At 44.9% G+C, this 123,203-nt stretch overlaps 1 protein-coding gene across 4 annotated transcripts; it reads right to left on the minus strand.

The window, feature by feature from the left end:
* Positions 1-65,843: 65,843 nt before the first annotated feature.
* On the minus strand, positions 65,844-112,679 carry Brd1 (bromodomain containing 1). 4 transcript variants are annotated; one of them, XM_051189576.1, is made up of 13 exons: positions 112,534-112,679; positions 107,897-109,277; positions 96,922-97,078; positions 91,658-91,789; positions 91,140-91,268; positions 90,363-90,675; positions 87,111-87,371; positions 80,740-80,844; positions 70,331-70,466; positions 69,763-69,890; positions 68,694-68,803; positions 68,337-68,491; positions 65,844-67,308 (listed from the first exon to the last, which is right to left on the minus strand). In XM_051189576.1, exons 2-13 carry the CDS (start codon positions 109,261-109,263, stop codon positions 67,125-67,127), a joined length of 3,177 nt encoding a protein of 1,058 aa, XP_051045533.1. In that variant the 5' UTR covers positions 109,264-109,277; positions 112,534-112,679; the 3' UTR covers positions 65,844-67,124. The 4 variants fall into 4 exon arrangements, 3 of the variants coding, with proteins under 3 accessions (XP_051045533.1, XP_051045532.1, XP_051045534.1); XM_051189575.1 differs by having other exon boundaries at positions 80,740-81,237; XM_051189577.1 differs by lacking the exon at positions 80,740-80,844.
* Between the last annotated feature and the right edge of the window lie 10,524 nt (positions 112,680-123,203).

Below are 123,203 nucleotides of genomic sequence, written 5' to 3' on the forward strand. Positions count from 1 at the left end.
ATCTATTCAGAAGCTGTCCAGTGAGCACCTAGCTCAGGAGCCCTCTCAGCTTTGCAAGTGGTTAAGCCATACCTATCACCCCTTACTTCCTTGCCCCCCCCCACGCACACACAAATACATGGCTTCAACTCAGCACTGTCTGCAGTAACGAACCATAAACCATCTTTGGGAAGATTAGAGATGAAGCCGCATTAACTCTGCATGGCAGAGTGAGAACATAATGAGATCAGAGGATCATCCTGGAGGTGAAATCTCTAGGTTTCAAAGCCTCCCAGCTGCAGCCAAGCTTTCAAGGAGCCTGGGAGGGGTGGTACTTGTCAATGGAGGCTGCCTTGGAGTGGGGGGCAGACCAGAAGGGATATGACTTTTTAGACCTAACAGGTAGACCTGTTAGTAAGGGAGAATTCATGGGGTTCTGAAGATAAACGTACTTCAGGGTGGACACTGTAGCCTCGATCCTGAAACACATCAATGATTATAATTTTACTCATGAAAATATACATTGAACTGAGCCCCTGAGGAAGTGATAACAGAAACTCCACAATGGAGGCAACCTGACGCCTGACCCAGTCAGACCACTGCAGATGAAACAGGCAAGGAATAGGGATGGGGTCAGAGCAGTTAGTCTCCAGGTCCCCTGAAGGTGGGGGCACCTGGGGACACAAAGCAAAGTGAGGAGAGAGACCTGCCGGCCACCGTAGTAAGACAGTGGGATCCTGGCTTTGTGGCCTGCCCAGGGTGGCTTGGCCTGAAGAATTCTCCCCTTGACTCAGAAAGTGCCATATGATCTCCACACTGATGCTCTGGTTTGCATGTGAGTCTGAGAGCTAACCTGGAGCCCTCTAAAGCCTCTGAAGCCCTGTAGTCAGCTTCCTGTTCCCAAAGCTGATGAAGTATCCTATAGCCGCCTTCCCTGCAGATACCCTGGTTCACAGCAAAGCGTTCACCACCTCAGTGCCACTGTCACTTTTAACAGCAGGAAGCTGGGTTCAAAGTACTAAGGATTCAGGCAAGGCTGAGGGGGTGGTCCTGATCTTGCTGCTATTACTCATTCTCAGGAAGGCAGACCCTCACCTGTACACAAATCCTATCTCCACTGTGTCTGTGAGTATTCAGGCATCTGTACTGGCCTGCCTTTGGGGTTCTGACAGGATAGGCCCTCAGCTGTAGGCACTAAGAGCACCTCCTGTTCACATTCATTATGTTCCCTTTTAAAAGGGCCCTGCCCACCTCCCATCTTTCTCTCTTTTTCTCTTTCCCACCCCCTCTTTCTCTCTCCCTCTCTCTTCTTCTTCCACCACTCGTCCCCAGGGACCAGTCTCTATCCCCATCTCTGCCCTTTCTCTGCTCCTTCTCTCTCCTTTTGCAATAAACCTCCTATGTGAGTCCTATTGTATGGTATGACTTCTCTTCATGATGCTTTTTAAATTACAACGATGTCGATGGGTGCCCATGCTTCTCAGAGTCTGACTGTATATAAGGTGAGCTAGCACCTGCCACACCTACAATCCTGGCCAGCCAATGGTTGCCTTGAACCTCAGGGTACTTCCACACACTGATGAGCAGGTGATGCCTAGAACATGTGTGTGGCAGCCCCTGCAGGGTGCATCTCCCCAGCCTGGAAACACAGGGTCCTTTGGGTGCATCTGAAGCTACCTAGCATGGAGGACCTTTCAACACAGAGAGAGAACAGGAGAGCCTGACTACCAGGCAGTTTCCTGGTAGATACTGGAGGAACCAGCTCCTGGAGGTTACAAGGAAGGTGTATAGGCTACAGCCAGAAGAAGGTTAGGATAGATGTCTAACTAGGTCTATGTCACATTCACCTGTCTGATTCTCCCGCCCAGGCACATAGAGTCCAAGTGTATAGAGAACATCAAGAAGATGTACAGGTTACAAAGGACAAAGAATCCCCAGGGCCTAGAGCTCAACACTTAATGAGAAGCAGAGGACACCTCAGTATGGCCCAGGGCTGGGCTTGAGGACCACATGTGTGCCATAAATAAGTCACAGGTTACAAGTGACAACACATTGTGCTAGGTCAGGAGTCATGAGCATCTATCTGCCTGTGAAAGCACTGAAATATCACTGATCAGTGTGAGAGGGCAAGTGGACATTCTGGGGACTGAATTTACCCTGGCCACAGACTTCTTCCTGAAGGCCACTGGGGCTCAGGTCAAGCCCTGGGAGCAGAGCTTGTGTCCTCACAATATAGAAATTGAAGGAAGCTATTCAATTGCACAAATGTGTACATGTGAATGCTATCTGTGCAGACATCCACATGTGTGCACTCCCACATGGCTATCCATGTACACAAAGTAGGATATGCAAATATAAGTATCAATATACTTTAATAGAATTTTGCATTGCCAATTTAAAGAGAAGAGCCAAATGTGGCTCTGCACAACTGTAATCTCAACTCATGGGGACTGGGACAAGAGGACTTTGAGTTCAAGGCCAGCCTGGGCTACAGAGCAAGACCAAATTGTGAGTGTGGGAGCTGCAACACCCTTCCAATGGTTAATGCTGGAGGAATTGGTTAATACCTAAAAATAAAAATAAAAAAGAGCAGAAGAAACCAGGTTCTTACCTCATTTCAAAATTCAGTTCCAAATGGCCTAAAGGCTTAAGGATAACAAACATTTATAGAGCTTTAAAAGTCAACACAGGATAGTATCCTATGGCTGCAGGGTAAGGAATGCTTTCTTAAAACCCCAGAATCACAAACACTGAAGGAAGAGACGGCACATTCTGGGACATTGAAATTCATCAAACAGCATAAACAAACGGAAGGCGCAGGGCACCAACTGGGAGAAGATATTTGTAACGCACTCGGCTGACAACGGATTAGTGTCCAGAATGTATAAATAACTCCACCAAAGCAGTAAGAGACAGACAAATCACTTGTGGTAAAAATGAGCATCAGATCCCAACATGGAGGAGTAGAGCTGGAGATCTCAGAAGCATCCAGAATCTAGGCGGATGCAAAGTGAAATCATACTGAAGACACTTTTGCTAATCTGTCACCCATCTAAAACTCGAGGGCATCAAGGAGGATATGAGCAAGCTAACCTCTGGACTGGACAGATAGTCTTGGATCCTTTCATAAAGCTATGTGAAACTGATAGGGGACCTGTGACCCTGGGGACTTGTGTCCCTATAAGCAGTTTTCAGGATCCTCCCACCACAGCATCAGTGGGCAAATGCAAACAGCACACAGGATCAATGGTCAGGCTTCTGTGAGTCACCCCAAGGGTCACACAAGGAAACAGTGAGACCTCTGTCCATCTAAGAAAACTCAGTGTGGCTCCTCCCTAGATCTTGTCAAAAATGCTCATCAGGACAGTATTTATTAGCTTTACATGACATGGAAAAACAAATCCCTGACAGCAGGAGGTTGAGGATGTTGGTTGTAGCACACTCACATCCCTCACGAACTCAGTGAGGGGTTCTCTTGGATGTCATGTGCTGTGGGGACAGGTGCTATCCCCTTAGTGGTCCTTGCTGGTGCAGAAATGTTCACAAAATTCAAATGCCATTTCACTAGGAGGCTGCAAGATGAGCTAGGTGGGCAGTATCCCACCGGGAAGCCAACAATTACTGGAGTACTTGCTTGCTTCCTTGGTTTGGACAGAGTGCTGGATGTCAGGTGATCATTTTCAGTTCTCGACACATCTCTGTCTACTTGGGTAGTAAGGTGTGGTAGAATCAGCACTTACATGCTGGTAAGTTCTCCTTCATCCCCAATCACAGTCAATCTCCATTGTCAACTTGACTGAATTTAGACTTATCTAGGAGACATAGCTCTAGGGATATCTGAAGGTGTTTCCAGAGAGATTCTGACCTCCCTCCATCTCTCTTGTCCTTCTATCTTCTCCTTGTCTACCTATCTGTCCATTTGTCTATCTCTCTGTATGTCTGTCTGCCCTTCAGCACCCTCTCACCCTCAATGATTGTCCTCTGTCCCCAAAACACTAGCCAGCAGCCCACACCATGAACACTAAGATGGGACAAAACGTTCTGAGTTACTAAAAGCCAACTAATGTCCTTTTAGAGGGGAAAAAATATTGACTGCTGATATCTGCAATAATGAACCCCAGCAAATTACACAAACTGCGTCTGGGTGGCATCTTGACAAACACCCCTCGGGAGAGTACAGAAACGCCACTGTCAAACTCATAGTAAACATTCTCTCAAGACAGATTGGAAATCACTTGGGGTGAAGTCTAAGCTGCACAGGCATAAAAATGACAGCCGATACAGTTGGGATTACACGTTTGTGGACTAATTCTCATACAAAATTAGAATTGGAGGGCTCGGCAGCAACGCCGCACGTTTTCATATTTAGCAATTATCTCATAGCCTGTCTCAGTCTATATGCCAAGCCTCGTTTGCATGCTTCTCGTAAGATGCTGTGTAAGGGAAATCGGCCCTTTAAGAAAACAACTTGAGGAAAGCTTATCTTCCTTAAAAGCCGTTCTGTGGCAGGTTGGGACGCGGAGGAGGAAGGGCTGAGAAACTGTCTAGATCCTAAGAAACAGTCCAACAGTTGCAGAAAGAAAGGCGTCTGGGCAGTGTTAGCTGGAGTACAGCATCCTGGTATTTCAGCTGCCTTCAACAGCCAATGACTGCTCTCTGCTCTAACCTTGGCGTTCGGCCTCTCGGCTGCCTCCTGGTGGCCAGAAACCCCAAGCGCAGGAAAGAGGGAAAAAACTAAGTGTCCCCCACCTCCCATCCACACCCCTACAGAGAGACAGAGACAGACAGACGGACCGACGGACGGACGGACGGACGGACACACACACACACACACACACACACACACACACACACACACACACACACACACGGGAAGCTAGTGGCTCCTTGTTCACTCCGGCTGAGTCTTCATCTGCTTGGTTCAGACACACTGCTTGGCAACTGGGCAGTGTGACCAGGCTTGTCGAAAGTGACATGGCCACTTGGTACTCTCACTCTGTTGTTTATCTGAAACAGGCTTAAATCACAAGGTGTTGATGCTAGGGGGAGCTGGGCTCTTCCAGACTGATCCTAAGGGAAGTGAGAAAGTCCCAAAGACCTCCCTGACTAAACTCCAGCCAGAGATGAAAGTCCATGGCTACAGGGCAGTGAGGTGGTGGCTCAGCCACTCTCTCTTCCTTCTCAAACTCAGCTCTTCAGACCCAGTAGAGACATTTCTGAAGACAAAGTTGTCTTGAGATTACTGCCCTGACTTCAGCTCTATAGAGTAGGCAGCCTGAGTGACCAGCAGGGAACTCAGGGTAGCCATGAGTGTCCCCAGTGGAGGCTGCAGCCTGAGGACTGGGACAGTGAGCCTCAGAAAACAGGGATAATGCCACCTCCCTTTCGGATCTTGTCCCATCTGACAAGACTGCTGCACAGCCTGTGACAGCCCAGGGTGAGCAAGGGACACAGAGACCAGCGCATTTGCAGGGCGGGTTTGCGGAGACTGCCAAGCCAACTTCACCTCCTTCACCCAAGCCCATATACCAGTGCATCTGAATTCTCCTCATCGGCAAATTGTCATCCCATAAATCAGTGTCACCAATAACTCAGAAATGCAGCCCCTTTTATTAGTCACTGTGTCGGCATTCACAAATAATCTGTCACAACTTCTTACTGGAATAATGTAATCACCGCGCAGTAATTAGGCTCTCATTATGTCATCACAGCGCATGGCACTCCTCAACTCCCCTCCAGCGACTCTCACTGCAGACGGTGATTTATTTTGTTTATGCACAAAATGTATTTCTACAGAGAATTGTGATCTCTGTTTGGAGTGCAACAAGATACAATTTTTAACAAACATATCAATTACTTACAGAAAACACTAAATTTTTCTGAAAGACAGCCCCTTCCCCAACCCAGGAGACTAGGCCAGGAGTGAAACTGAGAAACTGAGTTGTTGTTTTTAACCAGTGAAATCCTGGATGGGGGGAGCAGCCTCGGGGACTCTACTGTTCAGCTGCTATGACAGTCAATGTAGGAAAGCAGATGTGACATGTGCTACCCAGATGGTTGCCCAAGAAGACCACTGTATCCAGCACCCATTCAAGTCGTAAACACAGCAGCACTCAGAGATCAGACACCTAGAAAAGGACTCCCTGGGACAGTACACAACCACACAGCCTCCTCAGGATCCATTTACTAAGACCACAATCCTCCTCTTTCTCGCTCCAAGACACCTGCTGACAGGCTGTCCCAAGCCCCAATCATCACTGAAGGCCAACTCGAGCTCGCCTCCCCACCTTTAAGCTGAGAGCTGGGGGAAGGTGTATCACTGTGTATCTTCCCTAAGCAGCTGGCCAGCTGCAGGGCCAGGATCCAGGAAGACAAACAATACACAGGGCAGCTCCTTCCCATTCACTAGGACACTCAGGGGCAAGAAGAGGCCTCCTTCCTCTCACTTTCTCCAAAGAATCCCTGTGGGACACTAGGTAATGTGATCTCCTAACAGATGTTTATTGATGTATTGACAAGGATGAAGGAGCATAAGGACAGGGATGTGTCACTGAACACGTTTCTGTCTGGAAATATCCTAAACAGTCATACAAAAATAAGGTGAAAACCAAGAAACAGGGGATTTAAATGTAATACAGATAGAAATCACTGAGCCCAGGAGCATTTCACACAGACCTGAGAAAGCCACATGAAGTAGTCACATACAGCAATGGCGAAACCATGTGAGAGAGCCATATGGAACTATGAGGAAGCCATGCATAGGCTCTTGCCCATGGCAGAAAGAACTCTGAGCTGCTGTTAGGTGGCTCCTCTGCTAGAAAACAGAGAAATGGAAATTCAGGAAGAGTGTAACATAAAACACACCACCAGTAACCTAGTTCCTCCTACTAAGCCCCTCCTACTTTTCATCACCTCCCAATAATGTGGTGTGAGTCCATCAACTTATTTGGCCAGAGTCTTCTTGATCTAACACCAGAGGCATTGCTTCACTAATCTCCTGGGTATTTAATCTCAAACTGACAGAATTAATCATTCCAGACAGGGTGTGACAAGCAAAGGAGGGTAGTAATTCAGGTATATCCCTGGGGTCTAGGCAGCTAGCTCCTTGTGTGAGTTCATAAAGCCCCCAGATCCATCAGCACTTAGATCCCTATGAGCAGAGTCCTGCCCATCACTGAGCCCCCCCACCCCAGGACAAGATATCAACTCTAGACACATGCTCTGAATGAATTAATTAATGGTGAGTGATCAGGTCTTGGGGGGGAGGGCTGAATTTTCCAAGCTTTGTTGACTCAAGTACAGAAACTGGTGGAATATGAAAGACATGATGAGTTCACTATTCATTAACCCTAAAACTGCCCCCTCCCAAGGACAACACCTCTGGCCCAGGACCAACTGTCCCAAGTATCCCATGCAGCACCTGCCCATCTCAGATTCAAAGAACTCCTTCCTGCTCCTGCCCAGCCTTCTTCCCAAAGTCTTCCTCCTTGTCCATCTGGTTCTTATCTTCCTTTATAGAAAATCACTAAATACAGTCAAGTCCCCTACATCCACACAAATGACTCAGCCAGACTCCATGGCAATAGCTATGTCTTCTCTGAACAGGCCATGCAATCTATGTAGTACACCACAGGTGGTTTCCAGAAGCCTGGAACATCATTTTGTTATGTCTTGCTGAGGCCCAGGCAGCACCTGTATACCACCTCCTGTCAGACCCCAGCACCTTGAGACAGCCTGTGCAGCCCTCCAGTGGATGGAAAGTCTGTCAAAACTATCTCCAGCCTTCAATCTGAAAGCAGGAGAAAATAAATGCAAAATGACCACAGAGCATCCAGGGATTCAGGCTCAGCCAGGGATGTGTGGGCTAGGAGCCAAGGGAAGGAGCTATGACAGTGCCAAACATGAATGGAACCTTCATTCTCCTTCAGCCAGACAGGAGGAAATGGCCGTGGTTGCACCCACCATAGTCTCTAGGCAGCAGAGAAGTTAGGATACCCTCCTCAATGGCCACTGATGCCGAATCCAGCCTGGAAGCAGTGCCAGGCATGAGTACAGCCATGTCCATGGGCTTCCAGACGGCTTATTTGTCTTGATTATCTCCTCTTCACGGCTGCTGCCCAGCCCAGCCTCATTTCCAGCAGATTCCTGAGGCCAGAGGAGAGCTTGAAGGAAACTAATCAGCCAGAGCAGCTGCTCCCACCCAGCCAGGCCTTCAACACATCAGCTCTCGCAGGGCAAGAACAGCTGCTCTCAGGGTGTTCTTCCCACTGCTGTCCCAGGAGGCCTTGTTTGGGGACCACCCCAGGGCTCATGAAATGACAGAACCTGTGCTGTAGGAGGAGACTGAAGGGGCCTCAGCCCTAGGATGTCCCATCAAGGAAAAAGGCTCAGGCCCATGGAGACACTGGGTAGCATGGCATTCAACAAGGGACCTGTCAAGGCAAATTAGAAATGAAGATCTAACCTTGGAGCTCACCTATGCCTTGAGGGCAGGAAGTGTCAACTCTGCAATCCAGATCCAGGCAGCTCTCCAGCCCTGACTCCCTCTGCCAAGGGACTGCTGCACCTCCACCTATGGCCAGGGAGGTCAAAGACTCACCTCGGTTCTGAGTTCTGCCGTCAACTCAGCCACCAACCATGTTCTGGGGTTACTAAAGGCTGTGGATGGCAAGCATCATCCTCCTTCCCAGAAGCAGGTGTGTCCCAGAGCTCCAGCTGTTAAAGCCCTGGGAAGGGTCTCTGCCTAGAATCCCAAGGAAGCCAGAATAAACACACTTGGGGTCACAGTCTAGCCAGGAAGAGGAAAGAACCCCTAAAAAGAGGAAGTAGGTAGGATTCAAAGAAGACAAGAGAAGGGCAGCTTCCAACAAATCCAGCCTAGGATCCAAAAATGGATGTGCACGTGGGAGCCTCAGCTATATGGGTGTGGCTTCCATACTTTAGGGGAGTTTGCACCCCTGAAGGGTCTTGTCTCTGTTTTGCCTACTGTGGTGTCAGTCCTAAATTTCTGAGCTCTGTCTAAGAACAGTTCTGCCTTAATGTCAATAACCAGAGCCAATGCCAATGGCTCTATACTAACCACCAAGGAGACAGAGTCAAGGAACACAGTATAGGGCATTGGCACAAAACATAAAACCTGTACATTCAAGAGAATGTAAACTCACTGAAGATGCAGCTCAGTGGTGAATGCTCACCTAGCATGTCCAAGACCAGTGAATGCTCACCTAGCATGTCCAAGACCGGCCTCCATCCCAGCGCCACTTAAAAAAGGAAAACTAAAAGCCTACCCTCCAGTTCACAGGTAAAGATAAGTAAGAAGTGCATTCTATACCCAACTTTCCTTTACAAACTACATCTGGTAGTTCTCAACTTGTGAATGAAGAAAAGTGGGTCTTTGTGAGACAGGTAAAAGATGCTGGGGAGGAATTCAGCACTGTCACACATTGTTAAATACTGTTCACTGGCCAGGTATGGTAGCGCATGCCTTTAATCCCAGCACTCGGGAGGCAGAGACTTGTGGATCTCTGTGTATTTGAGGACAACCTGATCCACATAGCAAGTTCTAGGACAGCCAGGACTACATAAAGAAACTCGTCTCAAAAACAAAAACAAAACTGTTTAGTACTATTGAATGCTATGAGAAGTGTTTGTGTGTGTTAGCCTCCGTTGGATCTTTTGTAACTCCTTTTAATGTTTTCAGTGAGTTACTAAGACACAAGAACAGGCCCTTCAGTGGGGACTTCCCTTACACATGGTGGAGTTAAACAGAGGATTACTGGCCAAGTAGCCAATGGGACCACCCCCATGTCAGCCCATTACATGAATGGTTTTTGGGTTTTTTTGTTTTTTGGGTTTTTTGTTTGTTTGTTTTGTTTTCAAAACAGAGTTTCTATGTGTAGCTTTGGAGCTTGTCCTGGAACTAGCTCTTTGTAGACAAGGCTGGTCTTGAACTCATAGAGATCTGCCTGCCTCTGCCTCCTAAGTGCTGGGATTAAAGGTGTGTGCCACCACCACCCAGAGGCATGTATGTATTATAGATAGCTTGAGGAAACTATGTTGCGATCACAGCTGCCTGCTGTCAAAGCACAACTTTAGCTCTAAAGAGCATTTACTAAATTGTGACTGTTTCTGGCAACTTGCACCAGACCTTGTTGCCATAGCAGGCTCTGAACTCCAGATGATCCAGTAGCCACCTCACCTAGACCAGAGGAAGAACACCCTGATGATAGATACAGCAGAAGAGCTAAGCTGTAAATGAAACTAACAGTCTTTCATTTGCTTGAGGGACAGTGCTGCGATTGGTGCAAGTACAGCCCTTCATTTGCATTCAGGTCTGCTGGGGTCCAGAGAGCAACTGAAATGTCCCAGCACTTCAGAGAGGGTCCTTATATAGAAATGACAGAACACAAGCCGGGCATTGATGCCGCACGCTTTTAATACCAGCATTCAGAGTCAGGTGAATCTCTGTGAGTTGGAGGCCAGCCTGGTCTACAGAGTGAGTTCCAGGAAAGGCTCCAAAACAATACAAAGAAATCCTATCTTGAAAAACCAGGAAAAAAAAAAGAAAGGAAGGAAGGAATGACAGAACACAGAGGCAGGGTCAAGAAGTAAAGATGAGGTGAGGCAGAGAGCAAAGTTTGAAGAAAGGCAAGGCTGTGAAGAGACACAGACAGATGCTGTCTCTGAAAGAGTCTTAGGGAGCTATCAAAACTGAAGGGCCTACTGTTTCAGACACAGTAGGCCTGAGGACTATAACACTAGCCATTGTCAATGGCTGAGGGTTCTAGATCCACTACTGGTAACACTAGCCACCAAGCTCTATAATGCTAATCACCATGGGACCGAATATCCCTGTATAGGAGGCCCATTTGGGAGCTGTAGTGCTAGCAGATGATTGCAGTAGCTTCAAAGTGCCTGTTGGCTGGTTGTTAAAGCCCAGAGCAATAGGCATCTGACCGGAATACAAAAACTCATGTGCCTCCAACTTCTAATGCCTGGAGCACAATAGGCTCCTAGCTCTCAGGGTTTGCAGCTGTGAACCTGTGGGTTTGTCAATCCAGTTCCTAGGCCTTTGGACACTAAAGGACCTGGAAAATCTTCTCACTTTCCCACTAGGTTTGTCTGGACAGAGCAGCTGACCAATAATGTTAACAGAATTACAGCCTTGCAGGAATGGGGGAGGACAGAAGTGAAATGTGGCCTTCTTGCAAACTCCTAATTTAGAGTGGCTCTGGGTTCTAACCATCAAATTGGTTGCATGACAACAGGACACAGCTGAGCATTGCATGCACCCTGACAAGGAACTTGGAACCCAACCATGAGGTGTTCTTTCCCCTACCAAAAAAAGTCTGAAGCCCATCAGGTGTTTGGCCTATCAGCTTGAGGGAATTAGGGACAGAAGCACATGCCATCAGGATCCAAAGGGAAGGGAGTCAGCCAGCCAAGAGCCTCTACTTCTTTGACAAATAAACTCAATGTGGGGAATTGAGGAGAATGACTTACATGAGGCTGTGTGACATAACTACCCAAAGTGAGCTGTGGACAGGTTATCTCAGAAAGTATGAGCCCTGGACATGTGGATACTGCTAAAGTGTCTTTGGGTAGAGCTATTGCAGACACTTTTAGTTGTGAGTATGATAATGTAGTCACTAAAAAATGCATCATCTTTTAGGGATACAAATGTAACACCTTCTATGTTAAATGACCATGGGTCTGGTTGCTGCCTGGAAACATTGTAACAGAACTCCTAGGGGCCTGGTTGGGAAATTAAGGTCGCCTGTGGGCTCAGGTATGAGGCTTTCACTGAAAAGACTGTCCATAAGAAGATGCTCAGGCTGGAGAGAGGGCTCAGTAGGTAAGATTACTTGCAAGCAAAAGGACAGGAGTTCAAATCCCCATCACCCAACCCATGTTAAAAGCTGGGCATGGTCTCATTAAACCCCAGGTTTAATGAAAGACCCTACCTTAAAAAAAGATGCAGTTCACCCTCCCTGTGGAGTGGGGGGAATGGGATGGGAGGAGATTGGAGGGCATGGGAGAGAGGGAGAGAGGGAGGGAGGGAAGAAAGGGAGAGAGAGGGAGAAAGAGGGAACTGGGATCGATATGTAAAATAAGAAAAAATTATTTCTTCTCTGCATATGTGTACATGTACACACACACACACACACACACACACACAATTAATTAATTTTAAAAAGGATGGCCCTCAAGAGACAAAAGGCACAAATGCTCTTCCATGTTAAGATTACTTGACATCTTCCATAATAAAAAGGGTTGTTTTTTAATTCCCAAGAGGTCTTACGCTGGTCTAGCTGGACCCAACGGTTCCCTTTCCCCATCCTTGGCACCACTGAGACAGGCAGGCTTTGTTCAACAGAGTGATCAGATTGCGCAATGGTTCAGACATAGTTTGTCTCCCAAGAGCTCCTGGACTACAACCTTCACCTTCAAACTGCTAATGTTTATTGGATCATAAGGGTGATACCCTCAGAAGGGATTCATGTAGTTCTCTTAGGAACCCTGTGAGTTCCTATAAGAAGAACAAGCCTGGCTCAGGAGGGTCCCTGGCTTCCTGTGATGTTCTCATTCACTGATCTCACATCTCTCCACCACTCTGTGACACAGCCCCCCAGGCATCACCAGGATGCCAGCACCATGCTATTTGCACCCTCCAGACAACAGAATCATGAGCCAAACAAGTATTTTTCTTTAATTACTATACAGCTCAAATTTTTATTTGTCTTGTTATGTGTTGTTGGTAGTATGGGGGACTGAACCTAGAAGCTCTTATAATCTAGACAAAACACTAATGAACCACATTCCCAACTCTTTTCCCTTGTTCTTCAAGACAAGATCTTACTGAGTTGACCACAATGCCCATGACCCCATTCTGTGGCTGCCTTGACCTCTGCAGTAGCCAGGATCACTGGCCTATGCAACCAGACCCAGCTCGGGTAATTTGTTACGGCAATAAAAAATGGATAAATACAGAAAGGCAGGGGTTGGAGTGGAGCTCCAGACAGGTTAAGTATGTTAAGGTTTGAATCTGAAATATGCCTCCATGGGCTCATATTTTAGATGTCCTGTCTCTAGTTTGTAGCAGCTTTAAAGAGGCAGGATATCACTGACATAAGTAGGTCACTAGAGGACTTTTGAAGGCTACAATGTTCCCTGGTTCTGGCCCAGAATTCTTGATTTCCTGTCCTGCTACAAAATGACAAGCACCCACCTTATGCCACCACTGCTGTGGACAAGGCAACTTTGTCCTGCCTTCTCCACCATGATCGATTAAAATCCCATGAGCCAAAACAAATCTCCACCTCTAAGCATGTTTCTGTGGAGTATTTTGTCTACAGAAACACAAAAGTTAATATACAGCATGGAAGGAAGGCTGTCCATGCAGCTCTGTCCCCAAACATCCCCATGAACTTAGGTACCAGAACAACATAGTTATTACCATAAGGAAGAGCGAGCAGGTCTAAGCCATGTAGTGATGATCAGTCCTCACAAGGACAGGCCTCTCCTCCCAGAGACACTCTAGTTATACCCCTTTCCTTTCCATGAGGCACATGAGTGGTCATTTTCCTCTTCCCTCATACAGACACCAGAAACAGGCCTTGGGAACCTGAAAAAATATGGCCACAGGTTCCCAGTTCATGTCTCCAGGCCTGAGCCATAGAATAGTTTCACGGGCAGGGGTGTGGGGTGTGAGGACCAGAGCCTGTAGAAGCATTGATTGTACATCATTATCGCAGCTCATCAAAGTCCCTTAGTACATAGTGTGAGTTACCGGAAAGACAGGCAGAGAAGTAATGTGACCACCTCATGCTGCCATTCTCAGCAAGGAGCTTCGGAATGTATACATTTATTTGGGAAAGGCCTGGACTACTTGTGGCATCTTGCCAAGACAATTTGAAAGGTATCAACAGTTTAAATGACATTTTCACCTTCAGCAAATACATCTCTGCCTGCTCGGAATAGCGATGCTATCCTGCCCCCAGCAATCTATGATACAGTCATGTCAGAAATAGGTGTCAACTCTCATTACGCTCCCAAGGATAAATCCCACTTATCAGGCCCTGCAGCATCCCAGGCATCCTGACATCCCTCTGCAGACCAGGCGGCCTCCCGCCCTCCCTCTGCCTTTCTGTGAGCTGCTGCTATCAGGGGGTTTTCAATTGCAGAGTCCATGCTGGAGACCAGGAGCCATGCAGACAGCCTGAGCTGTAAGGCCTGGTGGTGCAGAGTGCCCAGTGCTATTAAGAGTCACCAATGCCACAGTTGGGGGACTGAGTGTTCACACATGTCCATCCTCACGCTGGGAAGCTGTCTTTAAAGAGAAATCCTCCATCGTTCAGAAGCAGAGGTCCCTGAAATGTGATACAAGCCTCCCCAGATGAGTGTTCTGCTAACCACAGGGTGACAGATGAGAGCCTCCCATATTCAAAGACACTTGGGGACTAGAGAACACCTGGCTATATTTTGAAGTTTGGGTTTTGTAGGTTGGAAATCAGGGGAGAAGAGGGGATAGTTCTCCCGAATACCATGGAGAGCTCCCTGGAAAAGAGTCTCTGTCCCTCCATGGACCCATCCTGTATTCTCCAACTTCAGTATGGTTAGACTCCATACTCCCTGGGCCTCTACCACGTGATAACTTTTGCCAAAACATTCTCTGGTGATAAAAGACCTCTTTACTACCACCCAGTGGAGGCTGAAGGAAAAACAATCTCAAAATTCCGCCCACAACCAAGCCTCCAGGCATAAGATCAGAGAAACTGAGTCAAACAGAATCTCTGGTGCCTTCCTCCCATGGGCGCCACCTGTCACTGAAGGAGACAAGGGTCATTTCATGACACTAAGGAAGTCAGCTCTTCAGGACGGTATAACAAGCTGTGTTCTTAGCAGTAGAGCTATATATCTGAAGCAGACACGGATATAATTTCACATTATCTAAATGTGGAATTCTCAGTATACACATTGCAACATGCCTCACATTAACTGAGTGAATAAGAGACCAAAAAAATCAATAAATCTGGAGCTGAGGAGATAGCTCAATGAGTAAGAAGATCATCTGCTCTGTAAACATGTAAATCTGAGTTCTAATCCCCAGCACCCACATAAAAAAACTAGGTATGACTGTATATGCCTGCAGCCCCAACATTGGGAGGGTAAAGACAGGCAGATCTTGCTCAGCTAAAATAAGCTCCTGGTTCTGCGAGAGAGCCTGTATAAAAAGAATAAGGCAGCAGAGAACAACAGAAGGCACCTGACATTCTTCTCTGGTCTCCACATGCCATGCACATGGGAGAACACACCCTCACACACATGTACATGTAATATACATAACATGTATATTCAGATTTTAAAATGGGTATAGTTATCAAACATTTGACCAACCCTGCCAAACAACTGGACCCAAATAAGAGCTCTAGAGCACAAGACACACGTGCAGAATACAAATTCTCCCCAGTGACTACATATGTCACCAAGACAGATAACATTGAGGACTAATTGATAGCTGTAGGAGGTGGTGAGAGGCCACCATTCCCCAGTAGATGGTCCCACATCCATGCACAAATAGGTAGCACTGAGTGGACATGGTTTAACAACAGAGCACATGAAGATGGGAGGGAAAGTGAAAAAGTAATGAGGAGGAATTGGAGGGGGGATGGAGAGTAGATTCCATCAAAACATACTATATGCATGCATAAAATTCTCTAATAATAAAAATGTAATTTTAAACTGTAAATAGCTTAGCATGGTAGCATACACCTTTAATCTTAGCACTTATGAGATAGAGGCAGGTTGATCTCTGTGAGTTTAAGGCCAGCTGGTCTATATAGTAAATTCCAGGCCAGCCAGGGCTACACAATGAGACCCCATCTAAAAAAGTAGGTAAACAGAAGATAGAGATAGATGATAGCACACATGATAGCTAGATACATAGATAATATATAGATAGATTATCAATTATGTTTAATGACACAAATTAAATTAGAAATCAGTAACCAAAAGCTATCTTGGAAATCTTTAAATATTGGGAAATTAAGAAACAATGTCTAAATAACTGTCAACATACATAAAAGCACCTCTTTTACCTTAAAGAGAATAAAAGATAATTTATTCTGGAACCATTTTAAGCAACCATAGCCCAGAAACATGGACTTAGGTCACCCCAAATTTCATATTCCAACATGGAAGCAGTTTCATGAAGTCTCATAGTTTTACTGAACAAAAAAGTGATAATAAAGCCAGGAGGTGGTGGTGCACCTCCCAGCACTTGGCAGAAGCAGGTGGATCTCTGTGAGTTTGAGTCCAGTCTGATCTAAAGAATGAGTTCCAGGACAGGCAGGGCTACACAGAGAAACCCTGTCTTGAAACAAACACACACACACACACACACACACACACACACACACACACACACACACACATTGTAAGTTGTGGTAAATTTAAAATACAATAGTAGGTACAGCAGAAAGGTAGTTCTCGTGAGATGGGATGCTTTTCTACAGGCCTAAGATGTTATCTGATGATATTTTTAGCTTTGGGGTTGGTGAAAGCTACTGGTAAAGCTAAGTTCATAGATCCCAAAGGTTTTCATCTATTAGTCACAGGATGTTAGTTCCAACACAGAGGTGAGTGAGGAATGGCTTTTCCCAGGGATGGAACTAGCCTAAAATAAGGTTAATAAGCCTCTGGACTGGCAACATTCCAACCTCTACATCATTGCAGTGTTAGTCAGTCAATTAGTCTTTGAAGTCACAGCATCTTTCCAGGAATTCTCAGTCACAGTTTCTTTCCAGGCACATAATTTGGGGGTCAAAGGTGAGTATTTTTAACTAACTAAAAAAATGGAAATACAGTATAGCAAACTCTGTGTGATACAATTCAGGTGACATAGGAATTGTCACCAAGCTGAGTGCTGACAGTCAACATTAACATCTGGATTCTACATCAGCAGATCTGGCAGCTGTCTATCAACTGCTTCTTTTTTACCTTTACTGTACTAAACATGCACGCATTTTTTTAACCTCTTCATCGTTTCCTAAACAATGGCTAATGTTTAACCAGCTACTTGTATATTGTTTACACCACATCCCTTGTTATTAGCAACTGTGGGAGGATTTAAACCATATGAGAACATGAGGCTAGTCCTATGGAGACAAGCACAACCTCTACTAGGAGCTAAGTAGCTGCAGTCTGCTGTGTACAGGGCATCCAGGAAACAAGCCCCTGCAGACACCAATGTGTAGCCATATTAAAATATACAAAGGGCCTCAAATCAGTAATCTCAGCTTTCACCTTAAGAAACAGGAATGGGTGTGGAGGCAAGCATAATGAACTAAACACGTGTAGGAGAAAAAAAAAGATGAAGATCAGAAAGAGTAGAAGGTGGTCACTCATACTTACAACCTAAGCACTCAGGGAACATGACGATTGCTGGAAGCTCAAAGCCAACCTGGAGTTGGAGGGAGACCTCCAGGCCTGTCTGAGTTACAGAGCAAGGTCCTGTCTCACAAAACCAAAGGTGGAGGGTCAAAGAGGCAATCATCAATGAAGAAGAAAATACAAAAGCATAAAAAAAAAAGCCAATAAAACCAAGATCTGGTTCTCAGAGATGATTAAAACTCAAAATCTTTAACCAAACTAATGAAGAAATTAAATAAGAAACAACCAATACCAGAAGAGAGGTCATACTGGAGATCCCACAATAAAGAAATGTAATGAACAATTTTACTCATATAAGCTTGATTCAAAGATGGATGAAACGGCCTAATTCCTAAAATGGGGAAATAAACTAGCAGCCAAAATTCACCCAGAAAGAAAAATCTGAAAGTGTTTGTGTGTGTGTGTGTGTGTGTGTGTGTGTGTGTGTGTGTGTGTGTATTAGATTCAATTTGTATTTGCTATCCCAAGGAAATTTTCAAACCTATATGAATTTATTAGTTAATTTGGACCAAACACTGAAGGCAGAAATAGTACTGATTTTTACCCAAATAATTTTAGGAAATTGAAGAATAAGTAGTTAATTCACCAAAATCCCAAGAGGCCAACTGCTCTAATGGAAAAATTAGAAAAAAAGCATTTCAAGGAAATTCCTAACAAATTTTCTAGTGAACATAAATTCAACATTTTTTAACAAAAACGTCAAAAATTATTTCCAACAATATCTGAAGAGGGTAATAATGCATATGCTAATGGAGCTAGTCCCAATGGGGTAAGGCTTTTAACATTTGAAAATCAGTCACTTCAATTCATTGTGTTGGTAGATTAAAAAAAAAATAAAAGTGGATCACCTCAACAGACACAGAAAACAACCTGACAGATAACAACCTCCATGACCTATACTAACATCTAGGAGTGCTGATAATTGTTTCTTAGTCTGGTACTAAGTGCTATAGGCTAAACTGTGCCCTTACTTCCAAATTAATATACTGAATTCTGAACAGAATGATGGTGGCACACACCTTTAATCCCAACACTAAGGAGAAAGGGGAAGGCAGATCTCTGTGAGTTCAAGGCCAGCCTGGTCTAGAGTGAGTTCCAGGACAGGCTCCAAAGCTACACAGAGAAACCATATATATATATGTATATGTATATGTATATGTATATGTATATGTATATGTATATATATATAAAATTCTGAACACTGATCCATAAAAAATGACTATTATTAGGGGCAGGATTATTAAAGAAGTAATTATGGTAATATAAGGCCATCAAGGAGGACCCTAATCTAAACACACTTGGCATCCTTAGAAAAAGAGATCAGGTCCGGACAGTGGTGGTGCACACTTCTAACCCAGCACTCGGGTGGCATAGGCAGATGGATCTCTGAGTCTGAGGCCAGCTTGGTCTACAGTGTGGGTTTCAGGACAGCCAAGACTGTTACACAAAGAAACCCTGCCTTGAAAAACAAAAGCAAAGACAAAGGAGATCAGGATAAGGAAAGTGAAGGAAGAGAGGGAGAGAGGGAGTGAGAGAGAAAAATGAATGAATGAATGAATGAATGAATGAATGAATATGAGCCACATGAGCATACATGTAGCATATAGCACCTGCAAGCTGGGAAGAGATGCCTTGGAAGGAGCCAACTCTACCAATACCTTGATCTTCTCCTTAAAGCCTCTTGATGTCTCAGTCCTTCACACCTCTGCATATGGCATAGCATTCAAGCACAGGCAGGTGCACATACAAGTAAACATATGCACACAGCTTACTCATGCACACATGTACCCATGAAGACATACCAGTATACCCACATATGCCACACACATATGCACATGTGTGTATGAACACATTCACAGTACAGACATATGCACAAGCATAACACATGCATGTGGCCACACACCTGGGAACACATAAGCTCCAGCCCTGAGTATTTAGCTGTGCCCAGGGATGGAAGCCTTATGTTGACAGTCTCCAGGTGGCCACTACCCCTGCTATCATCACATGTGGCCATGGCTTAAAGGAGCACAAAGAAAAAACCTGCTGCACCTAAGAAGAAATAGCTAAGAAACCCTGAGGAGCTAAGAAAAGCCATCACCCTGGGGCCACGTCTGCTTCACCATAATTTATAGGTATATTTACATCTTGATTTCATTCCTGATCAGAGGCTGCCGGCATTTGCATAGCTCCCTGCCCAATGTTGCACAGCTGCCCCTCCTCAGCAGGCCCAGCCGGCCAGGACTCGCCAGATTGCCAATTTGATTAGAAGATGGAATAATGCCGCCGTGATAGAGTATGTAATTTATTTAAATGGAACAGAATGTGACACGCTACTGCCAGAGCCGAGACTGTACCTGTAGGAGCTTATTTGACACAAATTGAGATTTCAAGGTTTACAGGTATTGCAAATGAAAACTCCCTGTAGGGTGTCAATACAAGTTCACAGGTTCCTTTTATTTGGTTTGAATTAATCACAAGATAGAGGGGGGAAAATAGGCTCTATATTTTGAGGGCTTTTTAAATAAAATTATTCTAAGAAGCATACATTTCTTCAGCAGCTATAATTAAATTTCCAAATTGCCATTTCTGGCTCTCCCCTCTTCGGGCAAAAGGTGGAAGCAATCCTACTAGCAAAGTGCTCTGTAGGGAGAAGGTTCCTTCTCTCCTCTCTTCCCTGAGTGTGTGTCCACAGGGACTTGAGCGCCCCCTGGAGAGAGCCACAGGTGGTGCAGAGGTAACTCGCAGAAGAATGGGGAGATGGTCCCCTTTGTGGCCACAGCAAGTAGGGTAGGAAGAATACAGGTCCCAGGAGATCTCAGCACCCGCCCCTTGCTCCGCCTCCCAACACTTTGTGTACCTGACCTGCGGTCTTGATGCTGGTAGACAGCTCTCCAACCTGAAGGGCACTGAGTAAGACAGTCCAAGGCCAGTCCAGAAGAACAGCCCAGTGGGGAACAAACGCAGTCTCTTCTGATCTGTCTTTCTAAATATTGCACTTGCCTGGATCAAGGCCTTCACAGTCTTAACAAATTGGTCTGCAGATCACGTCTCCGAAAGAACAGGGATGGCCGATTTTGGGCTCTGATCCATCCACAGAGGTACCTTCAAAGCCTCCCGACAGTGTAGATCGGGACCGTCTCAGTATTACAGGGAACAGGTGAGCCCCTCCTTCTGACAGGTGATCAGAAACCTTACACTTCAATTTAATTTCAAGCTCAGATCCAATCAGCAGGCGTTAGAACCCCCTTCAGCAGCCGCACTCAGCTAGACAGCAACAGAAGCCGTGCCTTCCAGCAAATGCCTCTACCGACACTGAGCCGCTGGGAGGACCGTGTGCTAAATTAACCCACAAATTCACTTCGGCTGCATGGTTAAGGGCTCTTCTATTAAAAGCCAATAAATATTTTTAATGTGTGTTTAGCATCAGGGGGCTTAAGCACAAAGTGGAGGTGTTTACATTGAAACAGACGCTCAGCGAGAGGGAAACAGTCTCCATGTTCCAGTCAGGGATTTTTCAGGACACAGAGGCATAAACCTGCAGGGCTTCTCTGGCGGGAGAGCAGGGCAGCCTTGAGGACTGGGTTAGGGGAAGGCTTGGTCAGGATGCATCCTTCATAGGATGCTCAGGCATTTTCTGAAGCTGGTACAGCTTTTGAGAGAATCATGGTAACTGAGCACTTCATAGTGTCAGTCTAGAAGGAACTTCCATCTCCAGATGTCCCAGAAACCCTAACCCCCAGGACCATATCCTCTGCTGTCCCAGGCACCAGCAAAAAACTGCCAAGTCACCACAGCCCCAAAGTTTGACCCAAGAAAGCATGAGCCCTTTGACGGTTGACACTTTTTGTTTAGTTGTAATTTTGAACTGGTTTGTTACCCAATAAAAGCTAACTGTCCTCATTTGCTTTATGTTGCACGATAAACACCATGACCAAAAGCAATTTAAAAAGGAAAGGGCTTATTTCACATGACAGCTTACAAGTTCATTGTTCATGGAATTCAGGGCAGGAACTCAAGTCAGGAAACTAGAGGCAAGAGCTGAAACAAGGCTGTGAGAGGAATACTGTGTTTTGGCTTATTCATCATGGCTCGCTCAGCCTGCTTTCTTATAGCACCCAGGCCACCTGTTCAGGGATGGCACCATGAGCAGTGAGCTAGGCCCACTCATATCGATCAGCAATCAAAAAAATGCCTGACAGACATGTCACAGAAGACAATTCCTTAATTATGATTCTTTCTTCCTAGGTAGGTCTAGCTTTGTGTCAAAACCAAAAATACAAACACCATGGGCAAACATGTCAACAGCTCACCAGATCTCAGTGTCTTTTAAAGAAATTGAATTTTCTACTTAAACCTTTCTCAATGAGACTCTCTAAGCCACACAGTTCTGCTGTTTCAGAGGTGTAAGCTGGCCCCCTAGGCTGGAGAGGGGATTGCTTATGACTTTGATCCTAGCATTTGGGAGGCAGAGGCAGGCAAATCTCTATGCATTTCAAGACCAGCCTGGTCTACAGTGTGAGTTCCAGGACAGCCAGGGTGACACAGAGAAACCCTGTCTTGAAAAACCAAATCAAGCCAGGTGTTGGTGGTACTAGCATTTAATCCCAGCACTCAGGAGGCAGAGGCAGTTGGATCTCTGTTCAAAGCCAGACTGGTCTACAGAGCAAGTTTCAGGAAGGCTCCAAAACAATACAAAGAAACCTTGTCTCGAAAAAAAACAGAAAAGAAAAGAAAAACCAAAAAAAGAAAAAAAAAAAAACCAGAAACCAGAGGTGTAAACTGTAAGCCCATTGTAGGTGGGATACCAAAATAGGACGGTATCTACACATCACCAGAAGATATCACAAACACATGCAGAATACAGAATATTAGCAAAGCAGATCCCATGGTACCTCAAACACATAACACAATAGCTTTATGTTACTTGTTTCTTTCTTACTGATTTTTCAACATTAGAATGCAAATTCCCTTCATCAAACACTAATCCCACTTAACACAATTATTGAACTATAATTCTAATCACTGTGTTATTTTTAATTTTTCCACTTTGTTCCGTGTCTAGTCAAATATCTATGTTTCCTAATACACTGTTCTTTTGTAGGTAGTAGTTTTCCTTCATCTGTCTCATAGTCATACCCAGACCATAGTTGACTGAATGTATGGGTATTCACTTGCCCATTGAAGAGGACATAAATTGACCATCCCCAATGAAGGCACAGCCCCCAGTGGGGATAAACTCCTTCCCAAACTGTCTACTGGACAACCTGCTTCTACATCCCAGAGTCAGGGTAACCAGAAATCCATCTTCATTCTTGCTCCACACCTCAGAGGCCTGTCTGCCTCTGCTCTAGCATCTAGTGAGATAAGGGAATATTGAATTCGGGTGGGGAGTGTGAAAGTTTGTACAGCCCCCAGGTATCCCAACCCCATCCATTCCATGTTAGTTTTGTCCGATGGCCATAGCAAGCCTCATGGATAACAGACAGACTCCTTCTCAAAGGCCAGAAAGATTCTGGTCTCTCCCTTCATAGCCACCACCTTCTTTCCCAAGGGTAGGGACCTATTTGCATCTACCACCTCCCCAAGAGATGGTCTTTCTTGTCTCCTCCAGTGCCCATACTGGTCCTTACTGATTCCACAGCACAAGCCGTCCTGGTCATTAGCTGGCACTAAGTTAGCCATGTAGTGTGTCTATGGAGTCTGACTCTACTCAGGATGAGGACATCAACTCTACCAGTTGTCACCCAAAGTATTATAACTGCATTTGATTATGCATCTTCATAGGACATATGACAAATAGAGTGCATGTGGAACCCTCTTCCCATGCTGGAGGGCAGCAGCATCCTCAGGAAAAATGTGCTCTTTCTTCCTCACCACCAGCAGCTGGTCACTTCCCAGGGCATTATCTCTCTGGACAGATGAGCATAACCAATTCCACAGCTCAGGTGTCTGGCAGACATTTCCCTGAGGATGGTCAAGGTGGCCATCACACCAAGGAAAACACTGATGGATTGTCTCTAAGGCCAAAATTCAAATTTTCAAGAAAAGTAAAAATCTTTGAAGATCTGCATCAATATTTGTTAGCCTCTAAGAGCTGGGCAGATAAGTGTGTTTCAGTACCATTCAGTGAAGTGTGTTGACATTTGGAAGCTCTACAAGTTTCTTGGGTAATGTTTTCAAAATAACCAAGGCTCAGTGCTCCAAGGTCTCAGCCAGATTCAAGATCACATATGTGTAGAATGTCCTTCCAGTACTCAAATGCAATTGTGGACCTGAGTATACCCAATGAGCTTCAGAGCCCAAATTATGGTGAGCTGCTCACCTAGTACAGTGTAACCAATCAACTGAGTATCTGAAGTTACCTGGAAAGTCAATGTAAGTGGCCCCATATCCATTGACTGAAGACCTGTGTGAGAGCAGATCATCTTCATGGCCCTCTGTCCTCCAACTTGTCATGGTAGAAGCCAGTGGGATGTCAGATATGGTGAGTACCAAGGCACATGCCACATTGCCCCCAACAGCTACCTGGGAAGTTCTTTGCAGATACCTCCACTCAGGCAAAATTGATTTTTTAAAGAAATTTCAGGATGACCCAGTGTAAAGCAGAGTTGAAGTTTATTTAAAAATAGGAAAAAAAAAGACATGCAGGAAATAACAAAACATGACCAAGAGTACAGGTGTGGGTTTCTCAAAGAAACTTCACACTTCAACCCTCCTAGTTGTGACTAGAGGATTCTGGAAGGACTTTGGAATTTCATCATTCAGTGGGTTTCTAGAAACCTTCCCCTCCTCTCACACAATGAATGAACACACACAAAAACAAATCTTCAAAAAAAAATAAGTGGTAAATCTAACTCAACAACACATCTGTGGTGGTTTGAAAGAAAATGGCCCCCAAAGGGAATGGCACTGTTAGGCAATAGAACCAAATTGGGAATCCTGACATTAACCCACACACCTATGAACACCTGATTTTCAACAGAACAGCTAAAATTATACAATGGGTCGAGGACAGCATCTTCAACAAATGGTGCTGGAACAATTGGATGAGGGTGTGTAGAAGACTGCAGATAGACCCATGTCTGTTGCCATGCACAAAACTCAAGTCCAAATGGATCAAAGACCTCAATATCAATCCAGCCACATTGAACCTCTTAGAAGAGAAAGTAGGAGGTACCCTTGAACAAATTGGTATAGGAGACTGCTTCCTGAACATAACTCCAGGGGCACAGACACTGAGAGCAACAATTAATAAACAGGACCTCCTCTAATTTAGAAGCTTCTGTAAGGCAAAGGGCACAGTGGACAAGACAAAATGGCAGCCCACAGACTGGGAAAAGATTTTCACCAATCCTATATCCGACAAAGTGCTGATCTCCAAAATATACAAAGAACTCAAGAAACTAGTCAACAAAACACCAAATAACCCTATTAAATAATGAGGTTCAGAACTAAAGAAAGAATTCTCAACAGAGGAAATCAAAAAGGCTGAAAGACACTTAAGAAAGTGTCAACATCCTTAGCTATCAGGGAAATGCAAATCAAAACAACTTTGAGATACCATCTTACTCCTGCCAGAATGGCTAAAATTAGAAACACCAATGACAACTCATGCTGGAGAGGATGTGGGGAATGGGAACACTCCTCCACTGCTGGTGGGAGTGCAAACTCATACAGCCATTTTGGAGATCAGTATGGCGGTTCCTCAGGAAAATGGGAATTAGTTTACCACAGGACCCAGCAATCCCCCTCTTAGGCATATACCCAAATGATCCACATCCATGCAACAAAGACATCTGTTCAACTATGTTCATAGCAGCACTATTTGTAATAGCAAGAACCTGGAAACAACCTAGATGCCCCTCAATTGAAGAATGGATAACAAAGATGTGGCACATCTACACAATGGAATACTACTCTGCAGAAAAAAATAATGGTATCTTGAAATTTGCAGGCAAGTGGATGGCACTTGAAGAAACCATCCTGAATGAGGTAACCCAGTCACAAAAAGAGGAATATAGTATGTACTCAGTCATATATGGATTTTAGACCTAGAGCAAAGGATCACCAGCCTATAATTCACACACACCACTAGGAACTAGGATACAAGGTGTATTCTAAGAGATTCATATAAAGTCCTTCAAAGAAGTGGGAAGGGACAAGTCCCCCAGAGCACAGAGGAAGTGGGGGGGGGCAGTGAATGGAGAGAGAAGTAGGAGAAAGAGAGGGGGAGGAGAGGGAGAGGGAAACACGTGTGACTAGGAAGATTGAGTCCAGGTAGGAATAGAAGACGAGAGAGAGAGAGAGAGAAAGAGAGAGAGAGAGAGAGAGAGAGAGAGTCTTACCTAGATCAATAAGATAAAGAAGGAAAAAAAGGAAGGGAGGAAGGGAGGGAGGGAGGGAGAAGAAAGAAACAAATAGACAAAGAAAGAAAGGAGATACAAATAGGGAAAGAAGTCACATAATTTCTATTGTAGATGACATGATCCTATACACAATAAATTCTGTGGGTGGAGAGATGGCTCAGTAATTAAGAGCACTGGTTGCTCTTGCAAAGCATCTGGGTTCAGTTCCCAGCACCCACAGGGTCACAGCCATCCATAACTCCAGGTTAGTTCCAGAAATCCAGTGCTTTCTTCTGCCCTCCACAGGCACATGGGGTACATAGAGCAGACACATATGCAACAAAACACTCATAAGACTAAAAGATTTTGAGAGAGAGATAAAAACCCTGAAGACTCCACTCCCCAGGAAACTCTGAGAGCTGGTTAACACCTTCAGCAAAGCAGCAGAACACAAAATCAACACACAAAAATCACTAAAATTGGGGGGGGGGGGATCAGGAAAAGAATGTGTTCACACTACAGTAAAAACTAGTACCTTGGAATAAACATTACCAGGGAGATGAAAGACTTCACAATAAAGATTTTGAATAGTGAAGAATGAAGTTTAAGATAACCTCCCATGCTCGTGGATAAACAAAATTAAAATTAATGTTCTAAGAATGGCTATGTTACCAAAAGCAATCTCCAGATTCAATGCAATCCCCATCAAAACTCCAATGACGTTCTGCACAGAGGTAGGGAAAAAGTGCTAAAACTCATATAGAAGCACAAAAGACTCCAAATGGTAAGCAATACTGAGGTCATCACCATGCCAAGTCTCTAACAATCCTGTGGAACCATAATAAAAACAGCATGGTACTGGTACAAAAACAGACACATAGGCCAATGGCATAGAAGACCCATAAATAAGCACACACAGGCACAGTCCCTTGCTGTTCGGTAAAAGTACTAGGGATCTGAATTCAGGTCCTTATGATTGTACAGCAAGCACTTTACAGACTAAACCATCTCCAAAAACACACACTGGAGAAAACCTGCTTCCTTAACAAATGTGTAAAAGAACACACATGTAAAAGAACAAATCTGAATCCCTGCCTCTCATCCTGTACAAAAAAAAAAAAAAAAAAAGGAATTCAAAATGGATCAAAGTCCTTAGTATAAGACCTGACACTCTAAAAGTGTTAAGTAAAAAGAAGAAGAAAAAAAAAACTTCAAGGAACATGTGTAAGCAAGGACTGTTTGAAAATACAATAGCTCAGGAAATAAAGCAAGGATTGACAAATGTGACTACATAAATTAAAAAGCTTCTGCATAGCAAAGGAAATTGAGTAAAGAGGCAGTCTGAAAAATAGGCAAAAAAAAAAAAAAAAAAAAAAAAAAACTTTGCTTGCTGCTGTGAATCTGGCAGAGGATTAATATCCAGAATACATAAAGAATTCACAAGACAATTAGATCTGGAGAGATGGCTCAGCCCTTAAGAGGACTTGCTGCTCTTCCAGAAGATCCTAGTTCCATTCCCAGCACCCACCTTGGCTCACAACCATCTGTAACTCCAATTCCAGGAGATCCGATACTCTCTTCTACCACCCATGGACACCAGTCACACATAGTGAATATACATGCATGCAGGCAAAAATACCCACACACATAAAATTTGAATTTAAAAGACAGAGTTCAAATGGTCAACAAATATGTAAAAATGTTTGACATCTTTAGCTACCAGAGAAATGCAATTTAAACTACACTGAAATATTGTGGTTCCATTTAACTCCAATCAGAACTAATGCCTTTAAGAAAATAGCCACAAACACTGGCAATGATTTGGGAGCTACACGCAGCTCTGGGGATGTAAGTAAGTGCAGCCACTGTGGAGATCAGTGTGGAAGTCCTTCCAAAATAACCTAAAAATAGAGCTAAAATGTCTCAGCAATTAAAGGTCTTGCTGCCACACCCAATGACCTGAGTCCCATCACTGGGACCTACATTGTGGATGGAGAGAACTGACTCCTGAAAGTAGCTTTCTGACCTCTACATGTGCAGAGGTACACACAGAGAGAGTGGGAGTGAGAGAGAGAGATAGGGAAGGGAGAGGGAGGGAGAAAGGGAGGGAGGGAAGGAGGGAGAAGGGAAGGTGGGAGGGAAGATAAGAGTGTAATAGGGACTGGGAGATGGCTCAGCACATAAAATTCAGATGTGTAGCACCCATATAAAAGGTGGCTTTGTTGTCCTTGTCTGGAACCCCAGTGCTGGAGAGGCAGAGATAGGAGGATCCTAAGATTGTCTGGCCAGTAACTGAAGAGGAATCAGTGAGGTGAGTTTCGAGTTCATATGAGAGACCCTGTCTCAAAACAATAGATGGAGAGCAACAAAGATAGTCCAGGTGATTCTTATATGACATCAGTGAGCAGAGGGGACCAAAGAGGGGACATAAAGGGGAGAGGGAGTGAGTGAAGATATTCAAGGCATACAATATCCTTGTATGAAAATATCTTTATGATACTTGTCACCATTCAGCATTCAGAGGCAGAGACAAGTGGATCTCTATGAGTTTGAGGCCTGTCTGATGAGTAAAGCAAGCTCTAGGACAGCCATGGCTGCATAGTGAGGCCTTGTCTCAAAAACAAAATAAATAATTCTTTTAAAAGTAGAGGTACAAGGGGGCTGGAGAGATGGCTCAATGGTTAAGAGCATTGGCTGCTCTTCCAGAGGACCTGAGTTCAATTCCCAGCAACCACGTGGTGGCTCACAACCATCTGTAATGAGATCTGAGGCCCTCTTCTGGCATGCAGGCTTATGTGCAGACAAAACTGTATACATAGTAGTAGTAGTAGTAGTAGTAGTAGTAGTAGTAACAGTAAAGTAGAGGTACAAGAGAAAGGTCTAAACAACTAAAAGCTGCTACTGTTCTTGCAGAGGACCCAGGTTTGGTACCTGGCACCCATACAGGGGCTCACAACGATCTCTAACTCCAGAGCCAGGGGATCCAACACCCTCTTCTGGACTCCATTCATGCTATGCAAGGCAGCAATAGATCCTACAACCCTCATCACTCTTTACTTTTGTTTACAACTTTCAGGGAAGCAGAGGGGGAGGCAGGATCATGAGAAAGCATGCTAAACAGACTCTCACTGTTGTCTTCAGTTATATGTTCTCCATAGATTAGACTTTTAAATTGTCAGGGGGAAAAAAACACTTTTGTCCCATTTTGCTGATTTTGTCTTGAGTTTTATTTCATCCAATACTAATATCAGAAAGTTTTCTTTTTCACTGACAAAAAGCAGGTGTGTATAAACATGGCTGCTATGTGATAAGATGATTGTCCATGCTATGGAAGGATTAAACTAACTCATATTTCCATCCCTGTGGCTCTTTTAAAATATTCACTGCAGCAGGATAAACAACCGCCACCTTCAGAACTTGTCCCTCTCCCTGTCCCCCAAGAGACTCCCCACATACACACACTCTGTAAGGACACAGGCACACTAACCCACAGAGAACAGGTGGGGACAGAAGCATGGGCTGTGTTTCTAATGAATGCTGTTTTACTCTGCATTTCACCTCTCTTCTTGAGAGTCTGCTTTGAGATACTGATAGAGAAAATGAAGCACTCTGCAGTTAAAAGCACTTGCTGCTCTTGCAAAAGACTTACGTTCAGTTCCTAGGACCATGGCAGATGGTTTACAACCTCCTATAACTCAATCTCCAGAGGACATGGCATCCCTTTCTGGTCTCTGCTAGCACTGCACACACATGGGTATACAGAAACAGACAGACAGACAGACAGACACACACACACACACACACACCACAAATGAAAACTAGAAATAAATATTTAAAATGCAAAAGTAAAAAACACTACTAGAGCTACAGAAATTTTAATATTCAGCTTCAAGTCCACCTAATTCTAACCTGCTTTCGTTTATGACAATGGTAGATACCCTGAGGCCACTTCAGCTCTCTCCATGTGCCCTATTTTATATGCCTACCTGGATTTTTTCCCCAACTTTTTTCTGCCAGTTGTGAGTTGAGCTTTCTTTCTTCTGTTTTTTCCATTTTGAAAGTTATACATCCAATTTCTAGTAGTTACCCTATTTCTTAAAAATAGGTTACCTAATTTTTAAAACAGTGCACTGCTCATTATAAAAATCTTAAGGCACTATGGAAGAAAAGGAATAATTAAACTTCCTGAGTGAAAAACAAAGAAAAAATAATTCAATATTTGCTCGCACCTGTTGAACACCATTCCAGATTTCTCCCAAGAAGAGAAAAGAATAAATAAATACAACTCTTGTATTCTGCATCATCGTGGGCTTTGGGTGGAATCCAATTGGTAGACTGCTTACCTATCATGGTGGTGCACTCCTGTGATTCCAGAGAGGTGGAGACAGAAAGGTCAGAAGTTCAAAGTCATCTTCAACTATATGATGAGTTCAAGGCCAGCATGGGCACATGTGACTCTGTTTCCAAATAAGTAAATAAACAAAAAAGTTGTACTATGTGTTATGTAGATTGCCTTTAAGAATTTTATAGGTGCTGGAGAACTGGCTCAGGGTTTAAGATCACATGCTATTCTTGAAGAGGACCCAACTTCAGTTCCCAGAATCCATATCAGGTGGCTGACAATTGTCTATGACTCCAGCTCCAGGGAAATCTGGTATTATGGATTATATGGGCACTGGAACACAAGTGCACATATCCTCATAACACACACACACACACAAAGTAAATCTAAAAAAAAAGTGTTTTGTACATTTTACTTGAAATTAACATCCTTCTTTTTTAATTTTCTTGATTTACTTACTTTATATGTTTTTGAGTGTTTTCCCTGCATGTATGTTGCATGTATGTATGTGCAAACAAGCATGTCTGGTGTTTATAGAGGTCAACAGGGGTATTAGATCCTCTAGAACACACACACACACACACACACACACACACACACACACACACACACACCAGCCTTTTCTCTCTCTCCACACATACAAATGGCAGCTCTTTAAAAGTCCCAGTGGGGCCTCAAGAGATAGCTCAATCAGTTAAGTAATTGAGGACCTAAATTTGACCTCTAATCCAGATCTTTTAAATGCCTGCCATAGTGACTACTAATTTGTAATCCCAGTGCTAGAACAGTGGATCCCAGGGGTTAGTGCCAGCCAATCTAGTCTACTTATCAAGTTCCTGGCCAGTTAGAGACTCTATCTCAAACAAAAAGTGGGCAGTACCAGAGGAACAACACCAGAAGCTGACTTCTGGCCCCACACACATGTGCAAGATATGTGCCTCCCACATGAACATATAAACACACCACCATCATCACCACCAAGTAATTGGTTAACTAGAAATTTTAAAAACTCAAATATTAAAGTATTTTCAATTGAACTTTTATCTCTTTAGTTATTTACTCATGAGCTCTGAACTCTGCTACATTTGGCACTACCCCTCCACACCGGGACTTTGTGGTGGTTAGTACTAAGTACTTGACTTCCACTGTTCACCTCATCCAGTAGAAATTGATCCAGTAAACACCTCAACATGCTAGACCACCATCCCCTTCCTCGCCCCAGCTCCTGCTGGCCCAGTGACCACTCAGATACTGCTGCCCTGAGCCCAGGGTTGGTTATTCTCATCTTCAAAACTAAAACTCTGTCCCTGTTGAACCAACTCCACATACTCTACCCCGAGAAGTCCCCATCCCACTTTCTATCCTTAAGTTTGATGACATTAAGGACCCTCAGACTTGGAGCCAAATTGTACATATTCCTTGGTGTCTGCTTATTGCACTTGGCACACCTTAAAGGGTTCATCTCCTCCCCACCACCAGATCTAGTCTGGTTTTTATTTCCATTTCCCTGGTGACTATTGAGCATCCTCTGTGTTATTAGATACTTGTTTATCTCATCCAAGGAAATGCTTGGTCAACTTCTTTGCCTGTACTTTAATTGTGTGGGTTTTTCTGTTGTTAAGTTGTAGTTCTTTCTATATTCAGAACATTAATCTCCCATCAGCAATTTCACAGCACATACATTACCCTTCTTGCTCATTTAATAGTGTTCCTTGATACACAAAAGTTTTGTTGTTTCAATGATATCCAATGTGCTACTTTTCCTTTTTCTGCCTTTTGTACCCTATCTAGGAACTCATTGTCCAAAAAACCACATGGCTTTTCATCTGTTTCCTTCCAAGAGTCTTGGTTCTCATATTTGGTCTTTAATTCATTTTGGTTGATTTGTACATATGGCTCTATGTGAGGGCTGGGTTTCTTTCTTTTACATGTGGATAGCTAGTGTCCCCAGTAAACTGTTGAATAGACTGTCCTTTTGTCACTCCGTGATCTACACCACTCTATCCAAAGCCATTTGATCCTGTATGGGACACTGTCTTCTGGGGCCTTCTATTCCTTTGGTGACTGTCTTTGTTTAGCTGTGTTAGCTTTTTGTTATTGTCACAACATTCCTGAGATAGGATTTGTTTTGGCTAACAGTTTGAAAGTTCAGTCCATGCTTCATGGACGACATTCCTCTTGGGTCTGTGATAAAACAACCTATCATGACAGGAACACATGAGGAAGGAAGCTCCTTGTGGCAGCTGAGAAGCAAGGAGGAGCAAGAGGGGTCAAGAACACCTTCAAGGGGCCCCAGTGACCTGAAGTCCTCCCAACAGGTGCCATCTCTTAACAGTTTCTACCACCCCAATAGTGCCAAGGTGGGGGCCAAGCCTTCCAAGACATTCCACACATAGCAAAGCTGCACCGCTGCAATTACAACACACCATGAAGCCCTGTGGTCAGAGAGTATGTGTCATCTGAGTCTTCTTTATTGGATGCTTCAGCTCTTCAGAGACCCTTGAGATTCTAAATAAACTTTTGAATGAGTTTTTCCTTTTTCTAGTTAGGTTTGTTTGGTTGTTGTTGGTGGTTTTTTGGTTGTTTGGTTGGTGGGTGGGTTGGTTTGGATTTGAGTTTTGGTTTTTCAGTTAAAAAATAATAATAATCCATTGAGATTTTAAGGGGAACAGTACCAAACCTGAAAACTGCCTTCGGTAATGTTGATGTCTTTTTTAAGATTCATTTATTTCATGTATAAGTGCCCTATCTACATGTATGCCTTTATGCCAGAAAGGGGCATCAGATCCCACTAGAGATGGTTGTGAGCCACCATGTGGTTGCTGGGAATTAAACTCAGGACATCTGAGAAAGCAGCCAGTGCTCTTAACCACTGTGTCATCTCTCCAGCTCCAACTGCACATACTATAGTTAAGATGTCAATTAGGATGGGGCATCATTCTATTTATCTATTTTTTAAAGTGCTTTGTATTTCTCACTGTACAAGCCTTTCATTTCTTTAGAAAAAAAATCTAATTTTTTTTTTAAATCATGTTACTACAAAAGGATTTTTGGGAGGCAGAGGCAGGCAGATCTCTGTGAGTTCCAAGCCAGCCTGATCTACAGAGCTAGTTCTAGGACAGGCTCCAAAGCAATACAGAGAAGCCCTGTCTCAAAAAAAATAAAATAAAATAAACAAAAAAGATATTTTTCCAATTTATGTTCTTATTGTCTATTGTCAGTGTATGGAAAGTAGCTGGTTTTGTGTGCTGACTTTGTATTGGTCAAGTGTGCTGTATTCACTTACTAGTTCTAACAGATTTTTGTAGCTTTGGGGGGATTTTTCTACATATTACATGATCTCAAAGGAAAACTTTCCATCTTCAATCACCGAGTTTGTTCACTGTAAGTTTTTCATATATGGTTTTGGTTGTGCTGAGGTAGTTTCATTCTGCTCTTAGTTTGCAGGGGGGGTTATCAGCTTTTGTATTTTATCAAAGGCTTTTCCTCTATCATCTGGCTTCTTTCCTTCACTCTGTTAATAGGCTTTATCACATCGCCCAAAGTTCATTTGTCAAACCATCCTTTCATTGAAGCATAAATTCCCACTAGGTCCTAACGTCTAGCATTCTTTGAACACACTGCTAGATTTTCTGTGCAAGCCTCCCATTTATGTTTTTTAAACTATCTTCTATTCTATTTATGCATTTAGCTATTCAGAAATGTGAATAATTGCCAGTGGGATGTCATTTTTCAGCTTCTGTATATCAGAAAGAGCTACCTCCAGGACCTGAGACTTACAGCCATGTGTGATCTGATGAAGATCTTGAAGAGGGTTCTTCACATGGGAGACAAGACAGTGAAGTCTTTGTGTGCTAGTCGGGAGAGTTTAGTATGCAGCAACAGGCCAGTAGGTCCCCAAACCTACTTTCTATCATACCTTGACACAGACACATAGCATCTCTCAGAGCATCCTATGGTACAGAAGTGTCTAGGGTTCTGGTAAAGGGGCCTCACAGGTGTTGGGAAGACCACTTCCATCCTGATCTTTGAACCCTGTATAGTCTCCTGCACTCTTTTCCTCTCTGTCTGGACAGGAGAGATTTTGGCACAGCTTTGGAGCATTGTAGAAGATGGAGGAATCACAGACAGAAGGAACCAGTTCACAATTCATGGTGAGCAGAAGATCAGGCCCTGTGCCATGCTCAAAAAGCTTACACACCTGGGATTTGGGGCTAGAGCGGTCTCTATTATGGTCACTGGAGTTGCTGAGCAATGCATTAAGTGCAATCTATCTCCATAACTTGATACACACTAATCCCTCCTTCAGAAACCTTCTTTCCTGATTCCCCTGCACACAACCAACTTGGTTCTTATGTTTGAAGCCTCCATTTAGAATGTGTTCCTCCCAGAGCCATCAGATTGAGCTGATGTCCCCCTCCTGGACCCTGTCACACCCTACTCAGCACTGCAGCTGACTAGGATCACACATCTGCTCACCTGTTCTCTCAGCCAGACTGTGAGCCCTGCATGATCAGCGAGAAGCCGTCTCCTTCCCAGTTGGGCCCCTGTTCCCAGAAGAGCTGAAGTCTCATGAGTGGTGTTGCCACAGGTGCCAACTCTTTTCAATCAAGGACTCCAGGGACACTGGTCAGTGAGTTCTGTTCTCAAAGACCAACTCCATCTCAGTGTTACCATCATAGCCACCCACTAAAGACAGTATTGCAAGATTGACACTTTTTTCCCCCAAAAAGGGAATGTTCTTTTACACTGCCTATGTACCTGAGTGACAGTCTCAGGGCAGAGAGACAAAAACCATCAGGTCTGAGAGTCAGACTGGGAAATGATAGGGCAAAAGCCAGTGCAGGAGCCACACCAGCAGCTCTGTGAAGAGGACCTTGCTGTGTACAGTGGTACAGGCAGGAGGAGAATCAGAACCCCAGGTAGCTCTGAAACAGGTAGGCTTCTCAATAACCCCACCACACACATGCTCTCTACCCAAATATGGCACTGAGCCCTGCTGAACACCGCCAGGAACTCACTAGCCCCTTCCTTAGCCAAGTTTCATACCAGTCATCCAAAATGCTCAATCAATCTTAGGGTGGACAAGGGACAGGGAAGCTTAGACTTTCCTGAAGCCCCCAGACCTCAAAAGAGAAATCTATATGGAGCAGAGACAAGCAGTCAGGGTGAGTGGATACATTTGTCATGGAAGAATGGAGCCTTCAATGGACTTGAGGAGAGCACAGCAGGAGGAGAAAGCCTTGCATCTAAGGAGAAACAAGAGTGATGCTGGGCACCCACAGCAAGCTTGGAACCATCCCCCTGCCTACTGCAAATGACTGTGGGGATATATACCTGCTGTGGCAGGGACTGCAGAGCCTCAAGAAAGCCCAGCAGCTGCTTCTCTACAAATACAGCTCTTCACCGAGGGCAGCTGTACAGTAGAGGAGGGTCTGCTATGGGAAGGAACTTGCAGAGCTGGCTAAGACAAAGCAATGACTTCCATCATTGCTCAGTATCACAGAAGCAACTCCCACAACTGAGACCCTTACTGCCAGGGTGACATAAAGAATCTATGGGTTCCCTCAAACACTTTGCTCTGCCTTATAACACCTACACAGCATGACAATTCCCAAAGTCCCAGCTGTGGGCCTTCAGACGCACACGCTCATTTGCAGTCCTCGGAAGCACCCGCATTTGAGAAATGTAGCTCATTGCTGAGAAAGGTCTGCCCTCTGCTGGTCTGTGAACATTCCAGTCAAGAGAAAACCAAGATCCTAAGGCCTGGTAGATAACGCCATGGAGGATAGACATCCATACAACACTCAGACCCAGACAAGAAAGGACAGGTGGGTGTGAGAGGAGGAGTGACCTCTGCAGGACCCTGTCACCACCATGATTCCAGAGACACCACTGAGATCTGGTGCTGCATCCCTGGCCCTCTTTTGAGGGAATCTCCTTCCTGCTACCAGGTATGAAAATGTGAAGTTTGACCTTTGCCCACTCCCCAACCCATGCTGGACGCATGACTTCGGTGCAAAATACTTATAAGTGCAACCAATGCAATACATGAGGACAGGCTCACTATGACAAGGCAGGCCTACAGAGATCAGATGTAGGTGAAGAGTGTCCAGCCTTGAGGTCTTCAAGGGATGGCAAGAGAGCCCCTGTAAGAATTAAGTGGCCAGTTGTGGAATCAGAAAGTGCATCTACCTACTGGGGGGGGGGGGGGAATGCTGTCCGTGGTCCTGACCAGAACTGCTCCAGTTGAGCACTTGCTCAACACTGGCGCAATACAGGGGGCATCTGACCATGGACTTGGATGTGGAAGACATGGACAGGGTGGAAGCAGAGAGTTGTCAAAGGCCAAAGCAAGGGCTTCCAGCACCATCTGACATACAAACTTCAGACTCCTGACCATTCTGGTGTCCAAAGGCCAGAGGGTCAGAGTGGGTTCAGCAACCCCACCCTGTCTGGGGTCTAATGGTCTCTAAAATATCGCTACTAAGTGATCAACATACTTCCTAGCTACTGGGTGTTTTCCTGCTTGGCACCATGCTTCAGATAGTAGCAACACAGGCCGGAAAGAACCTGAGAAGAGGGGTATATTGTTCTAAAGGATGGGATTCTGGCTCATCAGAGAAAGGGTGTGGAAGCATGTGAGATGGGCACCTCAGAACAGGGCAGGATGACACCATGACAGCAGCTTAAGGTTAGAATGCTGCAGACCTGACTCCCATGAGAGAAAGCATTTCCTGGACCCAATAATTGCCAATAACAGCGGGCATCCCTGTAAAGTAAATTCAGATTCTCCCTCCCCCTCCCTCTCTCTCTCTCCTCCCCCCTCTCTCTCTCCCTCCCTCCCTCTGTCCCTCTCTCTCTCCCCCCTCCCTCCCCACTCCCTCCGTCTGTCTGTCTCTCTCTGCTCTCTTTCCTTCTGTCAGACCATACCTAAGCACATTGAAAATGAAGATCATGTCCCTGGGTCCTGCAAAGTGACCCTGGTCCTTTCTGAGCTGCTTACTTCTGCAGCCCCAAGGTCACACATCCTGATCCCAAAGCCAGGATTCCTGACATCTGGGGGCTGCTGATGATTCTGCTGGGAATAGTTCACAGCTGTGTGTCTATATCAGCAAGCAGCTTCTACCAGGGCTGGTTATTCATATCCTCTTCCCAAACAGAGATAGAAGGAAGTGTGTTGGCAATTTTGACTTTATTTCATAAAACACAGGATGAAGCCTCATGGGGTTGGGTTTCTGAATAGACTCAGATTACAGATCTGAAAAGTTGAGTTCTCTTTCAGCTGCAAATATCACTTAGAGCAAATGCCTTGTTTTGTCAAAAGACACTGTGTGTTGATAAATCTCTTTACCTCAAACTCTTGGTGGGTACCCCACCTGCAGGAGACACTCGCCTCTCACTGGAATATCCTCTGATCCTGAGGCCTAATGCAAGTGGGTCCCCAAGTCACAGGAAGTAGGCACCACCCATAACTCTGAGCAGTTACCACTGGAGTGTATGGGATAAGGTTTGGGGCAGAGGGCTCCCATGGCAAGCCCTGCCTTCCTCTCAGTCCCTAAAGAAGTGCCTCTGCCTCTGCTTAAGCCTCAAGCCATTCTTAAAAAGCTAGGAGGACACTTCCCTGCTGACCAGTGACCCACCTGTAGTTACCCTCACCCGGAGGATCCCAACCTTCCAGGCTCCTTACTGGAACCCTGAAACTCTGAAACTCACATGAACAACCCTCAGCCTTGCAAGACATGTAAGGAACCCAAGACCTATGGCTTCTGCCTGGAGTACCTTTTCCTCTAACCTTGAGAGGTTGTTTGTGTTAGTGGCCTCCATGAAGCCTTCTTTGGTCAACCTTATCACTTCAGTCACCCTCACCTGTTTCCACCCCAGGATCCATGTCTTGCTGTCACTCTATCCTGAACTATGGATCCCACTGCAAGCCCTGCCCCCACAGTGTCCATAAAGCCCTGTGAGGGCAGCAGCCTAAGGAAGACCTCCTAGAGGCAAGGACCGTCAGAACCAAAGGGATTCCCACAATAAATGCGAACATATGCAAGACCATTCAAGGTAACCAAAGGACCTTCCCAGACTCCTGGGGCCATCAGTATCAGGTCAGGTCTGAAACCACACCCTTTAACCAGCTCTGTGACCTTGATTACCCCCATCCATACCCATTCCAGACCCCATGTCCCCACCCCTGCAGGCCCCTTGCTGTGTCTGTATGGTGTTCTGACTACCATTATCACCCACTTTTTAGTCCTAAAACATGCAGGGGCTGAGGCCCCTCTTCTTCCCAGGTCAGAACAGAGCGCTCATGCCCTCTATTCATCCTCCTGGGCTTCCCCACCATGAAGCACTGTGAGGGCTTAATATTGATTGTCAGTGTGACAGGATCTAGAATCATGTAGGGGACAAACTTCTGGGCATGTCTGTGAGGGAGTGTCTAGACAAATTAACTGAGGTGGAAAGACCAACCCTAAATGTGGGCAGCACCATCCCACTGCTGATGTCCTGAACTGAATAAAAAAGATGGGAAGGAAGAGAATTATGTAAACATAGAGCTCATATGTGAAATTTTCAAACACTAACAAATTTTTAAATAATTATGTACATGCATGAAATTCTCATAGAAAAAAATTTAAGCCAGACAAGGCTTTGCATACTTATAACACCAGCACTAGAGGGAGCAGAGCTCATTAGCCAGCTAGCCTAGCTATAACAGTGAATTTCAGCTTCAGTAAGAAACCCTTTCTCAAGAGAATACAGCAGATCGCAATGAAGAAAGTCACCCATCCTCTTCTGGCCTTCAAATGTGCATTCACAAGTACACATGCACCCTCGTGTGCTCAAGAGTGCCTTTAAGCCTGTGTGCACACACACACACAGTAAAGATTGGGGCTAGAGAGATGGCTCAGTAACTAAAAGCACTGTCTACTCTTACAGAAGACCTGGGTTCGATGCCCAGCACCTATATGATGGCTCACAACTGTCTGTAACTCCAGTTCCAAGGAACCAATGACCTCTTCTGCCTCAGCAGACACTTTCACACATGTGGTGCACAGGCAAACATGCAGACAAAACACCCACACATATAAAATTTAAATACATCTTTAAAAAAAAAAAAAAAAGACTAACCACTACATCTAGTAATTCTGCCTGGAACCATTCAGGAACTTCTAGAATTTTCCAAAACTGGTGGCAGCTTTTGACAGTCCCCACATTCTTAGAGTAGTTGTTTCTATTTGCTTACTAGAGTACAGCTATCCTCATGGGTTGAAGGCTATCTCTTTGGGGTTTTGATTTGCCCATCCTTGGTGGGTAGTCATGTTGTAAATCTCTTCATGTCCTTACTTGGCCATTTACATATGGCATTTAGAGAGAACTCATTGTTAAATCAGTCTTTCTATTATTGAATGAGATAGTACTTTATGTAAATCTCATTTTAAAATGTTATTTGCATGTGAGGGTATGTGCATGTGTGTGCATAGATGCACTCGGCTGTGTATATACACAGAGGCCAGAAGGATGTGAAGTATCCTTTCCTATCCCTTGACACACATTCTTTAGAAGGAAGGTCTCTTCTCTGAACAGGAGGCTCATATTTTCTTGGCTAGGCTACAAGCCAGCAAACCACAGAAATCTTCCTGCCCCCACCACCCTCAGAGCTGGAATTACAGACATGTGCTAGATACCCAGCTTCCTACATGAGTGCTGGGATCTGAACTTGAGTGCTCATGGCTATATAGCAAGTACTCTTAACCCTTGAACCATCATCTTTCTAGCTCATGTTTCGGGGGTTTTGTTTTTTTAACTTTTATTAATTTTTTTTTAATTTCACATCATGCATTCCATTCCAACTTATCTGTCTGTCCTCTCAAATCCATCCTCTGCCCTTACAACCTCCCCGCACCCAAAAAAAATTTCTGAAAGAAAAATCATAACCCATGTTTTTAAATAAACTTGTCACCAGGTATATAATATGAAAACACATTCTCCTGTTATGTGGATTGTGTTTTCTTCCTTGATAACATATTCTTTGCAAAAAGTTTTACTTTTAAATGAGTGCATGTTCTTTTTTCCATTTGTTGCTTGTGATTTAGTTATTATATTTAAGAAACCATTATCAGTCAGACAGTGGTGGTCCATGCCTTTAATCCCAGCACTTGGGAGGCAGACACAAGCAGATCTCTGTGAGTTTGAGGCTGGCCTGATTTACTGAGTGAGTTCCAGGACAGACACGGAGAAACCCTGTCTCAGTGGAACAAACACACACACACACACACACACACACACACACACACACACACACACAAGAAACCATTATCTAATCTAAAGCAAGGTTGGGGAAATCTGTTTCCTTCTATGATTTTTCAGGATTTTACTTCTTTTAGTCAGATCTTTGATCTACCCTGATTTTTATATGATGTGAGAGAAAGATCCAGATTTACACTTTTGTATGTATCTACTTGTCTCAACATTATTTGGTGAAAAGTAATTCTTTTTCCACCTCTGTCAAAAAGCAACTGAAAGTCTGAGGAGATGATTCCAAGGGTAACAGAACTTCCTACACAAACATGAAGACCTGAGTTTGAATCCCCGGACCCATGTAAAAGAGTCAGCCATGGTCCCTTTAACTGTAACCCCAGAGATGAAAGAAGTGGAGACAGCTGGATTTCTGGGGCTTGCTGGTTATAAGCCTAGCCAAAATAAATCAGTAAGCTCTGGATTCGTGAAAGGCTCTGTCATAAGGTAATAAGTGGAGATAGATGAGAGAGAGAGAGAGACAGAGAGAGAGAGAGACAGAGAGAGAGAGATGAGAGAGAGATAGGAGGTAGGTAGATCAGTTTTCGGGACACTGAATGTCAGAATGTCATCCTTTGGCCTCCTCAAGTGCATGCATGTGCTTCCTAGTGTGAGCCCTTCAACTCTCCTTTTTTTCATGATTGCCTTGGCTTTCAAAGTCCTGATTGATTTTTTGATGTGTGTGTGTGTGTGTATGTGTGTGTGTGGTATACACATGTATATGCAAGTTTTCCCATGTGCAACAGTGTATGGTGCAAGCACAGGTCTGTGTATACATGGGTAGAAGACTGAGATTGATGTCAAGAATCTTTCCCAGTTGCTCTTCCATCTTATTCACTGAGGCAGTCTGTCAGTCAAACCCAGAGCTCACTGATATGTCTGGTCTCTTCAGCTGAAAATCCCTTGTCTCCATTCCCCCCAAGAAGGAATTGCAGGTAGGCTGCCTGCCATACCCAGTGCATTTATGTAGGTTTCTAGGGATCAGAATTTCAATCTTTAAACTTAGATAGCAAGTGATGTAACCATTGAGCCCACTGTTAATTTTAGAATGGATTTTTCTATGCCTACAAAGCAAAGCTTTGGTTTTGACAGGGACTACACTGACTGTGCAGGCCAACCGGGAGAGTATTAAACAATATTGACAACATTAAAGCCTCTGATCCATGACCTTAGGATATCTTTCCATCTGCTTAGGTGGAATTTAATTTCTTTCAATGCTGTTTTGAAGTTTTTGGTGTACACATTTCACACTTCTTTTGCTGAATGTATATCTAATAAGTACCCTCTTTCATCCCTTATCCCAGGAATCTGAGCCCTCTCTTAGTCTAGCTAAAGGCTTGTTGAGTCTAAGAGCTTTGTGAAAAACTCTGACAGCTGACTTTTTGCATTGCTTCCTGTTTTCTTTCCCCCTGATCCTTACTTTTTCTCTCCTGCTTGCTTTGGTTTTAGTTTGTGCTCCTCTTTCATCCTCTTCAGCAGAAGCACTACTGTGGCTACACACTGCACATCTGGGCATTCTGTCTCAGATGCCCTCTCCTGGATTCTAGGAGTGGACCATGCCTCAAACCACAGACTTACACCATGCCACTTTCCAACCATCACCCACACCTCTCAGCTTAGCATGCACCACACGTCACCTCAGCATACATTTGTGCCCTGCATTAAAAAAAAAAAAAACAGGAAAGTTGTCATGTTGGAAGGTCAGGCAGAGAGTCCCTTCCTGACCAAATGACAAATATGAACAACTGGCAATGCTCTACATCCCACCTAGAAGTGCTGGGTGAAGAGCAGAGTGTGAATGTCTGGTGCTCCTGGAAACAGAGCAATAGGACAGAGCACCCAAGGGCCGGCCTTGCTTAGCTGGGACTTGCAAGCCCACAAATCACCTCCACATGCAAGTAGAGACATAAGCCACAGCTCGTTCTCCTTACGCAACCATTAATGAATAAACTAGATCACATTTATTAACACGGATGAATCCCCAAATCATCTCACTGTACGAAGGGAAAGAAGGTGAGGAAGGAACCAGGCAATGTGATCGTATTTATGCAAATTTTTATAGCACACAAAACAACATTATATATTATTTATGGATCAATCCACACCTCCAAAAGGCATGCAGTGAAGGACACACCACCTCAGAAGGGCAATCACCATAAGGGGAAGCAGATGGAGGATGGGTTGAGGCTTTGCCTCCAATGTTCAGTTCTTCCTGGGGAAATTAGGGTATCTGACCCACCACCATATCTAGAGCTCTGAGGTTAGCCTCCTCTGCACTAAGGCTGGCCCACACCTCTCAAGCATAGAACACAGTCCTTGATTCCAGTTAAGTGCAGTCTGCTAAGGCTCTCACAGTAAGCCCAGAATTGCAGACTGGGCCATTTAACAGAAACATCCACAGCTCCCCAAGAACTCAAGCAGCCTTTATAAACATATGCAAATCATGATGGCCAGTTCGTTCTGACAGAGGGGAAAGTTTCCTGATCAGGAAATCAGAACAAAGGGCTCAGGAGATTCCCTGGAGCCCAGAGACAAAAGGGGAGAACCAGGGTAAGGATTGGGGAAGCAATATGGGGATAGTGAACCCAAGTGGAGATGGAAAACAGAATAGGGGGAGGAGGCTAGGATGAGGATAAGGACCCAAGGTGGACCTGGAGAGCCAGGGTAGGGGATGTGTTGCTAAAATTCTTCCCCATAGGGAGACATCTATCCCTTCTCCTATGGTCCCAACAACAAACTGAGTAGGATTACATCAAAGTTCAGTCTGAGGAACCAACTAATTTACTGGGCTTCCTCACAGAGAATAGATGAGAAGTGACTTACTAGAGTATGGATATCCCTCCAAAAGCCTCACCAGAAAGTATGATGACTTTCCCATAGTCCCATAAATGGAGTGCCCTCTCCTAGTCTCCCTAGCCTGTATGCTCTAGCCCTCTCCCCAGGCTACCTGCTATTAGAGTAGAGTTGCCCACAATGAAGGTGAGGGTCTCTCTGCCTTTCTGTGAGGAGCTGAGAGACTCACCAAGCCCAGATGGGATGATCTTTTACAAGAGGGCATGATGAACTCCCCAAGATGGTGGCTGTTTAGCTCAGAGGATAACCCTGTACAAACAGGGATGTAGAATGAAGATGGAGAAGTGGGGTGGGATGACCCAGATGGGTATGAGAAGCCAGAGGAGAGGTTGGGGGACCAGGGTGGGGATGGAGGACCAGGCTCAGCAGGGAGTACCGGGGGAGCAGAGTGACAGACTGGAAGTACACACGGGTGTTCCAGGCCTTCCCCGTCTCTGGTGCTGGACAAGGATGCATGTCTGCCATGTGTGCCAGTTGTTCCCACAAGAAGTTAAAGATCTACAGCTCAAAACCATCTGCTGGGGACTGCCCAAGACAGAAGAGCTCCTGGTACCGCCAGGACTGTGTGTGCCTAGTACCAAACGGTCCACTGACCTTCTGAAAGAGGCAGTCTGGAGCCCTATGAACAAGTGTAGGCCAGTGAGACTATCACAACCTCCCTTTTTAAAATCTGACGTTCAAGCAGGAAGGTGGTGGCACAGGCCAGCACTAGGGAGGCAGAGACAGGCAGACTTCTGTAAGTTCAAGGCTAGCCTGGTCTGCACAGCAAGTAACAGGATAGCTAGGGATACACAAAGAAACCCTGTCTTAAAAAAACAAAAACAAAACAAAACAATCTGACTTTCAAATCTCAATACATTGATCTCAGAAAAATCTAATACAGTCTCTTTTTTTTTCACAGCACTTTCTCTAAGACAAGCAGGCAAATGAGAGCACAGGCACCCTGCTATCCATCCACATGACCTCTAAGGTCCCTATGACCCCATCCTGACTGTAGGTCAGACAAGCCCCAAAGAGTCTGAGACAGTGCAGAACCGGGACCGGAGGCAGATCAGTGTCCTTCCCAGGCCTCCACATGCACACCAGGGTGTCCTGAGGACCTATGTTCACACCCAATGCCCTTTAAAAGTTGGGTCCCTCAACCCACACTCATACTCAGCCACTGGCTATAGAAGGATAACCACCCCTGGTGTTTTCCCATACCCCCAGGAAGTCCTGCAGACTCGGACTTCCTGACAGGTCCTCTACAGTAGGGTCCGTAGTGTCCCCACATCCGCCTTTAGAATCATTTCCAATTCCAGGATTCTGTCTGAAATCACTACTGGATTTTTTTCTGTTTGACGCTTCCCACCTCCGCGCTCAGAGGGCAACGGAGCCCCCTAGCGGCACCGGACTGAATGGACTTCACTGAAAGAAGTTTGCCTAGCTAGAGGAAGAAAGTTAGATCTAGGTATGCTAGAGAGGGGTGAGGTGGGCTAGGAAAGTAGATCAGAGCAGGGACAGAGGAGAGGGAAGCAGTCGGAGGAAATGAGAGATGGGGAAGAGGAGGAGAGATGGGAGAGCAAAGTGGGGGAGGAACAAAGGACAGGAGCAGGCAGAGAATGGTGGTCTGGAGGAGAGAGAGCCGGTGAAGGGGGAGAGGGGGAAAACTGACGATCTGAGGTGGGATATGCAGGAGCACCACCCGCACCCTGCAGGTGCCCAGAAGTCCTGCGCGGACCCCCAGGCCCACAGTGACCCCGGGAGTAAGAAGGAATGGTCATATGATCAAGTGACAGGGCTAGGCCTACGGGCTGAGGGGAGGGGAATGTGAGAGAGAGGGAAAGAGGAGAGCTGCACACACACACACACACACACACACACACACACACACACACACACCATAGCTCTTGATAGTCTCTGGTGTGTGGTCCCCGAAGGTGCACCGCTTTCCCTAGTCACTTTCAGACCAGCGCAGCAAGAAAAAAAAAAAAAAATCAAGGAGAACTAACTTCTACTAATAAAAGTCACTGCTTATCTCCTGCAACGATCTCTAAAAAAAAAAAAAAAAAAGCTAGCTAAACCGCACCTGTAACCTAGGACACTGCTCCGGTTCCAGGACAGAGCAGACAGTACAAGAGGCTTCCGGCCACATTCACACAACCGCTCCCAACACACAGTAGGCCATTAAAGTGATGTTTTGGGGCACTATGTCCTGAGCTGCCTAGCCCATCCTGACAATCTCCAGTCTGTGAGGCATTAGAAGCCACTGCAAATAGCTGGGCAGTGGTGGCATACACCTTTAATACCAGCACTTGGAGTGAGAGGCAGGCAGATCTCTGAGTTTAAGGCCAGCCTGGTCTACAGAATGAGTTCCAGGACAGCTAAGACTGTTACACAGAGAAATCCTGTCTCAAAAAAACAAAGAGGAGGAAGGAAGGAAGGAAGAAGGAAGGAAGGAAGGGAGGGAGGAAGGAAGGAAGGAAGGAAAAAGGAAGAAAGAAAAAAGAGGAGGCAGCCACACCACGGAGAACTCCCTAGCTAGTCATGGAGTGCTTGGCACAGAGACCCACACCACATACAGAGCTGTTCAGCTGCACGCTTTCACTGAAGGAATGCCTAGGCAGCTTGCGTCCACACTGCCTTGCTTCCTCCCATAGGACTAGGCTGCGGGATTCTGGCTCACAGTAGAACAAATGGGTTGAGTTGAGGTGAAGCCATGGCTCCAATGCATGGCAGACCTGCACTGCCCTCACTGCCTTGGCCAGATGCCAGCTGCCACTTTCACCTCTTCCTTAACTGGCATGAACTAGAAGCTCTGGAGAGAAAGGACAAAGAATACCCTACAGAGTGATGATGGAGGAGATGAGTAGGGTCCCCCACTGTGCTGTTCCTGTGCTCAATTGCGTTTCTCCTTTTCCCTCTTTATTGTCTGCACAGCCCCCTAGGATGCTCCTCTCTCTCTCAATTATACATCTCTTGAAACAGCCTCAATGTCCAAAGTGTGCCTCCTAGGTGACTCCAAACCTAAATACATAATGCTAGGCTTTCTGTTTTGTTCTTCTCCCATGGAAACTATTATGGTTAAAGATTTTTGGCTTAGAATCAATCTGTCAAATCCTGCATACACCAAAGGTAGGGGAGTTTGCTAACCTCATAAAGAGTTACATTCACCTACTAGATTCATTAACTACCCCACTAAACTCACATCTTTTCCCACCATCTTTGTAGATGAACATGGACTCTTCTTACCTTCATGTCTGCTGCCTCCCTGCCTTACTGCCTGTATAACCATCCCTGTGTTGGAGTGGTATCTAATCTTGATCCTTCACTCAAAGGCACAAGGATGTAAATACCATTGATGAGTTAGTCAAGTTCTCTCTTGTCCCCGGTTCTCTATAGGATTTTAGGAATAGAGTTTGTTAAACTGGGTATGGTGGCACATGCCTTTAATCTCAGCACTTGAGAGACAAAGGCAGGCAGATCTCTGTGAGTTCCAGGCCACACAGGGCTATATAGTGAGACCATGTCTCAAATATATAAATAAGGAAGTTGGGTGGTGATATGTTGTGGATTATTTGTGCACTGTAAGAAGATGTGTTGTTATAATTGGTGTAGTAAAAAGCTGAACATCCGATAGCTAGGCAGGAGAGATAGGCAGGGATTTCTGGGTATAGAGAGGAAGAGGAGATCATTGAGGTGCACAAGAGATGCCATCAAGACTCAGACTGAGTCAGACACACAGAATGGGGGAGAGATAAAAGCCACTTGGCACAACACAGATTAGTAAAAATATGTGTTAAGTTATAAGAGCTAGTTGGGCCAGACTGTGGTGGCGCACCCCTTTCATCACAGCACTCAGGAGGCAGAAGAAGGTGGATCTCTGAATTCAAGGCCAGCCTGGTCTACAGAGCAAGTTCCAGGACAGGCCCCAAAGCTATACAGAGAAACCCTGTCTCGGGAGGCAGGGAGGAGAAAGAGCTAATTGGACACAACTAAGCTAACAGCCAAGTTTGCATAATCAGTAAGTCTCCACACCATTATTTGTGAGCTACCGGCCCAAAGGAAAGTCTGACTACAGTGATGACACACACTTTTAATTCCAGCACTTGAAAGACAGAGGCAGGCAGATCTCTGAGTTTGAGACTAGCCTGGTCTACAGAGGGAGCTCCAGGACAGCCAAGGCTACACAGAGAAACCTGTTATCATCAGCATCAGAGGAGGAGAGGCTGGAGGGATAGCTCAGCAGGAAAGAGCATTCACTGCTCTTCCAAGAACCCAATCAGATTCATCTGCACATACAACAAATACATAAACTTAAAGATCTTTTTCTAATTTACTTTGATTTTCTTCTTTGACCCAGGGTTAGTTAAAGTTATATTGTGTCACTCCCAAATACTTGGAGGTTTTCCCAAAATTATTCAACTTTTGTTTAGTCCTTTGTTTGTGTTTGGATTGTTTGTATTCCATTGTAACCAGAGAATGTATTTTATCTGTGACTGTTTAAAATGATAGACTTGTTTTATGTCCACACTACAGGCTGTGATTGTAAGTACGCCACATTTACCTGGAAGAAATGCACACCTTACTAATGTTGGGTAGCTATTCTACAAATGTTTTCCACATCCTAACTAGGCTCTGCCTCTTTGTCCCATCAACTGCTGAGAAGCAGGGCCCTCTGTCTCCATCTACAGTCCTAAATGTCACCATTTATTCTTATATTTATTTAATATTTAGTTACTCTTATGTGTACATGTGTTGTCTGAATGTATGTCTGTGTACATGTGCAAGCCTGGTACCCAGGGAGTTCAGAAGATGGCATCAGATCTCCTGGAACTAGAATTACAGATGGTTGTAAGCTGCTGCCATGTGGCCAGGCCTCAAACCTGGGTCCTCTGGAAAAGCAGCCAGTGCTCTTAACTGCTAAGCCATCTCTCCAGCCTCCCATTGTTACTTCAATGTAAGCATCATTCTTAAGTGAATTAACCCCTCCATCATGAGATGACCTTCATCCACACACACTTTTTACTTGGAAATCTGTCTCTGATACTAATGTAAGCACCCAAGTTCACATTGATTAGTGTTAGGATATCTTTCCCCATCCTCTTAAGGTCCCTGTCTCCTTTAAAATGTGTTTCTTGGGGCTGGAGAAATGACTCAGTAGTTAAGAGCGCTGGCTGCTCTTCCAGAGGTCCTGAGTTAATTCCCAGCAACCACATAGTGGACCACAGCCATTAATGATGAGATCTTGCCTTCTTCTGTCATGCAGGCATACATGCAGACAGAGCACTCATACATTTTTTAAAAATACATAATTAAATGTGTGTTTTGTAAGAATCACTTAGTCTTCCTTTCTATATAATCTGGTAGTCTCTGCCTTTTGTATTGAAATGAGGTCTCACCGTATAACCCAGACTAGTCTCAAACCCTCAATGCTCCTGCTTCAACTTCCCAAGCACTGGGATTATAGGTGTGTACTAACACACCCTGTAATCTGTGCCTTTTGAGTGATAATTGCCATGTATGTTTAAATGTTTCCACCCGTTTATCCCATATGCACTTTTCCCATTCCTTCGTCTTCAGTTATATCAATATAATATTTTTGTTATTCTATTTTACCTCAATGGCCAACTTATTAGCTACAAGTTTCATTAGCTTAGGGTTGCTTTATCAGAAAATTCAGATGGATGTTCTATATCCAAGCAAAGACACAGTCAGCCTTCCCACAATGTCACACCAGTTCACACATTATATAAAATGTTGGAACAGTCATCCTCCATCAACTCCACCTGTCTTCTGCTATCACACATTATATAGGTTACAATGCCACTACTCTATTTTTAACTACTTTTTTAACAGTTAGAGGTCTATTTCCAACCTATCCACATTGTTGCCTTGTCTGACATCTTTTGGAGTAGCTTGACCAATCTATGCCCGGAGCACCGTTTTCCCTCTGCCATGACACTCATTTAACACTCTGTATAGAGTACACCCTCCTAAGAAACAACCCTGTGGTTTGAGTATCCCCAGGCTTGATATCTGAAGTTTAATTCCTCCTGTGAGGTATTAAGGAAGGTAGAAATTTAATCTGACTAAGGTGTTTAGAGGCTGACCCCTTGGGAAGTGATTAGTAGACAAAGTCTACCCCAGGATTGAATCCAGGTGCTTTAAAAGAAGGGGGGTTGAGAACAGACCCTGCCCCATGATGCCTTTAACTCTCTTGGGACTCTGACAGCAGAAAAGCCAGCACCACTTTCAGTTCTGAGACAGCAAGAACCATGAGCTAAACACACATCTTTCTATTATAACCCACTCTATGGTAACATGTTATCATTGGTGACAGAAAACAAACTAAGATACATGTTTTTGGCTTTTATATATCTGAAAGCTTGCATTTTGCCTTTAGTTTTCAAAGATATTTTCACAGATGGTATGCTAGGTTGGCAGTATTTTTTTCTTGCAACATTTGACGGTACGAGAAGTCAACTGTCATTTTTGTCTGTGTTCCTGTCTGCTTTTAATTCTTTTGTGCTAGTTTTCTGCAATTTGCTTATAATATGTTGGAGTGGTTTTCACCACATATTGAAATTGAGCTTCTTAGAAGTTTAGGTTTATTGTAATCATCAAATTTGATGGAGCAGAAGGGGGGCATTGTTTCTTAAAAAAGTGAAAATACCAAATACTAGCAAAGAAGTCTGTTGCATTGCTGTCGGGTCTACAAAATAAAACACCAAATTCATATTAGAGATCAGCAGGTTTTATGAACTCAAACCTTCACCTATCATGTCATCAATTAACTCAAGAAAAATGAAATTTTATGTCCCATACAATAACTTATAAATGGATATAAACATTTTATTTACAATAGTCAAACACCAGAACTGGCCTAATACCTGAGTTAGTGAGTGGATATGTTACAGTATGACAACAAATTAGAATACTTCTCTGCAGTAAAAGAGAATGTCAGATGTGATGGCACACTCTGGAATCTAGTATGGGAGGTAGAGGTATAAGGGTCAGAAATTCAAGATCACCCTCAGCTACACAGCTACTTTAAGGCCAGCCTAACCTACATGAGAACATGCCTCAGAAATTAATAAAATAAAATAAAATAAAATCAGGGTCATTGAGCTGGCTCAGTGGGTAAAGTGTTTGCTATGCAAGCATGAAGACAAGCGTTTAGCTCCTCAGCATCCAAATAAAAGCTAGTGCTGTGGTGACAGGTAGTCCCTGGTGTTCACTAGCAAGCTAGTCTAGCCAAATAAGTGAACTCTAGGTTAACTGAAAGACCCTCAATAAGGTGGATAGAAGGTAGAAAATGATTGAAGAAGATATCCAACATTGGCCTCTGACCTATACACATACTTACACATGTATATACAACTCTCTCTCTCTCTCCTCGGATTCCATTCTATATGACCTTCTAGAAAAGGCAAGACCTCAAGAGCAGTTACGAGGCTGTCAGACCTGGGGGCTGAAGAAATGATAAACTTCCCAGACAGTGTGTGGTATGGTACAAATGTGTGTTTGGCTGTGAGGAGTGTCTGCCAAATCCTGTTGAGCTGTGATAGGAAAGGATGCATTCTACTCTAGGCTTTACTTCCAACAGTCTGACCTTAAAAGAATCTTCAGCCCATACGAAAGCCTGGATGTCACCCACTCCATCCCAGCATAAGTAAAAGGTTAAACAAACTAAAATCTTCAAACAAATCTTCAAGATGTGTAAGGGAAATGAGGTCTCGAGGGAAAAAAATATATGGCCCCAAAATAAAAGAAACCAGGAGTTGAACCCAGAATAACACAGGCTGAGGCAAGGAGTTGGGAGCAGAAACCTGCCCAGGAATGAGGGTCAGGGAAGGACAGGAACCAGAACCAAGGATGGGTCCCAAACTGTAGGTGGCAAGTCCTCAGTGTGTCTTCATTCAGCCCCTAATTGTCAATCAAGCACTCTCCAGGCCTGGCCCATGCTAAGTCCTGGGGGACACAGACTTCAGGGGTTCACAGTCAGGGCTCCTTTCCAAAGCCATTCTTAACTTTCAGTGTAAAGCTCTCTTTGGTGACCAAGAAGCCTGGGGCGCTGTCCAAGCAGCATTTCCTGAGCTATTTTTCATTTAGCACTAGAGCTTTTTTATTTCAAATTAATTTCTAGAACATGATCTCTTGAGAGTTGAAATGCTCTCCTGTATCCCAGCTCCCTCACAGAAGGAAAGGAGGGAAGGAGGGAGGGAGGAAAGGCTTAAATTTGGCCCCTTATGTGTAAGAACTACCTTCTTATCTAGATTTCAAGCCTTTACAGGTAAAGATGGGTCCCCAAACTGAATTCATAACATCCAGTGAACAGATGGATCCATTGATCCATGGTGTGTAGGTGGAGACATAGGTAAGTGTATGGAGGGTTGGTAGGTGGGTGAGTGGGTAGAACGGAGAGATGCATAGGTAGACAGAGATGAATGGGTGGTTAGAAGGATGGATGGATGGATAAAGGCAGCCTAGATGGATGAAGACATAAGCCAATGGTTATAGGGATGGATAATGGAGGGAAAGGTGGATGAATAGAAGGATGAGTGGATAGATAAATGTAAACAGGATGGGGTAGGTGTGTGGATGGAAAGATGGATAGATTTCACAACCTACCATCACCATAAGATCTGTATTCAGATGGATCATGAAGTTCCTGAAGAACTGCTCACTCATCTAAAGACTCAACCCCTGGTAGCCTCTGGTATCATCAGCTCCCCGAGACACTGTCACCACTGCCCACTCATCACAAGCAGGTACCAGCAGAGCAGAAAGCCACTTAGGCAGCTGCACATGCAGTGGCCACCTCTGAGAACCCCTGGAGTGGTCTGCCCTGGCAGTACTCTTTGCATCTCCCTCCTGGTGCTCATCCTTCCCTCAGCAATTTGTTTCTCATGGTATTATGTCAGGCTTGAGACAGTGACACCCCACTCTAACCCCAGAAGAGCAACAGACACAAATATGAAAAATTCACTCCAGGCACAAAGGAGATGAAACCCCTGAAGCTGCCTGGAGGAGGTACCCTGAACTGAGTCTTCAGAAAAGAACAAGAAAACATATAGTTGTTCATCATTGACCATGACGGTCACTGTAGGTTTTTGTAGATACTCAAATTAGGGGAGTTCTGTTTCTAGTTTGCTCAGAATTTGGGGTTTTGTCAAATCCTTTTTTTTTTTTTAATTGGCATGATCTCTGCCATTTTCTTCTTTAGCCTGGTGATTTGATTGCTTGCATAATTGATCTTTAAGTATTGAACCAGGTTTCCATACCTAGGAGAAATCCTACCTGGTCATGACAAGTAAATTCTTTACACTCATTCTTGGACACTATTCCCAACTATTTGGTGGAAGGTTTTTAAATAAGGGATTATTTTATCGGTTCAGTTTGTTCTTTGACAATTTTATACATGTATATGATGCATTCTGATTGTGTTTAACGAGAGATATGGCCTCTCCCTCCACTTTCCTTGTCTTGTTTTAATTGTGAAAGAATAACTTTAATCAATAAAAAATTGTACAAAAATAAAATAAGTAAATACATTGCAACAAACATTTTACAGAACATAATCTTGGATCTGTATAGATAGGAAGATATCTAAAACAGCATCTCTCAAGATTGTCCAAAAATGCCTCCCTACCAAAAAAAATAGACTAATACAGTAATGATTAAGAGAGAATAATAGCTTAAGAAGCAGAATGCCAAGAAAAGGTTTTTTATCCCCCTTGCTCAGGAGAAGGTCATAGGTACAAAGAAAAGGCTCATTGCATTTAACCACAAAGAAACCAAACAGCTGGGCGGTGGTGGTGTACACCTTTAATCAGCACTCGGGAAGCAGAGGCAGGAGGATCTCTATGAGTTTGAGGCCAACCTGATCCACAGAGTGAGTTCCAGGAGAGGCTCCAAAAGAGCTACACAGAAAAACCCTCTCAAAAAAAAAAATAGAAGGAGGAAGAGAAAGGAAGAAAGAAAGAAAACACGTTTAAGAGATAATTCCTTCAATCTGATTATTACACTGTATTACATGAACTTATACAATTATTATATGATAATTGATTTTTTAAAGATTTATTTATTTAGTATGTGCAGAGTTCTGTCTACATGTTTGCCTGCAGGTCAGGATAAGTCACCAGATCTCATTACAAACAGTTGTGAGCCACCATGTGGTTGCTGGGAATTGAACTCAGGACCTCTGGAAGAACAGCCAGTGTTCTTAACCTCTGAGCCATCTCTCCAGCCTGATAATTCAATTTTTTAAGAATTTATTTATTTATTGAGACAGGGTCTCACTATGTAGCTATGGCTGGCCTAGAACTCTCTTTGTAGCCCAGGCTGGCCTCAAATGCACAGAAACCCACCTGTCTCTGTGTGGTGGTTTGAATAAGAATACCCACCTCCCTCAGGCTCACATATTTGGATACTTAGTCACTTGGGAGTAGAACTATTTGAAATGATTAGAAGAATTAGGAGGTACAGCCTTGTTGGAGTAGACGTCTTCTCTCTGGAGGTGAGCTTTGAGATTTCAAAAGCCATGCCAAGCCCAGTTTTCAATCTCTCCTCTCTCTCCCTCTCCCTCTCTCTCCCCTTTCTCTCCTCTCTCCCCCCTTTCCTCTCTCCTCCCCCTTTCTCTCTCCACTTTCTCTCCTCTCTCTCTCTCTCTCTCCCTCTCTTTCTCTATCTCCCTCCTCTCCTCCCCTCCCCTGTCCTCTCTCCCCTCTCCCCTTCTCCAGATCTGGATGTAGCTCTCAGCTACTGCTCCAGCACTGCTCCCCACCATGATAATAATGGACCAATTAAACCCTTGTTTTAAAAGATTGCCTTAGTCGTGATGTCTCTCCATAGCAACAGGGACTAAGCCACTCTGCCTCATGAGTGCTGAGATTAAAGACATATGATACCATGTGCCAAGAAATTACTTTGTTACCTTAATTTTTTTCCCTTTCTTTTCTTTGCTTTTTTGTTGTTCTTTTATTGGCTTATTGGTATGTTTTGCTTTTGAAGTGAGATCTTATTCTGTAGCCTAGGATGAAATTACTCTGTAGCTTAGGCTGGCTTTAAACTCACCCACCTTTCCTGCCTCAGCCTCCTAAATGTAGGCATGAATCACCACACACAGCTCCATGTATTTTTGGTTTGTTTGTCTGATTTTTGTTTGGTGGGGTTGTGTTTTGTTTTTTGGGTTTTTTTTTTTTTTGTTGTTTTGTTTTTTTTTTTTTTTTTTGCTTCTGTCTGGTTTAGGGGTTAGAGTTCTGTTATCCTCAGGATGACTTATGAGGTGTCCCTTCCAGATTTTTGTTCTGGTTTTGTTTGTTGTAAAATTGTCTTGTTTTTCTGGCATGGGCTGTTGGTAGTTGTTCAGTATCTTTCACCAATGAGGCCATCTGGCCTGTAAATCCTGTTTTGAAGGCAAATGATGATTGACTTGATGTCATTCATACATGCAGGCCTATTTGATGGTCTGCTTCTGGTGTGATGGTTTTCTCCATGCACATAGGTTGTCCAAGGTGGTCAGTGGGCTGTGTCTCCTTGTTACCCTGCCAGTGTTTCAAAGATCTGTACTGATGGCCCCTCTTAGCTCTACTAACCTGGGTTTCCCCTTATTCTTGGTTGGTCTAGCTAGAGGTTTATCAGTCTTATTGAACCTTTCCAATTCTTTGATTGCAGTACTGTCTTTTGTTGTTGCTTAATACTTTTTGCTTGTTTTAGATATTGCTTTTCTAGAGTCCCCAGGTAAGAGCTTGGGTTTTAGAATTTTCTTTCTAGCATGTGCACCAAATGCTATAAATTTCCATTAAGTCCTACTTTCAAGTTTAGATAAATTGCATTATATTCATTTTGTTCAAAATGTTCTTTTAATTTCTCCTAATTGTTTTTTTGGATTTTTTGTTTGTTTGTTTGGTTTTGTTTCGTTTTTGACCTGTTTGTTGCTTATTCTCCAAGTATTTGGGGGTGACTGCTCAGGTATCAAATCCTAGTTTTTTAACAATGTTGTGGTATGAGATCACTTGTGATTTTGGGTGTTCTTCATGTGTAAGGTGTATTTTCTGATCCAAGAAGTGGTCTACTGTGGTGAATATTCCCTGGGAATGTGTGGAGGCTCTCAGGCCGCTGAGCAATTGCACTCAGCTGAAGGCCGACTCCAACCTGGGGGTCCTGGTGTACTACTCCTGAATGCTGTGAGACCCTTTGACTCCCACTACAATGTGGGATGAAAAATGAAGGAGCACACATTTCCCCTGGGGTTCCTCTTGCCTGTGCTGAGAGAACACTGCACTGAAAATACAAATCCTAGGAACCTGCGGGTGGCCTTGAGGACCTGAGAGCAGCCTCAGATCTACAGCCAAAGACAAGCACACCCTCGATCCCACCAATCTAAAGGAACAACAGATACAAGCCACATGTTGAGCTAAGCATGGTTTCCCCAAAAGATCCTTCGTGTGCCAAACCAATGGCAGGGTGTCTGTTTTAGCTTTATTTCTGTTGCTCTACTCAAAAGGGAAAGATTGGCTTGCCTTCCACTTTAGGTCACAGTCCTTCACTGAAGGATGTCAAGGCAGGAACTCAATCAGCAACCTGAAGCCAAGCCTGTCTTCTGTTCCACACAGTATTGCCTCTTACCAGGAGATTCACTCACGGCCACAGAAATATGACAAAAACCACGGAGGAACTCTGCTTGCTGCCTCACTCACAGGCCTATGATCAGCTAGCTTTCTTATACAGCCCAACACCACCCGCCAAAGGATTAGGGTTGCCCATCGTACGGAGGGACCTTCTGTGTCAATTAATAATCAAGACAGTCGCCCATAGTCATGGCCACAGGCCAACCTAATCTAGGAAAACCCTCAATTGGGACTCTTCCCTCAGGTGATTTCTAGGTTGTAGAAACTTGACAATTAAGAAAGCTAAGACAAGCCCCCAACCACACTGCATCCAGACCTCTGTCCCCAGAGACTGAGAGGTGATAAGTATGTGTTTTAAGTGGTGATGTCTGTAGCCACTGATAGCAGGCTCCTGTGATCGCTGAAGGGTTTTTGGCTAAATCCAAAAAACTATAACTGAAGGTCACAGGGAGGCAGATCACCAATCACTCGGCACCCACAGAACCAAAGCCACAGATTTCTGGCACTCCTATAGAAGGAACAAGGGACAGAAACAGGCAGGACCATCTCTAACAGAAGAAAGGGCCAGGACACAGAAGCATCCTTCAATCCAGGCACATACCTATGGGCTCCAGCCCCTGGCTCTTGGCCTTTCAGAGACAGTCAGTATAAATGTGACAGCTGGCACCATCAATAACATGATTTAATTAAGAGATAATGACAGTGAGATTGGAAGCAGTGGTGCTGGGATAATGGCTCTGGTAGCCCAAAGGAGCACATGGTAACTCCAGCCTTGGGTATTAATGCATCATCCTGCACATTGTTTTGAGAGAATTACAGTATCTTTCAAATGTCTTCAGACTTTGATTCTCTTTGCACGGTCTTTGAGTTTTCTCTGGCCCCACTGCTGATTAGTTCCAGCTAAATCTGCCTTTTCTCATAAAAGAAAAGATCATGCATTTTATTTTCAATTAACTTGAAGAAATCTATCAGGAGAAAAGTCTAAACGTACCTCATCATTCACAAACCAATTTCTCCCTCTTTCTCTTCCCTCCTCCTCTTCCTCTTCCTCCTCCTCTGTCGGGGACCATAAAGATGACTCTGCTTCATCTTGACTTAAGGCCAGAGAGTTCAAAACTGTCCTTACCCTTCTGAAGTTAAAATCGACCTAAAGGTTAAAGGTGTGGCTACTGTAGGATGTTTTAATCTTGGTAATGGATATCTTATCTAAACAACAGACTTGGTCTGATAACAGGAAATTGAGTCTAAGGTGTAGTTACTAAATGTTTGGAGAATTAAGGGAAGAAAGCCTATTTGTTCCTTACACATGATAAAGAAGTCTTTTGCCATGTTCCCATTTTGGTTGGGGTACTTGAGAATGTACTGGATTGCCCTCCTGACCCTATTCTGTGCCTCTCTCTTAGTGCCTTTACCTGCCTTTTCTCAATCCACACTCCCCCTCTCAGGTAGGAACACAGGTTAATATAGACTGGCACCACAAAGATAACTACAACACTCCTCTCAGTGGTGAGGGTCAAAGTGCACTCTGGGAAGCATTCTACCTCTCGACTCCACCACTAGCTCAGAATGATGGGCACCCCAGGATGGGCATGGCCTCCTGATAGCTGGGGAATCCAAAGGGTTCTGTTCAGGTTGGGGCTGATCTACCTCAACCCAGGAGAGCTAGTGCATGGGTACAGCCTCTTCCACCACTTCTAATCTAGGTGCTGCATGCCTGATGTTCAGAGGCCTCTCTGTGCAGCTCCCTGGCCTCGGCAGAAGGTGATGGTGGGATCCGCTAACCTCATAAATCTACCTGATTAGGGCAGAGTTCCAGCCTCATGCCCTAAGGCAGCTTCCAAAGCCTGCAAAAACCTCAGCCACAAGGTCTAACCTACACCTGCCTCTTGGTCCCAGCAGAGCTGGGAGACCTCCAGGATCCTGCATCTGATGGTTGACACTCATGGCCTGGCCTGGTGCTGTCACAACAGTCTCCCAAGGCCCTGAAGCTACCACAGCTGCTCCTAGGGGAAGAGTAGGTTTCTACCATTGAATGAATTACAACCTTTTCTAACCTCATCATAAATTGGGTTTTTCCCTCAGGCTCAGCTGTGCAGCACTCCAGTAGAGACAGGGGAGGAGTGAAGGCCTCTGACAAGTTATTCAGAGGCCAGAATGTAGCTCATGGGAAAGAGACTGCCTGGGTTCCCGATCAACGTTCGGACCCGAGCGGCAGCATCTGTTGTCTGAGACTCACTGCTCTTAGTGTCAGCCCAGGTGGGGCAAACACACCCCAGCACTTCCTTCTCAGGGTGTAGGATTTGCTTCAATCCCAGACCACTACGAGTGAAAGGAGCCTGCTGTCCAGGGTTCCCCCAGTCCTGTCACCTGTGCCTTACTGCGGGCCTCAGCCTGTGGACAAAGCCCCACCAAGCAGGGTACAGAGCAATTCCCAGTGAGATAATGTTCACAGACATCTAACTGCATATTGAAGACATAAATTTCGCTATGTGTCTGCTGCCTCATTAAAGCTTATAGGACCTAGAGAGGGAGAGCAGGCTAGGCCTGAGGAGCCTTGTGACATTTTCCTTCTGACACAGCCCAGCTTCTGTCCCCAGAGCCCTGTGGTAGGGCAACCCTAAGCCCTGCCTAAGGCCTGACCCTCTAAGGGCCTACCATCATCTTTGCCAGAAGAGGGTTAGAGTCCTTCCTTTCCCTCCCACCTGGAAGCTGGACCCCCAGGGTAGCAGAGCATTCTAGTAAATGCTTAGATTTGTCCAAAGAGAGGCTCAAATCCTGGCTCCTGGCACTTCTTCCCTGAGACTACTGCCCTGAGGGGGCCACAGCTCAAGAAGGCAGCATTGCCTGGATCTTCATTGCTAAGGCCTAGGCAAGGGCTCCTCAGAACACCCACTGGAGTCTTTCCCAAAGTCAGCAGTGGCCAGAATAGCCCCCAAAGAACCACAAAACACCCACAAAGGAGAAGCTGGGGACTACCAAGGAGTTTCAGGGAGATGGGGCCACCCTTTGCAGAATCTGGGGAACAGGGTCACAGCCTTTGGCATACATACTCCAAATCTCCAAGAACTCACATAGCATATGCCACAAGATTCCTCCAGGCAATAGATCCTGACCAGTGGAGGCTGGCCCAGTTTCTAGCCCTATCTGCTTGTGATCAGGTAGGTTCCTGGTAGACATGGACCCCATAACCAAAAAGCCAGTAGCAGGGATTCATAAGACTCTCAATGCTGCCATGGCTTTTCTATCAGCCCAATAGCTGTGGGACAAGGATGAGCTCAGCCAAGACTTCCCACCACTCTGCACTTGGCCTGCCCACTTAGTGAGACTTTCTACTTAGTACATTTAATTCTATCACTCCCAAAGTATGTTGTGAGCCAAATGAGGTGGCACACACCTTTAATATCGCATTTGGAAGGCAGAGATAGGTGGATCCCGGCTAGTCAAGGCTGTACAGTGAGACCTGTCTCAAGCAAACCAGAACAATGATATAGCCAAAAGCTCTCCAAGATTTTGATAGACTTCTCAACATTTGCCAAACATTATGGTATGTTTTTGGTTTTTTGGTGTCTTATGTCTTGTTTTTTTTTTTTTTTTTTTCACAAAATAAAAATTGTGCCAGGCAGTGGTCTTTAATCCCAGCACTCTGGAGGTAGAGGCAGGCAGATCTATGAGTTAGAGGCCAGCCTAGTTAACATACTGAGTTCTAGAATAGCCAGGGCTACACAGAAAAACTCTGCCTTGAAAACAACAACAAAAAATACATTGTATGAATTATGGTACTTCAATTTACATCCTGTCCTTGAAACACAGCATCCTTGTGACATGCAGAAAATCTAGTCACATGTCCAAATGTTTATTTCATGTGCAATAAAGCATTTTAAATGTATTACTTTATAACTGTTTGCTCTCCAGTTTGATATATCTCCCCCCCAAAAATAAGTATTTGTCTGCATGTATACACGTGTTGCACTCATGTGCTTAGTGCCTATGGAGGCCAAAAGAGGGTGTCAGATCCCCTGGAACTAGATGATTCTCAGCTACCATTTAGGTGCTGGGAATTGAATATGGGTCCTTGAGGAGCCAGTGCTCTTAACCACTGCATCATCTCTCCAGCCCAATTTAAAAAAAAAAAATTTTTTTTTTAAAGAAAGGCATGGCAGTGCATCCCTTTAACAGCGATACATGAGAGGCAGGCAGATCTCTATAAGTTCAAGGCCAACCTAGTCTCCACAGCAAGTTCCAAGCTATCCAGGGCTATATAGTAAGCACCTGTCTTAAAGAAAGCAGAGGCAGGATATATGACTTAACACTTAGGAATGCATACTGTTCTTTCAGGGGACCTGCTCAAAGCTGTCCTCACAGTACCTGGTTTCCTGGAGAACCACTTGGAGAGTTCCTGAATGCTCGGCTAGGGACCATTCATCAAGGGCCTTCCGCACTGACAAAGGTAGACATTGGATCCACCTGGGCTTGGGAGGGACTGTGTCTACCTAAGGACTCTCACCTATGGCCCCCGGGATGGTTCTCTCATGGGTTATGATACTAACTCCCAACACAAAGGAAGATGGGGCATACTGGCATCAAGAAGGGATATAGGATAACTACCAGCCAGGACTAGTTAAGCAGGTCAGACAGGACAAGTCCAGGGGTCAAGTCCAGCAAGTCTCCACAGGAGGCCATTGGAGGGGGACCATCCTTGGAGACCACAGCTAAGTGGGTAGCACACATAGGGCACAGTAAGTACTAGTTCCACATTGAGGAAAGGTCAACCCTGCCCTCAACCAGCACAGGAACCAAAACAGTTGCACCCAGGGGGATTCCGATGGCACTGGCCAGGGGCCAGAGCAAGAGATATATCAAGGTGAGGGGTCCCCTTAGAAAAGGGCCAAATGTAGAACGGGACCATGGGGTCAACCCTGAGAATTGCACCCAAGCACAGACTAGAGCTGCAAGACTGAGTTCCCAGAATTTTCTGGCCTAAGCATGTCCCTAGAAAATAGAAAGGTGTAGACATGGTCGGCCCTCCCAGAGGCCTGACAGAGGGTCCTAGTTCTTGTTGCCCAAGCCCCGGGTGCTGCCCAGGTCCTATCAGAAGAGCCTTTCATGCACCTGGTCCTCTCCCTGCATAATCAAGGACTCTCCCTCCCTGGTCAGTCCCCAGCTCTCTGTGCCTCTTGTTTTTCTATCCTACCCACACTGCCATCTTCTTGAAGCTGCGTACAACCCACATACAGGAGAATGATCAGGCAGGCTACAGAGTCAGCCAGGGACAGGGGTGCTGGGGAGTGGTGACATGGGGCAGCCAGAGACCATGTGGCAAGCAAGGATGCAAGGCACAGAAGATCCCTGCCCCTTCCCTGGATCTCCACAGCAACTATTCTAACTGAAGGCACTTGCACCTGCCCCAACCTCACCATCCAGCCCTGCCAGGGAACCATGCAACAAAGCCCAAGAGCTCAGAAATGAGAAGCAAACTGGTCCCCCATTGTTGTCACCTGAAACTGGGGAGGGAGCACTGACATCCAGCCCTTTAGGATGCTGTAGCTCCCTCCAATGGTAGTTAGCTGGTGCCACTGACAGGGGAGGGACCTGGCAGGCTTGACTTCACCCACGTACCTGCCTGCCCTGGGGGACATTCCCACAGCATCCACAAAGCTTCACTTTGCCCATCTGGGGAACCTGAGTCCTTGAGAGCCTCCTGGGTATATGGGCAGATGTGGAGATTAGTTTATGGTTCCCTGAGCCCAAGTTCTACTTAAGTAGTCAGCCACTGGACTACACACACTAGCTCAAGTGCAGGTCAAGCTTGGATGGTGTATGGTTGTAGGGGGCACACAGCAGTCACCCATAAGTGGGCTTAGCACTGGCCAGGCTCACCTCACCTACCTCCTACAAATATGCTTGCTTCCCCACCAGCTCTGTTTGACAGGCTCAGCTGGGGCACTCAGCAGGGGACATAGTTGGGAAAAGTCTTCCCCAGGACTTAGCCACACTAGCACAGAACCCAGGTACCTCCAGGGAGAACCTAGAACAAGTTTATGGCATGTAGCTATTACAATGCCTCGGAGTTTTTTCCTGGTAGTCCCACCTGGCAAGAGGCGGCTCTGCACCTAAGGGTTGGAATCCCACTGTAAGGACAGAGCTATGTAGACTGACAACATAGCAGGCTTCTGTCCTTTGTCCCAGAGATATCACAGACCAAGGGTCTAGTTGACAGCTCATTCCTGCCTACCAGGCTGCATATCCAACCTAACTGTGATGACATGTGATCCCCTTGGGTTCAGCTCTCAGAACACCATGGAGCAATTTCCTCAATTCTCTGTGGTAGGACAGTGACCACCTTATTCCTCATACCTCCTCTGTTGTCTCTTTACAGGCTTTGCTCACCTCCATTGCTGTGATGCAGGCAGAGCATTTTTGTTTGGAGCTATTAATAATTACTTCTGCAACGATGATGCTGACATTGAGGAGTGTAAAAGGTGGTGGAGCCCCAAGTCCAGTGCAGCACTGGCCCTGGGCCCAGCTGGGCTTCATCTGTGGCAGGGATCTTCCCTCCTAGACCCAGACCCCTAGACTTAGTGTCCCACTACCTCATACTCCCAAATGCCCATATCATCATCCAGGTTCCCCTGGCCAGCAGTCTGCAGGGAGGAGAGTAGCTGGGGTGACCAAGTCATAAGCTGCTATTTCAGAGCTTCAGAAAATGGCTGGATCTGAGAACTGAGCTTTTTCTAAGAAGGCTTGGTGGGTGCCTTGTCAGCTTTCTAGAAGCCCCACTGAACCAGCACGGAGGAAGGAAAGGCCCCAGAGCCACAAGAGTCAAAACCCTATTACACCAGAGTCTACACATGTAACACTGACTAAAAACAACTTAAACAAAACTGAACTGAGTCACAGGTTACTAGCCTCAAAGTATTTGCTGGGCCCACTGTCCCTTGTCCCTCCTGCCACAAGATACCCACAGTGTTTTGTTTTCTTTTTCTTGTTTTTGAACCATTTGAAATCTACCAGCTGTAAAGAAAAACAACTGTGGGTTTAAGGTGTTATCACAAAACAAATGTTCAGACCCACAAGGAAGCTGTATATTACAACTACAGCCACAGGCCTCACAGCCTTGTGGCTCTGCAATGCTATTGCATGGTCCCAAATGGCTGCTCCAGATAGATCATCTATCATATATAGATCATCTATCATATATATGTTCCAGTCTTCATAAAGGAAGGGCAAGAGCACAACTCAACTCTGGACATTTCCTGAGGCCACACACCCCCCCTATCCCTTCACTGGCTTGCTCTTGGCTTCCTGCCTCCTACCCCCAGCTGCAAAGGAAAAGCAGAAGGAGAAAGAGGCTGTGTCAGGTGAAGGCATACTACTGAGGTGTGACCAGGTCAGAAGGCCACACCAACTGATTTTGTTTATAGTCACTCTGAAAAAAGAAATTTATGCTGGGTTGAATTTTTTTTTTCCCCCAGTTTGTTGTTTTTACATTTTTTACAATTTCTTTTTTAAGACAGGCTTTCTCTGTGCAGTCCTGGCTGTCCTAGAACTCAATCTGTAGACCAGGCTGGCCTCCAACTCACAGAGGTCTGCCTGCTTCTACCTCCCAAGTGCTGGCATTAAAGGCCACCACTGCCCAGCTATTTTTACAATTTTTAAATAAATTTTTTTTACTACTTTGAGTGTTTTCCATGTATGTATGTATGTATGTATGTGTATCATTGAGGTGCCTGATAACTCTGGAGGTCACATGAGGGTGTGGGCAGGTTTATGTGTTGCCATGTGGTAACTGGGAATCAAATCCAGGTCCTGTCTAATAACAATTGTCACCTCTCCAGCCCCCTTTTTACCATGATTTTTAAAAGTAAGCAGAAACCTAAGCTTTCTGTTTTTCATGCATGTGAGCTGAGCTGTGTGGACTTCATGTCTCATGGATGGTCTTCTTTACATCTGTCCAAAATAAAATTATCTTTCAAGTTAGTGAGTGAGCTTCACTATGGAATTTTCACACACAAACATCTTAGCTTGGTGTCTTGGATGTAGAATTTTGCTAATTCAGGAGGCAACCAAGTTTCATCCCATTTTCACAGAATCAAGTGCATTTAGGAGACAGAGGAAGAGACCTGCATCCTTCACAAGGAGGTGCTGGCATGGCCAGCTCCATTTCTCTACATGGCATAAACCAAGAGAAACCGTGGTGCTTTGAAAGACAATGGTCCCCAAAGGGAGTGGCACTATTAGGTGTGGCCTTATTGGAGGAAGTGTGTCACTGTGAGGGTGGTCTTTGAGGTTTCACATGTTCAAGATACCACCCAATGTGTCGCTTGACTTCCTGTTGCCTAAGTCAAGGCATAACACTCTCAGCTCCAGCGCATCCTGCCTGTATGGCTGCCATGCTCCCCATCCTGATGATAATGGACCCGGAAGAGAGCCCCTCAAATGTTTTTATCTGTAAGAGTTGCTGTGTTGTGGGGCCTCTTCATAGCAACAAAAACCTAAACCAAGACAGAAGCCCCAACAACTCATTTCAGACCCAGCATGGGAACTGGATCTGACCCAGGACCTGAACTGCTTGGTGGGACCACTTCTCTTTGTAGTGGACAGCCGTCCATGGAGGAACATACTAACCAGCCAGTCAAGTACTAAGAGATGAGTGCTCAGCCCTAAATAAGACCATACACCCTTACACCCTAAGGCACAGGGAATATCATGGGAGAAATTAAGAAAAAATGTAAGCAATGTAAGAGCTATGTGATAAAACAGTCTTCTGAACATAAGGAATCACTCACAGATCCACAGCAGCCAGCTGTGGCTAACAAAACCCAGCACAAGACTCAATCAGCAAAATCCCAGTACAGATGTGGCTGGTGAGTCCTAGGCCCCACCCTTACTGAAGAATTGCTGACAGTTAACAGCTGCTGGAGGAGGAACTGGTTTTTTTCTTATTTTTATTTTTTTGAGGGTATTCCCATTGGTAAGGTGTCCAAGCTCCATGGATGGCCCCATATCCGTGTGCATATAGACAGCATTAATTGGAATTAGTGGGCTAACCATATATATATATATATGAAGTTGGGAGAGGGACATGGGACTGTTTAGGTGATACAGTATGAGAGGAGGGAAATGGAGGTGGGCACAATCACAGTTTGTTGTATGCACATGCAATTCAAGATTTCTTTAAAAGTCTTGATTCAAAAACATTCTTTAAAAAAGCAGCTCAAGCCTCGGTCCCAGGACTGAGGCTGTGGTTATAACAGGACACATTCCCCAGCACTCCCCAGCCAGGTCCATGAAGGCCCCTTCAAGATACACACTCCCAGGACTCAGACAGTCAACACAGAGACTTGCTACTCACCTAGGAGGGTGTTCATACTCTTGCCTCCAGGACTGATGATGCCTGGTGGGCTCCAGGGTGACCAGTTACCTAGTCTACCTGCTACCTACTGAAAAGTGCTGTTGTTGGGGATGTTATGGACAGACTGGAACAAGTGGCCAGACACCACAGTGGGTACAGGGTGAGATCTGAAAAAAAGGGTTTGGAGAGACAGGACATGAAAGCTGGGAAATGCCAGGTTAGCACTGGACAACTTCAATCATCCAGGTAGGGACAAATGAATCTGGCTTCCCCAGAACAGGGTTGATGGAAGACATCAGGCTTCAACTCCAGGACAATGCCTGTATCCTTGTAGATCTCAGGAAACACCAAGCCATACTCCTGCAGTAGCTCAGACCTACAAAGTGCTCCAGCTCCACCCGACAGGCTGTCCCAAGGCCAAGGCCAACCACACCTCAAACCGGACTCAACTGCAAGAGGCCAGGTGGGAAGCAGCAGACAACAGGTAAAGAGCCAACAGCATCTGCTGGACCTGATCATACAGCTCCCAGAGCCTCGATCCACCCAGCCTTCCTCACAGTGGTGGAAAGGGATCTGAACAGATGAGCATCTGCCAAACACGGGACAAAAACTACCAAAGGAAGACTTTTTATTTTCAAGTTTCTATGGAGATATTACAAACATGTAGACTTAAAAGAACATTTAAAATTTTTTAGTAACTATTTAGCTTTAAAATAAAAATATGATTAGGCAAAATAATAAATAATGCCATCCCAGGTCAATTGTTAAGATTAAGTGTGTCATTTACCTGGTCATACCACCCATTCAAGGCCCTGATGCCCTCATGTACCTCAGGCTACAGCTCACTCAGCCTCCTAGTGATGCAGGAATGAGAGAGCCACACTGTCCAAATCTTCACTTTATTTTTAATATAAAAATGCAAATTTGGAAACCCACCCTGCCTTTTCCCCCTAACATAATGCTTTACCTCTTAAAAATAAAAATAAAGTACTAATTCTATATACATCACATGTACCATACAAAAATGTATCCAAAGGTCTATTGCTACCAAAGTGTCCTAAATTAAAACAAGTTACAGAAAGCCCCTCATTGTAAACAAAAGATTACAAGTTACAAAATCAAAGTACACACAGGCCAGTCATGTATATAACCACGCAACACATTCTGCTCCCACACCAAAGTTGAATTTTTATGTGCCTGTATAAAAATGCATATCAATATACCTTTGCAAATTTATTTTTCATTATAAAGCAAATGAGTACACTTTCTATAATAAATAACCCGCTGGGAGGCACGCCTGCAGGAGTCAGGGCGGAGCAGGAGACTCAGGGCAGGCAGGACGATGAGAACGGGCCCTGCCCGGCAGCAGCTGGCCGGACATTTTTTGGTGATTTGCAAGTGATGCACACAGCATAAATTTATTCCCTCTTTGCACAAAGTACCATTCAAAATAATGTCATTTTCTTTCTTAAAATACACATTTGTCATTGTAAATTTACATCCCGTCTTATTAAATAAGCGGTACTCTGTGTAAAGAGCATGATCTACAAAATTATTAAACATTCAAAAGTCTTTAAAAAAACAAACAAACAAACAAACAAAAACCTACAGATTAAAGTAAGTGAGGCCACGGCGCCACCAGTGGGACACCCACACCGCACTGCTCGGAACACGCCTGCCCCACTTGCAAAGCGCCAAGACAAGATGGTTTCATAGAAAACTTGGAAGTGAAACCTCCCCCTCCCTGGGGAAAAAGAATTAAAGAACTAAGCCTAGAAAATCAGAATAAGTTAAGTTCTGAACAATATACAAACATGTACAGCTTATCAACACTATGGACAAGGCTCCAGGGTGGCTGTGGCTTTGGTCACTGCCTTTTGCTGGAAGCCACATCAGTCAATGTCACTGAGGTCACTGGCTGGCTCCCCATGGACCCGGCTCAGATGATTCATGGCTCGATCAAATGCGATCCGCACGGCCTTCCGGATGCTAGAGTTCCTCCCTTCCATCATTTTCAGCTTGTCAATGGTCTCATCAACACCAAGAGGAACCATCTTGGACTTGGGAAGCCACTGCCTTTTAGAGAGAAGACAGAGCATTAAGAACCACCAAACCATTCTCAGTATGGTGTCCAACAACCACCAGCCCCTGTATGCAAGAAGGAACCTGGTAGTACACAACCCAATCTCCCCACATGCTGGGTCTCAAGCAGGATGGGGTATATGGCACATCCACCTAGACCTGGGCTCAGGTAGGGCATAAAAACTGTGATACAAGCCTCTTTCCCAAACATATCCAAGTGGCTATGGAGATAAGTTGGGAACATAACAGCTGTGCACACAGTTGTCAAGCCCAAGAATACACACATATATGATACACAAGGTGAGATCAGGTACACACACATATGCACGAGGGGTAAAGCAGAACAGATGTATGTGAATGAACCTGATGCAGAGTGAGGAGCATCCTACAATGGATAAGAAGACTACAAACAGCACCATCAAGTGTGTTAGGCCAGTGTAAGCCTCACTGATGAACACCAGCTGCCAGAGGCAGGGATGGGAGGAAAGAGCGCCACAGGGACTTGGAAAGTCCCCAACAGTGCCCACTCCACAGGATGATATGAAGCACCTCCTAGTCCTAAGCATTTCCAGCGGATAGAACCCAGTCATAGAAGGCCACATAGGAAAGGTCTTGACTCAACTAAATATAATCAAGATATCAGCAGGTAACTCCCATCTTAGGATCTGAACCATGCCATAATAGTGGTCTCAGAAGGCACGATAAGGGAAATGGACAAGGAACTTCAGGAAAGGAGTAAAGCTTGTGTCCTGCAGGAGGGGCAGAAAGCCCTTGCAAGGGAACCTGGGGCACGAAATGAAGACAGCCAGAGCTATTCAGAGAGATCAAATAAGTGACAGTAGCTATCAGATGGGAAGTGACCACTACTCCCCATGGAGTCACTGGACAGTGCCCTTTTCAGTGGACAGGGACCAGGACATAGACTACTTGGAGACACCCTGACTCAACATGGATCAAGCCAAGCCCTGGGACTAACAGGGCCACAGCCCTGCCTGCTGCAGAGACCTAGACATCACACTCACCAGCTTCTCTTATTGTCGAAAAATAAAACAAGGAACAGCTTCTCTTCAGACTTGGTCTGCATGTGCTCACCGATCTTCAGGACATCCAGGGGTGGGGCAGGGATGGTGACACCATTGTGGTGGCCAGGCACTCGTGGCATCTTGGGGTCAATGATCTGCCAAGGACATGCTCCAGTCACTCAGAGCATTCTCAAACTCAAGCCACTCACCTTATAAGCTCATAGCCACTCACACACCTGCCCCCAGAGCCATGACAACCACATACCCTTGGCAGCACAGGACTGCAAGGTACAGAGCAGGCACTGGGGCCCACCCCAGGACCCACCAAAACACCCTACTCACAGACTCCAGACTTACCAGTGCTGGGTAGGAAGGATAGCCGCTGCACTTGGCCCATACCACTTTGAGGGGCTCCAGGACAGAGGCAGCAGCATCAGTGGAAATCCACATACTGTTCTGTCCCACTTCTAGAAAAAGAAGAACCCCAGAATCAGGACCAGCAGGAGAATTCTCAACACACCCAGCACAGCCACAAAGCCTGAGGGCTGAAAAAAGCCCTAGAAGCTGGAGCAGGACAGTCCCATGGCACCATCTCAGTCTAAGAGAAGCAGATTACCTCACCTCCTCCTGTGGAGATCAGGCCTAGAAGCCATCAAAGGCCTCCCTGCCTCCCACACTTCCCAGCTCTACAGCCTATGACTCCAGGTCTCCTGATACCTCAGCACACTTGAACTCTAAAGATGGGGTCTTTGGCATGTACAAGAGGCCCATTACAAAACCAAAACCCAAATCCAAGTCCTGGCTTGCTCCACCACCACACTTTGTTCTTCCTAGCCTCAATGAGTACATCCAGCAGCCCAAGACACAACCCAGGAGTCCACTGTGTTCAGGCCTCCAATGAATAGTGCTGGTAAGAAGTATCCAACTAGTCTCTGATCCCACCTCACAGCAGCCTCTCCATGCTCAGAACTCCCAGCACGCCCATCCACACTCACTATAGGCAGTATGGTCACACCATTCCCTGCAGTCTCTGGCCCTCCCCATCTTCAGGTCTCTGTCCTGACATCCACAGAGCATAGCAGCCTTCACAGAGAGCTGGCCCCACCAAAGCTCCAAGCTTCAGGCAATAACAGGTGCTTCTATCCCTGGAGTTGGTTTGTTCCACTCTGACAGGAAAGTCTAAACAGCATCTGCCCAGCAGGCTCATCTCTCTTATAGTGTGGCCTGAAGCTAGGAATGACCACTCTGCTGTGGTAATCAGTTGTCAAGACAAATATCCTGGACAGATCCTGGCCTGAACAAACCTGATCATCAGGAACTACCCAGAACCAAGGGTATTCAGACTGTTCTGGGAAACCTTGCCTCTCCAACCACTGTATTCCATGTATTTCCAAAAAAAAAAAAAAAAAAGTATATCCCAACTTACCAGCTGCAATCCTGGCAGCCTTAGCATAGTTTCCATTCTCAATGCAAGATATCAGCTCACTGCGGTCTTCCAGTGTGTGCCTTCGCACAAGGGCAGGCTTCCCTCGCCCACACTTGGGTGTGCTAAAACTTCAGGAGAAAAAGTAGATGTATGAATCAAACTGAGACTATGGTGAAGGGCCCTATGCCTGTGGCTTCATCCTACATCAGGTGCTGGGCCATCAAGAGGTATACAGACTCAAGAAAGGTAAGCCTGCCCCAGTGAGGATACTTAGACCACCCTTACCCAGCTGACCACCATAGAAGGCAGGGCTATACAGACCATAATCTCAGTAAGAGAAAGATTTGGGGGGGCAGAAAGTACAAAGTTCAAGTTAATTATACATTTAGATTAACGGTTCCTATAGATTTACTTCTGACTTCCAGTTAAATTCCACCAAGTAAATCAATTTATCTCATAAGAAACTTTCCCTGAATGACAGAGCACACACATCAACTAAACTTCAGGGCAGCCTTTCTCAGAGGTCTTCCAGTGAAAGCCAGGCACCCTGCACAAGGACAGGGCCTACCTTGAGTCACAGAGCGGGCTGTTGCTGGAACAAATACTGGATTCAGATGCACAGCGCCGTCGGGGCGCAGCTTTCCTCCCCAGGCCACTGCCTGGCTCCTGCTCGCTTCTAGTACCCCCAAAGCCATTGGTGAGACCTAGAACACAAGAAGCAGACAGAGGCACGGTCACCTACCCCAAAGCAGCAGCTCTAGCCCAACTTACTCCTACACGACTGTCTTTTTTAAAACGAGAATGTATTTTCCAAACAACTTTGCTTTGGTAAGACAGATGGCTCTTGACTCCCTGATCCTCCTGCCTCTGCCCTTCTGAACGACAGGATTAGTCATAAGCTACCACACCTGGTTCATGTGGTGCTGGGGATCAAAGCCAGGTTTCTGTGCATGCCAGCTAAGCATTCCACCACCTGAGCTACATCTCCAGTCCCACAAAGAAAATTTTGTACAGGGAAAAAAAAAAAAAAAAAAAAAAAAAAAAAACAGTATCTTTATTCTCACTCCCATGACCTTAGTGGACACACACACTGTTCTGTGAAATAAGCACAATAAATTACAGTACAAACAGTCAAGGCAGTTCTACACACACTCAACAAGTAACTTCAACAAGTTCCATGAAGGCAAAGCAAAAACAATCTGTTACCACTCCTAAAATTAACACACCACATGCACCTCTGTGAGCTTCCAACAAAGCCAGACTGTCCACTCTGCAAGGAATGAGTGGGGTCTAAGATGAGGGCCCTCCAGTACCCTAGAGTGATGGAACACCACAATACTCCACAAAAAAAAAAAAAAAAAAAAAAAACTGATATGTGGAACTTAGGGAATAGTAAACAGAAAATTAAGTTTTAAAAAGCAAAACACCAAAAAAAACAAAACCAGGGATATATATATATATATATATATCCAGTGGTAGAGTACTTGCCTCGGTATACAGACAGGCCCTGGGTTTCACCAGCAACACCAGGAATATATATTTCAAAATATGGGTGTTAATAGGAACTTTTTAAAAATGCTGAAACATTTTAAAATCAGAAAGTGTGGTTCCAAGTCACCTGAACAATCTCAAGTCCCCAAGCACGAAGCACATGGAGCTCCAGCCTGGCTGAAGCTTGCTACACACCTCCCTCCCTCCAGGAAGCTGAACCTCACTGGTGAGCAGATAAATTAATGTCTGAACAAACTCAACCACATCACCTTGATGTTTGAGAAGTATTTTTTAATAAAGACAAATCTGCGTCAACGCTACCACCATATTCCTCCCAAGGAAGACTAACCTTCCATTCAAATCAGTAAGCAGAAAAAGGCATAGCTGTGGCCCCTACACAGAGCTCCCTCAGTCAGGAGCATCATGCCCCCAGGCTGTGTGCTTGCCTGGCTCCTGGCTACACTAACTTTAGACAGGGAAAGCGAAAGAAATGGGGGACTGGCAATACTTTTTTTTCAAATATGTTCCAAGTACTTAAAATGTAAAAACTATTTCCAAAGTAAATCATATACACTCACGAACATTTTCTTAGGAATATTTGCAGTGACTGTCTAGCTAACACAGTTGTCACAGCAGTCTCCACATCACACATGTGAAAAAGGACCTGCTTGTGCTGACAAGGTCTCTTGTTTGCTCACTGGCAAAGCAGAAGGCAGATGACAGGGAAGACGCCATATCCTACCCTTCAAGGGCCAAAAGGTCCAAGAGTTCTTAGGAAGCAGTGGAATGTGCTGCTTTAGGGGAGGTTAAAAAAAAAAAAAAAAAAAAACCACTGCCTTGAGTTAGTAGATTTAACACAGGCGCAGCTCTCCCAACCTGGCTGGACTAACAGAATCTTAGAGAAGACTGCAAGCCCAGAATTATCTGCCACTGTTAGGCTGAGCAGGGAGGTCTGAGGAGTCTGAAGGTCTTGAACAAGCAGGTCCCCATCACTGGCATCTCTGTCCTAGGAAGAAGGCCCAGGATAGGACCCAGAAGCACAGCCCACGTATATTTGGTGTTCCCAGAAAGGATGGCCACAGTTAGGTGCCTTGTTGGGGGCCTATGGCGGGGGGGGGGGGGGGGGGGGGGGCAGCACTAAACAGCCCCTAGAAGGAAAAGCGGAAAAACTAAGATTTATAATTCTGAGAAGGAAAAAATATGGTTAAATGTCTCTCTCAAGTTTTCCCAAGTGTTTAATTATCAGGACACACCGCATCTGGGCTCCAAGTTTACAGAAAGTTTTGCACACATTTACATAAAACACACACCACCTTGAGAAGCTGGCACAGCTACCGTGAAACCTGAGAAGCTTCCAGGAAAGACCCCCGGGGCCTGCTGAGCAAAGCAGTTCTCCAGGCCTGCTCTCCAGAGGGTGCTGCAGCCCAAACAGGACAAGGGTGCTTGCATGGCCCAACCAGATTCTTGAGGACTTCCAATGCCCTGGACATGTCCTAAGAGGCAATGTGGGCCAGAGAACCAAGCTTGAAAAGCTCTTGCAGCCACTACCTGGAGAACACAAGTCTTTGACACAAAGCCAGGTATAAGCCCTCTCTATCTGCCTCTACCTCCTTTGTGATCCACTTCCTACACTGACTCTCCCATCAGCTGGAGGATGGGGAACAAAGTGCCTTCCTAGAATTGAGGCTTACTGTCTAGATCATACACAGGACCCTGCTCTTGGCAGTCAAAACAACAAAAATAATAATAATAATAATAATAATAAGATAGCTCCTAGACAGAGCCAATGACCCCAAGCAGGTACAGAGAATTTTGAGGTCTCCAAAGGCCAAGGAAGAGCACAAACACCTTGCTCAGGCCCAGAGGATTCCAAAAATATGCCACTGCAACTAAGTCCCAAGGCAGGCCCAGTCCCAGATTTTTAACTACCATAGCCTAAAAGCTCCCCTTTGGCCCAGGTTTTCTACGGGACAACTGGGACACACAAAGAGAGGCCAGTAAAGGACCCCCTGAGGTGCTCAGGTCTCCACTCTGAAATGCTAACACCCACAGACCAGGGAGTAGTCCCAGGTGATGTACTTGCAAAGCTGAGGCATGAAGGCAGGAGAGTCGGAAACGATTCTTTCTCTCCTGGGCTCCCAACCTGCAAGAACCCACAAGGCTGCAGCCAAGTGAGAATATCAGGGCCTGGTAAACTGGATTGATCAGCTTCTCTACTCTCTACAGACCCCACATGACCTAGGAGATGTGCCAGAGAGGGTAGCCACGGGGTGCATCCCTGGTGTTACTCCCACCACCAGCTACCTCAGAGCCTATTGACTCCTCTGAAACATGACAGCACAGGATCATGCTGCCCAAAGCTCTAACTTGTTCCCACCTACTACACATCAACAAGCTTGTGTCCCATGCTGGATACTGTGCTCAGGCTAGGAATGCACCCATTTCAGGGTGGCAGCAGAAAAGTCCGCTAGAGAACCACACAGAGGGTGCATCTTTCAACCTTTCAAAAGCATAGCAAACAATACCACCTCACCCACCACCTGCTTTTCCTGAGTATGGTCTATGAAGACACTGCTGCACAAGGACAAGACAGGCCAGAAGCCAGGCCAAAATGCCCACTCAAGGGCAATTCCAGCAGGACTTGTCAGTTGGCTCAGCAGGCATTTGCAGAGCTACCAACAAGACTAACAATGCTTAATAATCCAAGAGAAACTGAAAAGAAAGGGAAATCAGGTAGAGAACAAAGAAATAAAAGATGCTAACAACCAAGTAAGGAGCTTTCTTTAAACCCCATTTTAGGCAGTGCTTCATATTACAGTCCCTTCAGACACCTAGCCCAGGCTGCCTAACCAAAGCCCCAAGTCATCACAGGCCAGTTTTGGACTTGCTCAGGACGTGGGTCAAATTGTTGGATTATGTTGTCCAAGCTACAGCAGGTTCTGCCACAGCATTAGGCATTCCTTGCTTCCTTCATATCTATCCACCAGGAAGACCTGAGGCGCCGAAACATCTGCTCAGGCACCAGAGCTCCTCTCACTGCTGGGCTGACTTAGAGGCTGGCCAGGGATAGAGATCTCCTCCAAGGGTAGGTGTCTGAGAGTCTGTTTAAAGGATGGCTCAATAGATGGTTCCAATGTGATCCTCAAGAACTAGGAGCAGGGCAAGGAGGCAGCGAAGGCTTTGCATTCCAAGAGGCCATTTTAGCAGAACTCCAGTCCAAGTCGAGGTTAAGAAAAAAGAATTAGCATCCAAAGAGTGAGCTACCCAAGCACATTAGTGGTTAACTGAGAACCTGGAGAACAGTGAGAACCATTTAGTCTGACTGCAAGGGCAGGAATCATCTCCTCCCTCAACAGTCTATGGCCATGGAAGACATTTCGCTTGCTTTCCACCACCACCCATTTCATTGAGAATATCCACACCATACATAAGAGGTGACACAGGTCTTGGCCTGGTGGATGGTCCATTGATGGAAATAAACAAGCAGTCAGAGTAAAGAATCTACGACACAGAGCCAGCTTCCAAAAAATGTGATACCCATAAAATCAGTCACACCATGCTCTGCACTGCCCACAATGTCCTGCCCGTCCCGCAGGCATGAGCAAGGGAGCCCTATGAGTGGGCAGTTTTAAAATAAATGAGTCCACACTGAATCTAACTTGGAATCTTGCAGTGCACTGGAGCACCAGATAATTCCCTAAAAGTTCAGTGCCAGATGAATCTGGAAAAGATCAGAAGGTTCTGAATACTCCAAGTCCTCAAACAGCGAAGAACTGCAACTTGGAACAAGAAATCCAGGTGCGCAGAAAGCACCACAAGGTTCAGGTGGAGGCGCAGCCAGCACCGATGGTAGAATGGGCCCATTCAGCCCATGCCTGGCCCACCATGGGCCAGGCAGATTCAGCAGTGGACGCCTCCTGCTCCTGAGGATCAGATCTTAGTGCTAATAAGGCTCCCGGTGCTCAGGAGTGCGCTTAGGAATTCACCATGCATCCACTGAAATCTACTGCCATTCTGGAATAAGAAAGCAGAAATCTCCATTTCAGTCAGGATCAAAGGCACTGGGGTCACATGTATTAAAGGTCTATAGTTAAAGACAGCTTGGGACTCACCATTATCACTGAAAACCAAAATTCCACTCAGAGTCAGGCAGTGGTGGTGCACGCCTTTAATCCCAGCACTTGGGAGGCAGAGGCAGGCAGATCTCCTGAGTTTGAGGCCAACCTGGTCTACAGAGCAAGTGTCAGGAGAGACTCCAAAGCTACACAGAGACCCTGTCTCAAAAAAACAAAAACGAAAAGAGAGAGGAAGGAAGGAAGGAAGGAAGGAAGGAAGGAAGGAAGGAAGGAAGGAAGAGAGAATTCCACCCAGATGTACAAACAAGTAATATCTCATGAACTGCATGGTTAGCAGTCCATAGTTGACAAATGGTCTAGCAGAGCCCATATGGTCAACTGGGTTGCCTGGCAGAAGATGCCATGTACACAGCAAGGGCTCTGGACAGCAGCTACTTGGTGAGAGTTTTCCTATAGTGTTCTGCAGGGTCAATGGACTTTCTATTGCTGACAAATATGAACCTGGAGGTAGACTTCCTTTGTACACGTCACCTAGAACTGAGACACTCACTGAGCAATCTCCTAGCACCAGAACACAACATACCATGACTAGCTTAGCAACACAGAGTCCTTCACTAAATGTGGCTAGGAAAAGCTAAAGCTATATAGTTACAGAAACTCCCAAAGAAGTGAAACAACTTTAGCTTCAAGCTTTACTTCTAGTGGCATATTGAACTGGCTTCACTGAAACCAGGTTTTAGGGGCTGGAGAGATGGCTCTGAGGTTAAGAACATTGACTGCTTTTCCAGAGGTCCTGAGTTCAATTCCCTACAACCACATGTTGGCTCACAACCATCTATAATAAAATCTGGTGTCCTCTTCCAGCATGCAGGCAAAATATTGTATACATAATGAATAAATATTTTAAAAAGAAAAAGGGAGAAAGGGGGGAGAAAGAGAGAAAGCAAGCAGGTTTTATAGGGGACTGGAGAGATGGCTCCGTGGTTTAGAGCACTTGCGGCTCTTCCAGGACCCGTGTTCAATTCCCAGCACCCATATGGCAGCTCAAAACTGTCTGTAACTCCAGTCTCTAGTTCCAGAGCATCAACACAGCATCGGCACAGACATTTATGCAGGCAAAACACCAATCACCAATGCACATAAAATAAAAATAACTTATGGAAAGAAACCAAGTTTTATCAAATTTTAAAATGCTATTATCAGCCCATCAAAATAAGAGAACACTAGGAGAAAAGTTTATATAAAATTACTGAGTACAAAATAAAATTAGCTGGGCCTGTTGGTACAGGACTGTATCTCAGCTACTTGGGAGGCTGAGGTATGACACAAACGAGTTGTGGCCTATATAAGATACAGAAAATGTTCAGGTTACAGGAAATGTCTCAAAATATTCAAAAAGGGGCCAGCAAGGTGGTCGGTGAAAAGGTGCTTACTATAGAAGTGCAGTGCGTCCTTGGAACTTATATGGTAGAGAGAATTTTCTGGCCTACAAACACACACTGTGGCACATATATGAACACACAAATAAATAGATGTAAAAATTAAAAATTAAAAATAAAATAAAAGGGGCTCCATGGTACACAACTTGACACAAGGCCCTGAATTCAATCAATTAGCAGTACCAGTATATGTTTGGAAGGAACTGGGTATGTTGGGGGGGGGGGGGGATCTCCCAGCAAATATAATTTGTAATGAGTTATTTTGTAATTTTTTTTAATCACAATTTATTATTGCCTTTGGCAAGAAATTCTCTTCTCGATGTGCTGCTTCAGGCCAGGGAATCCAACAGATGAAGACAGGAAGGAAAAGATGAAGAGGTGTGAACGGCACACTGACGCTACTGGCCAGTTTTTTCCATCCAACTCTCTGACCTGACCACCTGGCAAAGCTCCAGAAAACAGAAGTCACTCACTCACCAGCAAGGCCTCTGTGTTTGTTGGTCCCCGTTAATATGCAAGAGAAAGCATCCAATACTAGAGTGCCTGGCAGGAAACACAATTTTCCTTACTCAGGGTTTGAATGAGAATAGACCCCATAGGATTATATATTTGAATACTTGGTCCCCAGTTGGTAGAACCATTTGGGAAGAATTAAAATGTGTGGCCTTGGAGGAGGAGGTGTGCCACTCACTTTTCAGGCTCAAAAGCCCATGCCATTCCCAGTTAGCTCTCCCTCTTTCTGCCTCACGCTTGAGGATCAAAATAGCTCTCAGCTAATTCTCCAGTGCCATGATGGTAATGGACTCTAACCCTCTGGAATCATGAACCATAAATTAAATGCTTTCTTTTACAAGGTACAGTTTACAGCAACAGAAAAGTAACTAAGACAGAGCTGGTACCAGGAGTAGGGTACTTCTGTGACAGGTCTGACCATGCTGTTTGTTGAAAGAATGAGGAAGACTTCAGGACTTTGGAATAGAAAAGGGGCTTAACACTCTAAGTAGGGCTTACTTTAATGGTCACCCTAATAGAAGCTTAGAAGACAGAAGTCCTAAAAGCAATGCAGACTATGGAGGCCCAGTTCAAGAGGTTTCAGAGGGGAACAACTTTAGCAACTAGGCATTCCTGTGATATTTTGGCAAAGAATGTGACTGCTTTTGTCCTTGTCCTAAAAATCAGTATGAGACTTAATTAAAATGCAGGGCTAAGTTTTGGGGCAGAGATTTCACCTAATAATGACTTTGTTATATAGTTTTTAATAATCACTCTTATGTGTGTCTAAATGCAAAAGAGCAAGTGGGATAAAAAGAAAATACAGTTTGAGGCGAACAAGGAACCACAAAATTTAGTGCTAAAGCTAAGGCTTGTGCTGAAAGAGATAAGGAGAAATGGAATAAAGGGAATAGTATCCTTAGTATCCTTAGGATGAGATTCTGCCCAGCTAATCCTGTAACCTGTGGGGGGGGGGGGAACCCTAAGGAATTTTCTGTTCCTAAAGAGCAGCAACAAACCAAAAATTATGCCCATATAATTCAAGCAGGGCCAGGTTCCTTCCAAGCTGGCAGCCAAATTTAGTTCTGCCTGCTGATTCTCAGTTTAGTCTTGAAGCATACAAGAGTAAAAGAACCGTGGGCTCCTCCTCCTCCGATAAAGAGAGCCACTGATATCAGGTGTGTGGCACAGAAGAATCCCTGCATGGGGAAGTCCAGAAAGGCCACTGTGAAAGTGAAGCCTGGATTGCGCTGGAGATCTCATGATGAAGTTGCCCAAGTCATGGGATGTCTAACAAAGATATTTGCATATACAGAGTGCAACCAGTCCATGAGAGAGATGTGTTTTGCAGTCAGCAAGGCTGGAAGGCAAGGGCAATCTAAGCCCTTTGACATTGCATATAGAACTACATGACTTGGAGTTTTCCCCAGTGAGTTTAAGTCTTGCTTTGGTCTAGTATTTCCTCACTATGCCCCCTTTCCTCCCTGTTAGGAAATGTTAATGCATATTCTGTGCCATTATATCTTAGGAGTCTATGATTCTTTTAAAATTTTGATTTTGTGGGTGGTTAAAGTTAAGAGACTGCCATGAGTCTCAGAAGAAACTCTGGACTTTTAAAGTGTTGAGACTTTTGAAGCCATGCACTGTGACATGGCCACAAGCCTATAAGGACCCAGGGAGTAGAATCTGGTGGTTTGAATGAGAATGTCCCTTGTAGGATCATATATTTGAATGCATGGTCCCCAGTTGGTGTAACTGTTTGGGAAGGGTTAGGAGGTATGACCTCATTGGAGGTATGTCACTAGGGGTGAGTTTTAAGGTTTCAAAAGTCCAGGCCATTCCCAGTTAAGAGTTCGTTCTCCTTCTTGCTTGCTCTCTTTCCTCTTCCTACCACTCAAAAGCTTATGAATCAAATCTAGGCTCTCAGCTAATACTCTAGTGTCATGGCTGCCTGCTGTTATATTCCCTGCTGTGATTGTGATGGACCCTAACCCCCTAAAAAAATGAGCCACAAATTCAATGCTTTCTTTTGTTAAGTTGCCTTTGTCATGGTGTCTTTTCACAGCAATAGAAAAGTAACTGAAACACTTATCTAGGTGTGACAGGATGACAGAGAATAATAACCGGGCTTTAATTCAGGACCAAAACAAAAGCACAAGCCTATTTCTAATAGAAAGCAAATGTTGAAAATCTGATGTTGGTACCAAAAGGCCTAATGACAGTCATTGTCCAAGAACATTAACACCACCCTCCTTCCATACTGTTTTATCTAAGAATTAGATAGGAAGCTGTGAGAAAGCCAAACCAGCACAACACAGGGGATTTTCATGGAGATGCTATAGGTATACGCAAACAGGGCAACATCATTTCTTGAGGAAATGAGACACACCTGATCTTAGTAGTGGGGCCTAAGTGATGGCTCAGTGGGTGAATTCGACTACTTTAGGCCTGATAACCTGAGTTCAATCCCACATAGTGAAAGGAGATAAACAACTCCCCTAGTTTTCTCTAGATTTATTCCACCATCACCCCATATGTGTGCACACTGTGGCATGGCCCAATCCAACCAAATATCACTAATTCAGCATTTAAAAAAAAAAAAAAAAAAAAAGACTGTTTCCATTAAAAGGAAACATGCTAGCTGGGCATTGGTGGCACACGCCTTTAATCCTAGTGGAGGCAGAGGGAGGTTGATTTCTCTGAGTTCAAGGCCAGACTAGTCTACAGAGTGAGTTCCAGGACAGGCTCCAATGCAATACAGAGAACCCATCTTGAAAAAACAAACAAAAAGACAAACAAAACCAAAAAAAAAGTAAAAGGAAAAAAGTTTAGCAGTAAATGAGAAACATTTTTTTTGAGTGTGATTATATCAGGCATTAGCAGTACAATGCACACGTAAGAGTTACCCCCTCCCCCCCCCCCAAAAAAAAAAAAAAAAAAAAAACACACATACACACACCTGGGAAAACAGTAAAATATTCCTTAAGCCAATTATGCAAATTGTAACAAGTAATGAAATCACAGATTATTTTCAGAGTGCCCAAAGGACAAGCAGTCTTCAGGAAGGAATGGTTCAGGTTCAAAACTAGGGCTCTGGGTTGGTGGGAACTGACATCAGGAGATACTCACATCCTGGGGCTACTAAGTGCCAGGTGTGGCCATCGGCAGATCACATTCTACACACATATATGCACAGAATATTAAAGGAACTCAACCAAAACACACTCAAAGTTTCACCTCATGTGTGAAAAAACACAGGGAAAGGAGAAAAGGGACCAAGGAGGGCAGGCCAGCCATACCCAGATGCTGAGCTGCCAAGAGGCTGAACTGCCACTGCCTGAAAACAGTTCACAGCTTTTGAAAGACAACCCATGCTGTCTGTCTTCATCTCTAGAAATGAGAATGCTTCAAAAACAAAAGCTCAGTACCATGGTTTCATATTAACAGGTCCCTGGAGAGGCAGCAGCCCCAACACTTACCTGTGTCCAGGCGCTTTCCCGGGGACTCCTCCTCCACTTCGGAGTCTCCACATGCGCTCCTCGACCTTTTCCTTGGCTGCAGTAGAGTCTCCAACCTCGGAAGGACTACAGACAAAAAGGTTTTGGTCCCTAGCTGAGGAGAAGTTGGCTGGGTTTCAGTGTTCTTGGCAGACTTTGGGGGGCTTACACTTTTCGATTTGCAGAAGAGAACAGAAGTGCGTCTGTTTACATCGCTTGATGGCTCCGCCACTGCGGAGGCCGCCGCCGCCGGCACATCGCCACTACTGGCGAGGGTGGGCTCTGGAGGGTGTCCGCTTACCAGTGCGCTCTGAGTGCAAGTGCTATGTGATTCATTATCAAATGTGACTCTTTTGAATAGTTTACTCTGCTCGGGGTTGAGTTCTACTGGTTTGAGGGTTGGTGGTTCTGAATTAGTCTCCGAGTTTGAAGGAAGAGGTAATGCATCTGATGGTTCAAGTTTAGGGGGAGATTTATCTCCTGAAAAAATTATAAATAAAGTGATTTTGAAAACTGAAGATTATAAAATCTATTATAAAACTTATATAAATGTGAAGTCCACCAAAACACTAATCAATTAAGGAAACAGCAACACACAAAATGGTCTGCTGAGCAGTGAGCAGCCTGGGGCCATCAGGTAACACTGTGTGTGTTTCCCTAACCAAAGACTGTGGGCCTGGTGTGCTAAGCCCAGGTGCACAAGTTACTTTCTGGAAAAAACTGTGAGAGCATTTCACACACAGCAATATTAAAACTCTTATCTGAGTTCAGGACAATGTCTGTATCCACATTCACTTACCTTGAGGAAGATTAGACAGTCACAAAACTAAAGGAGCCTTAAGAGGTTCTCACAGCATATTACGCTGCACCACAAGGTGGCAAAGAGAAGGAAAACAAGTATTAAATTGTCTGACCAGGGCTTTCTAAGCCAAAGCCCAAAGTGGTGAGTGGCTGGGGAGGACTCTTACAGTGGGAGACAGGATCATCTTCCACTCCCTTAGAATATACAGAAGTTTGAGTACTACCAGTGAGTCCCCCCACCTCCACCCTCATAGCTTAAAATTATTTCAACCTCTTTAGGAAGGAGTTTACAAATTACCAACATTTGAGTGAAGAGCTGGCTCAGTGGTTAAGAGCACTTGGTGCTCTTGCAAGAGACCCAAGTTCAGTTCCCAGCATCCACATGGCAGCCAACAACTGTCTGTAACTCCAGTTCCAAGGAATCTGACACCCTCTTCTGGCCTCTGTGACACCAGGTATAAATTTGGTGCACTTACATGCAGGTAAAACACTTATATACACATAACTTAAGAAAAATTTACCTGCATGAGCCAATATGGTCCTGACATCTTAATCTTAAATTCAATCTTAAATTCTGTGTATGTCTTCACATACAAAAAAGCTCAAGGAATAGAACGGCAGTGAAGCCCTGAGTATAAGGTTAGGCCCTGCTGGGCTAACTGATAAGGGTTCTTTCTGGACAGACTGATTCTGATATTCTGACTACAGGACATAGGCTAGAAAACCAAGAGCATCAATTTAAACAATTCAAAGTAGCATACGTAGTTAGTAGGTATGGTTTTTTTATTTTATTCTAACTACAAACTTCCCACAAAACATTTTGCACTATGCCACAATACTTTAAATGTAAGTCACTGCGAAAATGAAAAGGTACGCAATTTACAAGCTCCGCTTATGTCTCTGGGTCTCTGGGTCGCTTGATTAACTCAGAACAAAAGTTCTAAGCCAAAGAAGTTCTCCTAAGGACCTCCAATCAGCAACACAAAGCTGAAAGTGACACCAGACAGGATTGTAAGTGAGGTGGCTTTGGGCTAATAGTGTGCATGTGGAGGAGCCCAGTAAAGGCAACTCCAAGCAGGGGAAAAAAGCCTGTTGTTTAAGAAGTCTTTTGTTGAGAAGCTTTAGCTACGATAAGAGTACAGAAACTCATGGGGGCTGAGAAATCTGTACTTGGAGATTAAAATTCCAATGAGTGGAAATACTGAATCTTGAATCACTGGCATGTTGGATGATGATGAAATTCTTCGTGTCCACTTTGCTTAGGTTCATGAACCATTTTAGAAGCACAGTATTTGCACAGCACATAGGAACATGGAGAAGATGGGATTAGAAACCGTGCAGAACTATGCATGGCACACTTGGTACACATAAGCATGAAAACAGAAGTCGCCAGCACAGAGTGGCATGCAAGCTGGTACAGTAGCATATGGCTAGGGCAGGTGACCACTACTGGGCTCAATTTCAGCGGATAATTTGCCTCCTGCTTCCTCTTCCTTTATTGGTCTCTGCTTCCTACCTTAAGTCCAAGCATCTTACACTGACTGAGATTCCCAATGTCCAATCCAGTCCTATGGTCTCTTCAGGGAGAGGCTAATGGGCAGCCCCAAAGCAATATGCAGGACCAGGCACTACAGCTCTCCCATTCATTCTCTCCACAGCTAAGAGGTACCAAAGACCTCTTTTCTGCCTCCGGCTTAACTTTGAGTCAGTCACTACTGCCAAGACAACAGGTGAACCCGCCTGCCCTTGCACACAAGGCCTCCACCACATTCCATTATCCCCAATGGACATCTAAATCAAAAGCTGCCCGCCCATGAGGGACTGCATGGCCATGCACATGATCTGTGGTCCCCTCCAAACTCAAGCCATGTGTTCTCCCTGCTCTGTAGCAACCCCTCACTACGAGCCCAGGTTCCCAACCACTGCCACATAGCTCACTGGCATACTCCTGGGGTGTTACAGAAAGAATCACACTGGATACAGGAAGCTACACAGGGGCCCAAGTGAAACACATTTCCAGTAGCCATGGAGCCACATGAACCACTAAAATTCTGTGATCCTCAGCCTCAACAGCATGGTGAGAACTAGCAACAGCTTAGACTGTCATGTTTCTTGATGAGTGAAGCCTCACACCAGCACACTGGGTTGTATCTGCACCACAGCTAATACTCCCATCCAGTTCCTCAGGCAGAAATCTTAATGGCAGTTAATATACAAATGCAAAACGTTTGCATTTTCAAAACCTCACTGTCTACTAACAAATGGACATTGCTTAAATTCAAGTCCCATTAACTTCCAAAATCAACAACTCACAACTCCAATATGAGTATGAATGTCAGTACTCAAAAAAAATCCCCAGCCAGAATTTACAACACACATCAGAAAGGCAAAAGCTACTCATCTTTTTCCATGCTTATCACACAGACATCTAACACCAGGACCAGCTATTCCCTGTGTGACCATGATCCTCTGTATACAAGGCCACCAAGCCAACTGAATGCTTCTACCAAACCCACAAACAACTCTGGGTAACACATCAGAATGTATGGAGACATTCCAACAAAAAGCTAGAACTGCACAATCCTCACCAGTAATCTACCTCCTGCTCCATTCCTCTGCCAATCCTGAAGGAACAGAGTTTACTCTGTAGTCAATGCTGAGTTAACAGCACATAGCTAGCTGGTATGTAAACAGTGATACCCCCCCAACTTAGCCATAGGCAAGGTGACCCCATTCACCAACACATGCACTCTGGTCTCCCCAAAGCCCCTTGTCAGTCCACTAAATCCCAATAAATGCAAAGGTCTATGAGCTCAAGCTTGTCTCACAGGCTTATCATGACCCCATTCCATGTACCTCTCGGCATTCAACCTTAAGGTCAACATGAAAGACCTCCTGACAAACACCCTGCCCCTTACAGAGCATGCCCACTGCCCAAGATAACTAGGACCTATTTCCTTCCTCAGATGTTGGCCTTTTGGGCCTGGCTCCCAACAGCTATACTGCTGATGTTTCCTCTAATACAAACAACCTAAATGTCATAAAACACAAAAGTGTTATCAATTCCAATTTAAGAGAGACTGTTTACATTAAGGAATGCTTTCCTAAGTGTGAAAAATCTATGGTCATTCTAAAAATAACAGCTTTTTTTTTTTTTTTTTTTTTTTAAATTGGTCACAAGATCTCAGGGTCCTAGCTGGTCTGGAACTTGGAACTTAACATACAGACCAGGTTGTCTCTAAACTCAATAGTTTTTCCTGCCTCTGCCTCTTGAGAACTGGACATAAAGGCATTTGTGACTGCACCCAACCAAAAACACTCTTTAAAAAGAACAAGCTCAACTATGTAATGTCTTAACTTTGGGGTTCTGTCTCAAGGCACAGAACAATTTCATATTTCTGCTTCTGTTGTCCACAGCAACATTTATGCGCTCTCCTGTTGCCTGTCTGGAATTCGATCTCTTTAAGGAGCTCTAAATTCCACCCCACAGCTCTGCCTCAGAATGGACTGTCAGACTGTTTCCTTCTCCATTCATCTTTCCTCTCAGCTAAAAGGGAAATGCTCTTTTCCTGGGTTTAAAACACAGGCCAACAGCAATCAACTGCAGGCATCTGGTTCAGCTATCACCAATATGCTTTCTCAAAAGTGGACCAACAGTACAAAGCAGCAAATCTGTCTTCCAAAGGCACTGCTGGCTCTCTTACCCAGTTGAGGTACTTGAAGTAAAAGGTTAAAGGGCAGGCTTCTGCCCTGTAAAAAAAAAAAAAAAAAAAAAAAAGGCAGCACCAATTTTTTTTTTTTTTTTGTTTTTTTTTGGGGGGGGGGGTTTGAAATCCTGCACAGAGCTGTGAGGAGAGGTCAAGTTTCTCATTCAAGAGGAAGCCACTGCATTACCAGTGAGTTGTCCTGCCAATAATCTTCCCCAGGTGAATGAATCTTCACAACAAATAATGCACAGATCAATGGGTGCTGGACCTAAGGGTACTCCTCAGCCAGTTCTACCTGTGGGAAGAGGAGCCTGCAAAGGGCTACCATGAGAACCAGGTATTGGCATTATCTGTGACTCACCACAGAGTGCAAAGAATAGTGGTATCTTGAGTGCATCTGTCTGTCAAAGGTCCCATGAAACAGAACCTCCAACAGAGGGAGAAGTTTGCCAAGTGCTAGTGATTAGGCTTTTAGAGAATAATGGAGGAAATGTGTTACACACTGAAGAACAAAACCTTTACTGTGTGGACCCATCAAACCTGTTACCTAACTGCAAGGCAAAGGGTGTGTGTGTGTGAAATATACAACTGGACATACTGAAAGTAAATTCTCAGGCCAGGAGAATTTGGTAGCATTAGCCCTCGCTTGTGCTGGCTGTCTAATACAACCGTATAGAAGCAACCAGAGAAGAGGAAAGTGGGCTACAAGATTGTCACCAACTGTTAATCAATGGACTGAATGAAACATGGCACAAACATACTGAAACCATGATATTATGAGAGCAGCTAGACTCCATGTCTACTGATGCAGACAGCCGTACAGATCAAAATGCAAACTACAATTGTATCTGTCTTGTTTTAATGTTTTTCTAATCCTATTTTGGGAAAGGGCAAGAAAAATAGACAGGGAGACCATAAGTCAAACTAGTAACAGCAGCAGGAATGGGTCTTCTTTCCATTTCATGGAACTAAAATGTGACCGTGACGCAAATGCTAAGATTCTCTAAACTCGCCCAACTAGATGAGCATGCATGTGTGCGCCCACGAAGGCCTCCACACAATGAACTTATCAAAGCAGGTACCCCACTGGGCAGACATGTATTTTCTATACCTCCTTCTGCTCTGTCCTAACAACTCCACTGTGCAGGTCTTTCCCCAGATGCCACACAATGCTGCTAGGACAAGATGGTGTCCACTGAACATGACCCACAGGAAAGGCCTCAGGCTGCTGAAGAAGAATCTGGAAATATGCCTGTGCCAACAAGTATCTCAGTCTCCTTCCCATCCCTCAAAACCCAGAGCTGTAATTTGGCAACACTATTTTTTAAACATCTTTCAGAAAGTTGTCAGCAAGTCAGCAAGATGGTAGTGGTAGAGGTGCTGACAAGGCCTGACCACCTGAGTCCCACCCCCTATAAGATCCTATAAGGTGCCAAGAAAGAATCAGCCCACACTAGTGTTCTCTGACCTAACAACAAGCTGTCTAATCATTTCATTCTCTGCCTCAGTTTACAAAATACAAAGAAATATCTCACTCCTACCACAGAAGCCACCTTTAACACAGTATCAGATCTAAACTATCCTTTTAAAAGTCTTTCAAGCCCAAGCTAAGGAAAATCTCACTCCATGCCCTTAAGCTTATAAACTAAGTACCAAAATACAGCACAGACAGCACACACCAATACATCCTTTCAAAAGGGCAACAAAAACCTGGAAGGAATAGCCCATGATGAGAGTTCTGTGACTTTAAAACTTACAAATCCATGGTTACTACAGAGCATCACTCAAGCCTGACAAGAGATACCCATGTCCATGGGTATGGCCCTCCCACCCCATCATGCTTACCTTCCTCCCCTGTGTCTGGCCCCAATGGAGCAGCAGCATCTTCAAAGCCTCCTGTACCTGTCCCTATAGATGGGGACTGGCTGTGCTGCTGGCTCAGCTTGTTTCGGAGAAGAGCAATCTCTTTTTTGAGCAGCTTTGCCCGTTTACTCCGTGAGCCGCTGGACTTCATGGAACAGGTGAGGTCCAACTTGTCCAGTAGCTCTCTCAGCTGCTCCTCCAAGCCCATGTGGGCCCTGTTGGCTGGATCCAGCAACCTGTCCACTGAACCAAAGAACATGCATCATTAGTCACCTGATCCTTAGGTACCTCTAAGAAAAACACACTGTTCCCAACTACCCTTTAGCCTGCCCATAGCCAAAGTTCCAGCTTTACTATTTGACGCCACACAGACTCCTCTACCCCCATTCTGAACCCATGAGAAAACTGTTGCCACAGGAGGAAAAAACACACTCCTAAAGGAGAATTTCTCCTCCAGTCAGATAGGACAAAAAGGAATAGTGCAGCCACAGCAGAGGATACACATGGGTAACATATGTGGCCTCTCCCACAACAGGACCCAACTCAGGCCTGCTATATAGGCAGCCCATTCCAAGTGAAGGATAGATACAAAGGCCACCTGAAATGCATGAGACCCGCCAGCACAGAAACAAGATGGACTGACAACAGGGTGACAGCATGCAAATATGCTGGTGTGGACTATTTATACATCACAAATTTACACATCCTCATTTACTTCATGTGCTGAAGCACTCGCACATGAGTCACTGTCCATGGAATCTAAGCTGCAGAGTCCACAGGCCTTCCCAAATTCTAGGAACACTGACTACACAAGTCCTCAAAACTTAAACTAGTGAAATGGCCAAACAAATCCTTTTAAACTCTGTGAAGATAAAACCCGAAGAATAACAGGGTAAAGGGGAAACAAAGAATAAAGGAGATTTGACCAGACCTGGTAGCTGGCCCAGAAACCCAAGTTCAGCTGGAGTGCCGTCTATAAAAACAACACTCATTAGTACTAGGACATGAACAAAAATCCTCCAATGGGCTGACTCAAGGCTTGTAGTCACACTATTTCTAACAAAATCTCAAAGTTAATACCTCAAATGCGTCAGATAAACAAAATTCTTTTAATTTGAAGCACCAAAAAATAAATAAAAAACATAACCAACAAAATAACACCCCAGTTTTTCACAGTTCATTTCTTACTAAGTAGCCTACACTGCCCTCAAACTTGAAATTCTCCTTCCACAACCTTGTAAGTGCTAGAATTTCAGTCAGGAACTACCATGACCTGCTTGTCTGCTTCTTTTTCAATAGGACCAGTATCTTCATTATAGTAGGGCTCAGGACTGTGACAGGTGTCCAGAGTTGGCCTTGCCACCAATCACCCTTTCTTTCTAATCCAATCACTGAGAAAGAAATTTGTACTTTTCATTATTACTTTCCTCTTTGACAACAAGCCTGGCATAGAAATTTACTTAGCAATAGCAGAGTCAGTTTCCTGAAAAATGTCAACTTTAAGGCCTCCAAGCAAGCCCTGCCCATCTAGACAACACTAGAATCAGAAGCTATGGGGTCAAAGGCTCCCACATGTCACTGGGCTTCTCTGCCTCTAAGGACTGCCAACACCACCCAGACCACAATCACAGCCCAGAGTCCACAACAGACAAGAGGAGGCCAGAGCATTATCCTTGTCTCCCACACAGCCCAGAGAACAGAACATGATGTACGTGAAGGTCTAAGGGCCACTCTATAATCCTGGTAGCTATCAGACTCAGCTCCAATAGAACTGCTGGGGAAACATCTAGGAGGGATGGTTCTGATCTAACCATACTGGACCTATCTGGGCTGCAGAGATCTGTTACCTCTGTATGTACATGAGTGCATGTCTTTTTCAAGACAAAGCCTCACATAACCCAGGCAAATTTGAGTTCACTATATAGCCAAGATGACCTTGAAATTCTAACTCTTGCACCACCATGCCCAGATTATACAGTGTTGAGATGGAACCCAGAGCTTTGTGCATGCTAGAGAAGCACTACTAAACCACACACTCCAGCCTGCTTTTTATACTTTTTGGCCCTATTTTGTTTATTAGACAGGTTTTAGGAAATAACTGACACTAGCCTGGAAATACTACAGCCCAGAATGGTCTGGAACTTAGCTTAGCTTCCTGAATGCTGTGACTACAGATGTATGCCAATGTATACCCTGTATGCCCTGTGGATGCCTGAGTACTGAACAAATAGTCTCTCTGGACCAGACACACAGGACACCAGAAGTCAAGGGCCTCCAAGGGCCCAATGGAAAGGCAAAAAGCCAACAGTCAGGACACAGTAACCAGCTGGTTATGAAGAAGGAAAAGTACAGGTTAAACCTAAAGTAGCACAGTCCCACCATTTTCCTGGACAGTGAATAGCAGAAGGGGGTCTAAATGGGAACACGGGACCTCAGCTTTGGGTAATAATATTGAATATAGGAAAACTTCATGTTCCAGGGTAGACCACCAACCCATGTGGACACTCACCTACTGAATAAACAATTAATGGGCAAGAAGTTTACAAGAACTGATGTGGTAATGCATATCTTTAAGATTCAGCACTCAGGAGGCAGAGGCTGGTAGATTACTGTCTGTTCCAAGTCAGCCTGATCCACATATTGAGTTCCTGGCCAGCTAAGGCTATCCAGATAGACTTTGTCTCAGGGGCAGGGAAGAAAAAAAACACCCTGCTTGGAGGAAGTTGATAAGCAACACAACAGCATGTGCCTGTTGAGACCCAAAATACAAGCTCATCCTGGAGTCCTAAAAGGTTAGGCCAAGTACTGAATGAAGACAGGATAAGGCTGTTTCCTCTATGAACATCCACATACATCCAAGAAAGAAGGTGAGAGACAAAGACAATGTTAGCTCCTGCTTCTATTTCTCAGCTGAAATACAACACCAATATCTGCCTTCTCACTGCAAAACCTTCTAGAAGCATGGTCAGGCCCTTTGGGTACAAATCCTCAGCTATACTGTCTTCTTGGCCTACACATCTAGATCTGAGCTCAACTAAACATGTTTCTTGCAGTGTGTTATGTGAAATATGGCAAGGCCCAAATGAGGCGAGCTGTGTATACAACACACATGGAGACAGAAAATGAAAGAGCACCTTCAGTAGCATTTATGCTAGCCCATGCTGAAATCTTAACTCTGTACAGTTGAGGGAAAAGGCATCTGCCATCTTCCTAGAAGCAGTGCTGAGTTCTTACCTTCTTCCCAGGAGAAAGGCCTCCGAGGGGCTGCGACAGGTCGCTCAGGCAGGTGCATTCCCGAGGCCTCTTCCAGGCCAATGCTGTCCACCTCACGACGGGCCTGCCTCAAAACAACACCTCCCTGATCCCGCAGCCTCACTGCAGCTCTATAAAACACGGTGTCCTTGGCATTGTACTTCATGCAGTTATCTACAATGAGATTAAAATCCTCCTCAAATGCATGGAGGTTTTTATACCCTTGAGCTTCTAGCCTTTTCCTCATTGTGGCAAAGTCCATGGGATGTTTAATGTGATCCAAATAATCTGGTACCTAATTTTAGAGAGGAAAATAAACACTTACAAACCAAAGAAAAATCAAAACATACTTCATGCCATCTACATACATCTGATACATACAGCCCCCATCCTAGACTAATTTCACATAGCCAACACTAAGCCAATCCAAACTAAGCCCATCTTTGCAGGGACCTTCCCAATCTAGCTCCTTTAACTACAAGTACATCAAGTGGGTACCAGCAGAGCTAACATCACCAACAGCTAAGTTCTACGTAGAGCCTTTCACCTAGGCACTTTCAATGTTTTACAATGTAACACAATCTCTTACAATTAAAATATTATTCATTAAACATTCATTAAATATTAAATAGCATATTCATTAAATAATAATTCAAATCAAGAATTCAAGTAACCTTTTTCCCAGTTACATGTTTCCTAATCAAACAGCAGATCCAGAGTCACACATGAGGCAGAACAGTGAGTCACAGCAATACATACCTCCTTTAGACTCACGGGCTGAGCAAAGATTTTTGCAGGGTCCTTCTCCTGAAGCTGCTCCAGTACTGAGCGTAGCAGCACAGTCAATGGTGTCAATCGGAGCTCCATAGCCATCTGCTCTACCTTCACCTGGCAACAACAGCACACACTGTCTCTCATGGAGATCATGGCACCTCACATAACACAGTCATAGCAGCAATACCGCAATCATCAGCACAGAGCAGCTTACATGCAGGCCACCACCCTACCACAAAGCAAAGGTCCCGGTGCAAGGACATGTGCTTCTTATTACAAGGCAGAGATTTCCTTTAAGGCCCTTGGCAAATTCGGGGGGTAGCCACCCAAAAATGGCATCACAAAGGCACCATGGGAAGTGCTGCGGTATGGGAGTAGCAGTACAAAGTCAGCAGGTAGGTACACAAGGGCCACTCCAGAGCAACTCCAGTAGCATTCCATGACAGCAGCAAGAGGTCTATCCAAAGACAGGCCCGGAGGATGGCAGAACCCAAGGGCCTTACCTGTTCACGTTTGAGTTTCTCCCTCTTGCGCAGCAGCTCAATTAGCAGGCGTGCACGTTCTAGGTCGTGTCGTAGCCGCTGCCAGTACTTTAGCTTCTCTTTGGCAGCTTTCATCTCTTCGTCATTTTCTCTCTAAGATTGAATGAAACTTCTCATCAGTCAAACCTAGAGGTTCTTCCTGCCAGGGGTCTCAAAATCTCATACAGGTGAGATTAAAAGAGTTACCTGGGGCCTATTATCTTTCAAAAGTCCCTGTGAATGTGCTGTGACTAAGGGACAGAAGTATCCAGTAGGTCCATGGCACCAGGGGTTTTTGTCTTGATCTTGGGGGTAGGGAGGTTGGAAGGAGTATGAATGAGAAAGGAGGTATACTAGAAGACAAGGCTGAGCTATCCTGACTGGCAATGGAATATTACACAGGCTCAGTTCTGGGCTCAGCAGGTAAGATGCAGGGATCCCTTCTAACCTTAGAGACAAAGGTGGGCACTGCAGTCACCAGGCACACCTCTGTCTTCTCAGGTGACAGAGCAGTATACCAAGACAGCACATGTCCTAACCTTATACTAACCTAGTCAGCAGTCAGCACCAGCCCCTCCCTACCCAAGTCATCAAAACCAAAACACAGCACTGGAAAGCCACGGGGCACAAGTAGTAGGAAAGCAGACTGGCTCTGCCTGGACACATGGAATGTGGAGGTCAATGCTGGAGCTGTTCATAGCCCTGAACAGGGTAAGAAGCCAAATCTGCTCACAATAATAGTTCAGTGCCTAGTAGAGTCCCACGAGGCCAAAGAGTGTCCAAAGGGTACCCTCATTACCTCACAAATGTACAAGAACAAGAGCCACTGCCACAGAGATAGCACACACCCCTCCATAGCAATCAAGGAACCCCAAACAAGAGCAGAGTCCTATTTACAAAGGGCCAGGTTTTCCAGTCACTTTCCAGGAAAGTCAACATGCCACCTACTCTCAGTATTCCATACATCCTATTCAACCACGATCCCCAGAGCTCTGCCCCCCAACTTAGATCTCACTTTTGGGCTACACCATACTCCCCTTTCTGCCACCCCAGAATGAGCCTGTCAATGATCCCATGGTCCTCATGCAACACCACATTGGTCATTATACAAAACTAATACCTACTCCCTGCTCTATGGAGAGAGAACGTATGGGAGTACCTCCTCCCGGTAACGGACTCGCCCTGTCCTTATGACAAATGGGTGGAGAATGATATACTCCATAAGTCTGTCCTTCTGCACTGCTGCTGGACAGCAACCCAGAAGTACCCACATCTGCCAACCACAAATAAAGTGACACCATCCAGCTACAGAGTACAGGCCACAGACACGAGGCCTTTCTCTCTCTAGATGGCTTGGCTTCACATGGGTACCATCCTCAGAGAGTACCACAGCAAACTCTCTAACACAGGCTACACTGGTCAAGGATGTAGAGTATCTGGATAGCCACTCTTCATAGTATAAAAGCAATGACACAGGATGGGAGGGGATGTGAACTGTCTCCATCCACACACTTCAGCGCCCATACATAGCAGTGCAAAACTGTAGTGTATACTAGTGTATACCAGGTATTACTGAAAAGTCTTTAGTTGAGGTAGATGACAGTATCATCCATGTATACACAAAGTTGGTAAATATATGGGAAGGTGAATTCAAAAACCAAATGCTGACAGGTGTGACAGTGCATAGCTTTAATTTCAACTCTTAGGAGGCAGAAGCAGACAAAGGCAGAGAGAGTTCTGTAAGTTCAAGGCAGCCTGATCTACACAGCAAGTTCCAGGTCAATCCTGTCCCAAAACAAACAAAAAAGGAAGGCAACTAACCTCACAACATCCAGACAACTTCCTGCCCACTAGTTGGAAACACACTTTAAGTAACCAAAAAGACATTTGGCCTGGCAACCCCTGTGAAGCAAAGGAAATCTCCAGATTACAAATAGTCCTATGCTTGTGTATTTACGGGCAAGCAAAATGCACTCGTTTTTTCACAGCCTGGTTTTAATCTTTAAAACCCATGTGATAACTAAGCCACTGCCCATATTCCAACATGCTACAGGTTCATGAATAAAGGGCACTGTACACACATTACCTCATCAAAAAAAAAAAAAAAAAAAAAACCCTAGCTTGCTTGGTGCTGCTCTGAAGCAGTCTTACTTTTCCAGTCAACACTGGAAGTTTTCACAGGAGGATAAAAGTAGAGTGGTTTCCGAAAGGGGAAGTCCAGTCACCCACTGCCAAGAAGGAACACATGCACTCCAGTGCTTCCATTCCCACCACACACCAAAATCCAGGTCCTGACATGATGAGGAAGATGGCCAGGCCCAACCCCGTAACAAGGACCAGATCAGCAGTTAGGCCAACACCCCCTATACTGGGGGGACAGGTCAGCTCACTGTGAAGCACAGACCAGTTCAGCAGCAAGGGTACCCTCCAATATGCTACAACCATGACCTCCAGAGCAGCTAGGCTCAGCCATGTCAGACTCCCAGACCTACAGCATGAACAGCAGGGTGGAAATACTAAGCCCCCAAGGAGTTAGTGGGGCAGGAAAAGAGGAACAAAAATAAATACACGCACACACCCCAGAATGAACAGAATGGAGACTGGCACACATCAAACTACTTGACCAAATTTGAAGAGCCACCCTAACCCAACTCCTTCCATAGCACCACCTTAGCAGATAGCACAAGTCAAAGTGCTTGCCTTTTCTGCCACACCAGGGCCTTTAGAGAGCCAGCATACAGCTAGGGAAGCCTCGCTAATCCCTACACTGAAACACCAACCTCAGTAATGTCCTCTCTCAGAACAGCTCATCCTGATCCATCCCCTGATCCATCCCAAAGCCTGCTGAGCACAGACAACCAAAGCATATATTCTGCTTCAATGGCAAGGCTTAGGGACATTAAAATTAAAATTAAATAAACAAACGAATGAATGAAGAACTGTGCCAAGCTTTATTGTCACTAGGAAAATGTGGGTACAGTTTACAGCCTTCAGACTCGTGCCCTGTCTGGTCCAACACTGCACAGCCAACCCCTCTGCCATAGGCAATGCTTTCTACTTCCCTTTTGGATGATTCTAGAATGCCAGAGCCAAGGAACACCACTGAGCTTGTATCTTCAAATTCTGTCAGGTCCCCCACTCTGATGCCTCAATGTCCTCTGCAAAAAGAGATAGCTGGCAGCTAATACTCTTCCTCACAGACCTGTCTCTAAAAGGATGAGTCTAAATGAGTACAGCACTGGACAGCTTTTCCAGAGTATATCACATGACCCTGTGGAGGGCTGTCTTTGCCACCTTGCCTTATCACCCTCCTTCCTATCTTTCTTCCAGTGTCTTTCCCCCCCCCCCCCTTCCTGGCTCCATCTCTCTAGACAAGCCACCCACAGGCCTTTTGGCATTTCATGCCCTTCGTTCTAAGCTCCTAAGCAAAAGAGAAGAAGCGAACAACTTAATGTCCCACCACTGTACTGATGGCATTCCATTCTAAATGACAATCTACCAAAAGCATTCCTCCTCTGTGGTCCATGCTCAGCTTAAAGAATGTCGTCTAGCCCAAGACTAGGCATGAGGTCTGGATTCTCCACTTCTCTCCACATTTTTTTTCCAAGACTGCTACCATTAAATAAGCAAAAACTAAAAAAGTAGTGTTCCTACCAGTGTCCAGTTTTGACAAACACTTCCCTACTTCATTACTAATATCCCTAAGACCCTCTTGCCCTAAGACCATCTTCTCCTCTGGTACCCCCAGTGGGGCTGTGCTCTGTGTGGTAAAGAGAACAGCAGCATCTCAACAGGAGAGGTAAAGAACATGGTCGATTCACTTTAACAACCACAATCTCAATGCGCTCAAAGCCTGGAGATTAGATGGTAGTCCTCAGATGGGGCTGCTTCATAAACTCCAGTAGCCACCAAGGAGGCATATGTCTCCAGTGAATAGATGCAGTTGGCCTACAGAATGCAGCAGAGAAGAGTTGACACTTGGAAGACCTGGATTATTACCTACCCCTTCCACTCAGATCAGACCCACAGTCCAGCAAGTTCTTAGATTCCAGAAGAACGACACTGCAGGGCTCCAGTACCACATCTCATCTGACAGCCAAGGTACAGATGAGAGTCCTGAGCTTACTCCACAGCCATGCCTTTGACAGCCAAGAGTCTACAGACTTATGCCTCCATTAAAGCTGGCTGATATTTTACAGATGTAATGATAAGCTCCACCTACTGGAACCAGTACAGGCCACCAGACAAGTATGTTTGGGCAGTGTGCAGAGGAACCATATGTGTAACATCCCACTGAAGATACTTCTTTCCTCTTTAAGATATCCTCGTATAGCCGGGTGATGGTGGCACACTCCTTTAATCCCAGCACTTGGGAGGCAGAGGCAGGTAGATTTCTCAGAGTTCAAGGCCAGCCTGGTCTATAGGGCTAGTTCCAAGACAGGCTCCAAAGCAATACAGAGAAACCCTGTCTCGAAAAACAAAACAAAAACAAAAAAAAGATACCCTCTTATATAACGTTTTTGTTTAAATTTGTTCTTTTAAAAAGTCACTTCCTCAGGGGTTGGAAGAGATGGCTCAGTAGTTAAGAGTACTGACTGCTGCACTTCCAGAGGACCAGCGTTTGTTCAATTCCCAGCACCATGTGGCAGCTCACAACTGTCTGTAACTCCAGTTCCAAAGGATCTGGCTCCTACACAGACATATATGTAGACAACATCAATGCAAATAAATAAATAAATAAATAAATAAATAAATAAATAAATAGGAAGAAAAGAAAAAACCCACCTCCTCAACTACTTTCCTCCTATGGGTCAATGTTAAACCAACCATTTAGAGCAAGGCTTACATATAAATTACTCCTCGTGCAATGTACTCAAGGCCCAGGACAAAGATCCCACCCATAACATCCAGGCTGTCATCAGACCTCCCTCCCTGTCTTGATTACCCATGTGGCCAAAGTTGTACCAGCTTTCTGGCCATTCCCTTTTTTCCCTGGAACTGGCAGAGTACTGGACACAGAGAGGACACCCGTCAGTGTGTACAGAGTGGGAAAGGAAGCACAACTCAACACTTAAGTCACACCACCCCTTGAGGATACTTGAGCCATCTGTATACTTTGCAGCTTAGTAGCTCAAAGCCCAGGGGTGAGGGGTAAGTACCACATCCAACCTGAGGGGACAGTGCCTGATTGATGTGTTAGGAGGCAAACAACACTGAAAAGGTGGATGAGGGCAATGTGCACATACCTGCTGCGTGTTTCTCTGGGACTGTAGGCTGGACTGGAGCCGCCGCAGCAGGGGAGCACCATTCCTAGACAGCCTTTTGAGTAACCAGTAGCTGTGGGCCCGCTCCACAAACTGCTTCTTCCGCTGAATGGCCACCTGATTCGCAATCCTATTTAATCTAAAACATGGAAAAACTCAGAGTTTAGCTTTGAAAAAAAGTATTTAAAAGTGTTTGCATTTAATAAACTAGACAGGACGATGTTACCTTCATTAACACTGCAAGTCTCTCCCTGAGCAATGACACAGTATCTATGGTCCCTGGTACTATGAAAACAGTTCATAACCTTCAGCTACCTGGAGATTTCATCCACCAAAACAGTCATCAGATTAACTGTCTAAAAAGAAACACAGCCGAACTAAACTTTCAACACCATGATGCTGTGTGGTGTCCTATCTACACACAGACAGACCAGTGCTGATCACCCTCAGCTGAGATGCTGATGGCTGAACTCTTGAGGTCACAGCTTGCTCTCACAGGTGGCACTACTGGCCCTGGTCCCACTCAACCCTGAAAAGACAACCTGAAGCAGAGCAGCCCACCAGCTTAGGCTAGGAGCACAAACAAGTCTGCTCTTAATAAATGACACCATCTTCTGAGACACTTCACCCTGTAGGGTACTAGAAATGCAAAGCTGTGAAAGGCCTCTGCAGAAGGGGAACTAAACCATCACCAAGAGGCTGGACAGAGAGCTTCCCTACTCCTTTTCACCATCACTAGCGCAGGTAATTTTTTGCTCCCAAGGGCAATTTCAACACACAAATTTCACCCACAATTTCAACAGTACAAAACTACAAAAAGCTACAAGGTGTTTCTTCACTGTACAATACAAAATTTCTAAATTCAGTTTTTTTTTCCCCCAAGAATCAAATCTAAGTTTTATGTAACAATCAAGGATCACTACCACCAACACATGGAAACCCAGCTCTGCAAGGCTGGCTTTTCTATTGTTTTTTCTTGTTTGGTTGGTTGGTTGGTTTATTGTTTGTTTTTTTGTTTTTCAAGACAGGGTTTTTCCTGTATTGCTTTGGAGACTGTCCTGGAACTAGCTCTGTAGACCAAGCTGGCCTCGAACTCACAAAGGTCCACCTGCCTCTGCCTCTGCCTTCTAAGTGCTGGGATTAAAGCTGTGCCCAACAACACCCGGCTGGCTTGTTCTTGAGAATGTTGCAAATCTTAAAAATGCCATCGGCCTCCTGGCAGAGCCCTGTTAGATGCACTGTCCTCTGTGGCTCTGCATGTTCAGTATGGGTGGTCTGGCACCACTTCTGAGGTGTAACATTTGTATAGTAAACTATATAAATTCCAACAACATGTAAAGGACAGAGGCTTTAACATGGAAATAGATGTTTAACACTACTTAGGGTTATTTTAATGATCACATGAGGCGGAACAAATATAAGTTTTGGGGGTTTTTGTTTTGTTTTTTGGCTTTTTGTGAGTTTTGGTTTGGTTTTTTTTTTTGTTTGTTTTGTTTTGTTTTTAATTTATTTATTTATTTGGTTTTATTTTGTTTTTTCAAGATAGGGTTTCTCTGTGTAGTCCTGGATATCCTGTAACTCCAAGCTGGCTTCAAACTCACAGAAATCTGCTTGCCTCTGCCTCCCAAATGCTCGGATAAAAAGATGTGCACCACCACCACACAGCTCAGACACAAGATTTTTTTTTTTTTTTAAACAACGTAAATCCAAAATAAATGCTGGTTAGCAATTTGCTTTTATAAAAATTCCAATTTCATTTTTTAAACGATTTATTCATTATGTACACAGTATTATGCCTGCATGTATGTTTGCAGGCCAGAAAAGGACACCAGATCTCATTACAGGTGGTTGTGAGCCACCATGTGGTTGCTAGGAATTGAACTCAGGACCTTTGGAAGAGCAGGCAAGTGCTCTTAACTACTGAGCCATCTCTCCAGCCCCCAATCTCATTTTTTTTTAAAGCCACCCTTTCTCTAGTGCAAGAACTTAGAAAAATATGAACTTCAAAAATGTGTAACTTCAAAGTTATAGACAAGACTGTGTAAAAATACATAAAAATACATTTAAAATGTATCCAAACACCATACACAGAGCCTGACTTACCTCTGGTGAGCAACCATGTGCCTTGGAGAAAGAGATGGACAACAAGCACAATACTGTAAGCTCCCAGAAGCAGACCAGCCAAAAGCAAGCATGTCTACTACTTCATCCTACACTCATTAAGCTCCCAGGCCAATTATTAATTCACAGAAAGCACATGAAAGCCACAGCACTGACACAACACAAGCCAGGCATGACACCCACAGCACACAGGAGCCTGGAAGTAGACATGATTAAAATGGACCCCTAAAAAGTGCTACTCCAGTCTGCATAGAATTTGTCCCAGATCGCTGGTGTGATAGTGGTACCCAATAGGAAGACCAAAGGCTGGCCACTCCCTGTGCTCTGGCTTCCTATTTTACCATGTCATTTCTATTTTCCACACATGCTCCTGCCATGAAGCCATTGCTCTGATATGATTCAGCCAGAGAATAAATTGATGTGATGCCCAATCTTGAACTTTCATCTCCCCAAACGGTGGTCTCAAAAACTTTTCTTTATAAAGTACCCAGCCTTGTCTGTTTAGTTTTTGTAACTAAAATTGACAGAGGTATTATGTCAAAGACACAAATAAAGCAGGATAATCTAGGGGGAAAGTTCCCTACAAGTCAGAAAGCACTTACTTAGTCCCTAGTGATGGAAAGGGATTGTGCAGGGGCCTGCAATAAGCAAAGTCTCATGTGACACCAAGTAGTTACAAGAGTGCTTACTGCACAGTCAACTTTTTGATATTGTATTCTATTTAAAAATTTTTAAATGTTGGCAAAATATATTCAAAGAGTTTCTCAAGCCTTCCTGAATACAACCAATAAACCAAGAAGAAAAGCAAAATGCAAGAGAAAAACTAAGTGGACCATTTTGCTGAAAAGTCTGAAAAGATGCTTGCAAAGTAAAGGAGCCAAGTGACTCACATACCCTTCAGAAGCCTAGGTTTTGCCCAATTTTAACTAGAAAAATCCTAGGACTAAAGTGAAGTCAGCTGGTTACAGATAGCTTGTGACTTCTTACCAGACAGTTTTTACAGTCTACTTAGAGATGAAAACAGGATTTCTAACACCTTAGTCAATAAAAGCAAAACCTAGGAAGACAGCAGGGCATGGTAGACACACCTGTCATCCAGCACTCAAAAATCTGCAGCAGAAAGATGGAATTAGAGGCCAGCCTAGGCCGCACACAAAAAGTTAAATTCCTAGCACCTACATGGCAGCTCAAAGCTATCTGTAACTCCAGTTCCAGGGATTCCCACATCCTCACACAGACATACATGCAAACAAAACACCAATACACATAAAATTTAAAGCAAGCAAGCAAACAATCAAAAAAACCCTACATGAGTGGTGAGGTAGTCCCTAACCAGTATTCTTAGGGAACACTGCTATCATAAGGAGCAGAAAGACCTAGATGCTATGAGCTACCATCCTACTACACTCAACGGTGCTATGGAGCTGAACCAAGAACACAAGAGGTACTGTGGGACTGTGAGGCAGCAGGAAAGTCTATAGCAGGAACAACCAGCAAGCAGTATGGAGGGAGCAGGAACCTAGCTTCCTCCTATCAGCCTCAACAAACAACTCTAAGCCCCTAAGGCTCCTACAGGAAACATAAAGAACTCTCTTACTTCCAGGACTGGTTGATTTTCTTAAGTCTGACCCAAAAGGCGGAGTCCACACAAGAAAGTACTGACCCACAGGCCAATACTACTTCCTCAAAAAAAAAAACAAACTATAAATCTCCAGTTATGAGAAGAATCTTTATACACTGTAGGGTCATGGACAGAGTCACGTGGCTGGAACTTGTTTCCAACAAGGAAAAGAGAGGTACAAGCAAGGGAGGACTGGCCAGTCACAGGAACTTTTGAAGTTAAGTTGCTGAACAAGTGGATTCTCTATACTTTTTAAAGCTTTTTTTTTTTTTTTTTTTGGGGGGGGGGGGGGTTAAAATCATAGCTATCACTAAAAATGAGAAGACAGGCCTTGCCTAAGAGTGGGAAACAGGATGACTAGTTAGAGCTCAATGGCCCAATACAAGGCGGTGATGTGGGGGGAGGGAGGAGGGCAGCAAGTTCAAGAGATAATAAGGCACATATGTAAGCCCCACTAAGAAGGGTGTCAGACAGGGTAACCTGCCTATATCCACCAACACTGTAACAACTATGGCCACCCACAAAGCCATTATCAAGACAGCTCCTTCGAAGGTTCAATGCCATCCAGCCCTTTATCTCCATGGAATGGCCTCCTCCTCCTCAGTGCTTCAGGGTGAACCACGAAAATGGCAGCACAAAGAACACAGGGGGAAGAGGATAGTGCCTGAGTTTAAATAATCTACTATAGGGGTGGGTGGGTGGGTGTGGGTGTGGCTGTGTGTGTTCGTTCGTTCGATAGAACCAACCACCCCAGCTGTTATAAGAATGAAAGCAGAGCTGGGTGATGGTGGCATACTCCTTTAATCCCAGCACTTGGGAGGCAGAGGCAGGCAGATCTCTGTGAGTTTGAGGCCAACCTAATCTACAGAAGAGTTCCAGGACAGGTTCCAAAGCTACAAAGAAACCCTGTCTCAGAGGGGAAAAAAAGAACAGGATGAAGGACAGCAGGGCTCCAAAAATGACCCTGTGGTACTCTGCTACACTTGACAATTCAAATTATGTTAGACTCTGTTTTTTCTCTTATTTAGAATGTCCTAGGCAAAAACCTTTAAAAGTGGGGAAAAAAATACTCCTTCTACCTATACACATGCACAAATCCAGAATCTCTAAAGATGCTCCCCTCCACACAAGTCATTTCTGGACAGTCAAAATTGTGAAACCAGCCTTCTTTCTTACTATTTCCCACACATTCTAAATATAATGAACTCCACTCATACTCAGGACAGCTGGCAAGAATCTCTCACCTTACAATATCAAATAAGTAGAATTAGTAAGTCATGAAAAAAAAAAAAAGTATTTAAAAAGCCTTAGTTTTACCTCCAAGGACTCAAATGCCTAGAATTTGTCTCTAAGCATAAAGCACAAACACACCTTCTGGTCAATACATGGCCATGTGAAGCCTGACACTGCCAAAACCATAATAGTTACAGTCATTAAGAGAGAGCTGGGAAGTTGGGCATCCTCACTGGATGCCTATAACAAGACACCACAATGAAATGACCAAGAGCCAAGATCTCAAAGGCAGATTTTATTATAAATGTTATCAAATGGTTGACCCTCACATCCTATTAGATAGGAAGAAATAAGTCCTCTCCGACCCTCCAGGACCACTCAAAATGTCATGTCCTACATGTCAGGTGACTTCCCAGACTACTCAAGTAACTAACAAAGTAGCACATAGGTACAAAAACACAAGCACCATGGAGAAGTCAAGGCCACCTAAGGATGAACACTTATTCTAACCATCAAAGGAAAAGAGTGGCCAAGCAAAAACAACCCTCAGTCTGGAACTGTCTTCAAGTCTCACCACAGATGTCAGACTAGCCAAGAAACAACACCCTCACAAACAGCACAGTAAAAAGACCAACAACAGCTGGCATGGTGGCACATGCCTTTAATCCCAACAATTGGGAGGGAGGTAGAGGCAGATCTCTGAGTTCTAGCAAGCCTGGTCAATACAGTGAATCCCTGTCTCAAATAAAAAGAAAACCAGCAACACCATCATGACCCACAAAGAACAGGTAGGTAGGCTCCATGTGCCTGTAGACCAGCAACCTCTATTTCCAAAATTATTTACAGTAAGGTGCATAAGAGTAGCAAAATTACAGTTATAAACTAGCAACAAAAATGTTATAGTTTTGGGGGGAAAATCATCACAACATGAGAAACTACTAAAGAATGGCAGCATTAGAAAGGTTGAGAACCACTGCTCTAGACAACACAGGAGGAAGACTGATTCTATACTCAACGCGACTTCAGTGAGCCAAAAGGAAACACCAGTCAAACTCAAAAGCAGATATCACAGAAAACAAAGACTGGAAATTTCCAAAGCCAGGAAGGCTGAAAACACTCAACAGTCACAGCATCTGCTGGAATAGGTGCACAAATACACCCCAGCCCTGTGGACACTAGCAGTAAGTAACTAGGTGAACTAATGAGGATCTCCCCCCCCCCCTATTTTTTTCACAATTTGAAATTTTAAAACAGCCAAATTTGGGTGCCCTGTTGATATCAGGGTCCCAAGGGAAGGGACCCTGGGCAGCTCTTGCACCAAGTCTACCTCACTGTTAGCTTTAACTGGACTCACACTGGACAGCAGCAGTAGTGAGACCTTAAGAACAACCTGCAAAATAAGTATCTACCTCTACCTCAATCAAACTATGAGGAGAATTAAGAGGAGGAGGAAATCAGCCATACAGGAGATGCCCACTCTTCTGAGTATCAAAGGACAAAAGACCCAGGCCCACCAGGGAAAGGTGTCCAGATGGTGGGGACAGAGTCAGTAAGATAGATGGGTGGCCTGATACTCAGATTTCAATTCAATAATGACAAAGCTTTACAAGGGCAGGCTAATTAATGTAACACATTGTGTATTGAATACACAAACCCACTGATTCCCCAGACACATCTTGTTTTTCCACTTGCCAGATATCAGGGTGGGTTCCCTGCCTCCCACAATATGTCATTTTGTACTTTTCAGTTGATTGCTTTAATGTGTCTTCCCAGTATCACTAATGTAGATGCATCTGCCTTCTTTCCAAGGCCTCCTACAGTATCTGACATCCCTACACTGCTCTCAGTACATGCAGGGCAGGGCTTCCACCTGGGAGGGATGGAGCCAACCTATGGCAGATGGAAATGTTTATCAAATACAGATGCTCTTTGACATGCTGATAACCTCACACACAAGTCAAAAGTTCATTTCTTGCATCTATCCAAACAGCCTAGTAAAGCGACACAGCTCTTACCAAGTGTTCTCAATCATCCTCTTTGTGCAGCTCACTGAAAGCTGTGGCTCACATCGGTGCACAGCCCAGCATCTCCAAAATGTATATACTGCTAGCCCAGAAAGGGCAAAATTCAAAGTGTATTTGGTATTGAATGCATAGCATTTTCAAATGCATTGATTTTCAAAACTGATAACTCAGCCAGGCATGCCACTAGATACCTTTAGTTCCAGTGCTCAGGAGGCAGAGGCTGGTGGAGCTCAGTGAGTTTGAGGCTAGTCTAATCTACATAGCAAACTCCAGGACAACCAACAGTACATAAGAAGACCATCTCAAAAGTTTAAAAAAAAAAAAAAAAAAAAGCTGGGTACACACATTTAATGCCAGCACTCAGTAAGCAGAGGCAGGCAGATCTCTGAGTTCAAAGCCAGCCAGATCTATAGAGCAAATTCCAGGACAGCCAGGGTAACACAGAGAAACCCTGTCTCAAAAAAACAAAACAAAACAAACAAAAAACAAAAAAAAAAAAACCTTAAGTCAAGGACTAGCTATATAATTAACTACCAGAAGCACAGAAGAGGAAAAATGTACACAGATCTCTGTGAGTTCAAGGCCAGCCTGGTCTACAAAGCAAGTTCCAGGACAGCCTCCAAAGCTACACAGAGAAACCCTGGGGGCGGTGGGGAGATGGACGGACACCACTATCCCAGAATTCAATACTATATTCAAAAGCAAGATCAAGGACTACCAGTGTGAATACCACCCACTAAAGAGAAGGAGCCTCAGTCTCACTGCTAACACAGTAATAACTCACTACTTAGGCATCTTCTGTACTGAATAAATTAACTGCACAGCAATTATCCAAGTGGCTAAAGGCTCTAAGTCCCAGGTCAGATCTAGGCAGACAACAGCCACTCACTCATGAGCAGCCACATTCCTGAAAATAAAAAAGCAGGCCCTGCATAGCCAGGGCAAGAAAGTTAGTAGTCTTAATACTTCAGAGGACTTGTAGCTCAGGACTCAACCTCTCACCCATCCTCTTCCCTCCTCTGTGAAACAGAATGCGGGGGATGAGTAAGGTGACAACAAATTCCATCAGAAGAGCATAGAAAAAGGACTAAATACACACCAAGATGTTTTTCTTAGGGGAAAAAGTCTTTTTTTTTAGATTTTCCTCTTCAAGCTTCCCCAAACTTAAATACTTCTTTTTCTTCTTAACTCTTTTCCCTTTGGAGACAGGGTCTCTCAATGTAATCCTGGCTGTCCTGGAGCTCACTATGTAGAGTAGGCTAGCCTTGAACTCAGATATCCTCCTGCCTCTGCTTCCCAAGGATTGACATTTAAGGTGTGCACCATCACACCCAGCACTTCCTTCAGTCTATTACTTACAGCTAGCGCCAATGAGGTATCCAACCAGAAATTCAGAAAGTTTCTCAATAAGTGGGCAAAGCCAAGACTGTCTGCTCTCCCAAGTTCATGTCTTAAACAAGTCAAAAGCAATCTTTATGGTTTACAAATGCTAAATAATAAAAACATAAAAAAATAATAGAGATACACTTTGTTAAAGTTCTCCTCAAACAACTATTTGGAATGGCCCTTGCCCCTCCCTCTTCCAGTGAGACCTGCCTTCTCCTGAACTAGCCTGGAATGTCACATGACACTCTAGGTGACAGACTAAACTTTGAGAAACAGCAACCTCCGCCTCCAACTACAGTCCATGCTAAGCACAGGTTCTGCCCTTCATAAACCTCCTCTCCCAAAGGCTTGTCCAGGGATACAGTAGCCAAAGATATCAGAATACCCTGGACACTGGGACAATACAGATTCTTTAAGTTCAACAGTATAAACATTTGGTTCAGATATACTTTTTATGCTATTCAAAGCAGATTTAAGTTTGTTACTAAAGAAAGTAAAAAAAAAAAAAAGGGGGGGGGGGACTTGAGAAATGGCTCTGTGATGAAAAGCATTTGTTTCTCTTGTAAGTTCAATTCCCAGTATCTGACATGGTGACTCACAAAAACCACCCACAACTCCAGTGTCAGGAGCCCTTCTCTGAAGCCCTTCTGACTTTGGCAGGAACCAGTCATACACATGGTGCACATACACAGGTGCAGTCAAAACACTCATGCACACAGTTGAGTAAATCTTACAGCAGCAGCAGCCAGGCATTCTGGCTTAGACCTATAATTCCATTACTCAAGGCGCTGAGACTGTGAGTTTGGAGTCCTGCCTGAGCTATATAGTGAGTCTGAGGCAAGCCTGGGCTACAGTGAGATCAGTCTCAAAACTAAATAGAACAGGACAAAACAAAATAAGACTAGATAGGACAGGACACAGTCAGCACTTAACAGATTGAAGCAAGAGACTCACAAGGATGAGGAGGCCCCAGCATGCTCAGTAAGTCCCAGGTGATCCTGGCCCTCAGATAAGACTTTGTCTGGGAGAGAAGGCCATGAGCCAGGCTGCACCTCTTACCTAGTGAACTCTACAACAAAGACCCTGAAGTATTTAAAGCTTCAAGTTCTTTCCTCAATGGGTCTGGCCCCAGAAGGCCAAAGAGCCTTCATTCTCACCTGCCGACAGATCCTCCTCCCAACAGTCCCACCCATCTGGCAGGGCTCATGTTCCAAAACCTGAACATCAGGAACCACAGGACAGGGGAAGGAATTGCACCCATCACCTGGAACAGAGTATCTGGCACTGGCCAGAGAAACGCTGCCGTTTCATTTACTTCAGTTTTGGTAACTAAATTTTTTCATGGCTCTTGATATACCCTATCTTTTCTGCCTCGGATGAAGGTGCTACCTCCCAACTCAGCCAGTAAGCTCATTGTGGCACAGTAGTGCCCAACTCCACTGTATAATCACAAACAGCAGAGAATGAGGAACTTCTTCAAAGCAGACATTAAGGAAAAAAAAAAAAAAAAAAAAGCTAATAATGCTCACCATATTAAAGACAGCCTCAGCCCTTTAGAAATGAAAATGCCCTGAAAGTCTACCGTCCACTTGTTTGCCAAATGAGTGTTTTCACAAAGCAGCCCCTATCACCAACACCCATATAAGCTGCTCTGGAGCAGCTGTCTGCCTCACCTGAACGCCATTATCTTGGGGCTTTACACAGCTGACCAGACTAAAAAATAAAAAAGCCCACACCCTTCACAGAAAATTACTTCCTCCAGGCTCAAGGACAGGGTTCAAATGGGTGCTCTGATCTGAAAAAGAACTTTTTTAAAAAATAATGGAACAAAAAAGGCAAGTCAAGGAGTTAGGTCCAGAAGACACAGGGACTGAGGGCAGATAAAGGTAAACTGAGGGGGATTAGAAGCAGTCCCTAAGTAGCATAGAAGAGCACAGCAGGACCCTACCACCAGGAACAGACTGTGGGCCTTCACACAGCAGCCCTTGTGAAGATCAGTCAACATCTGCACAACTGATGACACCATCAGCAAAAGAAGTTAGGTGTGGTGGTGAGCACCTTTATCCCACACTTGGGAGCTGGAGGCAGACTCCCTCTGAGTTCAAAACCAGCAGGAAGACCACCATCTTCCTGCTAACAGCAGCTCCCACTGTAACTTTACCTCAAGGGTCACCTTACAGAGAGGATTGTGATTCACTTTTCCAACCACTGTTTCTCTTTAACTTTTTCTCAAAGTCCCAAAATTTGGTAGGAAAGATGGGAACAAAACATAGGATGCTATGAAATCCAGAAGCCCAGGGTTGTGTGAATGGTAGTGTGGCTGTGGCTCCTATACCCATGACTACCTCACACTCAAGGCCAACTCCTCACAAAGAACTGTAAGTTATCCAATCTAGAACTTCTCTTACATTTTTGCCCCACTGGAGAGTAGTAAATGGAGACATGGCTTAGAAAACAAGACTACCAGGAAATACAGTAAACAAGCAGCAGGACATCCTGCAGGCCCTAATCTGTGTCCTCCATCAAGTCCTTCAATCCAGGCTCATCTGAGCCGAAGCTCAGACGCACTTACCTCTGAGGGGGAATATATGGAGCACACACGGTCGGCAGAACCGCACAGGGCTCAGCCAGTGTTTTCTTAGCCTTTTTTGCTTTTTTCCTGACCTTGGATGTAGACCTGACCGTTTTGACTGAGCTTTCTTTTCGACAGACACCATTTTTCGTCTCAGCATCTCCATAAATGTTCAGAGGCCTCCGGGTACAGCCTGGAGGTGTGTGGACATCACAGAAAGCAGTCTTTCTGACAGAGAACGTGGTGCTGCCTCCAGTCAGCTCCTTCACAGGCTCCATCTTCATGTACAAGCCAGCCTTCTGGGCACATGTCACATGGAATGCTGTGTAGCAGTTTGCTTTGTGGCACTGAATGCAGGCACCCACGCCTTTCTGCTTACAGAGGTAGCATGTCAGTTTCCACCGAGCAGGAGGTATGTTCCTCACACCATCGATGGGCTCAATGAATACCGTGTTGGCAAAGCCAACCTCTGGGATCCACAGGGCACATACCACATGGCCCCAGCGGTCATCGTCTGTCTTTTTAAAGGCACCACCCTTATTTGGGCACAACACGCAATCCGCAGGGCGGGCCCGAGACTGCAGGCAGTGGCGGCAAAGCCACTGGCCCTCAGGGATGTAGGGAACCCCATAGCACTCCTGGTGCACAGCCAGGTTACACATGTCACAAAAGAGTATCACATTGCTGTTCTGACACTCCCCATCCATGCAGATGCAGCAAACAGCATCCTCATCAATCAAGGACTGCTGCTCACCTTGCTTCTGGTTCTCACAGTATGACTCCTTCTCAAAGCGGTCCATCAGGAACTCAAACATATTCTGTGATACAGCAGACACACAGTCACCCTTCCGCTTCTCATTGATGATCTCTAACCAGGCATAATCTTCCTCATCCATGTCATATTCTACTTCATTGTCCAGCTCCTCAGCTGACTTCTCAATGAACTTGTAGTACACAGGGGGCCTCCTGGGTGCAGATGGAGGACTATACTCCACAATTCGCACCTTGGGCTCAGGAAGGGCACTGGCTGAAGCTGGTGTGCCATGGGTGCTGGGAAGGGCTTCATTTTTCTTTTTGACTCTGTTGTTTTTATGACGCTTAGTTCTTAAGCAAACAGGAGGCCTCTCACTGTTTTCTTTATTACTGTTGCATTCACTCATTTCTTGAGCAGTGAGGTCATCTTCTAGTATGATCTCCAAGGGATCAAAAATACTGATCCGATGCAAGCGCCCTTCAATTTCTATCTCCACCATCCTTTGAGCTTGTGCGTACGTTAATGTTTCTCGAGTAGGGGAGTGCTTAATACTGCACGGGGAAGAAGGATGCCTCGCTGCAGAGCCTCGATGACATCGTCCTTTCCTCCTCATTTGGCAATGATTACCTAAAATAAAGTCAAGGAAAAAGTTAATTCCAGGCAGGATTACAAAAGACTTCAGAAAACCACAAAATAAGCTTGGATAGCACTAACAAATCAACTCAATAGCCCACAAATGAAGTTCAGAACTTGAATACTTCTGAGACTTCCAAACAATTTCTCCCAGAACATTTCAATAAGCCTTCAATAGTGCCCCTCACCACACTCAAAGGTACTTGTAGGCAGAGAGGCAACAGCCCTCACGGTTCTTGCTGGATAGCTCCCACACAGGTGCATACTACCCACAAGTCACCTTTTTAGATCAAGCCAAAAATCCTCTACAAAAAACAGGACCATATCCTCCAGATCTGAGACCCTGGCCCCTCACTCACAAGTGACTGTTTTTCAGATAGACTTCACAACTCATAGAGACTACAACTTGTAGTCACAACAAATGCATGCTCAGTGGCCACCTAATCTTAACAACCTTTTAGGTATTCTTTCTCTTTCCCACTACTGCCCAGCTGAGTATTCCTGTGAACCTCACTGCTGGGGGCTAGAAGCTTCCATAACTTAACAGCATGAAGTAGTCCACTCTTTCCACATCCTAAAAACACACATAGCCTCATCAGAACTTAGAAGGGAACCCTGAATGGATCTGTGGGATTTCTTTGCCCCAAACAGTTCAATGTAGCTTCCACAAAGCCAAAGCAATGACTACCCTGGCAACTCTCATGGGCAGCAGCATTAGTCTTTCCCTTTCATTCAGGCCAAGACCTGGCTATGTGCTTGACACATACTCTTCAAGTCAACCTAGCTGTGGGAAAGATGTCAAAGAGCATTTCTGCTCTCTTCCTGACACACTTGAAAATGTGTTTGAAGGAACCCATTCTCTCTTCAAAGAAAGAATGGGTTCCTTCAAACCACAAAGAGCAGGCAGAATTCCCCAAACCCCAACAAATCAGAGTCCTGATCACTGGTTCACAAGCCTGAAAACTTCAATGCAGAGATTTGTTCATTTCCAGTGTGGACATAATCAGGGCACTAACTACCTCACTGTAGTGGACTCTTCTTTTTCTCTGAGGTGACTTAGTGTCTGTGTGTCTTAAGAGCAGACATGTCCACTCTAGAGATAGTGGACAAGCATATGGAGCAACAAGAGCAGAGACCATGCAAACTCCTCCCTCTGAACAAGCCCACTTCACTGACAAGAAGCAAATTAAGACTCACTCCCAAACATTCCTAGCTCAAATGTCAGAACAGCCCAGAAGCAGTGCTCTTAAGAAAACCTGGATTCACAATCTCATAGTTACCTTACTAGTCTTGAAGAAAATCCCTGAAAGAGCAGAGATCTCTGCAAATCATATATGCAGTTTCTAAGACAGATCTAACAGGCTGCAGAAACTCACCTTTTTTGTGTGAAAATTAGATACTATCTCCCTATGAACAAGAGGACACTGTGGTCAGCCAGACCCCAATGTACCTCCATCTATAGGGCCTCCAGGTGCCTACTCAACCCTGGATTCTCAGGAACTGTCAGCAAAGCCACTCTAGACAGCCCTAGACCTCGAGCAGCATCCCTTAGGAGAGATAGGTGCACATCCAATTGTCATCAGCATCATATCCTGCACAGAAAGAACTACGATGCCTCACGGACACTTCACAAATCACTACCAAGGCAGGATAGAAGCAACAGCTCCCAGATCAAAGACAAATGTGTAATTTTCTCCTCTACTGTAAAGTACTGTAACCAGCCCTTCAAATCCCACATTCTTCTAGTGAGCACTGAAGATCTTTAAAGCACTTTTCTACAAGAACTGAACCTAATACTTAATGGCCACAGCCACTCTGTAATTTGAAAATGTAATTGTGACCCGCAGAAAGAGGGCATTTAGCAGCACAGCTCAGCGCAGTGAACAACAATCTCATCTGCTTCCTCGTTTTTCCTACACCCAGCACTTTGACCCTCCGGCTCTCTGCAGAAACAAGCATTTCCATGGAGGGATCACCAAAGGCAATAAGCATGCTTCTCCAGAAATAACTGTGCTAAACACATCCTAAAAAGCTGTACTGGCCAAAAAAAAAAAAAAAAAAGTAAAGACTCCACACTCAACACCAGCTCAGTTCATTTCCTGTCTGGTGTTTGTATGTAAGCCATTTAAACTTCCAGCTTCTATCCCTCACTATAAAAGCACACGCAGGAAAGAGACACACCTCTAAGGGCGTGTGACCATGCAAGGAGTGAACACAACTCAGGACAGTGCTAGACCCGGCAGGTGTTACGACAGCAAATAAATACCCCAACTCTGTAACTATATGTTACCAAATGACAGAAACTCTAAACAGTCGCAGCTGGGTGAAGGGAAAATCCTCCATTAAGGGGGCGGTTTCCTAGGTGTGTATAAGTGTGTCACAACTGCAGTGCACTTAGAGGAGCTGTGCTTTTCTGCCAATTATGCACAGGAAAGTTGCTTCTCTCCTAAAAGGCCCAAGGAAGCCGCGCACGCGCATTCGTTTCTCAGCGTTTCCTGCACACATCCACGGAGTTTGGCGGAGCTGCAGGCTTGCTCCGGAGATACCAGGACGCACTCGACTTAGGAAATCTTCCGAGCCCGTCCCTCTTCGAGGGAGTTTCCTGTCTTGGCAAAATAGATCGGACCTATCTGTTACATAATGAGACCCGCTCCGCGCCACCAAGGCTACGGGCGAGGACGTGGGCAGACGAAGCGAGACCCCAGGCCTTCCGCCTCCTCCGCTGTCTGACGCCCGGCTTCGAGGTTGCCCCAGCCGCTTAGACAGACAGCCGGGACGCCCAGAGCCCGCCCGCCCGGCCCGACTGCTTCCCCGCCTCCTGAGCCCCGCCGCCGGCTCCATTCTCTTGGCCGCGCCTCCCGCGCCGCGGCGGCCTCCTTTTGCGCCTCTGTCTCCCCGACCCTGCCGCGGCCTCCGTGTCCCTCTCCGCCCCCACCCGGCTGCGGCCTCCGCCTCCGCGATCCCGCCGCGGCCTCGCCTCCCCGACCCCGGCCTCTTCGACAAGCCGCCGGCACCGATCTCGGCGTCCTCGGGCGCGCCGGCTACCGCGGCCCACGCCGGTCCGGCCTTCTCAGTTCCTCCGGCCCTCTCGCCCGCCAGGCCTCACGGCCTCCGGGCCTCACAGCCCCGATTCTCCAGCCTCCCCGCCCGCGGACAATGCGGAGCCGCCGCCGCGGCCGCCAAACATGGCGCCGGCACCTCCGCCCCGGCCGGCGAAGCGGGCGGCGAGCGGCGACCGACAGACACTCACCTTCGGGGCGCCGCGGCCGCGGGAGCCCGGCGGGCGGGCAGGCGCGGGGGCCGGCGCGGCCGAGGCGGCGCTAATGGCGCCGCGGCTCCTCCGCCAACGGCCGCGCAGCCGAGCCCCGCCGGGCTCCGGGGCGCGCTCGACCGGCGGCTCCGGGCCCGCAGGGCGCCGCGGCTCGGGCGGGGTCGGCGGCGCCGGCACGGCCGGCTGAGGCCGGCTCGGGGCCCGGCCGGGCGGAGGACGCGGACGCTGAGCTGCTCGGACGCCTGCCGAGGCGCTGCTCGCTCCCCAGCGAAGCAAACAATGCGGCGAGCGCTCCGCCCGGCGCGCTGCGTGCGAGACGCGCCCCGCCCGCCGCCGCCATGACGCGCGCCGCGCCAAGCCGGGATGAGGGGGCGGGGCAGGACGCGAAGGCTAGAGTGGGGTGACCAGGAAGGGTGGCTCTCTCTAGGGGAGTGAGGGTGGGGATCGTGAGGAGGGGGGAGGAGTGCTGCCAGAATGGGGTGACTTGGAAGGGTGGTTCTGAGGAAGAAAGGGTGGGGCTCCTGAAGAGTGAAGAGGGAAGGACTGCTCCAAGAGTGGGGTAACCAGATGATGTTTACTAAGGGGATGTGATGGTACTGAGTAGAGCAATAATGCTGATCCTCAGGGTCAGGTAGGGTTTCCTGAGAGTGTGTGTCTTCCAGGGGGTGGTTCTTGAGGAAACAAAGAGTGAGCAGACAGCCTACGAAGGATAAGTGAGGTTTTTATAGTGTCGTGGTGTGACCAAGGTGGTTCGTGAAGGGTCACCAGACAAGGGTGGATCCCTTTAAGGGATAAATGACTAGGATTGGAGGACCCTAAAGTGGTACTAGATGGGGTCAGTGATTGATTAGGACAAGGTATAGAAAGGAATTGTGGATGACTTGTGACCTTGATAAGTATGGAGGTCTCAAAAAGTATGGGGTAGCCAGGTCTTGGGGTGCATATCCCCAACACAGGCCTTCCTTTTTGTTTGTTTTGAAACAGTCTCACTGTGTAGTTCTGACTGTCCTGGAACTCACTATGTAAACCAGGCTGGCCTCAAACTCAGAGATCTGCCTCCCACGTGCTGGAATTAAAGGCATGGGCCACCACAACTGGCTCAGACCTTCTCTTAAGCATTTTACTAGTACAGGTAATTAAGCAGGCATATGGGATATCTCTACCTAGGACCTGGTAAAACTGTAGAGCAGTGGTTCTCAATCTTCCTAATGTGGCCACCCTTTAATACAATGTCTCATGTTGTGGTGACCCCCAACCATAAAATTAGTTGCTACTTCATAACTGTAATTTTGTTACTGTTATGAATTATAAATGTCTGATATGAGGATATCTAATGCAGGACCCCTGTGAAAAGGTCATTTCACCCCAAATGGGTTACAACTCAAAAGTTGAGAAACCTGGGCTGTAGAAACTACTGAAGGTTTCAAGAATCCTATGGGCTGGCCAGTGGTGGCACACACCTTTATTCCCAGTGCTCGGGAGGCAGAGACAGGTGGATCTGTGTGAGTTCTAGACCAGCCTGGTCTACAGGAGCTAGTTCTAAAACAGTCTCCAAAACCACAGAGGAACCCTGTCTCGAAAAAAAAAAAAGAACCCTGTGGGTAGGAGCTCAGAGACACTGGTCTTACTCTCCAGTTGGTTGCTTCCTCTTTAGCCTTTAGTTTAAAATGCTGAAAGTTAGTGGTTTTCTGAGAATTTTTACTGTGAGATTAATCTCTACATGTTTTGAAATGAGGGTGAAGACTAAGTGGTTCTTTGGTTTCCTTTAAAGGTTTTTGATTGGTGCCACAGTAATAAAGGAGTAGTATTGCTGTGACATTAGGGCTGACTCCTCAGATAAACAGACAAATGTTTCATTCAAGACCAGAACCTCCATCTTCCTAAGCTGGAGAGTCTTCCCCCACATAGTAGGCAGGGAAGGACTGTCTCTCAGGATATGGCACCAAACAGTTCCTGGGACAGTTCAGCTTTACTCACTTAAGTATCCCAGGTTGGAACTGGAGCCCCATGAGCTTTTTGCTGGCCAACACTCATGCCCCACTGCAGCCAAACTATAGGTTGGAAATAAAGTCTTTGTTGTTGTTGTTGTGGTTTGTTTTGTTTTGTTTTGTTTTGTTTTTCAATATAGTGTCTCTCAGTGTAGCCCTAGCTGTCCTGGAACTTTCTCTGTTGTCCAGGCTGGCCTTGAACTCTGAGATTTACCTGTCTGCTTCCTGAGTCCTGGAATTAAAGGTGCTTGCCCTGCTAGAAAATTAAGTTCTTAAAGGTGGGTTAAATCTGGAGCCAAGGTTATCCTGTGGCCACTCAGAAGCAAGGTCCCATGTTTAGCTATTACTCCCTTTTAGAACATCATTGTACCATGATAGGAGCAGCTCTAGGAGGCATAAGCACATCTTCCACAAAGACAGGAACTGCAAATGTTGCCTCCTCTACAGATGTCCACTTACCTGAGTCCAAGCATACCAGGACAGTGAGTCATAAAGAATAAGCAAGCTAAGCCCTGGACCTTCTTTCTACCCTGGGAAAACTATATGCAAACCAGCAAGTGAAGGTTTCCCACAACACAGAGTAAAAAGTAAGACACAATCTCATAAAACAAAAGTTGAAAAGACATGAAACCTTCAGAGAGCAGGAAGGACTGAGGGAGAATGTGACTCCTCAGAGAATGAAAGCAGTGCTGGGGGAGTCCCACATGCAGGTATGAAACCAAGACATCCTGCAATTTCAAGGAAAGCATCTGAGTGTCAGAGAGGAAGGACCTTTTTTTATGGTGACTCAAATAATGTATGTAGGAAGAATTACCAAAAGTCTAAAAGAATTGAATCTAGGATCTCTGTGAGTTCAATACCAGCCTGGTCTACAAGAACTAGTTCCAGGATAGCCTCCAAAGCCACAGAGAAACCTTGTCTCAAAAAAAAAAGAATTGAATCTAGAATTCATATACAGTAGAAACTAGTGTTCAACTAAGACAGCAAAATAAAGATGGATAGACAGTCAAGTTACCTGAAACAAATCTCTTTAAAAATTACTAAAAGATACATATTAGCAAAATTAAAAATGAAATCAGTAGCAAGACATGAAACCAGTTTGTACTAATAATGTCAGAAAGTATCCAAAAAAATCTCAAACTCTACTTTGCATGTGAAGAGAGGCAGAAACAAGAAATAAAAGTATGAGAGAGTGTGATAACACACACCTTTAATCAAAGCACTAGGGAGGCAGAGGTGGGCGGATCTATATGAGTTCCAGTCCAGCCTGGTCTACTGAGCGAGTTCTAGAGCCAGGGCTGTTATGCAGAGAAACCCTGTGTGGAAAAAGAAAAAAGAAATGCAAGTGGAATGACGTTCTTACATTATGTAGTTAGAGGACTTTAGAATCCAAAGAAAATGGACTAGAATGTTAAAATACCAAAATTACCACCTGAAAAAAATGGAAATGTGACTTACACCTTTTGAATGTAAGAAAAAGATGAAGAAAAATCCACAACACTAACAAACAGAAGGACAAAGGTAAAAGACTAAATCTCCAGTTATCCTTACACCAAGCACTAAGTTCAAGGCCTCCATGGTCTACATACAGATTGAGCTCCAGGACAGCCAGGGCTACACATAGAAACCCATCTAAAAAAAAAAAAAAAAAAAAAAACCCTAAAGCATAGCAAGTAAGGAACATGACATGAGCTGGGTACTGTGTTGTATACACACAATCCTGGCACTACTGTTGGTGGATAAGGCAGAAATATTGTGAGTTTGAGACCAGACTGGGCTACAAAGTGGATTCAAAGCCAACCCAAGCTATAAAGAGAAGCCCTTTCACCAAAAAGAAAAGAAAAAAAAAAAATGACAACAGATGGCATGAATAGTATGAATAGTTCCAATACAGTATTATGATTGAATTAGGTTAATCTATCAAAAAGATTTTAATTTGGTTAGTTGGTTTTGTTATTGTCTGCTTTTTGTTTTTGTTTTTGTTTTTTTTTTTTTTTCTGAGATAAGGTGTCAATATCTAACCCAGGCTAGACTGGAAAGTTGTATATAGCACAGGTTGGCCTTGATTGTGACCATGCTCAATGCTTGAATTATCATTTTAAATTATTTTGTTTTTGAGACAGAATTTCTCTGTGTGTCCTTGAATTCACTCTGTAGACCAGGCTGGCCTGGAACTCAGAGAGATCTCCCTGCCTCTGCCTCGCAAATGCTGGGATTAAAGTCACATTCTATCACCCTGCTATGCCGCTTTGTGTGTTTTTGCAGAAGAATGTACCTGCCCAGGTTGTTCTGGAACTCACTCTGTAGCCCAGACTGTCCCTTAACTCAGACCTTTAGCCACAGCCTCCAGTGCTGAGATCAAGGATATTTGCTTCCATGTCCATCTTAGAACCTTTCCTCTTAGAGAAAAAATAGGATGACTTTCATAGTTATGATAGAAATTGCTTGTCCTGCCAGGCGGTAGTGGTGCACCCTTTAATCCCAGCATTTGAGAGGCAGAGGCAGGCAGATCTCTGTGAGTTTGAGACCAGCCTTTTCTACAAGAGCTAGTTCAGGACAGCCTCCAAAACTACAGAGAAAACTTGTCTGGAAAAAAGAAAAAAAAAATTACTTGTCCTTTTCATTGGGAAATCAGATTATTTGTGTAACCAAGGCCTTATGTTAAGACCTTATAAGGTCTTAAATTTCCCATGAGCCACATGGCATGCCCACCATAATGGAATGAAATTTGGAGTACATGAGTTGCTTCACATCACCCTTAGACCCATGCTTGCCAGACACCTGTACTCTAACATACAAAGGTCCACCCCTACACAAAGACACAATCTGGAAAACCAGGAACCATGGTAGCTACTGAGGCTAGTAAGAAAATGGAAACTCACCTACACACACAAGAACTGTAAACAAACTCCAAGATTAGTTTGGCTCTGTTTCCTAACCAAGGGATAGAAAGATAAATTAGAATATACCTTGGGCATAATTGAGGCTCAGTTCCACATTCCTCATGATGACATCTTCAGACAGAGCTGATTTTCCAGCCTCGGTCTTGTGTAATATATGGCTTAGATATACCACCTGACAAGGAGGTTCATCCATGTTAATTACCATTTCTCACAGTGCCTGTGCACATGAATCAGGTCAACACACAAGGAAACTGACTTCCCTGGGACAACAATAACCCTTGTAGCTTTCCCAAAATTTAGGATTAAGCAAAAGAAAACCATATATCTTTTCAACATCAGCTTGAATGATGTCCAGAGGACTCACTAAGGAACTTTCTGATTCCTAGGGTATGCATTTTCTAGACAAGTCAGTAAAGGTAGAATTTTTTTTTAACTTGTAGAAAACAGATGGCTAAGTCAAATTTTGATTCTTGTCTGATGACAGTTCAAATAAATTCAATAGTGAATAATAGAAAATTATTTCTGCCTAGGGGAAAAGATGATAAAAGAATGTCAGTTTGATGGCCGTGAAGAGCATTAACAGTTTTATTTTGTAATCTTAGTTAGCAAATCTACTCAAACAGGCTCTATATCAGTCACTGCAAATACCTCTCTTCAGTCTCATGAATGGTCTCACCATCAGGTTGACTTTATTCATTGATGATTAAATACATCTTTGACACAACTTCGCTTCAGAGTTGCATGAGTCAAATTTGTAAGTTTTTAAAAACCATTCTTCAGCAGCCTTCTATGCCTCTTCTCTAAGAGGCTTAATGAGCCTCTCGGACATAACCCCTCTGAGGCTTGGCTTCAGCCTTCATCCCCAAATTGCTCTGTTGTCTCCCTCACGGTGGGAAAAGGTGTGTCTCCTGTAAAGCTGTTTTGAAGACCTCAGTCACAATACTGAACTGTGACCTGGTTTGGAAACAGTCCTCTCATGTGTAACCAAGGTCATGTCATTAAACCAGTCCCCTCTCCTGTGCCTAATATCCTTGTGGAAAAGGAGAAATTTAGACACAGACACAGTGGGACAAAGACTGCAGTGATGGTACCACAAAGCCAAAGATGATGAAGGACTGATCGACAGCTTTGTAACCAGGAGCTAAAGAGACAGGAAGGGTCTTCCACTGCAGGTTTGAGAGGGGGGTGGCCCTGCAGACACTCATTTCAGACTTTTGGCCTACAGATGAGTGACAACAAATTTCTTTTGGGGAAAAGTCTCACTCTGTTTCAGAACCTATGTGACACAAATGCAGTCTCAATTACTGTGATATTCATGCTTCTTAATGATAAGCAGCTTCAACTATTCATATAAGATCCATCAGCAGCCAGACATGGTGGTGCACACCTTTAATCCCTGCACCCAGCTGGCAGAGATAGGCAGATCTCTGTGATTTTATGGAGGACATCCAGAGCTACATAATAATGAGACACAGCCAAATTTAAAAAAAAAAATCAGCAAATTCAATGTATTCCTCTTCAAAATGCATCCAGAACCAGACCTACACCATCAACTCCTCTGTTCCCCCAGGCCAGTCAACATCTTCCCTCACCTGGATGACCCATTTCTGACTCATCACAAAGATCTATTTTGTACCTTCCTGTTTCTCTAAGCAGCACTTCAAGTGATTACATCGCTCCCAAACTGACAACATCATGGATACCATCTCCTTCAGAATGAAAGCAAAGGTCCTCAACTTAAAACACTCAAACAAAAACATTAAAAAATGGACCAAGCACTGGCGCAAACTCTTCTGCTAAGAAGACATACCAGTGAGCACAGTGAGGCACCCACACTGTCAGCCATCAAGGAACTGTAAATGCAGTCCACAGTGACATTCTACTGCCAGCCTGGTCTACAGAGTGAATTCCAAGACAACCATTACTACACAGAGAAACCCTGCCTTGGGGGGAAAGAAGGAGAAATGAAAATACATGTCTTCTATGGAACATTCAAAGCACTATTTACAACAGGCAAAAGGGGGAAAGTGACTGATAAATAGATAAATAAAATGTATATCCATAAATAGATTTAAAAAAAAAAAAGATTAAATACTGACACAACAAGGTGAACCTGGGAAACAAGTTCACATGCTCTTTGTCTCCACTTAGAGAAAATGTCCAGACTAGGCAAGTCTACAAAGATAGAAAGCAAATTCAGTTGCCAAGGACTCTGGGTGAAGGAAATTGAGAGTGACTGCTGATGGACCTGAAACTTCTCTAAAGTTGGTGGAACCTGACCTGGGGCACCCTCCTGCATGCAGTAGAAGCACTTGAGAGTGTGAAATGGGAGACTATAAGGGGAGAACCTGTCTGAAACCAATAGCTAACTACAGACTATCAAGCCTGGTGATACTGACTAACCTCTTCCTGTTCCTTCCAACCAAACACAGCTTTTAATTGACACAGCAGAGAACTGTAGAAGTCTCAGTGACAGGAGGAAGAAAGCAGGCTGGTCAGGGGCCTAGGAAACACACAACTTGCACTCTCCCACACCCTACTCAATGGGAAGTCCAGACTCAGTGTCTTCTCAACCTCCAGCCAGTAGCAGTGGTGCCCAGGGACATCTGTGTTTCCCTAGACCCCGCCCCCCAGCAGTGAGAGAAGCTTGATTACATTCCATGGATTTAACAGAGACAAGGCAGGAACCTGTGACTAGCAAGTCCATTTCAGTCTGTCTCTCTCTCTCCCACCCAGAAACTCTTGAATAGCATGAGAAAAACCCTACCCCCTATGGCCGCCCCAAAGAATCAAGTGTTCAGTGGCATCAGATGAATAAAATAGACCACATAGGATGGCAAGGGCTCTGAGAACTGCACTGCCATAAGAATCACAACCCAGAGGAGCAGCCCAGGGAGCCCTCACAAAACAACTGCCTGGCAAAATGACAGGGAAGGCTTAAGTAGGATTCAGTCTCATAACTGTCCAGTCATGGCTGGGGAATGATTTAAATCAGAACTCACAGCTTGACTGGGAAGAGAGCATCAGGGGCCACACAAAGGGATCAGATGTGGAATTGTCTGACAGAGACTATCGAGCGACCATCACAAAAATGCTTCAACAGTCCTTACAAATTATCTTGAAATAAATGAACAAATTGAAAAGCTCAGGAAAAATTCTATCAAAAGAACCAAAGGGAAATTATAGAAATTATAAAACTAAAAAACAAAACAGCCAAAATTTTGCAAAACTTACTGGATAGATTCAGTAGCAAATTAAATATGACACAGGAATGAAACTGGAAGATAAGGTCATAAAAGTTGCCTAACTGCACTATAAAGAGAAAATAGACAAAAATAAATTGAACATAGCCTTGGGACTATTAAGAATAAATCTAATTTTTACTAGGCTTTGTGTCAGTGAAATCCAAGGAGAAACATGGGGCTGAGAAAATGTTTGAAGGTCCAATATCAGAAACTTCCAAAATATGACAAAAGACATAAATCTGTACATTCAAGGTTAGTGAGGTCCAAATAAGACAAATCCCAAGAACCTGCTATGCTATATGCATTATGGTAAAACTTCTGAACTTGGGACAAAACAGCTGCAAAGTGGACTTGAAAAGATGACACACTGCCCTCAGTGAAGAAGGGTCTCAGTAACTGTACTTCTCAGCAGAAGCCACTGAGGCCAGGAAGATGTGGACAACACTTTTCAAGAAAAGAAAAAACAAAAAAACAAACAAACAAAACACTGTCCATCAGGAATTCTTTATTTAATTCACATCAAATGAAAACAAATAAAAAGAATCTCTAATGTTAGAGGCACAATGGGAAGATTAGAACAATGCACCTTGAATAGAACTGCACAAGAGACACAAGAAGGAGCAATGACTCAGCAGTTCGGGTGCTGGCTGTACACTCAGGAGGACAGGAGTTCAGATCTAAGCACATATAACAAGCTAGCATCCTATGAATACCTGTAAAACCCCAGCTCTGAGGGGCAGACAGAAAATTGCTGAGACCCTCTGGCTTCTAGCCTAGCAGTTAAAAGCACTAACTGCTTTTCCAGAAGACAGGCATTCAATTCCCAGCACCCACGTGGCAGCTCACAACTGTCTGAACTAGATCTGACACTTTCATCTAGACATGCATGCAGGCAAAACATAAAAAATTTTTAAAGAGTAAATTAAACCATACTAAATTGTTGAAGAAAAAATAACACTGTCTAATGTTGTGGAAAAAAATTTTTATTAGGCAAAGATGTGTTACATTTGTTTATGTTGCGAATAGTACTTTAACTGTGTAAAGGTGTGTTACATTAATTTGTGTTACTTTTGTTTCTGTTGCCTTTGTTAACAATGTGAAGATATGTTACATTTGTTTGTGCTGCATTTGTTTAATTTTGTAAAGATGTGTTGCATTTGTTTCACCTCGCCTGCCTAAGGCACCTGATTGATCTAATAAAAAGCTGACTAGCCAATAGCTGGACAGGAGAGGGATAGCCAGGGCCGTAAGTAGGAGGAGAAATTTAGGCTCTGAAAAGGAAGAAAGAACAATGGAGAAAGAGAGGTACACATAGGGGGGTCAGAAGCCAGGCAGCCCCCAGCCAGCCAGACATGAGAAACAGTAAAAAAAGGAGAACAGAAATAAAGAGGAAAGGAAGGGAGGTGGGGGGTGGGGGAAAGGAAGGAAGGAAGAAAGGAAGGAAGGAAGGAAGGAAGGAAGAAGGAAGGGCCGGGCATTAGTGGCACACACCTTTAATCCCAGCACTCGGGAGGCAGAGGCAGGTGGGTCTCTATGAGTTCGAGGCCAGCCTGGTCTACAAATTGAGTTCCAGGACAGCCAGGGCAGTTACACAGAGAAACCCTGTTTTGAAAAACAGAGAGAGAGAAAGAGAGAGCTCACACAAAGGTGATCCTAGCATTTGGGATCATACACCTTTAATCCCAACACTAGGGAGGTGGAAACAGGAGGATATGGCTGGGTGGAGAGAGGAGTATAAGGCAGGAGGAGACAGGAGCAGTCAGTCTGAGGACTGGGATCACCCCTTTGGTCTGAGCATTGGTAGAGGTAAGAACTCTCTAGTGGCTGAATACTCTGCTTCTCTGATCCTTCAGCTTTCACTCTGACAGCTGACTCCAAATTTTTATTTTTAAGACCAAAGAGAATTCCTGCTACAATGCTAAATTGCCAGTAGATGAAATGTTTGGAAAGGATTTGAAGGTGTAATCTTATTGGAAGAGGTGTGCCACCAGAAATGGAGTTTGAGGTTTCAAAAGCCCAGGCCTAGCCCAATCTGTCAGTCTGTTTCTCTTCCTGATGCCTATGGATCAGAGTTTAGAGCTCTCAGCTACTTCTCTAGCCTGCCTGCCTCTATGCTCCTCACCATGGTAATAAGGGACCATGAAACTGTAAGCAAGCCCCCAATTAAAGACTTTCTTTTATAAGAGTTTCCTTGTTCATGGTGTCTCTTCACAGCAACAGAACATCAGCTAAGACACTGGGTCACCATACCAAGGTATTTAGTCAGACATCATTCTGTATGTGTCTGAATGAGGTCTACATTTAATTAGTGAGCTTTGAGTAAAGCAGGTGGATCTCCCGTAATGTGGGAAAGTGTCTGCCAATCCACTGGAGACCTGAATACAACTAAAGGCATTATCTTCAGAGCAAGAGTAAATTCTCCAATAGGCTCCCTTTGGATGTATTCTGCAACACCAACTGCTGGTTATATGGCAGATGGCCTTTGGACTAGGACTTTATTCAACTGCCTCCTT

The sequence above is a fragment of the Phodopus roborovskii genome, unplaced genomic scaffold (genome assembly GCF_943737965.1).
Source record: "Phodopus roborovskii unplaced genomic scaffold, PHOROB, whole genome shotgun sequence".
NCBI classification, from domain to species: Eukaryota; Metazoa; Chordata; class Mammalia; order Rodentia; family Cricetidae; genus Phodopus; species Phodopus roborovskii.

Excerpts from the sequence above, each read along its gene's own strand:
- Brd1 (XM_051189575.1), bottom strand. The coding sequence starts at position 109,263 with ATGAGGAGGAAAGGACGATGTCATCGAGGCTCTGCAGCGAGGCATCCT. Across the intron at positions 91,269-91,657 it reads AGAAACTCAAACGTGAACAG|GTGAAGGTAGAGCAGATGGC; the intron begins GTAAGGCCCTTG and ends TGTTGTTGCCAG. Across the intron at positions 69,891-70,330 it reads AGCCCGCTCTGTGACTCAAG|TTTTAGCACACCCAAGTGTG; the intron begins GTAGGCCCTGTC and ends TTTCTCCTGAAG.